General features: G+C 35.3%; 2 protein-coding genes across 7 annotated transcripts; one reads left to right on the forward strand and one right to left on the reverse strand.

Annotated features, from left to right (window-relative positions):
- Window positions 1-363: 363 nt before the first annotated feature.
- Window positions 364-117,325, reverse strand: ARAP2 (ArfGAP with RhoGAP domain, ankyrin repeat and PH domain 2). Of its 6 annotated transcripts, XM_088056694.1 has the most exons (35): window positions 117,192-117,325; window positions 113,160-113,266; window positions 112,441-112,528; window positions 110,491-111,524; window positions 104,214-104,284; window positions 103,237-103,316; window positions 98,268-98,350; window positions 97,134-97,490; window positions 94,828-94,897; window positions 88,951-89,071; window positions 86,103-86,284; window positions 60,630-60,745; window positions 59,274-59,473; window positions 58,433-58,518; window positions 57,584-57,766; window positions 55,698-55,872; window positions 54,044-54,178; window positions 50,604-50,748; window positions 48,263-48,365; window positions 47,420-47,618; window positions 45,338-45,401; window positions 37,579-37,742; window positions 35,379-35,591; window positions 33,690-33,795; window positions 31,689-31,836; window positions 30,949-31,017; window positions 28,623-28,697; window positions 27,451-27,568; window positions 22,902-23,030; window positions 17,083-17,222; window positions 12,427-12,509; window positions 11,084-11,119; window positions 10,549-10,612; window positions 6,979-7,110; window positions 364-3,654 (listed from the first exon to the last, which is right to left on the reverse strand). In XM_088056694.1, the coding sequence occupies exons 4-35, from the start codon at window positions 111,351-111,353 to the stop codon at window positions 3,304-3,306; spliced, it is 5,061 nt and encodes a 1,686-aa protein (XP_087912820.1). In that variant the 5' UTR covers window positions 111,354-111,524; window positions 112,441-112,528; window positions 113,160-113,266; window positions 117,192-117,325; the 3' UTR covers window positions 364-3,303. The 6 variants fall into 6 exon arrangements, 5 of the variants coding, with proteins under 5 accessions (XP_087912820.1, XP_087912821.1, XP_014118715.1 ...); XM_088056695.1 differs by lacking the exon at window positions 112,441-112,528; XM_014263240.2 differs by lacking the exons at window positions 112,441-112,528; window positions 113,160-113,266 and having other exon boundaries at window positions 117,192-117,322.
- A 9,611-nt stretch (window positions 117,326-126,936) lies between these two features.
- DTHD1 (death domain containing 1) lies at window positions 126,937-137,848 on the forward strand. Its single transcript, XM_088056467.1, is given in 9 exon segments — window positions 126,937-127,207; window positions 131,080-131,254; window positions 132,357-132,693; window positions 133,406-133,522; window positions 134,313-134,482; window positions 135,345-135,509; window positions 136,064-136,358; window positions 137,500-137,609; window positions 137,611-137,848. Coding segments are annotated over 9 exon segments (1,878 nt in total).
- Window positions 137,849-144,179: the final 6,331 nt, after the last annotated feature.

A 144,179-nucleotide genomic window follows, 5' to 3' on the forward strand; every position in this document is an offset into this window, starting at 1 on the left:
AAAATAAAAAAACAAACAAAAACCAAACAAAGAATCTAGTTCATATTTCTTCTTGGGTTTTCACTTGCCTCCATCACACATCCTAATAAATGTGAAAAATAAACACAAACAGAACACAGGCATTATGTTAAACAACAAAAACAATGGATACATGTCAACTTTACACCTACCTATCATGACTGCAGAAGTTTAACAAGATAATGATGAACCTGAGATTTATTAAAATTTATTAAGACATTAATCTTAGTCTTCTCACAGTTATAAGCCCATACATAAAATACTGGTTGCCCATTTAACTTCACTTTGCAGATGAGAAAGTAAGTTCTTACCAGGTTATTCAACAGCTTTCATATGGGCAGGGACAAACTATTTTAACATCCTTACTGATTTTTTTCTACAAAAAAATCCATCACCTAGTTCTGAGAAAGAGCATTTATTCAATTACAATTCCCTAAAAATTACACTTTACCAGTCCTCAACATGGCACAAGAACAACAAAAGATCAGTAGCCATTAAGATACTGCAACAAACCACATATTTTCTGCAGGTCTTAGATCAGTCAGAAACGTGTAGTGCAACAATAATGTTTCGAATGTTTAGTCCAAAATACTGATACCTATTTAAAATAATTAATTGCAAATTTAGTTTCTACTTTCCCAAATAAATTTTACTTGTGTTAATACTGTCGCCATTCAGTGTGCCTCTGTGAATATGCATATAAATTTGTGCACGTATATGTGTTTGTGTATGTATACATACAACGTCAAATTTATAGGCATTCTATTATACATCATCTTGATTTTTTTGGCCTGTTAGCAGCAGTTATAGAGATATTTTACCTGTGACATGGTTTTGAAATAGAACAAATGTTCCTGTAGTCTTTAGAACCAATAAAAATACACAAACCATTTTCTTCATGGATATATTCACTTCAATGCACAAAACCCTACCACTGCTCCATTTATTCCATTAGTGTAGTGGCTTAAATGATGCATGAGGCTTTCAGCAGTGAAGTGAATGTCATTCTTAAGGTCCCAATAAAAAGATAAACAATATAAGAACCACAACTCAATACTGAGAAATATCTGCAAATAAAAGTAAAACTATAAATAGTATTTTCAAGTCCAGCCTGACAGAAAATAAAGCAGTTTATCCTGCTGGTATTAGGCCCCAATTCAAATCAGCATTTAGGAATGTGCTTATTAAAATTAAACTCCAGCTTTAATCAATAAAATTTGAGTTCAGGCTTTCTTGATACACATTCTTGAGACAGGGCCTCAATGATTAGAAGAGGCTCAATTACAAAATGAAGGTAGCAAAATAGTCAATAGTGCACAGGGAAAATTAAAATCTACAAACTTGGTTCAGTTTTAACAACTGGTCAAATAAGGTAAGTGCAAAGTGTGAAAGAACAGACTTACTCTGTCAGTGCTACATTCCAGAATAATAAATACTACTGTAAAATATTTGAGTTTGATCTCTGTTTCTCTGTGCTTCCTAGCAGAGCTGCCAGATACATGATTTGAGTCACTTGTTTAATTTCTTCAATCAAACAAATTATTTTTCCAATTAAGCTGCTCAATGTAATCAAGAATAGAAGTAAATGATGTGAGAAATGTTACAGCACCTGTGACTACCAAAAATAGAAGAAGGACTAAATGAGCATACTGCTTCTGTGCTTCCTCTCTCCTGCTCTAAGAGATCTGGCCAATTCCAATCAAACACTAAAGGCATCAGTAAGTTTTCAAAAGGCTGGTGAGAATCTGTGGCAGTGTGACTAGTCAGACCACAAAAGGGATAGTAGCAAAAACAAGCAGATGCCTCCCTTGAAGCAAAAGTGCTGGGTGAGCTCATTAGTGCTCTGGTCTGTTGCTCCTGCTGCTTAACCACACAGCATCTACAACACCTGGAAACAGCCCTAGCACAGCAGCACCTTTTTCCCATCCAGGTGTTATGGAACAAAGTAAAATCAGCAATCCCAAGGGATAAGTGGAGATAATATCTACAAAACAACTGAAAATAATTTCATTCCTTGAATAGGTTTTGTTTTGAAAAGTGATGCTGAATTTTAAATTTAGGGAACACTGGGCCTAAAAATCAAAGTAGCTGTACTGTGCTACATCACTATCTTCAGGAACTGCTACCCACATACTCAGAAGGCAGCAAGCAAGGCTGTTCTCTCTGGGACCAGCCCTTACACTCAGAAGAGCAGTGGTAAAGTTGTAGGACAAGCATTTCTAGTCCCTGCAAACAGATTACTATTTACCTTTGTCTGCATGGTAAAGAGAAAGGTAAATCTCTTCCCCCATTTAGGATTTGGCACTTCTTAATTGAGTGTGTTGGTATCATTCTGATTTGTTTGCATGGGGACCATTTTTTCTTGAAGGAATTAATTTCTCATTTAAATATTAAATACTCATGGGTCAGCAACTTTGTTAGTACCAAGCAAGCTCTATCCAAAGAGCAAGAGAAAAGCTTCCCTTTGTCACCCTGAGCTGAGAAAGGCCTGTTTAGAAAAGTACTTTGGCCCACTAAGATAGTGCTATTCTTCCAATTCATGTGCCCATTAGAGGTTGCTTTGAAGACTTTTTTTGTGCTCCTCTATGATCTCATTACTTAGATGCCATAATCAGATGTACACCCTAGAGATACAGTTTCAAGATACAAGAATTAATACATTGTGTCATCTACTACATGTCTCTCCCTTTTAATTCTTTCACATGATGTCTTGTCAGAACACAATTCTATGGAAGCAAATACTAATTTTCTCCTTAAATAAAAACAAAACAAAACCACAACCAAATCCAAACAACAACAACAAAAAACAAGAACAAAAAATTTCAAATCATATGTTACTAATTTTTATAGTGTTAGACAATTAAAAATATTGCAGTCAATAGTATGAATTTCAGAGTGCATCTTCTCTTTTAAAAATATCTCTCCAGTATTTACAAGGTAGTACAGAATATAAACAGAGCAAAAGCCTTTGACAGTTCTTAGAATCCTTGTATCCAACAAAATCTGGAACAACAACAAAATAGACAAAGCTCTGGTGTCCTTGCACTGCACAGAAAACTTCCAAACTTCAGGAGTTTTACATTATCAGTTCTCCCAGTTCAGTCTTAAATAATTACATTGGGCATACACATATACAAAATCAATAGCTGCATATAAACAAACTATACTTCCTTATTTCCTCTGCACTGTACAAATTACACACTTCAAAACTTTACTTTTGAATAGAATATATATATATAAAACACAAGAATATATATATAAGCATTATGCTTCAGCCTCAAGAAATCAGCTGGAGGTTTCATGAAGTGCTCTGTTCTTCTGCAGCACTGTATTTAGTTCCTGAATCACATCTGATGGTAATTTACTATCTAGTTCCAAAGTAGTTTTGTTTGGTTTGTTTTTATTTTTCTTCAGTGTCTTATGTGATCTTTGGTGTAATTCAGGCATCCCTGAGCCTGCATCATCTTCAGAAATCAAATTTTGATGTGTTTTTGCATGATTTCGCACTTTCTCCTCCTTTCTTTCCAAACACTGTGCCACAATAGATGCTTTTTCTTTCAAGTTTTTTCTTTCTTCCAGAAGTTCGTTATCATGGTGTTCACCAAATCTTGATTTTCCAGTTTGTAGTTCTATATGCTTACCAAACAAGCAAAGAGAAATACACATCATTCACACCATATTAAAAAAATGTTTAGATTGCAATTTTTTGCTCATTAGTTTCACATAAATTTTAAAGAAAAAAAAAATTTACTCAAGAGCTAAGACATCAAGTCAGTTTTAAATTACCACAATTGTCCTATTATCATTTAGTAAGAATATTTAGTGACCAAATTCTCAATTAGCGGTACTTCTGAAATTTACATAAATGCACCATGGCAATGAAGACATTTATTTTCATATAATCATGACTGATTTTTCATTCTACCACAGCAGACTAAATTTAAGTGTTTCACAGCAGATCCATATACTCCTAAAGACTTAGAATTGTTTGATGGAATGAATACAACTGTGTATATTGCGGTCTTGATAATATAATGACTGAGCAACACGAATATACGAGAGGTGATTTTAAACAATCACATAAACATTTTCAGCACCTGTTAAATACTAACTGGTACGTTATAAACACTGACTTTTTCAATTTGCATATTGGTGGGCTGTTTTCAAGTTCTTAAGCTGTAGAAAATTAAAGGTAAACCAGATGCTGCATCTAAATTTGCACTATTGTATTCTGGCTACTCAGTTGGTGTGGCAGTAGGTAGAACATTCCTTTTGTGGAACAGCCTGGAAGTTCTAAAGGAAAATTAGGTCCTGGAATACTTCTTTCATGTGTGGCATCTTTCTTGACAACCAGAAGATGGAGAAAGCTGAGGGAGACTTTGGGTCTTTTTGTATTTCCTGTGTGGAACTTGTTCAGTTTGACTGCATTTTTTATGGAGTCAATTATCCACACCACATGAACAACTTGTTCCTTGGAATCTTAATACACCCTATATGTTAAAACAAACATCAAAAACTACTCAAACACTAGGTAGGAGCTAGTTTAGATACACAAAATTATAGAATGCTTTGGACCTTCTTGTAGGCCTTTCTTGTATGACCTATTGTAAGTCAGTATGCTATTTGATGGTGCTTGAAAGAAAAGATTTTTCCTCATTCCTCAGTCTTGTATTTTGAAATGAAATCAAATACTTATTGCAGATACGCAGCAATATCTTTCTATTGCAATTGAATAATTCTATATGAGAAATATGCATATTTTAAATGCACTATCCACACGTGCAACAAGTGGTGTAGAAATAACCAAAATGTTTTGGTTCTATTTTTTATTAGGATTCTTATTTATTGAGTCTTTCAAACCTTTGGCATTACACATTTATCTTGCTAACAGACAATAAAACTGCTTCCAACAATGGGGGAAAATCAGACATTCAATATAGACATTTTAAGCAAAAAATATTAATATTAAACTCAGCTTCTGGGTATCTTTGAGCTTATAGTGGTTTGGGGTTTTTTCTCCCCCAGTCATCTTTCTCTCACAAAGACATCACTTTTTTCAATGTTTGGAAAACTTTCAGTCTCTTTTCCTGTCTGTATAAATTGATGACATTTCTACTACAAGTTTACACACTGATCTGTAAGTAGACCTCCATCTTTAAGAAAATGCTTGTTCCTGGTATTACTTTCTAATACTTTAAAACTGAGATATTCTTGTGAACTGAGATACTGGAGAAGTACTCAACTTCATGGAAAGACTAAAGGCATCGTCTCATCTTTTTTTTAACTGACTCCACTGCTGTTCAATATTTCTTCTTAATAAACCATATCATACATATCCTTTCCAACACTGTTTTACTGTTCATTCCAGTGTTAGTTTTCCATGTAAAAACAGTGTTAGTTTTTATTTTTCCTTATGTATTTTTGTGTTAATGTTCCTAAAGTATGCAAAACCTTTTGCATAAAAATTCTAGATCTAGTCATGTCATAAATAATGAAGATTGTGGATTTCTGAGTTTAAGTTTAAATGCAGACCTCCTCAAAGTTGCAGTGTACAAAACATTAGAGTCATCCCTAATAAAGCAAATTATCCACAAAAAAAAACCCCTCCAAAATACATACAGTACTATAGGGCATTAAGGATTTTTAATCATGAAGCTCAAAATCCAGTAAAACTTTTATCCTAGAATGTCTGAATTTGTAGCCAACTCAAAGAATGTACTAGATGTTTCAAGTGTACTTGCATAAAGTACAGGTAAGAGACACACCTAAGGGTTATAAAGTCTTTTGACTGACAAGACCTACAATTTACTTTCATCAAAGAAGACTGAAAGTACAAGGATCAGAAAGAACTTATTAAAAATTGCAAAAATAATTTTTGAAAGAAAGAAGGTTAAAAAGGATAAATTAAACAAAATTCAAAAGTTTGTAAACAAATCACAAAATACTTATATTCACATGGTTTTATACTCTTGTAGTTAGGCAGAGCAGAAATTCTTTCTGGAAGAAAGTGTAACTCAGGATGGAATTGTCTTTTACGAAAAGCACTATGCCTGCCTTTTGCTTTTGGTTTACTGTGGAAAAAGTCAACTTTACCACTCTGTACCTGAACCACCATCTCTGTTAGTGGTGATAACACACCTCATATTAAATACCTCCATTCAAAATGTTCTAAAATGTGCAAGTAGTGATACTGCTGCAGTCAAAGGACCAAGCTGTTGTTTCAAGTTACTCACTGCTGCAGTCAGGCCTGTTATCACTACTATTCCCTAGTAGAAGAGTGCCTCCACTGCTTCATCTCAGCTGGAAGTAATGCAAGTTCTCCCCACAGGCACCAGTATCCATGTGTGGATAACAGGATCTCTAGCTAGTATGATAAGGTTCAGATATAACACTAGTGCATGTAACGTAGTAACAAAGCTCAGTCTATTCAAAGAGTTGAAACTAAAGCCTCTTATTCTTCTTTGGGAGTAATAATAGTACAAGTCAAATGTATCAAAGTTAGTTCCATCTGAGCCTTTCCATTATATTCACAAAATGGATAACTAAAACAGTGCAGTTATTTTAGACAGAAAAAAAGATATTGTAAGATATGCACGCAGGACAGTTTTCAAGGATCTTATTAAAAATAAAGCCCATACTGTAATAATGTGCATAATATTTCCAGCTAAAAGTCTTATTTATTCCTAATGAACCATCTCTACTCAAAAAAAGTCCAAGCACACATAGAAGTTCATTATGCTTTACTGAACAACCAGAGAGGTTATGCAAGATGAGACTACAATAGCTTTTTTACATTAAATTGTCCTAAATGTTCTTTTAATGACAAAATATTGGAAGAGACATTGACAATAAGAGCATCTGCATTTTATATTTATCCAGCTCTAGGGAGTTCATTATTACTGGACTACTTATTACACCATTGTGTTTAGAAGTTCCACATCAAGTTTAAACCCCACTTACTTCTGTATTCCCTCTGATTTTACAAGTGTTCTTCTCCTGATGAATGGGAATTAGTGGTAAGCCTCTGATCTTTGGACTTTTAGTTATGGACTGTTTTCTTGCTTTTCCAGCAGGTGGCCATATATCTGCATGCTGAAGAACAAAATGATTCCTTATTTTCCTTGTGGAATTTCATAAACACACAGAATTCTTTGGTATGTAAAACTCCCTTGGAAAAAGCTATATACTGCACATGCCCTCTTCTTGTGGGACAAAGGGAAAAACCCTGTGATGCTTTAAATTATGCTAATATTTTGTAAGTGATGCACAATGTTGAGTGAAAAGAACCAAAAAGTCTCTACATAATTGTCACATATCAAACAATTTAGAAAAAATAATTGCTTAAGAGAAGGGAAGTAAAAAACTATAAATTACTTACTGAACATTTCAAATTTGAGCACATGAGCTCACAGTCCTCAGGTAACGTTAATGAAAACCAGAAAGACAGATCTGAGGACAAGGTATTTCAAGACTATTTTACTGAAAAATCAACAACACGAGATTCTGTGAATCAAAGAGAATGCCTACAGCTAAATCAGCACAACTTCGAAGGAAACTGGCAAGACAGGACTGCAAATTCATGAAGCAAGTCTCTTCAAGACTGTATTTAAAAAAACAGTTGTGGAGCTATGATCATACTTGCAGATGGTCTGCAAGTAAAAACAGCATTACCATTAAAAAACCATCAGAATCAGTGATTATTGACTCATGATGGTTGACTAGAAATTGGAAGCCCTGGTTCTAAATTTAGAAGAAGAATTTTATAGACTCGTATCTTGATGGAGTAAAAATTCTCACGCATGGTCTGACCAGGGAGACGCTAAAGTCTGTGGTAAGAGTTCTCTCCAGTGACCATTAAGAACATTTTGTTCCAATGAAATGAGAAAGTATTATCTGAAAGAGCAGCTCTTGCCAACCAAAATCAGTTTATTGCGGATCAAGATACCACAAACAACCACAGTCCAGAAAGTGACGGAGAAACTTTAATCAGCTTCTGAAGAAAACTGTCTGCCTTAAATCCCAGCAAGCCTAAGGAAACCATCCCTGTCAGTTAAGCAGCCCGATTTCCCTTTCGTGCCTGTAACATTTCTTAAAATAGAACTCTGAGAAAATATATCAGAAATACTAGCAACATATTAGGCCACATAAAAAATGCATTTATTCATAGTTTTGAGCCCTCTGCTCAACTGCACCTCATGGTAGTATAATGTGTCCCCAGCTGACCAAAGGCAAGGAATCTGGAAGAATACTATTGTGTCCTTCTTCATAACTGTTAATTACTTCCAACTGTATGCTATGCATGGTCTTAAGAGATTTTGTACAGAATATTACAGAATTCAAGTATCATGCTTTTCAGGATGGTTGTGCATAGAACTTAAAGAAATATTGGTCCTACTTCAAACACTATGTACCAGCTTGAAATGGAAGATTAATAACCTCTGGGTTAACTTGACTGCCTGTATCAAAGTATTCTTGTCACTAGGTTACAGCAGTACCAACAATTTGCTATATATATATATATATATATATACTCTGCACTATTTATACTAGAGGAATAAATATTTTCAGACAACAGGAAAAAAACAACAATAGTACTACTATCTTAGTAATCTTAATTACTAATAAAGCTCTGCTCAAGCACTGAGGAGCACAGTAATATTGGTTTATGCCCCTCTTAATTGTACAATCATTCAATGGCAATGTCTTAATACTTCAAGACCAATTTTACAGTATTTTTCAATTTCTAATCTAAGTTATTCCACTGGCAAAGAAGATGTGCTGCCTGCACTCTCTCTTATATGTGTGTTCAAAAGCAGTGACTACATATACAATAAAAAAAATCAACCTGACTTCCCTGAAGATGGTCTCAACTTGAAAATTCTAACTAGAAATAACCTCAGTTGACATTTACCAGTTTTCTGGTCCAGAAATGGGATAATGTGGTAATAATTGTTTGCTGCTGTATGATACAAGACTTTTTAGAGATCTTATAGCAAGCTTTACCAATATGAGGGACTGCATTCTTAAGGAGATTTTCTCTGTCATGAAGTAGCAGATTGCAGTAAGAACAATACGCTAAATCTGCATCATTAGCACATCATTTCTCACGTCGCTTATAGACTGACAACTTTACTGACGTCCAGAATGCTGGTAAAAAATAATCAACGATTTCCACAAAAAATCAAGACAAACCAAAAAAAAACCCTTCAGTGTAATACTGCTAATTCATTGCACTGTTCATTCATTGGAATAAAGTGTTAAAAATAATAGTATTCATTCATAGCAATTTTTTTAATGTACATGATTTTTTTTTTTCTGTTAGAAAAAATTATCCTGGACATTGAGCAATGGCTTACAGTTCTTTATCTATATTGTCAAAGGAGCATTCTACCTCTGCCTGAGCAGAATCCTAACAGACTGTCCTTCACTGTGATTTTATGTCAAAAGGACTTCAACAGTTACCAAGCTGGCACGAGTTACTTCTAAGTTTCGTATATCAATAACCTCTGAGCCTGTTTGCTGTGACACTGCTCATTTTATGCCCGTGAGATGTATGCCAGCTGTTTCCATAGAAACAACAGTCACTTCAGTTGAGGGAGTTGAATAAGACAAGAATTTGGAAGTCTTACTTTCAAGGCAGGCATTATACTTCTAGCACTACTATCTATGAAAGTCAGATTCTGTTTTAGAAAGCTTCTAAGAAGTCTGTATTTCAACAGTCGTGTGCTCAGCTTACTTTATGCAACACAAAGCTCCCAGGTAATCATAAATCTAGCAATGTTTATTCATAGTGATATTCTGCAAAGCTCCTTGAACATCATGGGGAAAAAGAAAAATCTGACACATCTGATACAAAATCCTGCTGAAACCTTAAACTTTGTTCCAGGCTCCTGTCAGGCTGAGTTCTTCCCATCTCACTTACTTCCACTTCTCCAATGCAAATCTTAAACTCCATTTCCAGAAATGTGTTATATGTCACTCAAACGTACCCTCCTTACAATGTCACAGCAAGCAGAGGAGTACTTAGTTTAGAATAAAGCCTACCCAACACAATGAATTGTCAGTGTTAACTAAGCTAACCTGGATACCAGAGAAATAAAGCCATATTGGCACAGCTCTTCAACAGGGCTAGTTCACACCACTGTGCTTTTAAACATGACACTCTTCCTTCTTGACTACTTTAGGAGCACCCAAACTAGAGAACAGAGAAATAGCACTTGGGTATTGTGGCACACAGACACACTCTTTAGTTCAATGGCCAGAATTTCATTCACAAGAGCTTTCTGCAAAGGAAGTAACTGTCCTTCTTTAAAAAGCTTCTCTACAACAGAGCAGGGTTGGGTGGGGAGATGATGCCAGAATCTAATGTACTTACTCTCAAAGCACTCATAGTCTTCACGGACTAAGACACATCTTTTGGCATTTTTATTGCATTACATATTCCAGAAATTTTGGCATATATAACACAAACATATTTAATGGGATTTTCTTAAGAGATGAATAAGTTACATTTTTTGATCAGATTAGTACCTGTGCCATAAAAATGCTGATCATCCACTCCATCTGCACATCTTGTCCATCACAACATATATACCTAGAACAGAATACATAATTAACATGAAAAACAATGGAGACTCCTGTTAAACATATTAAAGAATAAGTTTCCAAACTATTTCAAATAGTGCTTACATTCATTTATGCTCTCTATATTAACACTCCCAGAAAAAATAGGCTTATATAAATACTTCAAATTATCACTTCACCTACTTTGAAGACAATGCCTGTGTTTCATTTTAAGCATACGCACAGGATTAAAATCTATCATCCTAACTTTATGACTATTGTTTGTTCTCTGGTCACAGAAGAAAGCCAGACACCTAAACCAAACAGATGAACCAAATATATCAATTAAGAAGGATTCTTTACTTAAAAAACAAAAATAAAATTAAACACAAAAGCAAAATAATGCCCATTAGTTTTCAAACACTCTTATTTTGCAATTGAGTATTTCAACAAATAAGTTAACAGTGAAGTTAAACTAAGTGCCGGTTTCATGTTTACCTACCACTGGTGTTTTTCAGAAAATACTGCAAGTCCCCAGCTGAAAGAAAGAAGATTTTCAAAAATTAGTTCCATATTCCTCAAACTGTAGAGATTAATTACCTTAGATAGTCCTTTTAATTTGAAAAAAAATAAAATTAAGTTGCGAACTCTAAACATGTACTGCAAATTCAGAATAAAGTGTTAGGTTTGAGGATGGATTTTGTTAATTTTCTCACAATTGATTCACAGTTAATGAACTTTCTGTTCTAGACAAAGGGTTATAGCAAAGGACTGCAGATGACAGCTGACTACATGCCTCATTTTTGCTGTGGCTATGCTTTCTAATAGGTGCTGGAAATAAACTGAAGATACCTGGCATCACATGACTTTATAGGAATTTAATAATTGCTAGGGAAAAGAAAAGGGAGTGGGTGCACAATGAAGTCTCTGAGGCGAAACAAGCAGACACTTCTGGAGATCCAGAAGAGTAAGCTCTGCTTTTGAAAGTAGACTAAAAATAAACCTCAAGGTAAAAAAAGACCTGCAAAGACTCATCTACATAATCTTTTTACTCATACTTTGGACTAATCTCCTACTCATTCTGCACTTGAATTAAAAAAAAAAAAAACTTTGCAAAAAAGCCACGAATGTTTTCTTTAACGTGGCTAAGCTTTGAAATTCACCAATCTTTTTCGGGTGTTTTGATTTGCCAACTGTAAAGGAAAAGTTCAAGCAGATCTGTTTAAAGGCTACAGCCAACCTAGACTCCCTCTGGGATATGATCCTATGTGCATTGTCTCAGTATCTCAAAGCTTTGACCGAACAAGAACTGGAAACATCTGAGAAAAACAGGTGTCATTTTTCACTGCTCTTTTCCTGAGAGATAGTTACTGATGTTTGTAAAGGGCACTGTAGTCTTCAGCTAACAGAAACATCAAAATAACAAAGATCCCGAAAAAGGAAAATCCTCTGCTGAGCAACAGGAACTGCCAGTAAGGGCCATGACTAGCTGGTTTTCTCTTCTCTCTTTTTACCTGGTGCCAGGCAAGTGTGTCCCACCAATGACATGCAGGACATATACCACAAAACAAAGTGAGCTAGGAGCGACCACATCCAGAAGAGATAATAAATGCACTTTAGATTAAGAAAAGCCAATCAATAAAGTAATTTCCTAGCACAGATTAGTTAACACGGAACATGAAAACAGATATAGGAACAGAACAAATAATATTACATGGGTTAATTTAATTCAGCATACTGCTGTAGACTTCTTGACTCTTCCTTGTTCCACAACGTTCTATGCTACGCTTTACCGATGATACTACAACACTTTTTAACAGTGTTTATTTTCTTTTCTATTCTTACTTTGTTGGTGGCTTCATTTTCCTTTTCACTCCAAGATAAAGCTTCAGAGAATTGACAGGCAACACTTTTTCAGGTTTGCTAGCCTGCAAATAAAGTAAAATTCTAATTATTGTATCAGGAATGTGCCAGAGAGAAAATGCCACATGACTGATTTCACAGTTCAGTTTCTTTCCTAGAGTGCACCCCTACTTTCTAGCAGATCATTAAAATATTTTGTCTCTTTCTTTTCCATGAAAAAAGTGTACCAATCACTGTTACAGGAAGCTGACTGATTAAGAACTTAAGGTTCACATGGAATCACAAAACTGTAACATAATTACAATAATTAACATGTAGTGCTATATATAAATACAAACTCTTGAAGAGAGACAAGACAAGAAGACGGGAAATGGCATCGCCCTCTGTTAAATAACCTCTTCTATGGAATGGTGAGGATTTTCTTGAGATCAGACTTTGGGTTGGAAGGGGAAAGATCATCTAGCTCCAACCCCTCTGCCATGAACAGGAACATCTTTCACTAGACCAGGCTGCTCAGAGCCCCATCCAGCCTGGCCTTGAACACTTCCAGTGACAGGGCAACCACAGTTTTTCTGGGCAACCTGTTCCAGTGCCTCACCACCCTCACAGTGAAGATTTTTTCCTAATATCCAATCGAAACCTATTCTCAGTTTGAAGGCATTCCCTGTTGTCCTGTTGCATTACACTCTTCTAAAACATCCCTTTCCATCTTTCTTCTAGGCTCCTTTCAGGTACTAGAAGGCCACAAACAGGTCTCTTTTCCAGGCTGAAAAACCTGGAGGCTGAACAAACCCAGTTCTCAGCCTGCCTTCATAGATAATAAGGTGCTCCACCCCTCCAATCGACCTGTCAGCCTCCCTTGGACTCACTCCAGCAGGTCCCTGCCCTTCCTGTGCTGGGACCCCAGAGCTGATGCAGCCCTGCAGGTGGGGTCTCAGCAGAGCAGAGCAGAGGGACAGAATCCCCTCCCTGGCCCTGCTGCCCACGGTGCTCTGGATGCAGCCCAGGACACGTTTGGCTCTCTGGGCTGGGAGTGCCCATGGCTGGGTCATGTCCAACTTCTCAGCAAGCAGCACTCTGAGTCCTTCTTGGCAGGGCTGCCCTTGACCTGCTTATCCCCCAGCCTGTGTTGATATCATGAGCTGACCCAAACAAGGTGCAACACCTTGTACTTAATCTTGTTAAACCTTCTCAGATTCCCTAGAGCTTACTTCTCACGCTTGTCCAGGCTCTTCTGGATGGCATCCTGTCCCCCATGTGTACCAACCACACTCTCCTCTTGGTGTTAATCTGCAAATCTGCTGAAGATGCACTCAACCCCTCTTTCTGTGTCATTAATGAATACATTAAGTAGCACCAGTCCCAGTAAGGAATTCTGAGGGACACCACACATCACTGATGTCCATTGGGACTCTGAGCCATGGATCACTTCCCTCTGGATGTGACCATCCAACCACTTTCTTATCCATCTAACCGTACACTCATCAATTCCATCCCTCTCCAATTTAGAGAAAAGAATATTGTGAGGGACTGTGTCAAAGGTCTTATGTAATTTCAGATAAATGGCACCTGCAACTCCTCCTCTGTCCACTGACACAGTCAACTCATCATAAAAAGCCACTATGTTGGTCAGGCAGGACTTGCCCGTGGTGAAGCTGTGCTGACTGACTCAAACCCACAATCCATGGTTTAGCTTCATCCATTAGGCCACTGGGGCCGCTAAATCAGAATGAAAAAAAAAAAGCAAATGATGTCTTCGAACAACCCACAGAAGTCGCTGGATAACATATCCTGACTCTTATGGGACAGGGGACAGGGAGGGCAGGGCTTTGTTCTTCCTGGTATCTTCAGAAAGGGCAGCTCAGTAAGACAGAAGAAATCCACCTAGTTTCTGGAGAACACCAGTATTAGGACTTTCAGAGGAACCTATACAGTATAAAGAAACGGGACAATAGGGATCTCATTAAATTTAACAGTGATAGATCCAAACTCCTGCACAGGTGAAGGAAAACCCCCTTCAATGACAGAGAGTGAGAGGAAGGTCTGCTGATAGGGACCTGAGCATGCTGGTAGGTGCCAAGTTGAGCATAAACCAGCAGAGTATCCTAAAAGCAAAGCTGGTCTCATTTTCCTGAGTTAGCAGAAGCACTGTGAGTGGGTGAAGAGTGATGCTCCTCCTTACTTCATTACATATCTGATTGTTATCTTTTGGGTCCTTGAGAGAAAAGAAGAGCCAGTCATCTGGAGAGGGTTCAGCAGGAGTCCACCAAGCCATCTGGGGGCTGGAGAACTTGCCCTGCAGGAGAGGCTGACCTAACAGCAGCCTCCCAGTGCCTACAGGGAAGTTAGGAAGCAGACCAAGTGAGGCTTTTTATGTTGTGAGAAGACTACATCTAAGGACAGACAAACTTTCCCCCATGAGGACAGTCAGGCACTGCAACAGGCTGCCCAGAAAGGTTGTGCAATCTGTCCTCAGGGTTTTCGAAGACTTTAACTGACTAAAGCCATGAACAACATGTCCTGACCTCAGCAGCTATCCCTGCTGTGCACAGGAAGTTGGACAAGGATCTCCTGAGGTTCCTTGCTTGCTCCTTGTTGAACAAACTACCTTTAGTCAATCTACAGCAGACATACACTCAAAGTAGGTATGAGAACTGAATGTGACTGGAAGATGAAGTGCTGAAAGGAAACAATAAATGCACACTATTACAGAGAAAAACCAATATTTAACACAACACAAAAGCATTCCTTTTGTACTTTTAGGTCAAGTGTTTTAGCTTTCAATTTAGAAAAAAATACACCAAAGAACAAATCTTATAGTCCCAGTACACATAGCTACTCCCTAATGTTTACTGTCCCTGGATTCTCAATTTCCCATTCTGCAGCTTTCAATTTCTAACACTCCAGTGTGGGGAAAAATAGACACTTAAGAGAACTTAAGAAAACAACAAAACACACAACAGTTTTATGGTTGGTATTCTTGTGTAACTTCCTGCTCAAAAGAAGGGTATTGTCAGGATGAAAAAATACCCCTGCAGAACATACTATTAAGTTAAACTACTGCATACTTCTCACAATAATGGACCTTAAGGGAGCCATTTCTCTGTCTGTGAACTTATCTCTTAGCAAAAGAACATTACAGAGGTAAATTATTTCACTCAATTAGCACAATATACTAATTTAGCATACAGTATTCATGGAAACTTTCAATGTTTTTGATAATTGCTCTTGAACAAGAGAAACACTGAACAGAATGTATCTCCACCTGCATATACAAAGTTAATTTGCTGTTAATGAGAATTTATAAATTAATTAGTACATGTGGTCTTATTAACTACAATTTTCCATCTGCAATGTCATGCTTTCCTACTATTCATTTCTAAATATGACTAAAATTAAACCAAGATTATTCATGATAGATTAGTATCTCTCAAAAGAAAGTAAAAAAACCCTCATATACTATTTGATCAAAATGGTATTGCCATTTGCATTATAAAAAAAAGTAAAGCCATTGAAAAATAAGTGTTCAAAGCACCTACTGAGTTGGGGAATTCAATGTTTTATAAATTAGAATGGATTAAAAAGGAGATTATAAAGTGGTATAACAATCCTGTCATAAATTCTTTCCAAGATAGTAATTAAGGTTTTATGGGCATATTAATTTATTCTCACATATGTGCCAATCTGAGTTTTAGCACTAAATTATAAGACACTATTTTTGACATTCTGAGGTCACTCTAATTAAGATTGTATCCACAGCTTCATAAGAAGACACAGTACATTCGCTTACGTGAGCAAGGGACACATCTTAAAAAACCTAGTTTAGGAAGGTCAGTAATATACATCTGTATTTTCTGGATGGGAAAAAAAACAGCAATCAGCAAAAATAAAAGCACTTGAAACTTCATTGTTTTGTTTTTTTTTTTTAACCTGAAATTATTGGTACTAAAATGACAACACAGTTCATGATTGATGTTTTTTGGCTTTATAGTTAAATACAAGCTGCATACACTCAAACCCACTGTTTTAAAAAAACTGCCATGAAATATTTAAAATTGAACCCTTCCTGCTATTAATCATGACTAAATTCACTTCTATGAAATTCTGAGGTATACCTAACGTAATTATCAGTACTAGTTTTTAGAGGGTTGAGAATACATCTGAAAATTGTTGTTGGGAAGCAGAGAAATATTGTCCTGGTGTACTGAGAGTTATTGTTCCCTATAATCTCTTCTATCATGAGTTGTGTGTCTGTAAGAACTCTGTTGCTTGAACTTTTAAGGGCTTTGTGTGAAATACCAAGAAAAGAATGGCATGCACTCATTTCAGTTCCATATTACTTCTGCTGCAGCTCTCTACAGCAGGTTTTCAAATAATTTAGTGTCAGCACAAAGCACCCAAATATTGTTCTATGTTTAATTTTTAAAGCTTACAGAAATGCGCAACTACAATAGCTAATTGACAAACACATACAAACTCCTTCTACTAATGCAACTGTGAAACAGCAAAAGTCTTGTATGTCAACCCCAGATTCTAGAAGTTGCCATTTAATATGAGAAATGTTATCTGTTGGCCTTCCTTTTTCATGCAAAAAAGAAAGCTTAATGCAAAGCTTGTTGGAGAGTTTGTCTGCTGTACCTTCATATCCTTATAAAGAAGCAAGTTTCCTTCCCGTAACACAAAGTAACGGTCTTGAAATTTGTTTCCAGACAGTAGTTTTGACGGCTCTTCCTTGTACTTCAGATTGCCTGCTTTCACACTACCTTTCTCATGTTTTTCTAGAAAAAAAGGCATTTTGTTAGAAGTTTTTACAACAATGGAAACTCCTAGCTTTTAAGTATTATTACATATCAAAACCTAAAATTATATTGGTAAAATTGATTCATTATTATGCTATATATATAAAAATAATTATATTAGTTATATACATATAAACACACACACATATGTATATGCTATATATTACATTTCAATGAATTTTGAGTATTAATATATTCTATATTGATAAGGAGGTTATTCTCACATATACATGTCATTATTGTTTTAATTATTGGTGGGAAAAAAAGTCTTCTCTGTTTCACTTCTATGATAACATGCAAAGAATCTATCAACAAACTTTAATTCAAAGAATGTTTTCATGTAATGAAAAGCGTGTAATGTGCAGTTATACCCAAGAGTATGACATAGATACTTTTAATCTGTGTGCTTAAGTGAAGCAAAACATTTCAATAAAGATCTGATTTTATCATGAGTCTGTCTGGATTTTTCTGTTTGTGTTAAAATACACATGAACTCACATATATTCCATTTTCATAAAACTCAAAAAAAATACCACCTCCCACACAAAACTCAAACAGTAACTTTGGAGTAAGCTTTATAAAGCATTTAACTTTGTACTGAGGAAGTTTTTATTTGAAATAGAAAAATACCAGAGCTATCAAAGGCTTTCAGTGTTAAAGATCAGATTTCTCAGTGCAGTCTCAGCAATTTAAAATCCTAAATAAAATCATGCAAAGAAGTATTACTGGTACATATAAACTACTGCACCACCACTTCAAGTTATTTTTAGGTTTCCTATTCTGCTCAATATATTTAAAATAAAAACTAATAAAAAAATAAAAATAAAAAATATATTTTTTCACTACTTTATCAGCTTTTCCTAGTAGGTACCCTTCCCCAGCAAAAACTTCTGAACACTAATTACAGTCATTGCCATGCTGCCACAACTCATGCATATAAACTGAAACTCAAATTAAAATGGCACTTTCATAGTTAAACCAAGGGAGAACAAAGGAAAAGACAATAATTCCTACTGTCTTTGTGACAGAACACAGAATTCAGCAGAATTCTGAAGTATTCTTTTCGCCCTGAGGTAAATAGTGCTGGAAGCAGACTGTGGCTATGAGAAGAGAGCAGGTAGGCAGATGTAGCCTTCTCCTCCATTCTACTGAATACCATTTTACCTTGAAGAAAAAGCCAGATTAATAGGGCTAATAATTCCTTTATCCCCAGACACTACTACTTATGCTGTATGTTTGCTTTCACCACCTATTATTTTTAGCTAAGTGTAGGTACTTCCTGTAAATCATTCATTTATTTAGGAAATACTGAACCAACTTGTTCAGGAGTCACAGAATGGCACCACTAGCTTTTATACCATGTTAGTTTCAGGATAAGAAATAAAACTGTGATGTAAAAGTGGTGTATTGAAATATGGTGTAACAAAAATCTCATCCTTACCCAAGTACTCAATTGGTTTTTATCATTAAAGCTCCACTTAGACTGAGCATCCAACATCAAAACTCTATTATTAGGAAGCAGCACATGATAAAATATCAAAAAATAAGAATCTAAATCCAGAAACAATACATTTCAACAATTAAAACCAGAAATTACTTAGAAGTCCTCAGTTATAAGTGCAAATATGCATGCACAGTCCAAAAAAATTGATGTATTCTCCTTTTGCTTATAATAATATTTATTTCATGTTCAGAACAGAATATGAATCCTTATCCACACAATTATAAGCACTTTTTTCTTTTTTTTTTATTTTTTAAAAAACTATACAAAATGAAGTAGTAGAGTACTTAATGAGAGTAGCAGGATACTTCCACATCTGTAGCAAGCTAGAAGATTTTAAATTTCTGCACACAGCTTGCAACACGACAAAAACTCATTCTAAACTTCACAGCACTCCTATGGCAGCGATTCTGTCAAACACTTGGTACTTACAAAGATACTAGAATAGCCTGAAGTAGGAAAAAAATAATTCTCTAAACTGATGATATTCCATATACTTTAGAAGCTAACATCTCATTAAGCAAACATAAAACAATAAGATGTGTCCTAATCAGAACATATTTTTCAGACACAGACTTTTCAAAACATGCTAAACTTGCTCAAACTTTGCAAATAGGAAGTAAGTACACTTAATCCATGCAGGATTGATCCACCTATGGTTTAGAAGCTTGCATTTCAAAGAATATCTCTGAATAACAGCTCCTGTTCTCAGAAATCAATACTTACCACTTAAATTATACAACACTGCACTAGAAAAATTTCAAGGACCTATATACACAGACCTTAAAGTAAACTTTAACAAATAAATAATATTTGGTTTTCTAAAAAATACAACTTTAATATGAGATTTTTTTTAGGTAACAAGAAGAAAAAGGGTCTTGAAATAGAATTAAGCTGCCCTGAGTATCCCTTATACCAAAATACAGTGCACACACTGCCCTACTGAACAGCACTTGAAAGAGTGCTCCTACAACAAGTATGAAAAGCTATGGAATAAATTGTCAGGAACAAGTAGCTGAAGAGCTGGAATAAAGTAGAAAATTTATCATAAATTTGCTGAAACGTAGCAATACAAATAAACTCTTTTTCCTTGAAAAGGAAAGTTGGTTTCTATACAAGAGAAAAAACACATCTAGACCTCAGTACAAGGTTTGGATTATAGAATCACAGAATGGTCTGAGTTGGAAGAGACCCACCAGAATTATGGAGTCCAACTCCTGGGTGAATGCCCCACACAGGGATTAAAAACCCACAACCTTGGTGTTATTAGCACCCTGCTCTAAACAACTGAGCTCAGATGCAGAACATGAGAAAATATTTTAAAATGGACAAGACGAGAGTAAGTCTAAAAATTAGGAATATATTACGTACAAAGAACATGGGAAAAGTTGCACTGACAGAGAAGACTGTGCTAAATTGCCAAAATGAAATGAGGCTAAAAGAGCTATTCCTTAGGCTCACTATTGAAACAACATTATTTCAAACAACATTATACACTCAGGAAGAAAAAGGAGAAAAGTTATGAGAATGAAAATCTCTCAGGTAATATTAACAGAAAAAAAAATTCAGGAATATAATAGTCTTTAGGATTATTACATAAATCAGGGAACCATGGAATACCCATGGCATTAAATTATAAACGTCATATGATCACAGTCCCATTAATTTTACTGGAAAGTAGGAGGACATGCATTCACCCAGTTGCCCATTTGTATGGGCTGAATCCACTCTTAAAAAACAAACTTCAAACCATAGCGGTTGGACATCTGGCCTCAGCCCTATTTTTCAGTGACAAGGAGTTACCCACATGTAGAGTGTAAAAGACAGAAAAGATTGAGGTCTCCTGTTCTTCCTTCAAGCTTGCAGTTATTTCTCATGTACTCAGATGCAGAGCCTCACCATAACCGTAAGTGCCTTGTACCCTAGACACCGGGAACATCCCTTCCCCAATGACTTCGCTCTGTGTATTTTCTCATTCTGACACTATGTAGTGATGGATTCACAAGATTACTCTGCCATGTGGAGTTTTCAGACATCAACACTGTAAGTCTGAAATATGGTAGAAATTTTCCTTTTCAAACCACTGAGAAAACCAATATAATTTATTTGATAAGGTTTTAATTATTTTAAACATAAAAAGCATCAATAAACAGTCAAAAGACAGTGTGTCTATACCAAGATCAAACTGAATGGAACTGATGCAAAAAATTACTGTGATAGGCTGGGAGAACAAATGGATGTAAAATCTAGGAGACAGGAAGGAGTACAAATAGCAGCAGATCTCTCCTTCATTACATTTTGTAAACTGACAGTAGTCTAATCCTTATGTGTTTCTTAGAGCAGTGATTCACACAATCCTTATGACCCATTCCCTTTTCTGATTATATCTCAACACACTCCTAGTGAGGTGATGGGAGTTCATATATCAAGCTTTTAATGAAGTAGGCCATTTCTCTCCATTCATGATCTGCTATCACACATTTATTGACAGTGAAACCTAACCATAAAAGTCATGAACAGCACACTTGTTCAGGTTCGTTCACATTTGTGAAATATGCTTTTACAGAAATAAAGCATGGTGGAAGAAGGCCATTACTTTCAGAAGAGTTAAGTACAATAGAGTAAATTTTACTTCTTGAAGTCAAGACGAGATACATAGAATGGAAAGATTAACATTTCGATGTATGAGAAAGAGACAAAAAGACATATTTGAATGTGTCATTAGATAAAATAAGATGAACATTAAACCAGGCATCATGTGTTACTATCACACATTATACACTGATAGCACACAGGATTTCAACTGCTTGAAAGCAGGATATAATTTCTGAACTCCTAAATTCCCACTTCGCACAAAGCAGATAAAACATATTATATAGGAGACTTAAAGCCAGGTATTATGTGGAGGAAAAAAAAATAAAAATACCAACTGGGGCAATGTGTAAACCATATATTTTTACTATACACTTGATCTATATTTTAAGTGTCACCTCCCTTTTAAAGACATACTCTCCAAATTATTCAGTTGCTTGAGTATGTAATTCAAATGAGTATGTCACCTGGGATACAGCAACCCTGGGCATACAGACAGTCTGGGGAATGAAATGCTGGAAAGCAGTGCCACGGTAAGGGACCTGGGGTTCTGGTCCATGACAAGCTGAACAGGAGTCAGCAGTGCCCTGGCAGCCAGGAGGGCCAAGCGTGTCCTGGGGGCACCAGGCCCAGCATGGCCAGCCAGGCAAGGGAGGGGATTGTCCTGCTCTGCCCTGAGCTGGGGCAGCCTCATCTTGAATATTGTGTGCAGCTTTGGGTGCCACAGTGTAAAAAGGATCTAAAGCTGTTAGAGAGTGTCCTAAGGAGGGCAACGAAGATGGTGAAGAGCCTTGAGGGGAAGCCCTCAAGTGTAAGGAGTGGCTGAGGTCACTTGGTTTGTTCAGCTTGGAGGAGACTGAAGGGAGACCTCATTGCAGTCAAAAACTTCCTTGTGAGAGGAGTCACAGAGGGGCAAACATTGATCTTTTCTTTGAGGTGACCAGTGTCAGGATAACAGTATGGTCTGAAGCTGTGTAATGGAGGTTTAGGTTGGATATCAGGAAAGCTTCCCCCAGAGGGTGGTTGGGCACTGGAACATCTCCCCAGGGCAGTGGTCACAGCACCAGCCTGAGAGTTCAAGAAGCAACTCTCTCAGGCACATGGCATTGTCCAGTGTAAGGCAAGGAGCTGGACTCTGATGATCCTTCTGGGTCCCTTCCAACTCCTCAGAATATTCTGTGATGGATTCTGTGAAATTGGCTTTGTAATTTGGAGGCATCAAATTAGATAACAGAAATTTCTATTAGTATACCATAGCTATATGAATATACTTAAACAATATGTCTTAGGTAAGAGCATTTTCAAGCTTCATAGAGTGTGAACTGACTGCAGAATTTCTGTACACTTTCATATTTCAATGGGAGAGCTTATAGTTTGTAGAAACAAACATTCATAATCTCTGTGTTTTTATAGGGAGTCACCACAACCCTCTGTAAATCTGTAATTTTTATGAAGTAGCAGTAATTTAGCTGTTCTGGGACACTTTGTTACACTGAAAATAATTGCTACCCTTGTTTTTCCATATAAAATAACTCAGTAAAAAAAAAAAAAAAAAAATTACATACCACTGTAGAGATTCACCATGTCTGCTGTTAGAAATCTCTTTATTATTAGATATGCAGTGCCAGGCTCTGGTAGTGAACTCCAGTGAAGAACTTGTTCTAGTACATTCTCTGTATAATGCAGAGGACGTTCTGAAAAATGCCAAAGAAACAACACACAAAAAACTAGAATTAAATCAAAAGAGAAAACCCAACAATTTTGGAGGCCCTCAAGTTACATTTGCCTGTACACAACAAGGTCTCATTGACTTTGAGCTATAGAAGAAAAATATTGCTTTCAAAATAAGACAATTAGGCACTTCATTGACAGTACCTTTGCTGGCAGTGCTTGCACAGGTAATAAATATAAAATTGAACAACCAGTAGCCAAATTTTCAGTGACTCTTCCACACTGCTTTCACACTAAATACAAAAGCTAGGACCTATTACAGGGCATGCTTAAATATGATCAAACAGAACTGAGGTCTTCAGCTATACTGTGCCTTATTGACCTATGCTCAATACAAAAATGGAACATCATAGCTACCAATTCTCTGCAATCAAAGAACCAAAGAATTTGGAGTGATCACAGTGAAAAAAAATGCCTCCAACTGGTATGGATTATACTGTGTGTTATTGATCAAAGCAGACTGAAACAGACTCCTGGTTTCATTAGATTCTTTTTACTAGAGAGAAAAAACATATGGTCTTACTAGGTCTTCTCCCTGTTGCTGTGGTTAGGGAATATCCAAACTTCCACCTGTGTATTTCAATCTTGTACAAAAAGTGCAGGAAGATTCAACTGCCACTGAAGGCATGACTAGACTGTATGTGTGCCCTCCGAATCTTCAGATGCTCAAACAAAGTTTTTGATAGGCATCATCCATCCTAGAAGAGGAACTCTGAGACCTAGCACAGAATTGAAAAACTGCAGTGATAAGAAAGCCCAGCCAGTATTCCATACAAACCGCATTTCACCTACCAAATGAAGGCAGAAAAGATCTTGCAAATAGTCCCTAAATCTGCATTACCAGATCCAGCAGTAATCTGGGTGTCACATGAACAGCACAGCCTGACACAACACTGATGTGATTGGGGGAAGATACATCCCTGAAGGCTTTCACCTGCTCAGCAGCAAGCACCTGCTGTAATTCATGAACCCACAAAAGCCTTAACAATGGCTTTGTGGATTCAAGTGTCATTTTATCTCCAAAGAGAGATTTTTTCCAAAATATCCTAGTTCCCATTTGCATACCAATTTATGGGGGTCAGGCCTTGAGAAGAGCTGGGTATGGCTCCTGAAAAGCTGCACCTCTGTGACACTGTCATGTTGGGTCACACAGTCTAGCCACACCCCTTGAGTACTGAAGGGCAAAGTATGCAGCCACAATCTCATTTTTCATTCCTGCTATGGTAGATGAATATGAAATGTCAACAGCTGCTTTGGGACAGTCCAGCACTATGGGCTAGCAGAACGTGTTTTCTAGAACACCTGAACACTATAGCCTCAGAAAGCAGCAGCCACAAATAATGCACTTAAGCAACAGAAAAAACCACCCTATTTCAGGATGCAAAACTACCTATGCTACCTGTAGAGCTGTGATACTACCTATCAAAAGGTTTCATTATTCAGACATAACACCAAAGCAGCCTAACAAGAATACCATTTTGTAGACAGCAGCTCAACCCCTACTTTATTAACACCACTTCTTCTGGCCCTTTTGTTTTAAATGGTCAAACACCTAAATATTTGGGGAACTGTGGACGCTAATGTGATAAAACTTAAACAACTGATGCCTTTGTACAAGAGAGAAAATCCACTTTAAGGAGAAGAACTTTACAAATCAAAGGCAGGAGACTGGTAAATCACCACATCTTCCTAGAACACCAGCACTCCCACGGTAAACACCTACTGTTTTATTTATAGTTACATTTAAGACCATCTGTCATCATGGATTACATGGTACATAAATCATCATGCTGAAAACCATTAGCTATTTTACTGGTAACACACCTCATTTACAAACTATCCATCAATCACATATTATTAAAAAAAAAATATATAAACCCTCTATTTTGTAAAAGCATATGGTATTAAATATTCTGCATTAGGTTTGATAAAATCATCAATTTTTGCAACTTTTATACATGCAAATAATTTAGATGATTTTTTAATATTGTAATTCTAGTATTTTGAACAGCAAGCAGTAAACACATGCATTCAATTACCCTTTCCTTCACTTAGGTCATCATATGCTAGTAAGTATCCTAAACCAGTCATTTTCACCTTAAACATTAACTATTAGCAGAATATTACTTTCTAGAAAATGTGATTCTAATTTTCTTGCTTTCTTAGGGGTTGTTTTTCTGACAGTGCATATCAAAAAGTAAAACAAAACCTTAAAAAGTAAAAAAATTCAGGGCTGAGTGTAACAAGCAGAATACCACCAGACACATGTAGCAGACTGCAGCAGGAAAAAAAGCAGAAAATTAATTTTTATCAGAAAGACACTGTGATTACTGATGTACATTTGAAACAAATGTGCAAATGTTTTTCTGCCATTATGTGTCAGCATCTCAATTAATTTGCAAATGCCTCAGATGGTGTTTGTCAAATGACACTAGTAAAATCAACCTGCAGCAGTGAAGACTCACGTAGTCTTTTAGCTCTTCAGTGTCACATTTGGATCAAAGACATTACAGAACTAATTTTCTCTGTGTTCCCACCCTCTACAAACCTGTTAGGTTCAGCCATAGGATCACAGGAGTCTACCTGAGTGTCTCCTTACTACATTATTTTTATTTTGAAACAGTAATTCATTTATTCTGATGCACTGATTCTTCCAGAAAGGGATCAATGAAGAAGACATTTCATCAACACAGTCTCTCTTGACAGAAGTCAGGTGATCAATTAGGACTTAATTTAGTTTGGTTTTTCATTGGTAGTTTTGGATTTAAAACACTGGTGTGCAATTTTGACTTTGTGTTGGAAACTCTTCTTTCAGTAGGATGCACTCTAATATCTTGCCCATATTTATGGTGTTATGTTACTGTGTTAGGGCCTCTGGTGTCTCACTCTTACCTTTATTTTGTCCTCTACAGTCATTAGCTCAGACATTTCAATGCCCCACTAAAATATTAGTTGTTGCACCTAAATACCTCAAGAAGTTGTTGTGGGGTCTATCTGTTTATTTACTTTTATGTTCTCTTGCCTGTATCTGGTTTACTTTTCATGCTCCTGTAAGCGTCATATATCAACTTTAAGAAAATAAAATTCAATTTTTTTTCCATTATTCAGTCTAAAGAAATATGATTTGTACTGCACTTGTAGGAATTATCAGGACTCTTCCAAAGATAACAGATGCTAGCACTCTTTGTCAGTTGTCACCCACATCTATGAATCTGCAAAGGAACTCTGTATTACAATTCTATACAGCATCACCACCTCTAAGATGTGAAGAAGACTCAGGATAATTTATTTTGAGTTGAAAGGGAGAATACACTTCCATTCTAGTTTTTTATATTGCCAGGCTCAAGACTGACTACATAAGTAGTATTAGTAAAATTGAAGGAATTATTGTAAGCACATCTTAAAATTAAGTACAACGAAACTAATAAAAATTATTAGACCAACATTTAGTAATCTTAGTTTGTCCACTTTCTTATTTTTTTCTTGACTTGAAAATAGGTATCTTCACTATAGAAATAAATAAGTCCACAGTCCTCCTCTGTAACATGAGAATAGTTAAGAGCAGCAGCTTACTAGGAAATGGAAATAGATGTTGCATATTTCTATCCCCATATATTTTTAAAAAAATCCTTAAGATTGCCTTAGGGAATATTCATCAAAATATGTTTTAATTAAAAAAAAACCCTGTTACTTTATTTTAGGTATCTCTAAAAATACAATTCTCCAGCATTTTAAACATGCCCCAGCATATATAAAGTATTCACAATGTTAAAACTTCTTTACCATTTATGAATATTGTCACCATGTGACATTTGCTTTTGTTGGCAGCAGAACCATATTTCAAACAAATTTTTCAAGATTCTGCTAGACACACCATAATGCCACTTGCCAAAAATACACATTAAAGTTTCTAAATAATTACATGTTTTATGCCTTTTTTCACCTATGTACATTAAATATTTGAATAAACCAAATACAAAAGATCCTAAGCCTAACGTATTTTCTCATTTAATTTTTTGAAAAGCATTATTGTTTATAAAATCAAGTGCTGACATTCTTACGAAAATAGGATTTTCTTCTAAGACTTATTGGTAAGACCTACTTTTCTATAGCTGATGATTAATGAACTGCAAAACAGTGTAATATAAAGAAGATCTCAGCTCCTAATTTATAAGCAGTTTACAACAATTAATCACATCATACCTGGCAAAGTGAAGAAAGAAATCATGCAGGTGCCATAACAACCAAATGTAAAACATTGACATGAAGGCTATTTCTTTCCTTGTTTCCATAAAGTCTTTAAAGCTTTTGATGCCATTAAAAGTATTGAAAAATTAAAATAATAAAAGCTGATTGACATGCATAAATTTAAGTGTCACTAACCTAATTCTCCATTTTCAAGTACTTCAAAAGCAGCCCAGATATCATCTTTGTTGGGAATAATGTTTTTGATTCCTAAAACATCATTAGTTAATTCTTCTGCTTCCATCAAAGGTGATACCTGTAATACAAATTGAGTCAATTTATAATGCATTTCAATTACTGATTTCTGATATATTTTTTCAGTCTTCCTCCCTGCAATTGCCCTAAGGAAAAATCAAAAAAAACCAAAAAAACCTGAAAAACCCCAGAAACAAAAACAAACAAAAGCAGCAAATATATGAGCTGAAAACCCATAACGTATCTATCAGATTCCAGCAGGCTTTCCTTATTTTGTTCCATGAGATTGAAGTTATATTTGTGAGATTGTGGTTAACTTACTAGCATGAAATTCTTTTTCTGTACCCCAGAAAAATCTGGAAAAAGGAAAAGCTTTGATATATTTTCTTGGGTGTGGGAAGATAAATATTAGAGAAGCACCATTTTTTTGTATCTTAGCGATGCATATTCCCATTTTATTCCTATTTTAAAAGGCATGTCTTATGTGCACATGTCTATCTATGTATACCACATACCCCATATGTGTACAAACAAAATTGTTTGAGAGTCATGTGCTGAAGAGAACAAAAAGGAAACAAAACCAGAGAGTTCTAATGAAAAATAACAGAACACTACTACTGGAGATGCAGGTGTTTAAATACACTATTAAACAGAAAGCTCAAAAATCTCCACAATAGTAACAAGCTTTGGTTTCTTAATACTCAAAGAAAGAAGAAAGCCACAGACAAAAAGAAAAGAGGAATGTTATTTTACTGGCTTGAGCTATCAAATAAAATCAACATTCATTGTGTCCTTGTTAATGCTTGTGTTGCATGTGTCGAGTTGGGAGAATTTATACTGCTGAATACTACAGTAAAACTAAAGCAGGACATCTCAGCTTTAAAACTGTATCATTTTTCTTAAAATTTTTCTTAAAAATGTGTAAATAATCACTCTTTACATAATTCAGGCAACACTGAAAATTCTAAAACAAAATATTTAAAAGAATAGTGAAACATAAATTCATAGTTTCATCGTGTTCTTATATAAAACAATGTATTAAAATAAATCTGAAAATAAATAAATTTCAAGAAAAAGATCTTCATAAAATCACTGTATCATTTTTATATACTAACCCTGATTATAATACTACAGTCTGGCTCCTTTCTTTCCACATAAACTTCAATAAGTAAATCTCCAGCCTGGGAAACCTAAAAAGAAAAAATTAAAGAAAAAAAAAAATTGTTAAAAATTAACTTTTAAAAAAGGAAAGTACAATTATTTAACTAGTGTAAGGAAAAAAATACCAATTCACAGATTCAGGAGAAAAATCCAAACCCTGAGTAAATGCAACAGAATAATATCAAACAAAATTAACATTCATTTAGAAATACACATTCAAAAGCAGAAAAACTAGGCAATGTGGCATAAGTGGAAATTTTGAATTTACATTTAAGATTAAGACTAAGACATGAGTGTATCTTAGTATCTTAAACTGCCAGAACCCTAACTCTGATTTGGAGGTTAGTCAGGCTCACTTCAGAATCAAAACAGATGAACAGAATTGAAAAGAATGAAAATTTACTGTAAACCAAAATGATTTAGTTAGAAGTGAGATGAAAAATTAGATATAAAAGACTATTTCAGCCACATAGCTATATGCACATATTAAGAAAATAAAAATTCATTACTACAAATACTGTATTTATGATTCTTAATCACAATGAAAACTTGTCATTACCTAATTATGGAATGAATTAAATTCTCTTGATATCAACCTCTGTTAAATACAGCTCTTCAAATTTGTTGGAGAGAAGGTTAGATTTCACACACAATGCTTATGTGGAATAATCAGATAAAGCAAATTTATGACATTATATAATAGTTTCATATACACAATACTAACAAATGTTATTTAAGAATGTCTAACAACATAAAACTCAGAAAGAAATTAGAAAGATGATAAATCAAACATTCGATGATCATGAGGAAAATTATGATTTATGAGAAGGGATGCAATATTTTCCATTGTAACTAGGTTTCCTCATCTATGGCAATAAAATTATCTTCATGGATGAGAAATCACTGTATTTTTCTAAAGTTAAAAATGTCTCACATTTTGCCTACTCTAATTCTCTTTTAGTATAGTCATAAGCATCTTCAAAAGATTGCAATTCATCTCAATCCACTACCATAAAATATTTCCTAAAAAATAAGTGAATATCAGAGCATAGGAAGAAAAATAAAGGCAGAAACAGGGACCCATCTATTACCATTCTATTAATTGGCAAATATAAAGAACTAATAATCAAATTAACACTAAGATAACAATTTGTGTCTTCATTTTCGAGAATGGTATTAATAGTGATGCCACTTATTTATGCATTACTACAAACAGAGAAAAATATTAAGAAAATATTAAGAAAAGTATATAGAAACATATATATATATATATATATATATACACACATATATGTATAAGCAGTTGAGCTTTGGGATACATTTTGACCAATTTACAGAAGCTAAGATTACATTTCTATAGAAAAATAACTGGCAGTGCTGAATTTTAAAGAACATTAACATTCTGAAAAACAGCAACTTTTAAGTTAGTTTAGCCTTTGAGAATAGAAAATTAATGGAAACATTTGTGAGGAAAAACATTACAAAGCTACTTTGAAGAAAGCTGCTTAATTATAGTGGCACAGACTCAAAAAAGCTCATTTAGTTATAAAATTTGCTTTTCAGATGATATTACAGAAAAAGGTTGGAAATAAGAATGAAGCTGACACATGATTTCCACTGGGCTCATATAAACAACCGTATGGAGAGAAAATGTGATGTAAATTACTGCAACAGCTGGCATAAGTATATGGTGGTCAGAAAATGAAAAGCGACTAATGAAGTGCCACCTGGACTTCAGTGACATTTCAGACATGTGAACTTTGAGTAATCCAGTTTCAGAGAAATTCAGTTCAGTTGTTCTCTGAACATTTTGCATCACCAGAGATAAAAGTACTGTGGTAGCCTATATATTCCAAAGTATTAAGTACCTACATCACTGATTTTCCCACATATATGCACACATTTTGGTGCAATGTCAGACTATCAGTTGTTAAATGTAAAGAATTCTTACAATTCTTAACTGTAGCTGCTTGAGGCCTAAGTTGCCAATTACCCATGATGCTTACATGATTACAGTGCTGCCGTAAGATCACTCAACTGCACCACTTCATTACTTTTAACTGTAAGCCTGTGGAAAACTGCTGTGGAGAACTGATGAGGGTGGCTGAGCAAGAACGTGAGCTGAGCCACTTTATTTCACACCTGGTTCAAGCATGACTTAGCAAGTGTGCAGTGCCTGGGTGATGCTGTCTCAGTGATGAACAGAAGAGCATCCATGCACCTAAGTACTGAGATGTTTAGGCCTCACTCCCTTTTATCCATGCCTAACTGAACACTTACCTGAGTGTCCTTCCACCTTGTAATAAAGCTGTTCTCTATATCCATTTGTTTGACTTGGTCTTCATTTATCTGTATAAATAAATAATTTTGGAGTGATTAATAATAATTATGCTAACAACTGCCAAAACTGCCAATCAATCATGTTCTCATAGAAGCAGGTATACAAAATATTCTGTCAGTCAGAAACAGCGCTTCATTGATGGGACTCATTATTATAAACTTCATGGAATACATAATGAAACAGAGAGGAATCAAAGAAAAACTGCATAACAATGTTATAGTGGCAGTCAACTCCAAATCAAAATGGCTAACATGAGTTGTTGCTAGTAATAGCTTTCCAATCCAATTGGATTTAACATTATTTCTGGGTTTAAGGAACAAAACAAATTGTAACCACAGCTCAGAGACTAACACAAAATCTTTCCACGCTCCAGTTCTGATGAGGCCCATAAAATTTGATTAGAAGCATTATTTTTAATAGTAGTAATCATAAAATTTTCTTAAATTTTGTAAGCTTTTAATGGCAAGGAGAATGAGCATCATTTTGGAAAACCATAGCTCTCAGCATCCCTTAAACAGTCCTTCCTACACAGGTTAAACTGATTGGGAAATAAAATTTAAAACAGGCCAAGAAAAGCATCCACTGAATTAGAGTTCAAAAACCCCCTGGAAATCTTCAGATTGTTGAACTGGTAGGAAGAACATTTTAAAGCAGTTAGGATACATATAAAGGTACCTACATGAAAAAGTTGCACATAATTTTTAATAAGATCTTCAATTACATTGACTTCTTCACTAGTTTGGCCTTTAGTTTGAAATAAGCATGAGGAAAACGCCATGGCTAAGTTGTGAGGGTTCATTTGGTTAATTTCAGAACACTTCTGCACTCTGTTGAAGGAAAAATAAACACATTTAGATGGTTTCATTGTTCCTTCGATTGTCTGAGGCTCCTTTTCAGAATATAGAGAGCACTTCAAAAAAAGGTAAAAACACTAAATGCAATGAAAACAGGTACTATTATTTATTTAATACCTCTTTATACTCTTTGCTTCTCATTACAGAAATGAAAACTTCCTAACTTCATTTAAAGTGATACCAAAACTCTTTAGAATAGAAAACCATAAAAACCAGAATAACATACTTGAGTTAGAAGGGACCTATAACGATCATCTATTCCAACTGCTGGATCACCTAAGGGCTGACCAAAAGCTAAAGCATATTGCTAAGGGCACTGTCCAACAGCACTTACAGGCTTGGGTCATCCACCATCCCTCTAAGAAGCCTGTTACAATGTTTGACCACCCTTCTAGTAAGGAAATGCTTCCTAATGATGATTTGGTACTGCCCTGCATGCAGTTTTGAACCATTTTCAGGCACACTAGCCCCGGATACCAGGGAGAAGAGACCAGTGCCTCCCTCTCCCCTTCCCCTCCTCAGGAAGCCATAAAGAGCAACGAGGTCACCACTCAGCCTCCTTTTCCCTGAAGTAGAAAAGCCCAGAGTCCTCAGCCACTCCCCAGAGGGAATTCCAGCCCTTTCACCAGCATTGCTGCCTTCCTCTGGATGCATTCAAACACCTTAATGTCCTTTAATTGCAGACCCCAGAATTGCAGACCCCAGAATTGCAGACAGTGCTCCAGGTGAGGCCAAACCACTGCTAAATACAGTTTCACTATATTAAGCAATGTAAGTATTGCCTACAAACCTGAGATCAAAGATCAAATAAAATGTGGAAATAAATTAGGCCCTCCTTAGTTCTAGCCCTATAGTAATACTTTCATATCAGTTCTGTTGTTCACATAACATGTCCTCTTTTAGAGGCGAACACTTAAAACTACCACAAAATTTTGGCTGTTAAATGCATGAATTCATATTACTTTCAGAACAGATGCAATACTTTATCAATATCTCTACCTAGATATGCTAAGACACTTCTCAAACAGTATGTAGCACAATCTTTATCCAAATAATGGCACCAATCATGTAAATATTTTTAAATGACATATGCTATGTACCTGGCTATGTAACATAATTTCTGAACACACCATCCTGTAAAGAGAAGTTTCTGTACATTCATAAGTCACCGCTATTCACCAAAACTATAATTTAACTTGTTCAATAAATGATATAATATAGACCAGTACTATTTAACCATGATACCTCAGAATCATCATCACATATTTTTTACACATCTTCTGCCCCTTATTTGATCTAGGAATAAGCTATGACCTTTGGTGCTTAAACAAGTTTGCATTTTGGATATTCTCTACCACTACATTAGCTGTAAAATGAAGCACTTATGAAAAACTGAAAGGGTAGGTAATTCTCAAAGTTATTATCTGCAAAACAGATTGTGGAGAAGGACATTTTTACTGAAAAAAATATTTTAATTTCAAGAATCATTTGCAACAATCCTCCGGAAGACTAGCAGACTGTAGTAAAATGAAATTGCATAAAGAAGCTACATCAGAAATTACCCTACTTGGACACATACACTGGCAGCCCTCTCTCCCTGTAAGACTGTTCTAATCCATTGATTTTTATAGATACCTACTGCTAAAAATACAAGCAAAGAAAAAACACACTATCAATTAAAGGAATTCAAATTTAATTAATTGCTGCAACTAGATAAGCTTTTGTGATTACTAGTTAATGAAACAAGCCACATTTCATATATTGTGGAGTTATACTGAGAACACATTATAAGAATTTCTCTGCCACAATGCATTATTTGCAATGACCTGTAAAGATGCTCAATTAAAGCAGCCAAAGTTGCTCTATTGACTGGTGGAAGACTCCGAATAAAAGCTGTGTACTTCCTCACACGTTCCTTTTCATTCTGCGTATCTGCCAGAAAATAATCATTGAGCATTAATAACAATGCACACTAAAACCAACAGCAGTTCTCATTAACTATATCTGCATCATCTAGTCTTTTAAAATTACTATTTATCAAACCAAGTAATTGCCTCTCCTTCATAAAGGCAATGGTGACAATATACTATTGAAAAGTCCATTATTGTACACCAGTTCAGGGACAGTTAAAGAGGGACAGTTCTATATCCAAGCACCATTTGCCACTGCTTAAGACTAAAGCCCAGAACAGCAATTGCATTTTCTCTCAAAGTATACTTAATCTGTAGTTTGTGCGTGTACACGTGTGAGTGCAACTGCATATGCACAAGTACAAATGTACTTCTATGAGTTCCCAGCAATGAGAAAGGAAAATACCTTTTCATATTTTAAATATTTACTGGAAAAGTGTCTGAAGGCACAAAGCAGTTAAAGGATGTGAGTATATATAAGACTGATTAGAGGAAAGAAAGGGAAAGGGCTGGTAGATAAGTCGTACCAAGTTACGTATAGCTGAACAATGGCAGTGCCAATGGCAAGAATTCCAGTTTTGGAAATGACAGTAGCTGAAACAACCTGTATCTTAAGTCTGTCTCCCTGTGCTGCTTATTCCCCTTTATGCTCAGGGCATAAAAAAAGTTAATGTAGGTTGTATTTAGACAGTTAGCTTTTCCCTCTCAGTTCCTGCTTCTCTCAAGTTTCTGAAAAGCAAGCACAGAACTCTTCTGGCTGATTGATGGTACTCTCCACTAACTACTGACTATGTTTTGGTTTCTTTGGTAATTGGAAGAAAAAATAAATAACAAAACAACAGTTTAAAGGTCTTCTACTCTATTTCCTTAAATGTTTTAGTCTTCCTAGAAGTACCTTCTGTATCACTTAACAGGACAGGATTCTCTGTTGTAAAGATGAAGTAGAATTTTAGCCACATGTACATATCAGGAAGGGGAATCACTGTAACACCGTTAAAAAGAGATGACTTAAATCTAAACTGGCTCAGAACTTTTTCTGGTTTCTGATGAGATTAATCATGTGTAAGTGAATAAACTCTTAATATTTTTTCCTCTCGTTTTTGAAATTGAGTTTGAAGGTCAAAAATGTGTACTATTGATAATATTTTAATTTCCTGAAAGTCTAGTGGCTCATATTAAAGCAACATCCATATATTTGAACTTAAATAAAATCAGAGAAGAATATGCTTTTAATATCTTTCTTTAAAGACAAAATGTGCCAAACAGTAAACATGTCTGTGTGACTCCTATGCATTAAGACAGAAATTAATGTTCTGTAAGCATTTCCCATGTATCTCTTACTGTTGTACCTCCAATTTTATAGCACAGCTTGGGAAACCACCTTCTTTCTTGCAGCTTGCAAACACTGCAATATAGAAACTAATATTTTAAAAGGACATTATGAAAATTGTCTCTGATTAACATGCATCTATTACAGCCATGTCCCTAATATTTTTTTCCTATGTTGTTTTGCTAGTTATGAAATAACATAGGTTGACCCCTCAAATTTGATACTGAAAATGTACATATAACTCTTGTTGTATTGAATGTTATTGAATACATTACCTAATGCAGAGATCCAGAATGGATAAAGTTCTTTAGTGAGAAGTGCATCATCTATTTGAGAAAGAAAACTTTTCAGTACATCAGTCACATCTTCAAGCTGATGTTTTCCTGCTCTTAGCTTAACACTTCTTGCATCTTTTTTGAAGCTTTCCAGCAGTTCAGCCACACTGGAAGAATCACCATTCTTAAGATAGATTAGCTTGCTACCTAACCCTATAGCACAAAAATACAGGAGAGAAAAATAAATGAATGTAAAATTAAGTATTCTTTTAAAAATTCCAGACATCATTATATGAAAATTATACGTGACTGCCAAACATGTTGTATTTCCTAAAATAATCTTTCTCATCTTTTACACATACTCACTTTGTTAGCAAAACACTGCCAAGTCTTCTTACACCCAACTAGATTTCTTTGCAAAAATAATCATCATAATAGTAAGCAAACCTGGGATCACTATTTCAAGAGTATTTTACAGGCATTTCAAATCCCCAAATCTCTTCAGGACTTCCTAAAACAGTACTTTCAAATGGCACAGTAAAGAGAAGAAGTTTTGATGATAGATATTATATTACACATAAAATATAGCTGCTTTCATGAGAAAACTCCTGTTATTTTATTGCTCTACAGATGAACTCAGTTTAAGACTTGAAGTATTACTGCATTCATCCAACCTGAAATATTTGATTCTTAAAAACCTCAAGATTAGTAGAAAATACCCTTTCTTCTCATTTTTCTCATGTTCTGGAAGACAATCAGTCAGGAACTATTCTTATATGTAAAAACAAAAACCACTGAAGTCAACTTAAAAAGAAAATGTATCATTTTAAAACAAAGTCATGACTACCTTCAATCACTGCATATGTTATTGTGGTTGGAACTGTTTTTTAAAACTTGAGTAAGTTTGGCACAGATACTCAGTCCTATTCATCCCTGTAGAGGTGATTTCCTAATTTGCATATCTAGAAAGGGGAGGCTACTTTATGCAAAACCCTGCTTTTCTTATATACTTGTCAAATTAAATACTCTCTTGAAATCTGTGAAATCATGTCTAATGTTTTTACAGTTCACCTTTCCTGTAATGCCCACAAGCACTTCCATTTGCAATGGCCTTTATGGTGCTACTGTCAGGAACAGCCCTGGACAGCAATAGCATCTGTCTTCTGCAGACTACAGCTGAAGACAGAATCCTTACAATGATGATAACAAAGATGCAAGTAATGCATACAAATAATTCCTTCAGCTTTCAACTGAGCATTTTAACAGCTACTAATGCCGATCCTGAAAAGCAAATTTATGATAAAGACTTAAGTGATTTAAAAGACATTAGGAAACTGAATTTTAATTCAGACTACACAAATTGTTCTAAGTGGAAGACAAAATTACCCTGCTTTAACCATTCAGTGAATGAAATGCTGTGAACTATACTTGGAATAACTGCTATTGCTAATGATTAAAAAGAACTTAGCAAAAGCTTTTTTCCTTACTTTTAGTCACTAGGTGAAACACCGATACAACTCTTTACAATAACGCAGTGTTGCCATATCCACAGGTTATTTAGTTAAACTTCAACAACTCAAATAGAAATTAGGTGCTGTCATACTGACAGAGGTTACAGACCGATTTATACCAAAGACAGATTTTTACAGGGTTGATATGCATGTAGCAATCTCACAAGGAAACTCATGAATTTGCAGCAGTAAAAGGACACAAACATCATCTGCATATAACCTAATGTCACAGAAAGTTATGCTGGCAAAATATACTTAAATAAATGGTAACCAACTATATCCTTAGGTTATTTCACTGAAAAAACAGCAGCCTAAGACTGAAGTCAACTCCACAGCCAATGCCAGCTTCCAAGATGTGTTCAGACCACAGCTTTTCCAGGTCTGTAGAATTTGTTTTCTGGGCTGAATTGTCTTCACTGAGGCAGTGGATACCAAGGCTGAGTTTCATAAGGCAAACAACACAATATTTAAAATAGAAAAGTGTCTATAAAGAGCATTTACAAAGTTGTATTTCCCCAAACTGGCCATTCTAACATGTGGTAGTGTACTTCACCATCTCATTAAAGAATGGCAAGGCTAATGATGGGCATGGTTTTATTTTAAGTAATATATAAACTCATTCAATAGGATCTGGGGGCACTTAGGTATTATACAAATGCTCTTAGCTTGAAAAAATCCACTCTACTTACCATACTGTGTAACAAACGCTATGCAGCTGTTCACTATAATAGGAACATCATTTTTGCTGAGCTGCTGATCTTGTAATGCATTACCATCTGTACCTGCTGCTTTTTCAATTGCAGTATACCAGACCATGAAATCCAGCTTTGTATGGCCATGGAGGTATAGCGTTCTGAAAAGTATAAAAATATTTTGAGTTTGGGAAATAAATAAAAAACTGATGTTATTGTACCATGGCAACAAAGAAGATGTTCAGAAAAAAAAAAAAATATACTTGGAGTAAGTCATCAAGGTACCTTTCACCACATAAAGCTGTGATGGTGGTCTATTGTTACATCTTTTTTTTTTTTTTTCCAAATTCATTTGTATTACCAGTGCCATAAAAAAATGAAAGAAGATCCACAAACACTGTCGCAAGCCTTTGAAAGAACCTGCCAACATTTTAATTACTCTTCTTCAGTCTTCAGCTCCTACATTATTCTTATGTCCAAGCCATGGCTAAGGAGGAAACAAATTTAGAGACAACTTTCAATGCTGCAAAAAGTTTTCCCTTCTTTTGTATTCAAACCCCTAAATACGCCCTACACCCAACAACCTCTTCTATAGAGTAGCTGAGACATACTGAACTTCACTCCTACATAGGTAGCAGAATGATCCCCCACTATCACAAAGCTAAGGAACACACATGAGAAAGCCACTAGTTGAGTCAGAATAAGTTAATGCAACACTCTGCCTGTATCTGAAAGCACAGTCTTGTTCTGACTCTTTTATTTAAGCATGCTACAGTAATCTCCTGTGTGCCACCCTGACAAGCTAGCTTCTAACAGAAAATACCAAAATTCAGAAGTTTAAAGGGGTATGTCCAAACATATGCATGTGTGTAACAAACAACTGTTTAAAGTGTTAAAATAGTAAGCAAACTTATACACGTGTTCACTTATCTCTCACTAAAGACCTGTAAGGGATCAATTTTCTTTAATAACCATTTATTTGCTAATTAGGAAAAGTCAGAATGCTCTACTGAACTTCTTCTATAAAAACAGTTTAATCAAAACAGAAAATACCTTTTTTTTATTCTGATTATTTCATTTTTGGAAGGGGAAAGCATTTTATATGAGGAGGGAATATTTCATTTATTTTTCTTTGTATCTTTCAATTTTGCTTTTATAAGTGTTTCCTTTCTAGCATTCCCATCTTAGTAGGAAGTGGGGATGCAGTAAATGTATTACATACACACAGCCAGGATCTGAACTCTTCTCGAGATCCACCATACGGACAGAGCCATTCAGCAGCAGAGTAAATGACACTAAAATTCACTATTTCATCCCACTGAACCACATTCTTAGGAAGTCTTTATGACTTCAAAAGTCATGGTAACTACCAAACATGCCTGTATAGTGGAAACACAGCCTCTCTCTTCCACTAAGAAAAAAAAAATAGTAATTTGCATAAAGCTCTCCTATTTTTGCAGCAAATTGAGTTTAATTCAATGCTGTCAAAAGTTTCCTTAAGTCTTGTCAAAATACGTAGCTCTCAATCAATGCATTCCCAAGAATACATCACCACATTTTCTGGTATTGCTACTGCCATACATATATAAGGAAAGTAAAATTTTGAAGTGAGTAGAAAAAAGTTTGACAGTGCATGATACTCTACTGTACATGTTTCCTACTATTATTCACAGATCAGAAGAGGTTAAGACAATGATTCATGAAAGATTTATGGTGTTTTCCAACACAAGAATTATACATATATATGCACATTACTGTGTGTTTATCTCCCCTGAAGAACAGCAGGATTCACATTATGGTATTATGCAAAAGGATAAATAGAAGACTCAACAGATTATTTTTTATCCAAAGAATTACAATAAATACAGGAAGCAGCATACTGTAAAGGGAAAATATTATTATTTCTAAACAAGAAAAGGGCAACTCTGCTGCATATCAATGAATTGATACCAGAGGAGGAGAGAAAAAAATACCGTACTGTACTTCAAAGGTCATATAAACTTATCAGCATTTTTCATAGAGATACGAAAGTCTAAATCATGTGCCTGTCAATCAATATTGTGATACATGAAATACCTAAACTATGTGGAAAAGATCACCTTGTATTTTATGGATCTTTCCATCCTCGCCTCAATGCATCACATTAGAAAAAAGATATCAAAAGTATAAAGTGATTACGTTCTCATTGTTTTCTATAATTTGAGAATCTGTTGAGCTTAATTCAGCTACAGAGGAAGAGGCTACTTAATAACTAGCAAAGAAAATGTGGAATTTGTTTTAGTTGTAGTCCCAAATGACCAACACAGTCGTGAAAGAAATGTTGCTAGTAAGAAATATAAATGTGAAAATCTTACTGCTATGATGGAACCTGGATTGTTCATAAATGGCAACAAATTATTTTTAAAATAATTATTCTTGCCCAGTCAAAAATCTCCAGAGTGGCGGCATCAAGAAGTAAGATAAATCAGAGACACATTTTCAGTACAATACCACAGAAGTGAAGGAGGGAGGGAGAAAAGGAAATTAAACCAGTGCCAGACTCAGTCAATTTCTCATGAAAGAGGCTTAAAAAGCTAATCTCAAACCTCAATAATTTTTGGCTGAGACACTACACACCTGGAATAAACTGTAATCAGAAAACCATAAAACAGTTTAAAAATAAGATGTTTAAAGCAGTCCTTCTCAGTTTAGTCCTTTTGGACAAACTTAAAAACTTCTTTTTCTTCCACCTAGTTGGAAATTATTTTTTATCTCCTTGAACCTGAAAATAATGAAAAGGAAAGGGGAAATAACTTCCAGCAGGAGAGCTGAGCTTTCTTCAAGCATAGTAGAAGTCTTCTACAGAACTTCAAGAAGCAATGCAGATAACCTTGCAGATTTACCCTCTGTGTTCACCTCTTTCACACAGTTTTCAGACAGAATTAATAACAAATACATGCATTTGTCACTGAACAGTCATTATCAAAATATAAAGTTAAATTAAATCTAAGGTTTAAGCATAAACACAGGCTGAAACATAGTGATGTCTCACATAGCACAAAACTGAGGAATTTAAAGAGCTTGTAGAAGTAATCATGTTTGAAAGAATTTTTACTATGTTTATGATCTTCCATGCAGATTACCAACTGTTTTCCACAGACTCCAGCAAAATGCATTTCTTCAATACTAATGCACTGCCTTCTATAGCATGTTTATGTATGTGCTATTTTTTTCAGTTCTAAAAATTGATAAAGATCTCACATTTCATAACAAATAGTTAGCAATAGTGACAACATAGTGAAAAATGGCAGAATTTTTGCTATGTTGTGTGAAGCACATACAGTCCATAGCCAAGAAATTAATAATTTAAGTACTCAAACAAACAAGGCAGCCTGCCAACATAGATTTCTGCCTTAGTGAATTGAGAGAACTGAATTGGCACAACTGACTGCAGCAGATCAATGTGTCTCAACATTAACGGAGCTACTGTTACCTATACAGCTTTATTGCTGACTACCAGCACATCCTTCTGCCCCAGCAGACAAACAAACATACATGACCAAACTTCATCCACAAGAATGCAAAGGCTTCTCTTTAACCCCTCCAGAAAAGTCCCCTGGCTTTAGCTATGTCTAAAAGCTTTGTTGCACAAAATGGGAAAAGCAGAGGTACAAGGTGATTTTGGGTAAGGTGGGCAGGGAGAGTGAGAAACAGACATCAGCACAACTCAGTGCCCTCTGGCAATTCCCACATGATTCTAATAATTTACCTGTCTGAAAACAGAGGTACTAAGAATGTAAATATAGATATGGAATTATTGTGGAAAATCAAACTGCAACTGAAGCATGGATGTTCCATTAAAAATTACTGTTAAATGTAACCGAGCAGTATTTCTTCAAGGGACCCTTCAAAAGGTCTTACACCCAGCATAACATATTGGAAGCACAAGTCTTTTCATCTGACTCTTAAGCTTATATTAATTCTGGATTTTAGAATTTTGTGCCCATAACTGCATTTTATGAGAAAACTTACTGCTATCATCAAAGGGTTAAGAAGAAAGCAGTGAATGAACCATCAGCCTAAAGAAATTTTGCCAGTATGTAGGGAAAGTTTATTATCCATAATAAGAAAGAGCTAACTATATCAGAAGCATAATGGGAAAAAAAGCACCATCTGGATTACATTATGGTCTGTAAACATTCACTGACACTTAAGAGAAAGGTTAAATTATTTCAGAAAAATAAAATAAATGTCTGAATTATCTGCACAACTGTTTCTTTAAAGCACAACATTAGAGATTTGGCATTAAATTGTATATATAAAATATATATTTAAATTACTGTATACAGATGTTTTCAGACAACTTTCTTCTTTTCATCGTGCAGATCCCTCTGTTAACCTCTGTTGAACTACACAGGAGTAGCTGTTTCACCGATATGCTATGCAACTTCTGTTTGGATAGCAACAGGAGGTCAAGTATCACCAGTCACTTCAAGCATTTTAAAAATAGAGATCAATGGAAAAAATCCAAACTGAATATAGATCACATCAGAGGACAGCTCTGTGTGATGAAGGGAAGCCTCAAACACAAAAAACCTTAAACTGGTTTGCCACTTCTAGCAAGAAGTCAAGAAGAATTTCAATTATGAAACTAGAATATTTCTGCTATGGAAGTGGAAATCAAGAATCAAATGACCATGATTAGGGTGTAAAGCTATACAGCACAGTGTTGTGAGAAGATTTCCAGTTGAGTTAGATACAGTTCTTGCAGTCTAGACAATATGCTCCAGTAGAGACCAGAATGCAACAAAAGCACAAGCAGGTGTTAAAAAACAAGTGTGTTCCGTAATTGACTCTAGCAAAGATACACAAACACAAGCATTAATGTGTCTGAGATCTGAAAAAAAAAATAAAATTTGAAAGTCATCTAGAATTGTTGTGAAAATTTACGATGAGTTTCAAAACATTAAGTACATTGAGCTTCAAAAAAGACAGCAATCTTTAAAAGAGAAGCAGTCTTGTGGTTTCAGAAATCTTTTAGTGTGGTTCAGCCTCTGATAATATGCTTGGTATGACTGCCACCTCTTATTTCTGAGCTGATAGACGTCATAAGCTGAACATATCATATAGAGAATAAATGAACAGCAGGGTGCCAAGTGGAGAGCAGGGTAAAGAAAGAGGGAGCAAAAACAGAAGAGGTAGGAGTGGATTGTATTATTATCTAAGATATTTCAGGAAAATCTTACATGTCTTTTTTTGTAGTACTGTCTCTGTATTCTTGTACTTTATGCAAGCTAGAAAGTATTATATACATTACATATCCAAAATCAATTGTAAATTCTTTTCCTGAATAGATATGTAACTGATTAATGTTAAATTTTTGTATCCCAAATTTATTATGTTTTTAAGAATCAAGAATTCATAGATTTATTACATTGTAATAATTTTAGCAGGAAGACCTGAAGTTTTTTATAGTTTCCAAAAATGTTTACTTGCATATGTCAATCATTCATAAGTGAGATGTCCATTTGTAACAACTGAAGTCACTCTTTTACCTACAGTAATTAAACAAAAAGTTGTGAAAGAGAAAGATATGTGCAACATGTAAATGTGAGACTTTCCCTAATTAATCAGCCCAAAGACTGAGACTTGAAAAACTAGCATAAGTATTTCTAAGAAATAGAAAATCAGTAGAAAAATACGTAAAGGAATTTTCATAATATTTTCCAATAAAATTTAAGCAGACACTTTAAGTCCTTGATTAAATTTATTTTTTTATGCAAAGGAGGGTGGCTGGTTTTGGTTTTGTTTATGGTCATTGCGGTGTTTTTTTCTTGTAAACTTTTCCTAATTCTGTAAAAATCTTACTTAGTTAATTTAATTCTTTCAATACTACTTTTTATTTATTTTAGAATTTATCCTGCATTTAAGTGCCTAACAAATTAACAAGAAAGTCATCATCTCTATAGAGTCTCCTCCAAGTGATCAATCTGTGACAAAGCTGACATGAGACAAGCACAGATAGAAAATAACAGACACAATAGGAAAACCTAGAAATTTTGACATTCCATGTAGTTGATGTTGATGACATCTCAAGGACATTAATTTATCTGGAGCTTGGAGGAGCACAAAGAGGATTAGTGGCTTTACTTCCAATTAAAACAATTAAGTCTAAAGACAAAGGTGATTTTATATTTAATCATTTTACACACACACATTAAATTGCTTATCCCTTTAAGATGTGATCTCATATAACTGCACTGCACACCTGGATAGTTTTGAAGTAATATCCTAAATAATAATCACCATGCCAAAGCCGATATACCCATACGGCTTTCAATGTTTAAGAAAATGTGAAGAATATGCATTTAAATTCTTTATAAAAAACTCCAGTGAGGAAAAATTATATATATTTATGTCCACTTTAAATCAGCCAGTGTCCCTGTTGAAATTCTTTTCAAATAGTTCAGAATTTCCCTTGAACAACTGAAGTGGTTCAGGGAAAAGCTACCCTCACTTCACGGAAATATTACAATGAAATAAATAATAAACCCTGACTTGGAGCTAGAAGTTTTGCTCAGCATTAATACCTATGAAATTATATGCATGATTTATATCCATCTTTTAGACTGCACCTTCAACAGGATACCTCAGGTTCCCTGTTTGGTGTATGTAGCTTACCTAACTCTGCATCTTTCGTGATGCTTTTTTGAAAAACACCCAAACACAAACCAAAACAAATCAAACCAACAAACAAACAAAAAAAACCAAAACAAAATTGAACACCCCCAAAAATACAAGAAAAAGTGTTTCCTTCTAACCTGCATAGCGTTACTCAGTTCTAAAGCTTATACAATATCCTAGAAAGAGTTAAAATTCAGAACACACAAGTTACAATGCATTTCTGACTAGCTACTCCAACTCTGAATATTGTCAAAGGTATCCATGGGGTTTTTTTTGTTTGCCAAAGAGAAGAACACTCTTCATTTATTAACCTATTATAGGCTTTTCAAAAGACTGTATAAATATTGCATCACTTAAGACAGACTCTTGGATGATAACCTATCATTGAAATAAAAAAAAAAATCCTCAAACACTTAAAAACTAAGAATACCTTCCACAATTTTTACTCTCTAAATTCATCTTTGAATTTGTACTCCTATTTGAGACAGAAATACCTACCTCATCTCTAGTTCCAACCTCCCCTATCACTATAAAAATGACACAGTTATCTCTGCTGAATATTACTTACTTGGAAGCAGATATGGATCATGTTTGTTTTATAAGTATGCTTTTTCCTAGAAAGTATATTGTTAACTGAGATCAGATATTACAAGAAGATTAACCAGAGGACAGGACTAACCAGAGGACTCATTCATGTACTCTCAAACCTGACCTAGGCAGACTGAGACACCAAATTCTGAGACATAAGAATTATTAAAAAACCAAGAAGTTTGTAGGAAATGCTCTGAAAAAGTACTCTTTTTTTACAGGGTAAATGGAGTTAGTCCTTTTGAAGAAATCATTATTGGCAGACTAATCTGGGAATAATTTTCGCAGCGGGAAAACTGTTTTTAATTAAGTAGTGCTTGTTAACATTTCGTGACACAGACATAAAATGTAATTAATGCACAAAGATATTCCCTCCTTTAAAAAGTCTGCAAATTTACTCTCTCACTAGCAACCCTAAGTGAAAAAACTCCAGAACTTATCAACTATTACTCTAGAATATCAATATAAAAACAGATCAAAGATTTTCTTCAGATAGGAACCTTACCTTCCTTTTTCAACGAGTAGCAGGACATCTATTCTCTCTCCATTTTGCATCACACTACTGGTTGCTGCAAATGGAACACATACACATTCATATGACCTTCACAGACATATATTTATAGACAAACACATACATGCATGCACATACAGGCATGTTTTTTCCAAAATGATCTCCAGTGGCAAAAGGAGCATGAAATTCTTAAATTTTGCAAGTAAAGAATGCTGCTTATAATAGAAACAAAACTCCACAAAATAGCACACCACACTGACATTTAAAAGAAACACTAATACAGAACATATCATGAAAGTTTAAACATGTATTTTTTAATGTGAGAAAATGCTACAGTGTCTTACTATACTAAACTTGTAAATACAACTTGCAGAGGACACAGTGATTCAGAAATAAGTTGGATTTTGGAATCCATTAACATTTGCACCTTAATGGCAGCACATATTTACAATTAGATAATGCAAGTTATCTGTTTAGCATGAAGATTGGTGCCACCCTTCTTTATGTTGCCGTATGTTATTCCTGCTAAAAAAAGCACCCCTGTAGAACACCTACATTATGTGTAACACAGCAAATATATCTGGATAGTTTTCAGTTGCACTGCTTAAAAAACTATACCATGCACTATACTGAAACCAGTAAATTAAATGTAACCTGCTTAGTAATTTGAAATTCTCTAAAATTAATTTCTCAAAGTGCCTGTCATATATAATCCCCATCTTATTTCAACTAATTCCCAGAAAGAGTAAAGTCCTAAATACCAATGAAACACAATAAACACATTGGATGCTATATGATGTTTTTGTATCACACATACTCCTAGCCTCACCTATATTTACTTAGTCAAATATCAAGAAGGTAAGTTATTATACTTCCACAAATGATTCATTATTTTTCAAGTTTCATTTACACTAATCAGTATTAATAGTGGAAAAGATATATTCTGGAGAAAGCAGAAATCAAAGAAAATAGTCTGGATATATAATATTTCCAAGTACAATTAATATTAAAAAGTCCAAGCAAAACTAATTCTCAACTGAAAGTCAAAAGTGTTTCAATTTTATACATGACATATAATATACACAGATTTTGCATGCTGTTATGATTCTGGCAGAGGCAATTACAGTTGCATCATCTAAACAAGTACCAGGAACAGTTCTCCTACTGCCTAATCTTTTAATTCTGAATTAGGATCAAAAGTATTCACAAGTTAAATGACACCTGGAGGCATAAAAACATTTCTGATTAAAAACCACCTTCAAGGTGTTATCCACACCAAATATAAGGTGTAAATAAACAGTAGAAAACCCAATGGCATTTAGGCAAGGTCCTGCAAAACAGTCCATAATCTGTCAGCATTTATGAATAGTGTCATCAATAAAGAGCTGAATTATCTTCTCTATGCTACTTTATTATAAACCTCAAATTATATGTATCTTTCCATGTAGCATATTGCCTTGCTTAATATAAAAACAAGTAGGGCAGATATGCTTAAAAGAGGATTCAGAGCATAATTACAAACAATAATATAAAATTGGTCATAGAAGACCATTTGTACAAATATTCTTATCTCCCCACATCATGGTATAAAGCAAGTAAGATTTTTAGCATCCAAAAAAAATCTATTGGTCTGTGAAATAGTTTTCCAAGAGAATTATAATTTTCCAGTATGTTTTGAGTATTTTAAAACTAGACCTGTCAATCATCTTAAGAATGTGTTCTGCAGTGAGTATTTCTGCCCTGTCAAAAATGTGAGACAATAATCCCAAAAGGTTATATATTATTATTCAATTCTCTACTCTTGTAATAAAGATACTGCTGCAACTGGAACAAACATTGTCATCATTCATTTTAAAGCTGTGAAAAATTTCTCTGGCATGTGCCAGAAAGTAGGGAAAAAAACCCAAGACAGAAATTAACCAACTCCATATTTAGATAAGAGTTGGAAAAACATCTGACACATGTGAAGGAATAGTTACTGAACTTCCCAATATTTATTATTTTGAAATGCAATAGAAATGTCCTTAACAGTGAATTAATCCCACAGAACATTTTCTGAACACTAGATGTTCTTACTAAGTTCTTGCAACCTCCTTAGATATATGGAATCTTCTTCAGCGTCCTCCATTTCAAGACAAAAATAAAGGCTCGACTTCTCTACAGCAAACCAGCCTTTTCTCCACTGATCCAGGTTATGGCAATCTTTGTAGTACAGCTGCCCAATAAGGTCACAGTCTCGCTCTAACAATGATTCAGCCACTGGGGGAACAAAATGCTACCAAAGAAAATGGGGTGAGTCAGATAAAGAAAAAAACCCTCTGCCCCTAAAAAAAATTCAAAATACTGCAAATCTACAGGATTATAGGATACAGGTCACAGTACAAAAAAAAGCTTTGAGATATAAACCCCACACTCATAAACCCAGAGATACACCAAATTTAAAATGTAAAATCAAGTTTAACATTTTTTCCATTCATGCTCTGCAATCCAAACATTTTTTCTTTTAAACTACCATTGATTTAATTAGTAATGTGATTATTAACATTTGGAACAGTATAAAATATGGTATCATTTTATGAAATTCCATTACAGCAAATAAATTCAATAGAATTTCACCCATAAAAAACTTAGCTGAAATATATTCATACAGTATATGTCTTTATACTAGAGCACACTTAATATATTCTTAAGGTTGGCATTAAAATGCTGCTTCAATTCCTTTCACATTTTATTTTATTATCTTGTTTCAAACATTAAATCACAAAAGTTATTTCTTCCTGCTGCACAAGAAACCTTTACATGCAGGAGAGATCGGTATGCATCAGTAATGACTTCTCAAAGGTTTTAAGCTAACAATGGCACTTTATTATTTGTGCAAGGGCTCCTGGCCTAACTGAAAAAGATAACTATCAGTATTACCTTAGCTATTGCTGAAGTCCATTTTCTTTGTGAATATGCAGTTTCAGCTCCAAATAGAAAAACACGTTCTGACATTAAGTGTATTTCAAATGTAAAGATGTCCCTAAAGCAAGCAAGAGAAGAAACACAGCTGTATTTAGTCTTCAAAAGAGTAGACACTCCAGGGTTTTATTTCACTATTTTTTCATTCTTTCATATATACGGAATGGAACCCATCTGCATTTCTCCTCCAATATTACAGGTACAGCCCAGCTGATAATAAAGCACTTTACAGTACAACAGGATCAAATTTGCAGGTTAGTAACACATGTTTAAAGGCTACGATGTAATAGTTCGTTCATAATTCCAAAATGCATAAAAATATTTACATACAGTCATTAAAAATGCATAGGGAGTTTTTTGCTTTTGCAAGCTCGTGTTATTTGATCAAGTATACTTTTGTGACACATTCAAAATATTTTTTTGTATGTTTAATATAAGCAGAACGACTAGCTGAACGGGAAGCTGCAAACAAGTTGAAATGTTGCTTCAAAGGGACTTTTAGATGTCATTTGGTCTAATCTCCTGCTCAAAGGGAGGTTAGCACAATGAGGGGCCTTGAAAACAGTCAAGGATGGACAGTACTATTCTTGTCACCAACCTGTTCCTGCCCTCCACCTGCCCTCTAACTGAAGAGGCTTTTCCTGTCAGACAGCCTGAATCTGCTTGGGTGAAAAGTGTGGTCAGTGTGTATCACCTGCCATCACCAAGATGAGTAGGAACACTTTGAAGTTTCTGTAGCTCAAGAAGCTTCTAAAAGTTTTCTTAACAGACATTCATGGGTTGTTTTTCTTCCTTTTAAAAATTATACCACAATTTAAGCAGATGAACCCTGTTTATTCAATTTTTAATGGAGACAAATAAGGACAGCAAAGGAAGAAAAAGCAAACCAGTTTAAATTGATGTGGAATTTGGAAAGTAAGCATCATGCTGAAGTTAGGGATCGGTCAGTCTTTAACTTAAAAATTATGGTTCACAAATTTATATGTTTTTGTCTGTGACCTCTTGTTAGATGCCAAATAGATGAGTATGCTTTTTCCATTCGATGCTGAAGACTGAGATTGGTCTAAATGTGAAGAACTGAGCACGAGTCATTTATATAATTTTCAATAACCACTTTGAAAATTATATAAACATTCAGTTCTGACTAACAGAATAGGCATTTTTAAGGACCAGTTGTTCCACTACATGAAGTATCAAATCTAAATGAAATTTCTCATAAAACTCCTCAATCACAGGTAAAGCACAACAGGAGGTTAGTTATTTCCAAAGAGTGAACATGTTCAGCCAACATGTTTTTAAATGTAGGTATTACCATAAAATGGAACCAGTCAGAAATGCAGAAAGCAATAGGTTAGATTTGAAGACAGAAGGAAAATGTGATTTTTTTCTGGGTATCACAGAGCTACTACAGAATAGTGAGGGGTCACTCCTCTGTATTTGATAGCATATTGAGACATCACCATGTTTCAGGATTTTTCTCCCCTGTAGTAGTCTAAGCCCTCTATTCCTTTTTTTGTTTTTCAGAAGCTTACTAAATAGACTACACTTTCTTTACAGACAATTTTGTTTTGTAACTAAAAACATTACAGTATTATACTATAGAAAATTATTTTTATTTTAGGTGCATACACACATGTAAAAAAAATAAAGTGTTATGGAGTCTGTTAGACAAATACAAAGTATATTTTAAATAAAAAATGTTGAACTAAAGAAATTGAGTATCGCTGTACTAATATTTAGGTCACTCTCCCTGTGATTTTTTTCGTGTACAAATGGGATGTGAGGGAGTTTTAAAAGAAAAAACAAGACTCCACAAAAAAAAAAAAAAAAGCTGGTTTCCTCCAACTAAAAATGTTCAACAGTTCCACTGTTGTCCTCAGCTACAGAACAAAGAATGGATTTCAAAGACCAATACCTCTGTGACCAAATCCCGAAGCACTGTGCAGAGCTCTAGGCTGCTGCATTGGAAGGAAGAAGCAAATCAAGAATTTTGGCTTGAGGCAGAGGTCAATCCCAGAAAAAAAGGTGAGTATTAACGATTCAATTTATCATCATATAACCTTTCAAGCACTGAGCATATGCATTACAGATTTAATAAGAAACAGATGTATCTAATTTAAACTGCCCTTTTAAATTACCCTAATATTTTCATTCTGTAACTATAAAAAAAATATCCCTAAATATCACATAGCACTTATTTCTTGAAGTCAAATAAAACCAGGTTTTTTTGTAAGTTGCCTACTCAAAATTCAAGGAAAAATGACAGTTTGTTTACTGAAATACGAATTCAGGAGCTTACCCTCTATTTAAAAAGAAGTCTGACTTGTGTACTACGAGGCAGATAACTTCACTGATGTCAATCATACCATTAGGAGTGGTAGTTTTATCATTTTCATAGTAGCTCAGAAAGCCACTTTCCAAAGTGCACCATCTTTTGTTGCAATCTGTGATCAAAGAAATTATAAAAGGTCAGATTTTCTTAATTTTTTTTTGTTTTTTTTTAAATAAGTAAATACAAGATGGAGAAAAAATTCTGCAGAGCAACTTCAAAGATTTTTTTGGTATATTTAATTACAAATAAATTTTTACTCCCTCTTAAGACCTAAAATATGAATACAACACAACATAGCATAGTAATGTCTATTTGCTACTGAAAATAGTAATGAATTCTTTCTAGCTCATGTCTAGTTCTTAGAACAAAATCTGAGGTGCATCTGTTTCCATTCTGCAGAGCAGTAGGTCCTAAAAGAAAATATTTATATATTTTTATTTCCTATGGTCATAAAATTCCTATACAGCTGGAAAAGTACTTCTGAGAATTTGGTAAAACAGTCTGGTAAAAAAAAATCCACAAAAAATCAAACAAATAAACAGTTGTAACTTGCAAATATTAACTATGTTATCTGTCATCCATTACTTTTCCTGTTGTTTTCTATATGGTTTATATAATTACAAATATATTATATAATTATAAATATTTATTAATAATTTATTTGTATCAAGCTATTTTCTATCTAGTACTACCTAGATTCTGTCCAAATACACATGTTAAGTACTAAAATAAACATAAGATAAATGTATAAGTTTACAGGAGTTCAGCACAAAATTTTAAGGTTTTGAATGCTCCGGGTTTTTTATCCCCCAGCTTTCCCTCTCCCATCTTCCAAAACCTATTCTACAAAACAGCTCACTACTTCAGTATTCATTTAACTATTAAACTCTCAAGGACTATTTTTGAATATCAAGGCTTTTTAAAGGGCTCCATAAAACCTTTTACACTAGAAAACAAACCAAAAATCTAACTTGCACCCCTAGAACTCTAAGCTTTACTTTTTGACCCACTACATCAGAATACCACCAACATTTGAGCTCTCTTCCTGCTGATATCAACAGCTGTTAATTAACAACAACTCTCCTCAAAACTTATGCATCTCTGCTGAATACACTGATTGCCACTATAATGAGAAATACACACCAAGTTGGCTCTCTCCTGTACTGAGACACACATAATGAAAAACGAGGCTGTATTTCCAAGTGTTCCACCTGGCTTGTATAAAACCTTGGTTAATTCACAGCACTGAATGATTTCTTCAGTGTCCTTTTACCATTAGAGCCAAGTCAGTACTGCTTCAACAGCTCTCTTCTCTAGAACTAGACAGTTAGGTCAGATTTTTCAGGTAATGTGACCTTATTTGAATATCTGCGGGTGAAGGAGGGAACTGAAATTTTCTCTCACATCTTAGTACTCTAACCCTCAAATTATTTCCTGAAGACAGTAAGAAGGAAAAATAGTATTTCCACTTATTCACAGTAATTTGCAATACGAGGACTACTTCATATTAGTGAGATTTAGTAACAGTTCTGGATGTAGTAAAAGGAGACAAAGATTACATATTTTATGTTTTGAATAGCACAAAGTACTTCTGTCATACTGCTTCTTAAACATGGCAGAGATAGATTAGAGGCTTAATGCGAGAGTAGTTTCTCATTCAAAGTTGCAGGCTTTTTGTTGTTTATGAAAGGATGTCATTAAACCTCCCTCCCTTGTTCCACTTGTCTTCTTGAACTGCAAATGGTCAGGAAAACCTGTCTTCCCATGTATCTGTAAAGAGCCCATCCCAGAAATATCAGTCCTGACAAACTCATGGGTAATTCAACATCACTACAACAGCAAAGCAAACAAACACCCACCCCACAAAAAGCAAACAGTAGAACATCTACCATCTTGAAGACACAATCACAATTTCAGAGAACAAAACCTGAGCTGAGAGAAATCTGGCTCATTTCCATTTACTGTTTGTTCCCTCAAGTAGTAAGTGCAGCAGACTAGGAACTTGCTAAGCAGCTTCATTTCTGTCCACCAAAGACTTGAAATGGAAGACAGTCAAACATTCTCGACTGGGGGCTTTCTTCATAAATTTAAAGATATCCAACTAACAATGCTCAGTCACAGTGCATCTCCCCCAAAAAGGACAACAGAATCCATTCTGTGAGCACTTTCAGCCGAATCTTCAGTCTATACAAGTATTTATAAAAATACTGCACTTCCAATATGCCATTATGTCAGAAGAGATTGCCTTGTTTCTGCTCTGCACTTGGCTAAGCACTGACTTCTGGAGATTTTTATAATTTTCTTTATGAATATATGCAGATACCCACAGCACGGAAGATCAGGCCTGAACTTGGAGCAAGCAGTAACGAGGTTTGCAGTTATTAAATTGTTTCCCAAAGAAGCTCAGTGCAATTTCAGAGCAATCCCAGACAAAGTCCCGTCCAGCAGCAGTCCTCTTGTCAAAACAGGCATCTTTGTAAAGAACTGCAAAGTTGCTGGGAAATGCCTAGCATTAATTTAATCAGGCACTAGCTCAGTTATCACCCAATGCTCTCAAGGATTTGGAGCCACACTAACATCCAGATTCCTCAAAAGTATATTTAAACAGGAGTTCTATGCTTCAGTATGCTTTTAATGTCCACTAAGGATCTTAAAGGCATATGCCATGAGAATATGGACATAATCATATAAAAATATGTATATACCAGTGCAGGATCCCATGTAAGGATTTTAGGAACAATAAATTCAATAATAAATCACTACAGATTTTAAAAATCCATGTTATCTGTTTAGATGGAAGAAAAATATAGTAATACAAATATAGGAAGACTAATGGGAAGAAAAAGGGAAAAATTATCTGATAACAGATCTCTCTCTCAGAAAACAAAAAAAAGAAAAACAGAAGACAGATATGCACAGGAGACCATGTATACATGTGATATACATGCATTATCACCCCACAAAGCTCAAGTTGTCAAAGAGTTGCTGTAGAAGATCATTTCTACTTGCAAGATTTTGTAAATTTGTGAGCTTGAGAAATATCCTACTAAAAAGTCAGTGCTACTTGTAAATTATTTCTGTAATAGAATCATTTTAGATGAAAAATAATTTTTGGCATTAATTTAAATACAATTAAAGAAATAAGTGTTTCTGTTTTTTATTTATCAATTACTGTGTTAACTGTACGATTTTTCAGAAGTTCAGTCTTCTTCCTCTGCCAACTACTGAATGAAGAAATCAAGACAAACAGTATTTTTTTATCTGAAAGAGGTCTACCGAATCAAAAGAGAACATGTCATATCAAAGACATTTTATCTCAAAAAAAGTAATGCAAGAAGTTAAAAAGAATAAAATTCATCCATACATATTCATGTGTTGTTCAAATACATAAATTAAAAGCTAAATACCTTCTTTTAATTTCTTCTCTGTAGGAAGCTTAGCTGCATTAGAAGAAACTTTGTACAAGAATTCACAAAGAAAGGTGGAATGCGAAGTATCTTCTGAGAAGTCACTTTCAAAACAAGGATCATAGTTTGGGAAATCTATTCAAAGACAAAGGAGTAAATAACATACAGAACTTCAGTTATATCAGTTGAAGCCATTTTTCCACGTCTTTCTAAATGCTTGTCTGTAAATATGGAGTTGCTTCGCAGTATCCTTACTACAACACTGAAAAACTTACTGGTTTTATTTTTATAATTAGAAAACAAAATGATTTAAATTTTTTTCGCACTTGTTACAATGTTGCCATTTTCTACCACTGGTTGCCAAGGTAATATAAAACCCTGTTTTCTGATGTACCAAACTTCATTTTCATCCTTTGTGTAACATACTTCAACAGAAGGAGATTGCTCCTTTTGAGGGCCTATGTAGAGTTTACCAGCAACTCTGGCAGCAGACAGACAGTGACTCTGGCAATCATCATCCAAATGCACTGATCTCCCTTTCCCTAAAGATAAGAGCATGATAGTGCTACCTTGGCTTGAGGGCCAAAAGTAGAAAAGACAGGGCCAATACAAGCAAACTTCTCTCTCTGTAACCTTAGGACCACTTGAGACCAGAGGTAGCAAAAAAAACCACCCTAGCTACATGTCTGCACCTGACTGAGCTCAACATCCTATGATCCAGTGCATGGCACTGGCCTGAGCAATACTCAGGCAGAAGTTAAAGCACTGTGTTTGCCCTTGGGAACCTTAATTCATTCCTGTGTTTCCCACTAAACCTTTTTTTGTTTAGCCTATACAGTGTTACTTTGCCGAGTGACACAAGCCAATGGAAAGGTGGTCCAGGACAACATCCACATAGTAGTTTTTTTTGGTTTTTTTTTCTGTGTAGGTCTATACGTGAACTCTCAGCCCCTGACAGTTTTAGATGCTGTCCGGCACCTTTAAAAGCACAGCTCAGTCACACCCATGCACCTCAATATATTCACAGTTAAGAGCAGCTTTCTGTTTTCAAGAGCCTCATGGCAGCCAAACACAGCAAACAGAACTGTTGACTTCCAAGCCAAAGTTTATCATTTGCTCCAAGCTGCAGCAGAAGCTGTGATGGAAAAGAGAGGTTTCTGGGATAGATCATATTGCAGGTTCAAGAGGTGAGTTTTATTCTGGGAGGAGCGTTTGTGAAAAAACCGCTAGGTCTGTGTGCAATAGAAGTGTATACCAATTTAAATAATCTTCAAAAAAAACAAACAACAAGATGAATTCTTTAGACAGATGTTAAATTTATGTACCCATTTTTTTTCTGGTAAAAGACTGACAGTATTAGAAGAGAAGATAATGTGGTTTTTTTCTGTGCTATAACTAAGGGTATGAGATCTATGACTTATCACTGTGTTGTCTGGGAGTTTTCTAAGTCCTAAACATGATGTCTAAGTAAAATAGCAAATCTGCAAATCTGCACACAATTGAAACTGTGCACTGATAAAATACAGTTAATGTTACCACAATTGCCCCTTTGCTATACCACTATTTTTCGAAGCAAAGACAATTTTGCTTCTGAATTATTTCCTTCTCTTTTTCACAATACAAAATTAGATCAACAGAAAGAAATGCATCATACCTGAGAACTTATTATGGTACAGGAATTCCATTTGCAGTCTTTGCCCAGCTTTCTTGGCTAATAAATAAGGGGTGCTGTAAAGAGGGTCTCCAGTGGCACACATCGCATCAGCCCCACTGAAGAGTAACATCAGAGTTTCTAACACGTCTTGTCGGACTACAGCAGCACACAGGGCCTTGTCATAGAGAGGGGAAACAAGAAGCCTGTTTAAATTAGAAAGTTACTGGCAACAAACACATGCAATGTATATGCAAATCCTTTCACCTCTAATATAGCTAGATCATAAACACTGATAAGTATCAGAAATCATGAAGTATGGTCTGAATCTATAAAAATTCAACAACGACAAAAATATCCCAAAATATCAATCCAAACCCAGCAAAATGTCGCTTTTACAAATTTCACTTGGGAAGGATAACATGAATAAATACAATTGGAGGGGAAACTTGCTGTTTATTTACATCAAACTAATAAAGAAAAACTCTTACTATTTCAGACCTCAGAAGTTCAACCAAAGAGATGAGACTGGATTCTTAAACTCTGTTCCTAGGGCACATATTGAAATTCCTAGGTAGTTTTTTTAAAAACCACAGTCAGTCAAAAAGGTAAACTATTCTTTTTATAATATGTATTATTAAGATATATTAGGATTATTAATACATATTAAGATGTTTTTACTCTTTTTATTAAGAGTAAATTAAGTATCTTGATACTTGTTCATTTTCCTTGAAATTTCAACATCTCACTGCATCCTAAAACATGACTCTCCTTTTATTTTTTGTATACACAAAGAAAAACATGATAAACTTCTTTTTTCTTTTACAAGATTGGTCCAAAACCTTAAAACCAAAAATAGCTACACAATTACACCAACCTATTCCATTAAAATTTCTATGATTTAATATTTATTTAAGTTATTTAGTTAATGATTGAGTTTTTCTTAAATTATTAAAGCAAAAGTCACTCAAAAAAGAAAGACTACTCCTATAAAACTTAGCTGTTCTAATAAACATGTAAGCATCCAGAAGGCACAAGATAACAAAGACAGTTCAGTAAAAGTTCTAGAATTACTTGGAAATGAATGCCTTATTACATGGTAATTTCATGTCTCTGCAGGGAATTTGATAACTTTTCCCAGTATTTAAATGATTATTTGACATATATATCCTTCCCCACAAAAAATAAACTTCACAATCTCTGCATCTCCTTTGAGACAATTTGACTCATGTAATTGAATGCATTAAAATTGCAAAATGCATTAAAACTCTTCTGTATTCATTATCCCTGAAAAATCATGACTCAAACCATCACATCTTAGCATTTAGTCAAATGGACATAAAAATTTACAGAGACATTGATAATTAATATTCTCTATTTTACAACTCTAAATAATTTATTTTTGTAAAAGAAGAGAACACACATTTCCATCATTAATTTTAGTTTTTTCATTTCCAATAAGCTACAAGCAACTATATAAGTGTGTATGAGCTATTTGCACAATGGATAACAATGAATCATCTACTGTATTTGAATGTTAGATGTCAGACATGTGGGATATAATAAAAAATAAAGAAGTAATCTAAAGAAGTAAAGTGGAAATTTGCATGCCTAGACTACAGCTGAATTAAAATAAAGATCCATATTTTGATGGCTAAGGAAGACATAGGAAGAACTACAATAACCTTCTTCAAACAAACTACCAGGAAAAACAATAAATAAAGTAGTTTACTGCAATGACTTCGGCAAAGGCCCCTAAATAACCCTTATTCAGCTGTGTGAGAATGTCAGTCAGGATGCTGAATTAATTTCTCACAAGTTTAAGAAGAAATTTCACATAGATACAATATAATCCAACACACAGTATAGGCTTAACCGTGCTATACTACCTTATTCAACTGCTCCTTGGTTTTGTAGTGAAAAGGTGTTTTCCTGAATTTTCCCTCTTTGTATTTTTGTGTAATGAATGCAATCCTTTTCTCTGCTGGGTCATCAATATGCAATTCTTCATCTGGAGGAAGATTTCCAGCCCAAAAACTGTTTGCCCTCTTATTTCCAATGACAATAAACAGCTAAATGAGATTCAGGGAATAAATTAGCAAAATAGTATGAAGGACATGAAACCAGCCTCTAAACAGTTTTCAGCTGCTAAATGTTGAAAAAGAAAGTTATTAAAGAAAAAATTTCCTGCAGAAAACAGAAGCCTCTCTCAAGTCACTGCCTATGGTCATCTATACATGAATAATAAAGCCTGCAGTTATCATTTACCATCAATAGCAGTTAAGCTTTACAGGGCTAATCAGTTGTAACACTTCATTACATATTAGAAAATATTAGTTAAAGTTCAGAGAAGAGTAGCACGTGTTTTAAAAAAACACTGACGGCTCCAACCCTCTCTGGCAGGACCACACTTTTTTAACATCCCAAGCAGCTAAGCTGGTAGTGACAAGTTTCCTCTCTTTTCCCCTTTCTTCATCATGCACACTCTCCAAAAGTACTGCATCTCTTTTTCTCCCAAAATATTAGATACTTGGAGAAATACTAAGAGAAATTAATTAGCAAAACAAATAAATATTTGGAATTACAAAGAATACCTGATGCACAGAAACATCAAGTTTACTGTAACAGCACCATATTGTTTAGCAGTTATATGTTCAGTTTTCTTGTGAGTAAAGCAGTAAAAACTCCTTTTCATACAGTAGGTTTCAAGATGGAAAAAAGAGAATATCACAACATACCTCAATAAGTTCATTGCTCCAAATGCTGGCATCCATTTTTAGACTCCTGACCTTTGAATCTCTGGGTCCTAAAGATCTGTGCTGTCCTGAAAATCCAAGAGCATAACTTAACTAAGGCACTTAAACTGGGTTTGTCTTCTTCTGAGATAACAAAAAAATGTGATGAAGTCAGATTTATTCTACTTGCAATTTTTAAAAAAGGTTGGGTTTGACATTTGAATATTAAATAAGCACCAAAAATGCACCTCTTTTTTTAAAAAAAAAAGTTTGTTTCATTTGATAGTAATTGATAAACAAAGTAGGCTGTCTCATGTAGACTATTTCTGGGAGAATCTGGTTTGAAAGAAAGCCTAGAATTACAAATTAGTTCTTTGAATCTACCACTTAAGCACATATTTCAATATAAAACATGACAGAACTATATTTTGAATATTATCTTAAAAATCTATCCCTACTGGCAGTAAAATATGTGCAGATGTAACAAAATTAACACCCAAAATTTATACACTAAAAATTGTTATTCTTTGGCATCTAGCCTTCCAAAACCCATTCCTTTCACATGAAGTGTTATTGTGTCTTAATTTGCACTAATTGTGAAGGATGGTTCACCTGAGAGAACTCAATCACACCAGACACGTCATTTAGGTGTGGAAGTGCTTCAGAATATGGATGTCCTTGTTATTAAAAAACAGATATGCACATATTTTGTTTCTCAAAACTTCCACAAGGATAATACTTAAAAAAAAAAAAAATTAAAAAAAAGTTCCAATTCAAGGACAGACATAGATATGCAAATATGACATTCTGTAGAACCCACATAGCTTGTCATTAATTACTCTACCTGCACACTTCTTACAAATGACAACACAGAGATTGATGGATGCCCAGTCAGGACTAGGAGCTTTACAGTCAGCGCAGCTCCTGTTGGACTCATTGAACCAAATCTTCTCCGCTACTTCATAATCAGATAGAGTTTCTGCTATTGATTGCTGGAGTGCTTCAATCCAGTCTTGTTTCTCTCTTTCTGACTCTGCTGTAAAGCTGAAACAATTGACTTTTCTGTGTTATTGATCTTTATTTTAAAGCCCAATTAAACATGGTCTGTAGTCTCCTTATTTATTACATTTACACCCAAAATCACAGTCAAAAATCTTCCTCCACACAGCTATATATCCTAAGATGGAATGTATTATTTTGTATTTTTAGTCAATGAAACTCCCTCTGTTTTACCATTGCTTTCAACAAAATCACTACTAGCATAAGCTACATAGCTTTTGTAACATTCATGTAACATCCCTGAGTTAATCTCAATCCTTTTATGTTAGTAATTACCAAACTTAAAGACTGAACTTTAACAAAAAACATAGAATTACATAAGGAAACATGGAAAATTAAATGAGAATTAAAGACTGAGAATTAAAAAAATTCCTGAGCACTAAAAACAAATACTTGCTTTTCATTTAAATTTATGTTTTTAAAAGAAACATCAACATGGTCACATCTTAAAAAAAATCAAAGAACTAGCAATCTACCAACTAGCAACAGATTCAAATTGCTGACCAAGACTAATTTACCTGCTAGGTGACTGAGAATTAAAGTATTTGCTAACATTTAACAAGCCCAGGAGAACAAAGAAATTTCTTTTTCTCCTCCATTGCAACATTTCATTTAAGAAACACTACAACACTTAACAAAAGGCTTTTATTAGCATGTACTTTCATTTTCTTAAAAAATCATTACAAATCTCAGCAATTAGCCTAAGTGAAACTTTGAACTGCTTTCAACCAAGAATTTCTACAAGGGATAGCACATGAAAGCTTCTTTGAAATAAAATGCGTAATACTAAATGGATGCAGCATTATTTTACTATTGAAGTTTATTATTCTTTAGGATGAAGTCAATTTGTGAAAGTGGAGGAATTAATTTCTCTTTTTCCCTTTTGCCCTTGCACAGAACAAACAAAGAAGGCTACATAAAAGTACAGACCTGTGGGCATAATATGCCTAGTCAGGAGCTAATGAAGCACACAACTAAACAAATCAAAGAAAATCCTCCCATTTTTCTAAAAGCTGTTGAACATCCCTAAGAAAAACATTATCTTTTCATCCAAAGCAGGTACACCACTGCAGTATGAAACCAGTGCCTTTAGTGCCTTAGTTAATTGCTTATTTTGTAAAGTAAATAATAAAGTTCTTACCTGAAGCTTTTATAAGGAGTAATTATTTCAAAAGATTGCTTTGCAGCCCGATCCAATTGTTTTACATTTGCCACATTCATAGGAATTAAAGTGATACCAAATCCTGTCTTAAAGTCCTAGGAAAAAGATAAGACAAGTTTAGGAGGTTATCATTCCAGAATAAAACATGTAAAGAAGAATTATTTCATCATGGTCCAAGAAAAACAAGATCAGTAATAGACATCTTTGCCACTTCTAATTTATTAATGGACAAACAAACCTCCACTAAATTTTGTCCAACCACTAAGTTTCCAGCTGCCAGAACAACCTTACTTGATTGTTGATAGGCAAAAAAATGCATGCTCAAATTCTTAATAAAGGAAAGAACAAAAAAAAAAAAAACTTTAAACAATAGCATTAAAATGTGAATGCAAAATTAAGGAAGGATCTAGCATAAATCATGCTTTAGTGCCTAAATAAACTTTATACATCTAAATCCATCTCACTGACAGTAGTTTTTCTTGCTTTAAAACTGAGTGTTTTAACAAACTAAATATGTACTAAATTCTTTCTTAAACTTTCTGATTTATACATGAATTAAGTGTCAAGGACATGAACTATGTTCTTGAAAAAGATCCTACAAAACAGCTAAAATACACTGAAGGTCAATTATGACTCAGTTATAAGAAAGTATTTCTGCCTTAAAACAAGCAAAATTGTTTGGTGGGGTTTTTTTTCTACTGCAAGGAAAAATGAACTAAAAATAAAAATAACTTTTGTATTGACAGAATTGGGAAATAAAATGTGAGCTCACACTGAGCTCCTGTGGGGGCCTCTCAAATGTATGGATTTTGGAAAAACAGATGAATTCATATGCTTTTTCTTATCTGTTTGGAATACCATCAGCATTTGCTTCTTTAAATTTATTTATATGTTCATCTCAAGGCAGTCACTTCCACAGGTTTAATTCCTGGAAATATCAGCATTCTTCTTAAAAACAGTAAATAAAGCCGAGCAAAAAGCTGAATTCACATAACTTACCATTTGCGTGTTCACTGTTACCTCTCATTTAACAAGCAGTTGGTACAGACTGATAAAAATAAAAGCACTGAAGGGTAAAAGCTTCAGAGTTGTCTGCCTCTGAAGAGAGAATTGTTTTCCTACTTAATACATATTTCAACCTGCATCCCTGACAAGTTTCTCTTTGTAAGACTCACAAATTTCTGAGCACTAAAGCCTACATGGAGAAAATACTCCACAACAATCTTTTCATTTTATTTCCCTGTTGCAGGTATGAGCAAATAAAAATACATTTCAGCCAGGATTGCTAAGGCTAAATCTGACACACATATATGTGCGTGTCTATGCAGAAGTATCTATTGTATCACACAAGGCACTGAGGAGAATAATGCCCCAAAAAGCATAAAAATGTTCATTGCAAGGTGAGATTTTTAGAATGACAGAATGCCCACTAACTAAATATACTGTGAGATAAGTTAGCTAATGTTTCCTTGCCAGACTTCTTATTAAGAATTTTTGGGGTTTTTTTATATTCCATTACCTTTGACAGTAACAGCAGGAAACTAAGTGTGGATTTCAACACAAACCTTTATAAAAAGTAGATGCTTTTCAATAACTAACTTGGCTTAGCCACTCCTCATATCATTTATTTTAAAAAATATTAAAAAATAATAGAAAAATTTAAAATATTTCTAATTTTCTTCTACCCTCTTATCCTGTAACCTAGACATTTTTATTTCTCTCCTCATCTTCAGCCCCCATTCCATTTTCCTATAAATCAAGGGGTTTCATACTGACACACCTGCCTCAGAAGAGAGAAGAGAGTTCTATTAAGCCTACACAGTCCCTAATTCACCCTCTATGGGAAAAGAGTGGGCAGAATAATCTCTTTTTGAGTGTGAACTTGACAGCATCCTCTGTAGCAGAGAAGTATTCTTAACTTCACATCACCAGTGAGAAAAAGAAGAGTATGAAATGGTAAAAAAAAAAAAAAATACTGAGGCTAGAAAACCACAAAACTTTAATTTCTATCAGTGGAAAAAAAAAATATAACCAAAACAAGCCCATCCTTGAACCTGAACAGTGCAATGCATTCTTTGTTTATTAAATAACAACTGAAAAACCACCAGAAGCCATGGTTAAAAGGTGTTCAATATACTTTTAGGTCCAGATTAAAGTTCACTGAAGGTAAATTATTAACAAAGATGACAAAAATAATAACTGCGTTATTGAGCCAGATCAAAAGTTCCCCTGTAGAGTAGCTTCCCTTTAGGCACTTAATACTGGTGACAGTCATAAAAATAATGCAAATAAGAAAAGCTACATGCTCATCTTCCCAAATAAGCTTCCAGCAATCTAAGCACTTAAAAATCCCTAAACAAACAGATGCAGCAAAAAAAATTATAGTCACTAACCACTGACAGATACATCCTCAAAGAATTAAAAAGCCCAACAACAACTACACGCTTTGAGGTCTCTGCAGGATCTTACTTCATAAATTTCCCAAATACTGGTTGTGAAAAAAGGAGGTCCTTTTGTATATGTATAGTGCCACCTGCAAACTGAGAATTTTTCATTTTTTGCCTGACAACTGAAAATTTCATTACATAACATAAAAGAAACGCTAACTAAAATTCATTCACCTACTTATTCCATAATGTTCCTTCTTAAAAATATTTATTCTATATTCCTTTCAGTTTCTTTCTTATGCCTTCAAACAGCTGGTTGCATCTTCTTTCCTTGGAGAAAAATGGAGCAAGCTGCATGGAAGCAACATGCCACACAAAGATCACACACACGTTAGTCTGTGAAAACAGACACCACACTTCGTTGTACTACGTTCAACAACACAGAACCAAGAAAGCACTCTAGAAACAAAGTGCATTAATTTGAAAGTCTTTACCTTCAGGTGCAGCACCAAACATTCAAAATTTGCACACGTGCCCAGTGTATGAACAATCCCACTAAAGAAAGAATAACTCATTCTGTTTTACATTCAGCAAGGGCATGAGAACTTACAATACTGAATTTCAGTATGAGGAATGTCAGAAATGTTAAGAAATTAGAATTTACTTTTCAGAACAGAATATGGTGGCAAATTAAGCAATTTCATTGGTATATTAGAGTGAAGTTATTTCCATAATGGTCCAAATAAACTCCTTAAGGTAACTGCACAACACTTGGATAAACCTGGCTTTGTGAGTGACAGGTACACTGGAATCTAATTTTCAGTGCTCAGAATTATATGCTTTCAGGAGTGCAGTCTTCTCTACTTCAGAAACAGAAGTGGGAATTGGTACAGGGAAGAAAGAAATACTCCACTTTGAAAGATGAATTCACTCGCTTTGAGTGCACAGAAGGACAATAGGGCTATTCAAGAACTATACAAAAAATATCGACAGCAAAAGCAAGCAGTATCTTTTCAGAATAAGAATTGTCTTGCTTCTACCCACTGAAAGCTCATTGTTTCAGGTACATTGAACTGTGCTAGGCTTTCTGACAAAGGAAGAAAACTTTAAGATTCAAAAATGCACTAAGAAATATGAGGATTGGGGTTTTTGGTTTTTTGTTTTTTTTTTTAATATAGATAAGACTTAAATGTGTGTAGTTACACTAATACTATCTTCATGAATTCTAAGAAAGGTTGAAAAATGAGTTGACAATAGAGCTTTAAAAAAAAAACCCAGAAAAATTCTTTACGGATATAATAATAGATTAAAAGTATTCACTAAACAGCACAGTTAACTGAAAGCTAAAAATAATAAGATGAGTACCGGCTTTCTGATTAGCTGTTTCTCCTTCCTGAAGGGTGAATGATTATAATGTGTGAGGGTTGCTGTCATTATCACCCCTGTCTGAAAAAGACATAACCTATGAAAACCTGTCATCTGTATATAAACCATGAAATTATTTAACTTTTATATTTAAATGTACCTTTAACATGTATCTATAAAGTGTCTCTCAGTGTACAAAACTGCCTTCTCTACTATGCATTATCTTTTCATAGGCAAAGGTCCCTTGTGACAGGCTTTACTAACATTTCTTCAATGCTATTTTGGATGAAGTTCAAGGAGATTCAAAATTAGATTAGTCTCATACCTTTTCTAAATATACCACCACTGTTTTACAAACACAGAAATAAACACCAAGGTTAAGGAACACTAACGTATGGATGTATAAAATCATGCAACTATATCTGAACAAGTGAAATTTTCAGAGCTGCTGGACACCTAACTTTCACTGTGTTGTCTTAAAAAGACAGACTTGGGCACCCTTCTGCATACAAGTCATAAATAAACCAGAGACTGAACCTTGTGACTCTCAGTTAGTTCTCCACAAAATAAAAAACTACCTAAAAATTATATTTTTCTTTCTATTTTTTCCCTTCCACTTGGTTTTGTTCCAGTAACACTAGGGCTGGCATTCTTACTGGTTTAGTCAAACCAAAATTCATCTGAACACAGGAGTTCTAGAGACGCTGCTTGTGTTCCTCAACATTCACTGTTTCAGCATTTATTATCATGTCTTTGGATGCACTGTCTTTCATGGATCTAACATTAGCTCTCCAATGTATTAAGCTTATTTAAAAAAATCCTTGCATCAGGAAAACATCTCAGAGAAATGAAATCAAAAAATGCAGCCACAATTATAACTTCACCCATACTCTTTGCATAAAAATAATTGAAAATAAAAGGTTAACTAACTACTACTTTCATATTAGAAATATCGATCCATATTTTTATCTCTTTCTTTTTTGGTGGAGGACTAAGTGGACAACAGCAACAGCAGCGAAAAAGGAAAATTGCTGACATGAGTTCAAGAGACTATGTTTCTACATACTCACATAGGCATATACACACAGAAGTATATATAATACGAATATATAAATGAATGTTTGTGGCATATTTAGAAGCAAAAAAAATACAGAACTCTGAATTACAGAAATAGCACCGATATATGCTGCAAACACAGCACTTTTGGAAATTCTACATCAACTGAGTATTCTCACTGCACATCAGTTTCCTTCCTGTGAATTACGAGATCATGGCACATTTGCTTTTTTTGACTTTGGCTCTCTGATCTTGAGGATATGCAACATTTAAGTGTTTTCATGCAGAAAGATAGACAGACAGACAGACAGATAGACAGATAGACAGACAGAAAGATAAAAAATAAAGCTCTAACGATGGTAAGAGGTAAGAGATCAAAAAAAAACATTATACTACATACAAAGATATATTTGCACACACAAATGTATATGCACGTAATTACAAATGCACACTTTTTTGTTTCCTTTTTAACATCTTTCATACCACCCTAACACTAATTTATAAAAAGACTATTCGTATTTCTAAAACTACTCTTGTCCTCCAACCCATCCACAGAAAGTTCTTGACCTTTAATTATCGTATCTCAGATCACAGCTCCAAGTAGGACATTACATGGCTCCTTGAATTCTCCATTTAATTCACAACAGCTCTTTAGATTTACCTTGGGGAAGTTACCACAAAGTTTCTGACAATTACACTATTCCTGCAAGATCTGAAAACTCCCTTAACAATTTAGCATGATTTAGCCTTTTCCATCATTCTTACCCCATGGCGTTTGATTCCCTCCAAACAACCAAATTATTCCAGAAAGACTAAAAGCCAGTAACTAGAATGATTCAGATGAAGCATTCATAGTTTCTTTCCTCTCCTCATTATTTGGATGCATTATACTTCAGCCTTTCCAGCTGTTAAGGAGGGCTAATTTCTGTAACAGAAATATGGGAAAAAACTGGTTTCCATATTAATGAAAAATTAAGACCTTTTTACATATTTAAGAGTTTGGGAATTGCTTATATGATATTAAGTTTGCATTGACTTCCTCTCTTTCTACAGGTACTGAACTTAGCACCCTCAGTTATTTTTAATCAGGCTTCTCTACATCCCTCATCACAGCCCAAAACCTTTTAATATAGATTTCCAGTGATAGTTAACATATTGTGGATTGTAATACAAACCACCACATATGTACTGTGTCTTACAGTCTTCTAATGAGGTCCCAAAATAAAACCACAGTGAAGCATACAGTATATAATTACACACTCAAAAAATAATGTTAAAAGAACATGAAGGTTGCTAACTCAAGCCCTGATGAGTGAGATGATAGAATTCCAGTTGTCTGTGCATGTTAACTCAGTAGCAAGGTACTCAGCTGTTTTGATACATGAGGTAGTCACATCATCAGTTTTAAGTTCCTCACCTAACTAAGCAGAATTCTTTCCCCCATTAGAGAACCACTTGGAAATGATTCACGCTGTTTTTGAAGAAAAATTATAATGACAACCTGGCGGCCAAAATTTTGGAGGTTTCAAAGAAGGCAGACAACAAAAGGCAAGAAGAACCATTTAGACTAGCTCTGGTCAGTGCCATGTAGTAAGCTTGGGTTAAAGTGCCATGTAAAAGCTGCAGTTGAGTATTTTTCATATACTGCTGGAGTACATCCCTCTGTATTATTCCACATCATTATTTTATTAAGAAATGTAATAACCTGTACTTTGAGATGGCTCTATGATGAAAGCCAATACATAAGAAGTGGTTATAACTAAGAGATTACTTTAAAAAATGCATTCCTGACAAACACTCTAAGGTAGTTACAATCTTAGATGTTACTTCTCATTTAAGTTACAGAGCTTTCTATTCACTTACTACAGGAGCAATTCAGAATCCTCACTTCAGCAGATATGTGTATATATTCTGCAATATCAATACAATTTTATATCACTTGATTATGCACCATCAGACCCATGCTTGTTGTATGGGATGGATCTAGGACACATGAAGATGAAAGCTCCCTTCCTTTACTGACTGCAAAATACAAAAAAATATGAGGATGATCACATAATTAAAGTGACTGGATACTGTACTGGAGAGTTAGCTCTTATGTTTGCCTTTTCCAGTTTCTACTCAGTGTAAATCAAAGCCTTAGCATAGTCATTTCACTGCACATTTTTCATTTCCTACTATCTGACTTTATGCTCTAGGGTTTGATTTCCAGAACTGCTGAGCAATTGGAACTTCAGCCAAGACCTAAGAAAGCAGAATTTTGAGCAGGTATAGTTTGACAGAGAACTATCCCCTCCCATACAACCATAAAAGACTGGAAAAATAGAGAATGCAAAATATATGGATATTTGAATCCTTCATTCTGTTTCTCTAGAACTGTGTGGTCACATGGAGGACAATCATGTTCCTTTACCTTACAGGAACTGATGAAAAATAAATTCCTCATTATTCCTCAAAGAGTATTCCTTTTTCAGTAAAGTAATCATTTGAATGTAAGGCACTTTTCAACAGTGTGCTATAAAAAAGGCAGGGGCTATGTCATGAAAAGAAATTAAAATTACCAAATAATTACTAAATAGGCAATGCAGTGAAAGAGGTAAGTGTTCCTGTGAAAGGAAATAGCATATAGTAACTACTGCACAATGTTATAATCGGGTGAAATTAAGGTCTCAGAAAAAAGACCAGATTTCCCATGATAGAGGGGTGCACAAATCTGTAATTGAGGTAATGTTATCAAGGGTTTTTAGCTGAGTTCTTCAAAAAAAATAGATTTACATAACACAGGAGCAGACAGATCCCTGACTTCAATCAATTTCAACATAACAGCAGCCAATGAATCTTCAGGTCTTAGCAAGATTTAAGGAAAGTAGATCAGAACAGAGAACTCAAGAGTCTGCATTTCTGCACTTCTGTACTGCCCAGTCCCGTTAGATAAGGTTTTACTGTATGGTCAGAGTGAATTGAGACAAGATGATGCAGTCTGGAAGGGGATATTCAAAGCAAACAGCCACAAACACATAAACATATAAATTAAAAGCTTCTATTTCTTCATCATAAAAAACAAAGAGAGAAGAAGACAACAAAGAGTAGAGAAAAGATCATTTCTTTTCTTCAAACCAAATATTTACAAGTTTCTCGCTTGTGCTGAAACATGCTAAAAGGGAAAGGGAAAAAACAATCCATGCTGCAACCATGCCTTGCCACTACAAATAATTTGTATGTATGGAAATTATGTACTTCAGAAACATGTACAAGTTGTTGCATCAATGTAAGAACCTGAATTCTACATAAAGATGTACATTTTAGCACAAAGCAGTTTGAAGTTATTAGTGGAAAGTAGATTTCTTGACTTAAGGGTACCATAGTCATTTGCATTCCTGCTTTAGAAATACACTGAAGGACCTGAATTCTTCAACTATTCTACACTTCAGAGCTCATCTTTCTGAATGACAGAAGGTGTAATTCAGACCATATTCCATTCTTCAGTCACATGCTTTCTTTTTCTTGTCACTTAACATACTAGGAAAGAAAAAGTCTTACATCTGAGGCACACAAGACAAGCATCTAAAGGAAGCTGGTGATACTGCATACAAAACCTTCTTTGCTACCTTCCCAAATACCCTTACAGATACCAAGCAAGAGAGGCAAACCTGCTTTCTGTTTTGTGTTCCCTACTCCCCCACCACACACACGAAAGATAAGTGTAGGTAAAGGTCCAATTTGAACAATTACAGTAACTCCCTTCCAGCAGGGCTTCTCTGCACCATGAAGCTTGTTCAGAAATCAGCATCTTATTAGTACAGGGGCTGAAGCCACTGCAGCTGCCTGGGCTATGATTTTTACTTTTGCTGCTTCATGAAAAATCATGAGAGGACATAAAGATGGTACAGCTAAATAAACGTGCAAATAAAAGTCAAAGCCTGTCAGGAGCAAGTACAGCCTATATTCAAGGCTTTCACCTTACTTTTATTCCAACAGCTATTCATAACATTGTCTCATATTTGAAAAGGCAATCATGTTCCTTAAGATGCACAGCCTCTGACACACAGAAACTCACTCCGTTTCAGAGCCCATTTCTTGATACTCAATTCACATCTTTTTTGTCCCAAAGGGATACCAGTTTAATATATGCAAATTCCAAAATTACATAGAAACGCCTCCATTTTCCTCACTTTTAGTGTATGAGCCTGTCCTGGTTTAGGGAGTCACTGCAGGACAGAGCCCTTCCAACTTTATTTTTTCTCATTTAGCAGAAATAGCTGTCCCTATAGTCACCATCTCAAATTCACACAGCATTTTAAACACTTTCCTGCAATAAGCATCCAGAGCAACTCCTGTTCATGCAAGACCATTTTTATTACAATTTTCAGTAGCCACCTGGATTCTTCTTTGGAAGTGCTTCACAAACTGAAACCTTCTTAGATTAAGCAAGACTGTTCTCTGGAGACCAGAAGGACCAGTGGATTTTAGGATACCACATATAGATATAATTTTATGAATTCAGATCTTTATAATCCTCTTGCCAAAGCTTTACATACACACCAAAAGTTGTTATGTATTCATAACCCAGAAAAACTGGTAAAAAAGTGTATGAACTCCTACAGGATGGACAGATTGTGAACATTTTTGTAATACCTTAAAATCTACAACAGTTGTCAGGCAAAAATGCCAAATCTTTTCACAGGCCTTTTAGTACAGTTGTCACTAGACAAGAGAGAAAACTGTTATGACATCTCCACAGGCAAAATCCCCCTAATGAACCAAGAAATCCTCCAAATAACAGTGTCTGCTTTCCTCCACGATTTGCCCATGGAGATAAACAAATACAATATTGACAATAAAGTATTATTGACCAAGCACAGTGCTTTTACTTACTGACTACAAATAGTAAGGTGCTAAGACAAATGGCCCTCACAGTAAATGTGAAGACTTCTCATTTTATTTACTACCTCCTTCTTTAATAAACTGAAATTTAATTCTATGATGTGATATTTTACAAGTAACATAATTCATAATACTTCAATAACCACAAGTAAAAATACCATTTCCTGATGGAGAAAGTTTTCCAAAGCCTTTTTTTTTTTACTCACAAACCTAATTTCCAAGTAATCCGCACAACACAAAATATTTACAAAGGGAAATTAATTTTAGAAAAAGTTTCAACTGCTTTTGAAGTACATACAAATAGGACTAATTATTAGAGACATTTTCTCATCTTAAAAGAAATGTACTTATGGCTATCTGAATATATTCAAAACATACCCCACTTTATCATAACTGGATCCCTATGGGATTTTCCAGCTGATATGGATAAAATGAACAGTTTAGATTTCTGATCCTATCAAACTGAATTACTCTTCTGAGATGGTGTATATTGCAACAAAACACACACACACATACCTTGTAAGAATAAATAAATGAATTACATGAAATATGGAGAGCTGTGGACTGTGCTAACTACTTTTTCCAGCTTGGCACTCTTTAGACACCTTCTTCTTAGAGAGCCATGAAGAAAAATGTTTCACTTTAACAGTTGACATTATGATCTTAAATTTTAAAGGAAAAAATAAGCTAAGGAGATTACAGACCCTCAAAAAAAGCAAAAAACTTTCTGTCTGACACTATAAACTCTCATCTATCTAATAAATGTTCACCTTTGCAGGAAAGAAACATCAAATGCTGTAAAATTTCAGATTTGCTTAAAATTTTAAATTCATGAATTTTTGGACTACCTGAACCAAGAAGATGATGTTTTTTTTCTTGTGAAATACATAAATAAATATTTAGTAGAAGATCTAAATTTTTAGTGTGCACACATATTCATTAACTTTGAAGAAAGTGTCAGACTTCATGGAGGTTCAGAGCTTTTCTAGAAGCCAGTGTAAAGCACAGACCTCCCACCAATGTCTAGAAACAGAAACCTGAGAAGAGCAATTTATGATTTGTGAATCATTCCCACTTCTGTAATACTTATTCTAAAACAGTGAAGGGACAGCAGCACCAACAGTTTTGCCATACATTTTTTTGTGCCTGGACCAAGAGAGGGCTGATGCCTTGACAACAGCAACTCTGCACCGCAGCTTTTCATCAGCCGAATCTTCCCTAACTCACTCAGTCATTTCTGCATTATCTCTCCTGGGAAGACATCCTCCTTACATTTAGTTCAGCCACAAATAGAGTGGGTTGGGTTTGGGGTTTTGTTTGTTTGATTTGAAGGACAAGTTTCTTTATTTTTGTTAATAAAGAAAGCATTTTCTTCTGCTGGCTTTAGATTCACTCATACTAATTTCTCTCTATGTGACAAACAAAGATGAAAATAGCAGATAAATGCAGAGAAACTGTTTTGAATTTTTGTAAAGCAGAATCACTTATGGACACACATACAGCTACTGCTAAGCAGCTATTCATTTCCATACTTGCCTAGGCTTCATGCCATGAAAGTAGTGATTTCACATAAAAAAAAACCAGTTAGTATAAAAGTAAATATATAAAAGAGAGTTTAAAGAATCAATACAGTTTACAAACAAGAAATCTACTTCTCCATACTTAAACAGTGAAGTGGTTACAATATTAAATAGAGAGATTAATGAATTCCTAGTAAACCCACTGTAAATAAGTTTTATTTTGAGTCCCTGTAAAAGCTGTTGTCATCTGATTTTAGTGATTAATTCTTTTAAATTTTGATTTTACAATAATCAAAGCTAAGATGGGCAACTAAAGAAGGACCTTTAGTTTACAGCTAAAGAAGGACCCAGCTCTAAAATATCTGCACAATACTCATGTTTCAGGACTGTGTGTAGAATTAATATACCCTGCCAAACAAACAAAATGCCTTCATCATAATGAATGCAATCTAATTTTTTAATGAATATCGCTTCCCATCACAAATTATGAGCTAGAAGCACCTTACGTAAAAATAAATTCAAGATTTCAATGAAATTATTTTTCTGTTAATGAGGAGCAATGACTAATGCCTAACAGAGAAGGACAAATTATCTTTAAAAATATGGAGCAACCATACTCTAAAAAAGTGTACTTCAACAGATTAGAAGTTAGAAACAAACCAAAATCCTTAAAAAAAAGCCCTCCACATACATCTTTCAAATAACCTTTATACTCTGTGTTACTATCTAGACAGCAAGTTAATAGAAAGAACACTAAAAATTAGATCTTTAACAAATTATCTCCATTTACACATTATCTTCTGCTTGTTTCATTAAGCTTCCTGTTGTCACCCACTGAACAATACAGGAAGGTCTACTAGGACCCACAATAAGCTACAGATACATGGCTCCTTTGCAGCATACTGATTCCACATGTCTAGTACATTCTTTTCACTTCTCGAGTATCTCACTCATGCCCAAACCCTGACAAGCAAGAAATAAATCTCACTCATCTGAATTTAATGAGAAACTGAAAAAACAAAACCTGTCAACAGCAATGTTAAGTTATGCCACAGAGCATATTCTTGGGTAGGGGCAACAGGTCTAGATTGCAACTTCTTTCTTTCCTGAATGTTGTGCTAGAACAGCCTTCAAAATCATGTATAATAAAGAAAGTAATAATTTCTGAAACACATATTGCTATGTTCAGATTAGTCAAGATACCTTACAAATCAGTGATTAGTGAAGAGCAGCACCTGTAGTGGCAATTTATTCATGGAAAGTGACCAAAGGAAACAGGGAAGCACTGATTTAAAGGCATCCTGGCATCCTGACCTAGACAGGATGAGCAAACTGAACTCACTTCATGTCAGGGGGAAGCACAGTGATTAAAAAATTCTACTGGCTCATAACTCAAACTATGCAGATGCATCTCATCACACACAAGTTGCATCAAAATTGCAATGACTCGATCAAGATAACATAAAGGAGAGTCTCACAAACAGTAAAAATAGAACTAGAATTACAAAATCACTTCAATTTAGGATATTCAGAAACCCAGCAGCAGCATTTTGTACCATTTGTGGGTGGGGAGGGTTGGAACATGCTACAATGGTTTTTAAGAACAGGAAATCTACCAAAAAACCCTTCTATATTAGTATGAAGGGGCAGCTGCAATCTGGAAACACACTGAAGTTACAAGAAGGTTATTTTCTCAGCATGAACGTGTCATTTAAGAAACCAGGATGAAGAAGAATTCAGGAATGAAACAAAATACTGCGCTAAAATGAAAAACTGGCAATCGACATGAATGGCAAAGCTCCAAGTGACATTCAAAGAGATGGAAATTCACCCCAGGTATCTATGTACAAATCCTATAAGAAACAGCTTTCCTTATACGGCCCCATAAATACTGAAAACACAATGCATCTTTAACTTTTCTATTTAGAAAGACAAGCAGCTACAACAAAATCTGCACATGTCCCTTCAAGTTCATTTTAAAATAGATCTACGTGCAGTACAGAAGAATGAAATTTAGGTGTGAGGATAGAAGACCTGCACAATTAGAAGACCTGAACAGCACCAGAGTATCACACAGAACTGTGATAACATCCTCTGGTTTTTGTATCTACAGTGCTCTCTATTAACCTTTACTTTTTCCTCTCCCTGTAAAATTCCTCTACATCTCCACTTGCATACATTAAGAAATATGTTTCTGATACCCCATAACACACCAGTGAGAGATGGATGGAGAAACAGACTCAAACACAGGTTATGTAGACATAACCCTTTCATTCCTACATGCAACAGTGTCATTTCTACATTAGCATTTATTGCTGAAAACACCAATAAAGACACACAAGTTTCACATGGTTAATTGCATGTATTTACCATAAGTACCTAAGGATCATCTAACTGCACATTGTTGTTAAATAAAACCAAACAAGTTGTAGATCATTCCTTTTTTCAGTTGCAGTACACACAAAAAACCAACTGATGCACTTATTCAGGCTGAAATAAACCCTTTCTAGGTAAGTCCCATGAAGAGGTTCCTGCCCTCTGCTGTGTGGCTGGTTTGTTTGCTACAAAATAAGAGGAAAGATTATAGAATTGCCCTTGCCTCTCTTTGTGAAAAAAAAAAAAAAAGAAGTGCAAGGTCAAACCAACCTGGAAGTCAGAATCCATCTCCCACATGGGCATCGGTGATGACCAGTCACAGCACTGTCTCCTTCTCTTCACTTACAGCTACTCAGGACTAATGAATTTTGCCTTGATCAGTTCCTCAACTTTTGTTATGACCCCCATCTCCTGTCTCATCAGTTTTCTTGCAGCCCAGTAAACTGGCAGCTGCTCAGTTCCTTCAGGGGAAAGAAGGGAGAGCCAATTGTAATAATGGGATGCAATTACTCCTGTGTTGCAGGAACTGAGCTGCTGTTGCTGACTGCTGTCATTTTATCTGCCTTTGAACTTCTTTATAACCCCATGGCAAGGAATAACAGCCCTTGGCTGGAAAAAGCATCATACATACAACATCCTGCAGAGTCTCTCAAATAAGTGCCAGACAGGCTGATTGTGAACCAGGAAGCAGGACACAAAACCATATTTATTATACCAGTGCAGCCACTCTGCTTCAAACCATTTTAAAACCTCAACCATGTATTTCTAACACAGGTCTGCATATTGGTCTTAAACCACAGACAAGGGTAAATGTGGGCAAATGAAGTATAGTGGATATAGACTCCTCTCTGCCTGCCTGCATAGAAACCTATTTTGCAAAAACTGAAACAGAATCATATCCACAGACAGCAGCAGGAGTTTTTTGTACTATTTTTTTAATAGTCTGACCTTAAACAAGAAATGGAGATATAATCTATTTAATGTAATAATGAAGTATTGCATACCAGAATCCCCAAAAGGACAGGCGAAGTCAACAATGAAAATGTTTATCTCCGTGAGTAAAACACTCTTCACCCATTGCATTATTTGGCAAAGCTTCTTTTTTTCAAAGTAATTTTATTGAAAATGCTACAGAAGTACAATAAAAAGGTCTACCAAGAGGAAAAAAAGAACCAAGAAAAACAAGGCAAAACAAATAAAGTGACTTGAAATGCTCAAAACATACTAATGTACAACACTAGGCATGAATCACAATACAAGCAAGATTATTTCTACATTTATTTCCTGAGTCGTAACTTTCCATATATTTTCCTAAATATACTTTTCTTTCAACCATGGTCCAAGTCTGTTCAAATGGTTCTCTGGATGCCCACAGCCAAGTGTTTTGACAACCTAAGTGAAGGTAATAAAACTTGATTTTTTCTGCTCCTCAGTGCATGTAAGATTTTTCATCTGTTTCTTTAAAAGCATTAGATATCAATCAATTAATCAATCAATCATTCATTCTTATGGATCTCTGGGGGGTCCTGACCCACATGCTGTGATGGAAGTAACTTTTGAGTGAAGTTTTCTGGAAGTATCAATAAGATACTAATTTTTAATGAATGAGATTTAAACATGGCACCCCTAAAAATGTTACTTTGTATGCAAAATATTAAGAGGGAGAATTTAATTTAATAACCATGATGTTGAAATGTTTCATGTAGTAAGAATTTAGTTTGAGTTGATTAAGTTCAAATTTGTTGGCCTAGCAATTTATTAACTAGAGACAGAAATTATTGCTGAGAAAGCACACTGGTGTATTCCCCACACTCATACCAAGCTGTAAATCATAAATTCTCTTCCTTTTGCTATAAGGATGGTTCATTTATTTAGAATAAAATTTGTAGATATAAGATAGTGAAGTAGAGAAAAAATGTTTATTATCTGAACAAAAGCATACTGCTCCAAATGATGTAAAGAAACCAGCACAGACGAAGAAAAAAAATATTTATGGCCCAAAAATATTAAAATGTCACTTGAGCTACAATGATATTAAAGATCTTATTATTTTAAGGATCATCTCTATAATTCTTATTTTAAACCATTCATCTTTGCATAACTAATGAAAACTCCAATGGATTAATTATTTTGGTAGTCCTATAGTAACTCCAACCTGCTCTCTCTGTGCTGCCATCAAAGCCACTCTTCCCATTTACTGCCCACACTGTGCAGAAAAGAAAAGTTTTGGACCAAATGTCTATTGTTGAATAAAGCATTTGTAAAAGAAGGCGTGGAAGCTGAAAAAGAATGAAGAAGAAAAAAGGGAGGAGGTACTACCAATTCTGGTATTTTCAAAAAATTGCAAAGGTCCTTACTCTGATGAACTCCAACAGAGACTGAAGTAAGACCACCCATTCTTGAAAATCACCACTAAGTAACTGCAGAAATCCATGAATGCCAAAACTGTTTTATGAACATTGTGCATTAGGAAATGCATGATCAGGACTGCCACTGCAAGCTAAATGCATTATGATCAATCACTTTCTTTTAAGTGCTTGGAGTCCTAAACATTACAGCTACAAGGCACATTAATGAATTGCAGACATATTCTTTGGTCTCCTGCTGGTGAACACTGATTTTATTTAGTTTTGCAAACAAGGAGAAAAATTTAATCATCATAAAGTGACTGCCAGTGCTCATCTGATGATACTTGTCATAGATTAGGCAAATCCTAGTCTTCACAATATTGCTTTTCCCCTTCAGATTGGACAAAAGAATAACCCTGTTACATTGCACAGAAGGATATCCATACAAGTTAGATTTTTATCACATAGGCAATGTACTAAAAGAGAAAAATATCCTTTTTTGACATTATTTGTCTGAGCTCTGCCACAGGTAGTATAGACTGAATTCAGAAACCACACCTACTTAATTGAGTTGTAATGGATTTCAAACCTGGCAAATTAGTAACAATAGCTATATACTAAATAAAAATTTGCAATAGTATATAACAGTATTTTTAACTAACTATGACAAGGAATACACATATACTATCATGGAAGTCTGGTGAAAACAGATGAGAAGATTCAGATTTGAGAAAGACCCACTTGCCTTCATCAAGGGAAAGTCTTGCCTAAGTAACCTAGTGGCCTGGTATCATAGAATGACTACATCAGTGGACAAGGGAAGAGTCACAGGTGTCATTTTTCCGAACGTCTGTAAAGCCTTTGACAAAGACCCCCACAACATCTCTTCTCTAAATTTCAGAGACCCAAATTTGATGAGTGGACTGTTCAGTGGATAAGGAATTGGTTGGAAAGTCACATCGAGAGGGTAGTGGTCAATGGACCAGACACCCACTGGACATTAGTGACAAGTGGTGCCCCTCAGGGGTCTGTATTGGGAGCAGTGTTACTTAAGATCTTCATTAATGACACAGATGAAGGGATCACATACACCCTCAGCAAGTTTGAGGATGACATCGAGTGGTGCAGTTGAAATTCTCAAGAGACAGGATGGCATCCAGAGGGGCTTGGACCAACTTGGTAAGCTGACACCTTATGAGGTTTAATGAGATCAAGTGCAGTGTGCTACATCTGGGTCAGGACAAGCCCCAGCATCAACACAGGCTGGGGGATGAACAGATCCAGAGCAGGCCTGCTGAGGGGGACTTGGTGACGCTGCTGGTTGAGAGGTTGGACATGACCCAGCCATGGGTACTCACAGCCCAGAGAGCCAAACGTGTCCTGGGCTGCATCCAGAGCACCGTGGGCAGCAGGGCCAGGGAGGGGATTCTGTCCCTCTGCTCTGCTCTGCTGAGACCCCACCTGCAGGGCTGCATCAGCTCTGGGGTCCCAGCACAGGAAGGGCAGAGACCTGTTAGAGGAGAGCCCCCGCGTTGGTCAGAGGGATGGAGCACCTCTCCTATGAGGAAAGGCTGAAAGAACTGAGTTTGTTCACCCTGAAGAAGAGAAGACTCTAGGGTGACCCTAAGTACAGACTTTCAGTACCTAAAGGGAGCACATAAGAAGGATGGAGAGGGACTTCTTACAATAGCACCTACTTACAGAACAAGGGGGAATGGATCCAAATTGAGAGTAAGTTTATATCAGATATTAGAAATAAACTTTTTATTTTTAAAATGGTGAGGCCCTAGGTTGCCCAGAGAAGCTGTGCATACTCCATCCCTGGAAGCCTTCAAGGCTGGGTTGGTTGGTCGCGTCTTTGAGCAACCTGGTCTAGAGGGTGGCATCCCTGTCCATGGCAGGGAAGTTGGAGCCAGATGACCTTTGAGGTCTCTTCCAACCCAAGCCATCCTATGATGATACTATGATGATCTTAACATACATTTGTACCTATGTTTGTGGAACAAGTATTTCTGTGAAGATATGTTATCTACACTGCTTCAGAAATGCTCTGGTCTTCGCTGTTTTAACGGCCATGTAACTTTACGTAAGTATTAGTATTTTAGCTATGCTAATTAGTTTAAAATCTGAAATAAAGTATAAGAAAAAAAGGCTGAGGAAAAAAAGTAATCAGTAAACTAAACTGAATGTAGCAAATGTATAGAAATAACAGAGGAATGGGGAAAATGTGTTTTACATTGCCTTCAATTTAAAGGGAAAAAGCAAACCAAAGCTACCGACCACTTTTTCAGCATGTTTCCTATGAAAGCTGACTAGTAAGTTTACAATTAAACAGAAGTCAAATAGTGTTCTAGCTGCATTTAATTCTACAATATGTTGAGCTATTGAAAGAAGAGAGATCTAAGTGCTCTTGAAAAATACTTTCCTTTTCATTGTAACCTCAAATCTTCCCATTGCACACGCAAAAAAAAGAATACTTTGTTATTTAAGTGTGTATACATACACATACATATATGCTGATCGTACAACCTTTCAGATTAATTGAATGCAGAAATAACTTTTTCATGTGATTTAAAATAAAAAGATAAATGAAACCCCAGTCTTCAGTTATAAAAGGAAGTTCCCATAACAATGTTCTGGTCCCTATATTTAGGGCTTTTGATCCAACACATTATTTTACCACGGGATTTGAAGCCAAACTAGTAGTTCTTAAAAACAAGCAACATATATGATGATGGACAATGGTCTTGGGAAATTCCAGTACTTTTAGAAGTAAATGGATTTCCCCAACATTGCATTAAGAGTGTTACAGCCTTATGGCAAGTAGACCTGAAACCTTCTTCAAGTTCTTATGCATGTGCTCTGCCACTATGCAAATGCTCATGATATTCAAACAAATACCACTTTTCTTCACTGTTAATTTTTAAGCGATTAAGGTAGCTGGCTATATATATGTTAGTCATCCACAAAGCTTGACAGAGCATTACTGAAAAACTGACAACTTTACAACAAATCAGATTAATCAGGAAGCTTTTTATCATTGTGGAAGCATTATGCTCTTTACCATGTTTCATGACTGCTTTAGGTGCACTTTCATCTCAACAAGATCTTAGCATAAAAACAAATGAACAGGAAAAAGCCCTCAAAGTTTAGCTGCACACAGAAGTTAACACTTTTTTTTTTTTTTTTTTTAATAGAAGTCCTGTTTATGCCCTTCTCTGTGTTCTGTAACATTTTCCACAACCTAGAACAACATCACACAAAATTATTTTTGAATATAAAATGCAGCTCTTCCCTGTAAAAGTGGTCATTGACATATTTTTCTTCTCTGATTGAGCCACTTTAGCAGCATATTATTTTAAATCCATTTTTTAATCTTTTTTGAATTAGGGGTGCAGTTAGTTTAAAACTGAAGAAGCAATTGTCATAAAAACAACAAACCTTTTCCCTACTCAACATGGTTTCTTGTGATCATTGATTATGCATTACAACAAGCAAAACCACAAGATTTAAAGGTTTCTTAAACAATTCAAGTTATTTCCTGTTCAGTTGTTTCTTATGCCATGCACAGCAATTGATCATTGCAATGCTTTTGAGTGTGGAAAATTGGAACGAGTTTCTTACAAGGAACCGCTAGAAAATTAGGGATATGACCTTAATCTATCATCCCAGCTACAGCTTGATGCAAACAACTATTTTTAAAAGAGGCTGGATCATTTGATTCCACTACAAGGGATCATATATTTTGCCTTAAAACACTTCCTCATATTAGTCTTTCCCCCTCCAACGTATTTGGTATATTTTTGTGTTATTCCGTTTTTGCTTGTTTAAAATTTGCTACAGATTTGTATTCTTATGAAGGAAGAGCAAAACTGGAATGAATCAAAAAATAAAGAGCAAATGTTCTTTTGATTTTCTCTTACCTTCGCCTATTTAAGGCACTCCAGGACAAGCTCAATTGTATGTTTGTAACCATGTTAGATCATGGTCTGCACTAGCAATCAAGTACATCGCAGTTTCTTTAGAGTTTCCCACTTATTACAAGCAACAGTTTTTCATCATAAAATCTCGAAAAGCACACATGTCCTTGGGGCAAGAGAGCTGAGGGTGTGGGATGAGAATGGGGAACAAGAGAAACACAATTACAAGAATTGTGATTCTTGTTTTCTCATTCTCAATAATTCCTCCTTCCACTGCCACACACCATACATACCAGGCACCTCTCTCTCCTCTCACCCTCTATCAGCCATCTGAATGGTCTTCTTCTTCCTCCTCCTACTTCCTTTTGTTGCCTTTACTCCTCTATCATTTTCCCTAGCTTCCTTTTCAGAACTCAGTTGCTTTTCTCAGGGTTCCTCACTAGATCTCAAAACTTGTAAGTATTTTCCTTTCTGCTCTACTTGCATTCAACTCCTCACCCCAATTTTCTCTCATATTGCTGTTTCCATCACCTTGTACTCATCATATTCACAAATATAATCATGATGACACACCAAAGAATCTATATACATTAAAAAGAACTTCTCATGATGCTTTAGCATGACAACCAACCATTACTACTCATCTTCAGGACTTCATTTAACTGTTCTTCTTTGGTAACCTTCCATTGTTAAACACTTTTGACTGTTCTTAATAGATACTTTTTTTTATAAAAATATTTCCCTCTCATTCATCATGTTCTTGATTATTAATCAGGATTCCATTTTCTCCAGGTTAAACCAGAACATTTCCTAATGAACAATCCCCTTTGCAGAGTATCATTGTAAATTCCCATATATACCAAAGACTGCCCTAAAAGACTTCCAAGTCTGCCCCTTAATCCCAACCACAATGTCTCTGGCACTGTGTTTCACAGTATCACAGAATGGTTAGGGTTAGAGGGGACCTCTAATAATCTTCTAATCCAATCCCCCTGAAACATGTATCCAACAGGGGTATCTTTCACTAGATCATGTTGCTCAAAAACACTCCCCTTTAAGCCTGCGTTTCTTAACAAAGAACATACCTCTGCTCTTATACAGACAGAGATTAATGCACACATCCCTTCTGCTTCCTTCCACTGACATTCACATGACTTCCTTTCAAGATGCCAATATCAAGCATCAGCTTTGGCTTGTCCTTTCAGCTATCCTTGTATCAGTTCTCTACATTATCCCACCCTTTGCCATTTTCTCCATATTTAATACCCTTTCTCATAATACATCCTTTGGTGTTGTCCAGTTTTGCTTTAAATGCACCATTAGCATTACAGAGGAAATTAAAATTACTAGGCACCCTTACTGGTTCATTCAACATGAATAAACATTTCCATATGCCACAGGGCAGATCATTTCAGTCTTTGACAAAACAAAACACCCTCTGAAATCAATAGGAACATTGTGCCAAAATGAAAGAAGAGGTTTTTAGTAAGTAATGCATACTATTGCTTATACATAATGGAAAGAATACTCGTCACCATTAACTTGGAGTCAGACATGGAGGAATAATGTCACAATTATGGCACACAACCAAACCAGTGCCTCACCTTTATATGTGGCAAAGTTTCCTCAAAATATCCCAGGTAAATACATCTAACGACCCAAAGCAGTAACAAGAAGATCCTGATTTCTCTTTTCAAAGCCAAATCCTAGCACAAACACTATGACGCCTAGGCCCTCCCTGGCATTAGATACCAGTAAATCTTGAATTTAGCCTAACAAAGGGGATATACTAAGGCAGACAAGATAAGCATTTGTCAGAGCCCTTCTGAGGGTAACTGAGGGAAGGTTGTCACTCCCACTGCCACTGCAGACTGATATTTCAAGCCAATGTTTGAACTGCCATGAATTACCAGATTACATGTTTTTATTTAAGCACGAAAAACTTTGAAAAAGAAATGGGAATTTCAGCAAGCTGCAGGTTGAACAAATTGATTCTGTACGATTTACTTTTCACTTTTGCTCAAAAGAGGAACTTTAAGAAATCTACACTACATGAGTCAAAGAAATTGATGGTTTTGTACTAGCACTATATCACTGCCACAAGTTCAAGCTAAACCAATCACTTTTTAACTAGAAAGAGGCCTGAGACATAATGTTCTGATCTCAATCTGAACTTCACAAAGTTCATGGTGGTTATGTTACGATTTGGCATTTGGCTTAGGATCTTCTCCACTTTTAACACTGAAGATTTTTTTTTTTTTAAAGTAACAGCAGACTCTCCTCTATCAAGTTTATTAGAAATCAATGAGTAAGCTCGATCCAATCTCATTTCAACATTGTAAGAAGTCTAAATAGGTGTCTTTTAGCACTGCAGTTATAATAAACCCCTCTAAGGCTCTCCGGGAGTCTAGTATGGATGTGAATTCCAATATGAACAGGATTTGAGGACATCCCTGGACAGATTTGCCTGATAATTACTGGCTCAACTGCAAACTGAAGACAGGGAAGGATTTTTAGTTCAACATCGCCCTCTAAAGGCTTTGTGCTGTATTGCGATGGTTTTCTTCAGTGCTGCAGTAAAAATCATTCTCTTTTCCACTTGAAATTAAAACACAAGAGGTAGCCAAAAAATTGCAGACTTTGAAAGCCTAAATACAGAAGGTATTTCTTCTGATTCACAAACATCCAGAAACTGCATGAATAAAGGATATTGTTCAAATACAGAATCTGGAAAGAAATATCTTAGGACCATTTGAATTTTCTGGGGGTTAGGTAAGTAAGTTTTGGGAAGAAGATGATTTTGCACCATTGTTTGCAATATTCATACACACAGGAGGCGTTAACAGGCTGGCAGCACATCGAACCATTCTGTTTCAGGGCTTGATTTTGGTTTGCCTTCTGCTGCACTGCAGTCAGTGATCTTTGCAGAGCATCAATGTAGTAGAAGGGAATAAATATCTTGTAAAATGGCTGTATAAGGATGTGCTCTCATGATCAGCTAAAGCAATTCTGAAATGCATGATGCTGAAAGGGCAGAGCAAATACAACCTACCACACAACAGCACAAGTAACAGAACCAACACACAAAAAAATCATTTAAAAAAAATCTGTAAAAACAGAAAGTGATGGGGAGGGGAGCAGTCTTAGAGTATCTGAATCATACAATCTGCACTCTAAAATGCAGAAAAGAGCAATCAAGAACCCTTCAAGAGTAAATGGGTCTGTTTTGTTTCAACATACACTCAGAAAAACTGACTCAGCTAGTGGGCAGAGCTGGGAGTGCCCTGTATCAACAGAGGAAGTTCAAAGCACTACTTAAGGCAAGAAAGATGCTCCCAACAGTTATATCCAAGTAGAGCAAGAATGAAAGAAAAAAGCAAAAATTTGATGCCTGTTACTGCAACTCTCAAGACGGACATACCTAATTTCAAATGACCTCTCACTCGGGAGGAGAAATTCCTCCACAAGTCTGGATATCTTAGCTACTCAATGAAAAAGCTCAGAAAATCAGCAAGGACCACTCAAAAATATTCAGGGGCATAAGATTCAAAAAGCATAGTTCTGAAAGTAGAAGCAGCTCGTTAACACTGAACATCCACAAAATGAAGATTTTCATGGATGAAAATTATTTCCATGGACCCTCACAGATAAAAAACCTGGAAATTCCATGACAGAAGAGTAACATTGAGTACACTCAGTGTGAGTCTCAGAAGCAACAACTATGAAGTCGGTCAACTTCATTTTTACTAAATGCAAGAGCACCTCAGTGAAATACAGGGTCTCAGAAAGGAGGTGTGGTGTTTGCAGCTTGGTTTTGGTCCTCCTTATAATGAGCTGTGAACTTAATTTAAATAAACATACTAACTGACAGGTCACCTATTCATTACAATAATCAGGCCTGAAGATTTCAGTATATATGAAGAGTACTGTGCTCAGCTATGAAGACCAATTTCTCTCCTTGATGCTCATTCAGCAAAAGATATGCTGTGGGCCTAAATTCAAATGACACACAGCAAATACACATATCTAAATAATTTATGGAGTTTTATTATAGTTACAGAACAGCATAAATCCATAAACTCTATCATGTTCGTGGTGAGTTGATGCTGGATGGATGTTAGATGCCCACCAAAGCTGCTCAATCACTCTCCCCCTCCCACAACTGGACAGGCGAGAGAAAATATGACAGAAGTATTGAGGGATGAGGTAAGGACAGGGTGAGGTTACTCACCAGTTACTGTCACAGGAAAAGCAGACTCAGGCAAACCAGTTTAATCTTTATTTTATATTACTGATCCAACCAGAGTACGATAATGAGAAATAAACTGAAATATTAAAATACCTTTCCCCCACCTGTCCCTTCTTCCTGGCCTTAACTTTACTCCTGATTTTCTCTACCTCCTCCCCACTCAGCACCTTAAGGGGGATGGGGAATGGGGGGTTGTAGTCAGTTCATGACACTTCTTCTCTGCTGGTCCTCCCTCCTCAGGTTTGCCATGCAAACCCAATTACAACATTTTTGATTTGCTGGTTGTTGATTGACATCAAAGAATGTACCTAGCAAGTAAAACTTCCTTGAAGAACAGTAAGTAGAAAGAAAAACAGGTCCTTCTCAGTCTCTAATTTCCTGCCATACCCTGGGAAAGAATGGTAAGATTTAATTTCAAGCATTACATGGACCGTCAAGCACACCTAAATAATTGCACACAGAGAAGGATAACAGTAGAGGAAGTGAGACCCACTCCAAGAGAGACCATTCACCTTAGAGATGGGCATTTGCCTGTACACAGTTTTGAAAGAAACAGGACAAGGCAAGCATGTCAAAACTCCTCTCCCAATGCCATCCCAGGTTCCAGCTACTTGAGGATAATCAATTGCCTCACAAAGAAATAGCACCTGCCACTTAATGTCTTGCAATAGATTTTTCTTCCGCTAGTTCACAATTATTCACTGAACCCAACTATCCCCATTTATTCCCTGCCTATGGCACTCTAGAGAGCTCCACTTTGTATCGTTATACAGTCATGGCCAAAACAAAACTAAAAGCCCTAGATTTTGGAAGTTGAAAAGATATGCCTACTTCATTTTTTAATACTGGATTTTTTAAAATATTACAGCGCACAACAGAATCTGGCCAGTCTCTATTCTTGGAAACAAAAAGAGCATCATTTCTGAACATTTCCCTGAAGTACCAGTTAAATACCTCAATGTGTTTCTGTATAGCACACTTTCCAGGGCAGTGTATTATAAAACACTGAAACCAGTGCACAAAATAAGCCTTCTGATTAAGTTGAGTGCTTATGGCCCACATTTTAAGAGTGAATTAATCCCAGCCCTGACACTAACATGTTTTGACACTCAGAGCTTTTCACTTCACCTCTCTATATATTCACTTTTTTCTATTGTACGACAGACATAATGATTCTTTGCCAGCTTTGTGAAGCCTTCTGAGAATTGCAGCAATAAAGTACTACATATAAAGAGATATGCATTTATATTGAAATGCACCTATTCACAAAGAGCCATCAATTTCCAGCTCACTAGTTAAACCATTTTTATAAGCTTTCATTCACAAAAAAGCACATGAAAAATTTACCTGCTCATTTTTGCAGATCCATACAGTACTCCCCTGAAGTAGAATAAAGATCTTGGTTTTGTATCCTTTCAGCTCGAGATACCCACTTTTCTCAGGGGTGACAGAAGTTCGAGACTGAGAGTTATTATCAGACTGCAATTTCAAGGCATTGAGTATTGTATTAACCCAGTCATTTCTTTCTTCTAAACAAGAAAAAAAAAAATTTTGGTCAAAGACAGTTAGTTAAGCAGCAGCCTCATTCTTCTTCACACACTGGTTTTCCCAATGTTGGTTAATAGTACAGCTATTCCAAATAAGAGAGAACATCCACGCTGAGGAGGAGGTGTAAATAAAAATAATGAGAATTTGTATCAGTGGAAGTGTTAGAAGGACAGCCATCAAATTAACACCCAACAATCAACACAAACCAATCCAAACAAGCTGACGATCTAGATTCTTGAAATAATGACTGCTAGTTCTGAGATACTTTATTCCAGATAGCTTGAAGACTGAGGAAACAGACAAGTGAACAGGTTAACCTTCTGTAAGCCAGATCAATGGGGAAGAAGTACAGCAGTTTTGTAAGCAGAAACCAGGGAGCCTAAATATCATCTGTCACTAAAGAGGCAAACAGTGCTATTCCATGCTTGGCCCTGCTTTTAAGAAAAAACACTCGGTAGTTTACAATCTATTCCATTAAGGTGTGGTGGCTAAGCTTGATATTGTCAAGGGTACTGAGTAATTAAGAAAATGCATATTTGAGCATCTCTGCATGCATTATTAATGTAACATCTTACAAATACATGAATACAAGGAGGTGAAGTAATAAAGTTTCGCTCAGTCTCATTCACCATGTTCAGACATTTCACTGGACTAGGATCAATATACTTTAATGTTGAGTAGTCCAAATGAATTAGGTTTGCCTTATGTGATTGGAATATCATGAATATTTCAACTGTTTGCTCTGAAAGAGCCAGATCACAAAATATATTGGGGGTGGGGGGGCCAGTAGAGGGGGGAAAGAGAAGGATTGGAAGTTCTACACACACAGTATTTATAAAGCTGGCAAAATGAGCGTGGAAGACTGTAGGGATCATCACTGAAATAATAATGTGCTTACTTCATAAATGGCATGTGTGCAGCATGAAGGAACAAATACACAAATTTAGGTATCATAAAATATTTTGTAGAAAAGGAAGACAGAAGCCTGACAGATTAGCAGAGGGTATGTGATCCAAGTGCTCCTGTAAAAAATTTTGCTTTAAAATACATATATGCTTGAAATACTCCAGTAATCTTTTCAAAGTACTTTAGTATAGCTGAGGGCATCAAATTACTCTGGAAGTGGTTTTTTTTCAACGGTATTTCACTCTGGTGAAACAAAATCTCACTGCACCTGAGCAAGTTATGCTCTAATTCACTGCTATCCCTTGTTTGTTTTTTTATTTTGCCCCCAAAAGCCCCTGAAACTTTCCAAACCATTATATATAGTACTTTTCCCTCCAGATATTTAAATATATCCAAAAGTGACTAATTTCTGATATCTCAAAATACATAAAAAAGTCTCTATTTCAAAATCTCTGAAAGAAGTTAAGTACCCTCTGAATAGTCCCAGAACAATTCCCAACCACAAATCTACAGAATAGTATCAAGTAACAGTTTTATTTTTTGCACATAACAGAAATCAAGCAGGGTTATTTACATACTTTACTGGGAATACAACAGCCAGTTCTGGATACAGTAATGGCCAAATTCCATATACAATTAGCATTTCTAATCTTAAGTGAACAGCTTTACAGAGAGGTTACTATGTCCAAAGATGGTTATATACTACATGAAAATGGAATTTCATGTGTAAGAAGTGGTTGCTCTGAATATATTCTATAAGTCAGTACATGTTTTTAACATTTTTATAATATCCAAAGCAAAGGTCCACAAAACAAATTGCTGCCCTTCAAAATGTATTGCACCAAGATGGTTATATTCTAATTTATGAAAAAAAATATTAAAAATAAATTTGGAAGAGAAATGAGAAAATAATGAAGAAATACATACTTTTAAACTAACCTATGAGCATAAAAATGACTGAAATTATTTGAGCCAAACCTGATAAGAGGGATTTGTTCACTGATGCTGCACTCCTGTTACAGCCTGCAGCAAATGTTTACAACCAACTATAACCCATAAAAATAGGATTTGATAATGGAAATGCTGAGAGACCCTTAGCTATAATGGCTCTAGCATGTACTGCTGTAAATTCATATTGCACAACTCTTTTTTTCTAGGCATTCATTTTTGTTTGTTTCCATAAATAAATCATATATGCACTGATACTGATTCCACATATTACAGCTGTACGTTGATAAAGCATTCAATTAGAAGGCATACTAACTTCCTTGCTACAATTTACATTTGTAATCTCTATCAATACCTGGCTGAAAATACTGCATAGGACAGCAAACCACGTATTTCCTTTGATCGCAGCATCATTTCCCAGGCATCGTTCATTGTCTCTTTGTCAATTTTTTATCAAGTGGTGACTCAGAGTTGTCTGAGAGCATACAGGCTGTAAGAGCTGCTAGTGAGACTTGAGAAATGTTCAGACAAATTAATCTTCAGGAAGGATGGGGGAGGAGGCAGAAGAGTTGGGAAAATAAGTCTTCTCATTTTGATATTTGAAAAAGCCACTGCCCAACAATTTCTGTTGTTCTTACAAAGTTTAGAGTTCTATCCAGTTTCACTTTATGAGCTTAAACCATGTGGATTCCAGAAATATCTCTCATAATAAGTTATATTTCACAAACAGAATTTATCAACAGTGATTACACGGCTCTTTGGCAATTTTTAGAAACACACATCTTCTACTTACCCTCTTTATCCACACGGAAAACGAAAGTCCTGTGGGATGTGACAACTTCAAACTTATTCTCCCCATGAACTCTTACTGTTGCTATTGCAGAGAGCAGTATTATTCCTTTTGAGAACACTTCCTGTAATAAAAAGGCAGTCAAAATATTTAATTCTCATGAACTTTAAATTTCTCTGATGAAATACTATTTGTCGTGATGTTCAGGAAGTTCACCGCACTTAATATAACTTGAATAAGTGAACCCCTTCACTACTAATCTATCATCAACTTCACTGTTCTGGATCTATGCACATCTACTACTTTCTAAAATAGAGTAAAATCCCATGATGAGATAGACTGTGCATATTTGAGATTCAACTTCATAAATTCTCACGGCATTAATATTGCAAAACATCACACCTTAATTTACAATTTTATGCCAAAGTAAATTACATTTACTATCTCACAGAAAAAAAAATTAAAATATATAATTATTATACTTTTATTATATAATCAGACATGGGAGAAATATTATACTTTCTCCAGGCAGAGCATTCCAAACAGTTTTTCTGTTCCCCCCATACCTTGCCACTTCAGTGGGTAGTCAGTAAGAAAAGTAAATTCATTGATTTTATCCCTAAGTTTGAACACAAAGACGCCCATCACTGGAAAAATACAGTGTCCTGTCAGTGCTAACAAGAATGCTCTAGCTTGGATCAGGTACATGTTTTTCTGCTATATGTGTGTGCTGTTTTTGGCTGGGATACAGTTAATTCCCCTCACAGTGGCCGGTCTGGGGCTATGTTTGATGATAGAACACAGGGATGTTTCAGCTACTGCTGAGCAGTGCTAACACAGAGCCAAAGCCTTTTCTGCTCCTCACCCCATCACACCCCTGAGGAGGCTGGGGGTGCACAAGAAGATGGGAGGTGATACAGCCTGGACAGCTGACCCCCGCAGACCTGAGGGATATCCATACCATGTGGCATCAGGAATGTAAAGCTGGGGGATATTCACAGTGATGGAGTTTGTCTTCTCAAGTAACCATTATGCATCCCCTGCTCTCCTGGGGATGGCCAAACACCTGCCAGCCCATGAGAAGTGCTGGATAAATTCCTAGGTCTGCTTGTGCACAGCTTTTGCTTTACTTCCTAAAGTGTCTCTATCTCAACCCACAAGTTCTCCTGTTTATTCTTCTGATTCTTCTCTCCATCCTGACTGGGGGATGAGTGACTGGGTGTGGGGCATGGTTGCTGGCTGAGGTTAAACCACAATAATTTGGGGTCAGCAGATTTTCCCAATATGTTTAAATTTCTAACTAGGTATTAGGACAACTAAATAGAACACAAATGCAAGATAGGAAAAAATAACTGCCACAAGTACTTCTTTCAAGGAGCTCACCTTTTAACATAATTAACCCAAGGGCTTGGGGTGGGGGTTGGCAGGAAGAAAAGCTGAAGCAGACGTGCACTTCAGAAATCCATCTGCATTATTTCTGGATTCCTGAGTTAATGCTGTTCTTGTCTCCACTATGCTTTTATCAATTCATTTTCTGACCAAGACAACTCAGACATACTGATAAAATTTATGATTCAGACACAGTAATAGTCCAAGAGTTAGCTCCCCATAAAGAAATTGTGCCATAATAACTTCCCTCACAAAGTATAAATTATCATAACAGACTTCATACAAGCACTCGAGGAAGATTGTGAATGTGAAGCAGGAAGGATATACTGGATCATTTTTTTATTTACTGAGTTTAATATACTAATGTTGTTTCACTTGGAGGTACTAATACATGTCAGTGAAGGCAGTTTAGCAGATAAATAAATAGAAATATTGTAATACAGCAGAAGCAAGCATGTTACTATAGTTACACACAAGGAATAAACAGAATGACCACTGAATTTATAGAATTGCATCGCTATTTTCATTATGGCTGTATTTGTTAAAATATGTTAAAAACATATTTTCAAATGAGGTTGAATATAAAGTTAACTACTGATCCTTCAATGGTAAAACAAAATTTTTACATATACAGTTCTGTAGGTGTTCATTTATAAGTATGCTACGGTGTTTGCAGGCATCTACTGGCTGTATTTGGTACTACTGCAAGAGAATAACAGACTGCTACAAGTTACAACTATTTTATTTCATTTGCTCAAAAAAAAAAAGCCGATTTCCTTTTAAGCTGAGCATAGTTTTGCTTTGTTATTTAAACAATCATCCATCATCCTTTTTAAAGGTTTGTTCTCCAAGGCATACATATTTTCAAATACAGTTTAAACAATAATAATTTATCAATCTATCTTTCCTGTGTAGCAGTTTTCCTTTCATGTGCAAAAATAATGCCTGTTAAAAAGCTCTTGTAGATCAAGACACAATATCTCTCTCTTTGAAATACTCCAGACTATAAATTAGGTGAATTATTTAAGAATATAGAAAACAAAGCCAAACAAACATAGCCAATTTATTCTGTTACTGAGTGGTGTAAACTAGTTTTAGAGCTGCTAAGAATTCTCTGACAAAACATTTTCTAGCAGGGAAAGCAAACTGTTTGGGTGGGGTTTTTTTTTATATCAGCTGGTTCAACAGAAATTTTATCTTCAAATAAAGCCCTATGTCACTCCTTGACGGTTGTGATTCAGAGATGAGCTAATGGATCCTGGAAAATACCGTTTTGGACTACTTTGACAACAGGTTAAGTATGACCTATTTCAAGAATGACAGCGATTCACTTGTTTTGCAGCAAATTCTTTTCTTTGTAACTTGTATCGTGACACAACAAAATAATGAAGTTTTCCACTTGAAGAGTGAAATATTTTTCCTAAGTCACTAATAGATTTATCAGGGATGCTAAGCTGTTTTAAATAAAAACTTTCAACATAACCAGCAATCTTTGTCTTACTATAAAGTGCATGGTAAAACACCACAGCTCTGCCAAAAGTAGAAAGAAATTTGAAACAAAACTTGTGCATATAGGGTAGCTGAAAAAAAATCTCAAATTCTACCTTCACCTCTTCAGTTAACCACACTCTGTTGAGACAAAGCCACATGGGATGTTGATCTGATTACATCAGCTTTCTCAGGATTAGAAACACAGAAGAAATGAGAGCAACACAGATTCAACCCAAAACCTTCCCTAGGTCAGATGCTGTTCATTAAAAACTGAAACTTTTTTTCATGTATGCAGATACAAAGAAGAGATCTCTATCATGTAGAAGTGATGTACACAACTAAAACAGGGTTAGAGAAAGATTTATAAAATTGGTGTTTAAATCATTCAAAGCATTCATAAGGGCACTTCCAGGAATGTTTCACATATTCTCTGTGTCTTCCCTCTATAGTCCCCAGTTATTTCACTCATCATTAGCCATGTAGTACACTTCCCCTTCTTGAGAACCTCACTTCTCTCTAGTTCCTAATTTGAATGACAAATAGAACTATTTAATATTGGTAGTGTTTCTGGGTAAAATAAACAGTTCCATTCCACTGAGCCTAACCTTCTCTGCTTGTAGTACGAAGAAAAATATCAAGCATGAATTGATTTCCTTCTGAGAACTACTTTTAATTGATACATGAAATCAAAAGTATAGTTTCTTTATAACATGCCTGTCTGTGTAGGAACATCCTAAGCCAAACACAGATTAGAACAGACAGAACTTGCCATGAAGTTCTAAAATTAAAACAACAACTTTCCCACTTAAATATATAAGTGGCCAGCCATGTAGGTAGGAAGGGGGACATGCAAGGTGCTCAGGCTGCATGCAGGTCTTGATAGGTCTGCAAATAATGTCAAGGTAACAACACACAAGCTACAGCAGGAAAATGCTGGTATCTATCTCACATGAAATACAAACACCTGTAGGTGTGGAGACAGTGATCCAACAGAGACCACAGCACAAAAACTCATTTTCCTGAGTGACACCGCTGCTCATTCAGCACAATCCCACTGGGCACTAAGAAATACTGGTACCCAACTGTATTTTCCTCCTACCTGCAAGCTAATTTAAGTTTCACCAAATCCTCATTTCCCAGAATCTGCTTCAGGCCTTGCAGTTCACAGATATAACATTTCATCACATATGTGACTCAACAAGTTAACAAGTCAGACGCCCAGATTTGGTCAAACAGTATACACAGAGAACAAGCAGCATCTTCAATACCCAGAGTGACGCTTGGACTCAGATTCCAGGAAAAGCAAGGCAAAGAGGCTTAAATACAGGTGTCTGCCAAGCTGCTGATAGTCTAACCTACCACACAGACCTTTTAAATAGAGGATGCAGAGCTGGTAGCTTACTATGCATCCCGTGACACACTAAACATTCATTTCAGCAGAAGGGAAGACTTTTGGAATCTCTTATGACAAACAGATGCATAAAAAGTGCTATTCTAGCATAACTGACCTCCAAGTAACATTTTTAGTGATTTTTAAAAAGAAGAAAAAAATAAAAATAAATTCCCAGTGCAGATACAAGACTTTAAATTCTATATTAGCATTTCTTTCCCTAATTATGCTACAGATAGTGTTAGGAACATCCCACTGCTGTATTTTTTCAAGTCTTTCTTAATTATCAACCCTGCTTTTCTGCTCCTCTGAAGCCATGGGATCAATTCTGCAAAGGGGTACCATTTTTTGTCACCACAATCCAAACGTTATTCTCCTTATTCTATTGTTCACTTCACTTACAAAATCATGTCTTCTACTGAAAGTGAAGCAAAGAAAGTTAAAACAATTGTTTCAAGTTTGTAATCATTAGGCACAGTATAAATGTAAATAATTTTTGATCTTGTTCTTTGTTCCCCAGCCCCTCAGAAAATTAAGTCTCATCCTACTTCAGATCTTACATCCCCACCCCATCATAAGGCATCTATAGGTCTCTTACCACCAATCAACATACTATTTCAGAACTTTTACCTAAAACTGTATTTTCTTCCTAATGTAATATGCATCTTCAACAGGAAATTATTTACAGCATTTAAAATAACACATATGCATATGGAAGGGAACTTCAACTTCCCTTAACATGTAGATCTTACAGTCATCTATCACTTTTAAGTCTAAGAAGGTCTTCACTACCTCCAAGAGGAAAAATTAATTAGTAAACCACAGAGCAAAAAAAGTAAATAAATTTTGTAGTGCTCTGAAAGGTAATTACATGGAATTACAAGAGAATTACAAGGAATATAAGCTTTGTTGAAAACCATGATTTAAAAATGCATTTTTGTATCACATATAAGAAGTGAATTACTTTAATCAAAGCAGCTCATGACTCTGCAAATGTTTCAGCAAGATTCAATCCTCAGGTACCGAAACAAAAACAGCCATGTACACTGTAGTACTGCGCTGTTTTTGAACACTCCCATTCAAACCTAACCTGGTTCCATGACATGAGATTATTCAGAGAAGATAAACAGGAAAAAGACATTTTTAATCAAAGAGTCAACAAGCATATAGGTTTGGGTTGGGGGTTTTTTTAATGGTCTTCCATGCTACTTTTTAATTTCTCTCTGACAATCTCCAGCATGCTAGGTTCCCATGACAAGACACTTTGCAAAAACCATCAAAAGAACATCTCTCAAAAGTGTTTAGTATGATCCTGTTCTGTTCTGAAGACAGCAGTGTCAGTGTCTCACTAAATTAAAAAAAAAAATATCTGAGGATATCCCCCTGGAAAGGTAATACAAGCCCTTCTAGGAAACGAAAGGACGAACAATACATGAAGACAAGGACACCCTAAAATATTTAATTACATCTCACTCTAGTATTTTATAATTGAAAATTAACTTAAGATGCATATTCATTTGTAATTATTCAATAAATTCTTTATAGTACCTTCTGTATTACACAGATGCATTTTGTTCCAAGTCCAAATATGGCCAAAACATATCCCTTACCTTTTCATTGTTGTAATAAGAAATGCTCTCTCCATCAAATTTGACCCAGCGCTTCTGAAACACACGTTTGCTGTGAACCAAAAATTAACAAAATTAATGTACAGCTAACACTGGTTTTAAGAATGTCTCAATCACAACTTATGGAAAGGTCAAGTCTTGTTTACCTTTTTGTTCAAATGAATATTATGAACATAGAACATTACTTTAAGTGCTACAAGCTCTATTAAGATACTTTCCAAAAATGAAAGCTGAGAATATCAAATGACCATCTCACTGTCATGCTTACGACAGGGACATCTCTGTTCACAGGCTTTGGTACCTCCAGTCATTCAATGTCAACATATCTCCCCAAGACTCTGTTTTCTGGCCAATGAATCAATAGCAGCACACCTCATCTCCCAACAAGTACAACATGAAATTTTATTTTCAATGTGTGTTATCTACTGGACACCATTAATGAGAAACTTCTAGTGCACCATTAACTCAAGCCCCATAAAGACCTTCTAAAAATATATTTTTACATCAACCTGAAGTAGTCCATTACACTCATTAAAAATGTTGACAACTTGTTAGTTATCATCTATAAATGTCTCAGTTCTAAAATCTATTAAACATGTTAATTAAGCAAGAACAAGACCCCAGTAATATCTTTTCCCAACATTATTTCCTTTCCTTTTAACTGAGTGCTCTGCTTTAGGATTAGTAGACTGCGATAGCTTATAAAAACTTTAATCAAATAGCAGCTCAGGCTTAATTAACTTGAATTATATGACTACAATAAATCATCATTTTTCATAACCTGGAAAGGTCAATGTACCATTTATTTTGCATTAAAATGTCAATAAACTTCAAGATTACACAGGGGTGAGTGAACCTAAGCTCCACACACAATGTGAGCAAACTGAATGGCCATACAATTTCTAGAGAATTAACTAAAAAAAGAGACGCCATACTTTCATGGCATGATTTGTAGCAATTTAAGGAAACAGTATATATTTTTTTCCCAAGGAGTCACAAATCGCTGGGTGTAAACTGGAGCTTTATTAAAAGAATGGGAGGTGTAGAACAGAATGAAATACTCTGTTGGTGGGAAGTGAAAAAATATGACAAGAGTTTCAATAGTTTGAAAAAACAAATCCTTTTCTAAATTTGGTTGGGTTTTTTTAATTCTTCAGATGTTTGAGAAATGGTATTGTAAGAAAAAGAAATAAAAATGTATCAAACACTGAATCACCCCTGAGAAAAAGTCCTTGAAATACAGCTCTGGAGTGTCACTGGATCAAGGCTCATGACAGTGCAACTGTTCTACTCCGTACTAAGCACTACTAATTTTGTGGTTAACTCATTATCTTTTCCAAATAATTCTCACACTGCACACTTTCTTGAAGTTTTCATAGCTTGTTCTCAACTCTATTCCTTCAAATAGAGCAAGACAAGCCAGCTGGAATCAAGAACTATACTTTTCATCACTCTGCTAGCTAACTGGCAAAAGTGTTGTTTAAAAAAAAAATCCTGTAAGTAAAATAAAACAAAAGTTACAAGCAACTGCAGCTCTCCAAGAAGTCAGTACCCTAATAATTCTGTGAAAAAAAAAAAAGAATGAAAGAAAGAAAAACAGTTTAACGATAACTGGAGTTTAAGATCAGTTAAAATAAAACAAAAAACCTATAACAGAAATTAAGATTTGTTGTTGTCATCTGTTGCTGTCATCTAACTTCCAAATGTGACAGAGAGAATTCATTTTCTATTGTGGTCCCTTCTCTTCATTATTTGGAATATTAAGACTTGAGTTGAGATTTCTCACATCAAATTTTAGATACAAAAATAAATTTAACTAGAAGGAATTCACCCCAGGTGAATTCTAAGCTCACAGCTCAAGTAACACAGACAGAAAGCAACAGGGCCTCCAGTCACACCAATCATTAAGTATAATCCATGATCAAATTAGTAAAGTAGTATTTCAGAATCAGAGTTTGTTCTCACTTACTTTGTGGCCCACAAAAAATGAGCAAAAATGTAGCAACTGGAAATACTGGTACAAATTCATCCTGTATTTTCCCACTATAGCTCATGAGTGGTGATCAACAATTTTAAGAAAAATATTTTTCCTGAGAGCATCTCCTAAAGAAACTTTAGGATAGGTAACATCACTAAAAACATTTAAATTCACGGAAGCTTGATGCTCTTTCAATGAAAACAATTCCCCTTCCACTACGAATATTAAGCAGTCACTAAATACAAACTTACTATCTTTCATGCAAACATACATTGTCATGATTACACAATACCCACTGCAAATACCATACCCTTGAGGGGATAATTTATCCAGCCATCCTGCTTTAACCTTCTTTACTGATGGTCCGTAAAAGCAAGCATATGGTGTTATCGATTCATTTCCAATCAAAGTTCTATCTTCACCAAATTGCCAAAAATTCATTTGTTCACTGGCCAAGCGATCAGAGTTTCCACTTTGTATCTTACTGCATGATGCTGAGTGTGTTTTGGTTTTATTTTTCTTTTTCTTTAATGATAAAGAATGTTGTTCCACAATAGAATATACAGATTCACTTTCAGATTCTTCTGGTGTTAATGGTGGGTCTTTCTGAGACAAGAATTCATTTTTTGCAAATTCTTTTGTCTTCTCCTTCTGATTATTACAGTAACTGTAAAGACAAAGAGAATTTTCTCTTAAAATTTATTACTACAATGCACAAATACATGAAATTAGCAATTAGAACAAATACTTGTACAATATGTTCATAACTTGTATAATCACATGTGATTACCACAGACATGCTAAACACAATCTACCTTACAACTATGACCATCCTGAATCCTACTTTCTCCATTCTACAGGAACAGTACCAAAATAACACTCCTTTGGAAGCCTGAACAGAAATTTAAAATTAAAATCTCCTTCCTCAGAAAACTAGCTTTGCTGTTTTGAACACTTGTTGACTTGCAATGTCACCTCTTTTCCCTCTCCCACCCCAACAGGAGCCTGGTGCAGACTGAATAACTAAGAAGCATATTAGCTCCTACTTCTTCAAACTGGCCACTGTCTCATGACAGGAGTGGTGAATGTGTTTTAGTTTTGTCTTTGTTTGGTTGCTTTTTTTCTAATGACAACCTAAATTATGAGAGCATTCAGATACAGTTAGCTATGAGACATACAAAAATAGAACTTGGTCTCCCTTATTCTGACTAGGGAAAATATGGATACTCTCCAAATCCACAAGATATTCTGAAAGCTGGTTTAAACAGTCTCAGAAGAGCCACAGTGCCCAGATTTGCCTCATATAGGATGGAGTAAAACCTCTAATAGAAGAAAAGATATATAGTCATGGCTGTGCCCTCAGAGCTAGAGATCCATCTGTGACATCAGTAAATAACATTTTCTTCTTTACAATTTGACTTTCTCAGTACTTCTTATTTAATACCATAGATTCTTGGAAGAATATTCTTCATTCTTTCCTAAATGCAATTTATTTTCACAAGCCAGGAATTCATCTCCATGAAGTTCCTAGAAAAGAAATATATTGTAACTAACATTTGTACTGAAGGAGTAAGTGATATTTAAATTACTGTAGATATAAATCACACACAAAGAGCCTAACTAGAAAAGCTGTTCTTTCCCACATTTTCAAACATGAAGTTGAAAGATGATTTTTGTATTTTAAGCAATGTTATTTTCAACACTTAAGCATGGCCCAAAACAAATGATACAAATAAATCAGATAAAGAAATTCAGTGTATAGAAATACTACTCCTCTGACTTTTCTCAAGGCATCACTGACACCCTGGTTTTGGCAGGGATAGAGTTAATTTTCTTCCCAGCAGCTGGTACTGTTTTGCATTTGAGAATGAGAATAATGTTGATAACACACTGATGTTGCTGGGTACAACTTACTCTAAGTCAAGGACTTTTTAGTTTCCCATGCTCTGCCAGCGAGCACATGCACAGGAGGGTGCATGGCCAGGACAGCTGACCCAAACTGGCCAAAGGGATGTTCAATACCACAGAGCATCATGCTCTCTCCTTTCCACTAGAGTTACTATCAGTATTAGTATTATTATTGTATTTTGCTTTGTTGCAATTATTAAACTGGTCTTATTCCACCATCTAAGAGGTTACTTGTTTTCCAGTTCTCCTCACTGCAGTGGGAGTGAGCAAGCAGCTGTGTTCTAGTTACCAGCTGGGGTTAAACCACAATAACTGAAGAGTTTTTAAGCTCAAAAGCCACACGTTACATGCAGTTAAAGTACCATTTATGATTTGCGACTGCTAGCCTCTCTTTCATAACAGTATTTCTTCTTGGAATAAATGTACATCCTTCATAGAACACTAAACATAAAATAATGGCAAATTCAAAATCCTGAAGCAACACTGTACTCAGCCATACTGAATGTATCTTGTTGTTTTGGGGTTTTTTTTTGCCAAGATCTTCTTCCTAAAAGGCTCATCTATTAACTTTTGCTTAGAAATCTTTATCATAAACTGCTCACAGTGCACAAAATGTCAAGGTTAACACTGCTCATGAACATTACATTTCACACTTCCTAAACACAATCTAACAATCATATCACACTATTAAGCTTTTCAACATGTCTTTCTTCCTTCAAAAAAAAACAAGAAAAAAACTAAAACTAACATCTTCATGCTTTCTGATAGAAGTGTTTTAATTAACTCATTTAAGCTTTTATGTGTATGTAATGAAGCTGAACAATGGCAGAAACAAAGTGGATAGGCTTTTATAACATTGCCATTTGTTTCCTGAGTAGCAGCATCTTGTACTTGAGGACCATACCTTGGCAACACAAAAAGGCAAGACTAAAAAAAGGACAGTTCAAAGCAGAGGAAGTGTGCAGCAAAAATGTAGAAATCACACAGTCTGATGCTAGGATAAACCTAGGTGAACTGTTTGTCTTCCTCTGCCAACCAGACCTATTATAAAAATAAAAATCCACCAAAATATAACCTCCCCCCACATCACAGTACTATGCTGTAGCATAGTAACACCAACACAAACTCCCCCACACATCAATAATACCAATCAACCAAACCCTACAAAAGCAAAAAGCATCAGTATACCTTGTAAACAAATTAAATAGAAAATTGCAAAATAATCTATCCATTGCTTATCAAATACTTCCTTTCCCTCGAATCTCCCCAATGAAGGGGAAATAGCCACACTTCTGCACAATAGTCTAAGATGGTGCATGGAACATCTTTAGAGTAAAAATAATCAGTATCCTTTATCTTCATTTGTTTATGAGCAAACAATTGCAAACCATATCCCCTGAAGCTACATGGTAGGACCTCTTCCTGACTGTCATGACCCACTACAATAACAGCATGATGTCCTGCTTGTGCTCACTTCATAATCTTCAGTACCTGAGCAAGTGAATTCAGCGAGCCAGGTAACTTCCAAGCAACAACTAAAAAAAGCATTTCTCTTGTCAGTAGAATTTAAAATGTAAAAGTTGACAAATGAAGACAGGTTGTGGGTAAAGGAAGTTCTATTTGCTCACAGAAGTCTATTTCAAATAAATTAAAACCCAAGCATTTGCACTGTCCTCTTTACATGAATACCTTACAAGATGCTCAGGCTCAATGTAAGACAAAAGCCCCACCTCCTGCAAGTCTCTGAGTTATTATACAAAGACAGCAGCATTTTCTCATGTAGACACATTTATAGAGGGAAATGTTTCTTCTACATAGATACTGCTCTTATGCATAGGAAGCACCTATTTTTAAGGAAGAAATATGGCTTCTGGATCCCAGATAGAAGGAATTCCAGATGGAATTGCCTACTCTCAGGCCTGTATAAAAACCCTCTACTTTTAATCAGAAAGTAATTCAGATACATTTCTGGTTTTAGCTTTTTCTAACAGGTAGTCTTTCTGATTTCAACAGCAAGACAGGAAGCCTGAACACTAAAAGACTGCACGAAGGGTATCAGGACTGAGCTTACATTAAATGAAGATTCAAAGCCATTGAGGAGAGGCATCTTCCTTGGGAGATACCAGCTAAGTCTATTAAAGGTAATGTCACACAGTTGTCAGGTTGATTCTTGAATCATGGTCTGGCAACACAACTTTGAAATAGGTCCATGAAGATAAATTCCTCCTTTTAAAATACTAAGGCTTCTCATGTTCAAGTGGTAAAGCTTGCCATGTGGCCAGCCTTCCACATCATGCTCAGGAGCTCACACCATTTACCAAGCTCAGATTGCATGTTTAATTTAGTCTGTCTACAGCAAGAAATAAAGCCAGTACTTCACTCGTGAGGCCTAAACTCATTAGAATTCAGCCTTCCTCTGAAAGATTTCTAATATACTTGACTTTTTTAGTTAGATACAACAATAAAACATTTGGAAGACACTTGGATTTTTGCATTATTTTTAAATCAGTATTAAAAAAAACAAGTTCCTTCTTCAGGTTGCCCTTCAGGTTTCTGTTCCAATTTATCTTTCTTCCTGACCCAAATCAAAGGCATATTTTTTTTATAACCTTCATTCCCCTTCCAGTCTGTAGTGACTCATTACCTATTTCTACAGGCACTCCCTTCATAAAAGCCTAGAGAAGCCTTTTCTTTACACCAATGAAACAAAAAGAAGGGTGATGGCTAACATACAAGCCCTTAGAAAAAATCTCAGTCAGTAAGTGTAACAACTTGACACCTCTTATTCTATAAGGACAAACTATACTCTCATGACTTAACATGAAGCAGCAGTAACAACCTCTAAAATCTCAAATACTTCACCGTGTTATCTAAATAGTCTTATTTCTTCCTAGGATATTTGTGCTGAAAAAAATATGAAGGTGAAATGTATCTCAAGATGTTTGTTTTATAGTTCTTGTTTATGACCTTTGTCCAAAATTAAGTGCTAATGGAACTAAAGTCAGCTACGAAGTTTCCAACAGGCATGTAATAAACATAATATAAGAAACTGTTCACATACATGAAAGTGATATTAAAATCCAAATCTTCAGATCTGGTAAAGGATGTTAAAATACACTGCATTAACCATGATTCTACAACCAGCAAAATAGCAATTTAGTTTCAAGAAGCTGATTCAGTTTAACAGCATGGTATTTTTGTACTTTGTGCCTTTGTAAGATAAGAAAGAGTGCTGACAACCTTACTGGGTATGCTTTTTCATAAACAACCATTTCAATGAAATGCACAGAATAATGCTAAGAAGTGACAAGAGGGCTAGGAAATGTTTTTTAGAAAATCAGCTTAAACCACTGAAGTAATTATAAAGAAGTTAAATTTTGAATTTTTAAAGACATTGGCACAGACAACAATAACTAGCACAGACAAGACACTGCATTCAAGGAAAGAAAGCTAACACTCAAAAGTCAGCTTTGCATGCACATAGTAAGAACAAGAAGGAAAGACAAGGTAGGATTTTATGTGTACTGTGTGAAAAAGTCAACGACAAAAAAAAAAAAGGCATAGTATACTTCCAAAAGGAAGTATTTATCAAAAAGATATTACTTTTATTCCTATAAAACTACTCTCATTAGAAGATGGAATTTGAACCATTTACTCTTATCGATCAATTCTTAAGAAATTAGAATGGGAGAAAGAAAAACCCTAGACATACATTTGAGTAGTTTTTAATTTAGTCAATAGTTTACAATAGTTTAAAAAAGAAACTTTATATTGAAGACCAGGAGAAGAGTTTTCTGTTATCTTTAATTCTGTGGCTTGAGACTGGCTGGAAAAAGTGTAATCACAGAACCAACAATTTCTGGTCTACTTCCCGCTGAGAGAGACGAAGGAGCTGTAAATTCATGGCATTTGGCAGATGCCTCACTAAGCTAATTTACCTCCCATATCTCCTTCCACGTGATTCAGATGTCTGTCCACATGTCATCTGTGGCATTTACATCATCAGCTACTGACCCCAACAAAAACGTTCACTTCATAGAATCCTAAAAGAAAAGTGACTTTCTGGGTACACAGCAAGTTTAGGAGATGCATGAAAAATATCATGCAAGAACTAAGAAGTCCTGAGAGCTTTCATGTACAGGAACTGAAAAAGGGCAAGGCCAAATATAACGATCATATCACCTAACAAAATGTGCAAGCTGCTTTCACAGGATATGCAAAAGTCTGTGCAGAGATGCCCAGAATTGATCTGCAATTCTCAGATGAGAAAAAAAACACTCTTACCCTTCTTAGTAAATTCTAAGTTTCAAATTTCAACAACTTAACCTCAATTATGCACAAAAGTCATTAGTCCTCACAAACCCTTTGCATATACCTAAAAAGACAGAAAAAGTATTGGCATCTAAAAAAGCACAAAATAAAGAAAGTATTAAAGCCAGTATGAAATACCTAGCATGAAGATTAAAGTGAAGACAGACTATATATATTCAGGCTTCTCAACTTACTTTAGTATCTTTAGCGTTGTCACAAATAAAGGTTTCCCCATATGGAGAGATAATGGGTGGCTTTTCTTCCATGAAAGTATCTTAAAGTAAATAAATAAATAAATAAAAACAGTCAGTGCTCTACTGTGAGTCACAAATGGTCTACTAAAGTCATAATAAAATCAACAAGGGACACAGATTTTTCAGCTTGCAATTTCTCTGTCCTTCCCAGAAAAAACTTTGAGGAACAAGAAAGTATGTCCTAATTCTAAATGAACTCCAGGTACCTTCTTTTCACCACAGACATTATCACTATTATTATGTAATCTGAATATAACTTGCATACAGGCATTTTCTTCTTCCCTACCCTACATCAAGTTAAAATAAAAAACCTTGAGCTGTCTAACCTAAGAAGCAATAGTGCCAAAACAATAAAGTGTTCTTTATTCTAACTTTAAAAAAACACCAAACATAAATAACCACACAACTCTTTTGTGCAGTCTTCATTTTGTCACCAAGTACTTGCTTGAAATAAATAAATAGAAGTTCAAACAAAACATATTTTTCGAATATGAAACACGTTTCCAGCTGACTGCACAAGACTTCTAAACGCTTCAGTACACTATTTAATACAATAAATTTCCTGTTGTTTCCTAGAGCTATGAGCACTTAGAAATAAATTAAGCAGCATTAGTCAGCAATACACTCCTTATATCTTTCAAGAAGGTAACTGCTTAAAAAAATCTGGAAAAAGTGTATTAAAATAGATGGAGCTTAAAGACTAGATTTTCTAATTTTTACTTTATTTGGTCATAATCAAAAATAAGTAAAAATGCAGAAGTGATTAAATACTCGGCTATCACACAAATCAATTCTTCTAGACCTTTGAGATGCCCAGTATTTCTTAACACATATAAGTAATACTTATTTCAGACAACTGGTACAATGTTTCTTTTTCCTTAATATTCAAGTGGTAAATATGAGCATGCTTAACTCACTGTTTTGTGAAATTTGCCTCCCAGTGCAAGAAACATTTACAAGGTCCATATTTCTTCTTCTCTGAAGGGAACTTGAACGAAACAAAGCACAGAATGAAAACATTAACTGAAATTTCCCAGAAAATAAGCAAAACCATCTCATGTTAAACAATTAAAATTATATACAAATATAGAAACCATAGATTTTAGAGTGGTAATTTTCTGATTTATTTTAAAAGTCACACAACAATCTGTTTACCTCCCCTTAAGACACTGAATACTTCTCTGATCCTAGCAGACATCCCAAATTCAGGGTCTTTTTATTCTGAAGTGACCTTAAAAACCTTTAGACTGCTTGAAGAATGGAGATCCCAGAGTTTTCCCTTCTCCTTCACAATGACTACCAATTATTGCATTTTAGAAAGAATGCACTATACAAATCTATTTTAACATTCAACTCATAAGGGGCCTGAGAATCCAGCCAAAACATGCTCCCAACCACTGAGAAAAAAAAATTGCCGTAAAGCTTTGATTTCCTAAGGTGAATTATTTCTCCCCACAAAGTTTTAAAACGAAGGCGTAAATGGCATTGCAACTGCCTGTGAGAACCCCTACACATTTTATACATGGGTAAGAATGGATCTCCATGAACAGCAGAGAAGTTATTAGTGGTGGGCTGGCCCTGTGTATTTCCTTAATTTCAAGTATACTGCAATATTATTGCTAGTATTAATATTTCAGGCCAAGATAGCTTTATAATCAGAACATAGCTTTATAATCAGAATTAGAAAATCTCTAACCCACCTTCACTAGTCCATCAGTTTGTATTAGAGGTCTTTTCAGTCAAGCTCTGAAGTCGCCCATTAACAAAATTAGCATTTTTCCTCTTAACTATATTTTCTCTGATTAAAATAAGAGTACTAAAGGTTCTTATGCATCCTTATAGGATATTCTGAGGCTGATAAATGCCATGTAAGATCCTTATTGGTTTTCCTAACAGTCTGTGGGTCCTCCACCTTTTAAAGCCAATTATCTTTGACTAAAAATATTAAACTCCTAACTTTTGTTTCCCCATTTAACATATTGAGAAACTTTATTAAGATAAGCTACAATTAGAACTTTAAACCTACTGTCCCATGAAGTCCAACTTGAATTATTCGTAACTACAAAATGATGTTTCTTCATGACAGAAGGCAGACATTCATGAAGTACTATTTGATATAATTTTTAAGCACTTCATGCTTAAATCTCTTTCAAAAATTTTATTAGATTATATTCAAGATAGAAGCCACACCTTAAAAAGTTACTTGACATTTTAAATGTTATCCAGGTAACACAAACTAAGTTCCCAATGATTACTTTATAAAATCCTGGATTTAGAAAACACAGGGTGAATTTGGCCAGTGAAAGTGAATCACGGCCTAGTTCCCATATATAATCACCTACTCTCCTGAGTCATAATTACAATAAATACACAGCAAATACTTTAAAAGCCTGTATTTCACCAAACATTTTATTGAAATTCATGTAGCTACACCTTTTGAAGCTCCATTAGCAAACTAATTTCACGTGTTTTTATGAACCTAATTTTAAAGAACTTAATATGCTTAAAAAAATCCCGAAAACCTAACCTAGTGTATTTCAACACAGATCAGATTTTTTGTTGTTAGGTTGGTATCTTTTGAAGGGTATTAGCAGCATTAAACTAAATTAAGACTTACATATGAACAGCTTCGACTCAAAGAGCTTTTAAAATAATGGAGGCTTTCCTTATGTAAAACAGTGAGTAATCTGCTTAGTTTCACAGTAGATGGATAATTTCACCAGGTAATGAAAAATAACCAGTCAGATTGAAAAAACAACAGCAACAAAAAAATATCCCACGCTTTTTTTTTTAATCCTTATACTTTTCAGAATTTGTATATTCTTTTTGATCATGCACCTACATTTTTGTATACGTGGCACAAAATCCTGCTAAAAAGAAAACTATAGTCTTTTTTTCCAGCATTCAAAAATATAACCTATTTACAACTTATGAAAAGCAAATTTATAAATAATATAAATTAAAAATTGCCTCAAGATAAAAAATAAATTAAATGAGCTCATTTTGAATATCTGCTTGCAAGATTATATGTCATAAAAAACCTACAGTGCAAGCTATAAAATAATAATTTGTCAGTGCTTATTAGAATAGTAAGCTAGTTGTCGTACAAATTAAATATCTGGATTAAAGGGAGGAAAATACTGAGGACATCTTTTGGAGGAAAAAAACTGAAAAAAAAATTTTGTAATTATATCAATCTATGACTTTCTCAGCCATTTCAGGAAGCAAATACATATTCTCTTGATTTTTTTTCAATTCAAAAACTGAGTACCTCAAACAAAGACTGATATTCTTTATATTGCTCTTTAATGAAAGGTTACTGCAAGCAGTCTGCCAATGACAAAGTGTGCCAATTTTTCAAAGATATAATAATAATTTCAATTATTATTCAATGTTGACTTTGTTACAACTGTGGTGATTAAGACTCCCTGTTTTCATATATTAAGAGGTACCGGATGCAGCTCTGGCTACATACACTTCTCTAGCCCGTATCATGCATAAACAGGATGAAAGTGATGAGGCAGTGACTGGTCTTGCTAAATACTGAAAGGCTAGAAACCTAAACCTTGGCACAGAACTTTGCACCAAGCTGGTTTATTCAATATACTCCTGTCACCTTACAAATAAAGTGAGGGAGGGAGGTCAGTGCAAGCAGTCAGTGCTTCCAAGTCTTTACTGGCATTCATCTGCTGAGTGTTTTAAATGAAAGCAGCTTTTGTTTTCAAACATTCAAGACATGTTTTCTTTTCTATCTATCTCAACACCTAACCCTCCCATAATGCAAACACATCAAAACTGCTCTAGCATGCTGTGTTAAAACTTTGAGGTTCATAGACTGCTAGAAGAGGTAAAGTAATAGTGATACTTTACCACAGGAAAAGAGAGGGAGAAGCTTCTCTCTTCTAAAAAATTTATTTTGTGTGGCAGAATACAGCAGAGATACACAGCAACACCAGCTTGGTGCCTCATTAGAAATCTTGACTAGCTGTATGTTAAGAAATGGAGTCTAAAGGATATCAGCACCAAGCAAGAAATTCCAACTACAGGATCTGCCAGCTGCAGAAAACAAATGATGTCTGCTCAAGCCAAGCACCATTACCTATTTTACTTATTTGTATCTTCTCCCATATTCAAGATGTTTCCCAGAATTTTGGTCTAGTTTTTCTCACTTCTCTTAATAAAGAATCAGAACAACCCCACTACAGCACAACACAAGTAACATAGATGGGTGACGTGAAAAAAACCTAAAAAAAATTATAGAATTCCTCAGTCTGAAATTTTATCTGTGTATCGTTCTGTATAAAAATTAGATCTACCACATTATAAATCTGCTTCAGCTTTTTGTTTGAACAGATTCTTTTGCGGAATGATGCAATGGTAACTATTTCACAGAAGAGAGACCGCTAATTGACATTATCCAAAGCTTCTAAAGCTATTTCAAAACTAATTATCTTTAATCTTGTCCTATGGATACATTAGTGGTTAGATCCATCCATTGCAATACTTTCACTATTTTGTCTTACAAAAACCTTCAGTTGTTCACTTTTTGGTTTTAAACACCTTTTGACCGATCTTTACTAGTTCTCCAACAACAGGGAGTTCATAATGATACACAGAAAAGTCAGGCTGAAAATAATCTAGTGTAACTACACATCAATATTGAACAACAAAAACCAGTACCAAAATCTGTACAGTAACTCCACTATTAAGAAAAATTGTGTAATGACACATTTTTTTCTTTTTTTTTTTAAATTCTGCACCACCCAATAATACAGTGATGGCACACTGTAGTGCCATAATTCAAGAAAGAAATAAACCCAAAGTATTTTCAACTTCTAAAATGCTGTAGTATCTTTTCAGCTGCCAGCATGTTTTGTTACAGGCAAGAACCAGGAGCAGAAGTGAGGCATGGGGAAACAGATAAAATTGCAAGGCAGGTAAGTGCATTATTAGTAATAAAAAATTACATGGTCATAGCCCTACCTTGGGGCACAAGGAGACCCATTGTATGAACTTTCTGTGCTAAAGGCACATAAGAGGTGACGAGAAAAGTATTCTTTGCATAAAAATTTAATGACTAATATCCATGAATGACTAGAAGGAAACACTGAGTTTCCCAGATTTCGGCAGGATTTCTCTGCCTCTGTGCAACAGCCTTTATAGAATGTGGTAAGAATGAAACCAGCATCTGTCAGTAAGGCCAGCTGAGGCTCTGTTTATGTGATTCTGTGAGAAAGACACAATCTTTCCTGAGGCTAAAGATGTTTCCACAATGCCATTTTCAAGTTCTGTATTAGTTCTCTGCCCCTATGAAAAGGTTGTCAGCAAGGTTATCAAGAATGTTTCTGCGAAGTTTTAAGTTCTGCTGTGAAGTTCTTGTTTAGCCTCGATCTTCAGCAGACAGACTGATCCCTCAGGATTACCCTATTACTATAACTGAAGTATAATGACCAAGAAAAGAAGCTGGAGCTTACAAATCAAAATGGTGGGCAATGAAGTTAGTGACCCAGTCACATACCAATCACTAACAGACTGGGATTTGGAGGATTGACTCCGATGGTGAGAAGACTACAAATACAGCATATTCTCTCAACTGGATGATCATTTCTCAAAAGAGACAGTAAGAGTACTCCTTCAGTGTGTAGTTATTATTATCTTTTAGGTTAAGAATCCCAGTTTGTCTCAGCATGAGAGAGACAACCTTATTAAATGAAGTAGGGATAATCACTCTACAAAAGTTAACATAAATTTGCTCCTCACTGAAAGATACATATACTTAAGTTTCAATGATCATAATTTTTTTGTCATTTAGAAGACACCAATAAAGCAGTTTTTGAGGCGCACAAAAAAGTCTCTAATTGTTGCAAGGAATATTTGCCTCTCCACCCATTCAAACAATTGTATTACAAGATTAATTTTGACTTCTTTTGGTAATCTAAAAAAACTTATAAATGCTGGGAAACCCCTGCATTTAGAGCATGTATAAACTTGACATGTTTCTAACTGCTGAGATATGCAGATGAAAAACCCAAGATAAATACAAAACATTCATAGACATGTCCGTTCTGGGCACAGCTTGTGGTTCAAAATTTTTTAAAAACTAAAATAAATGCAATCTAATGATTTGGATATGGCTACACCAACAAAACTTTGCATACACATTTGCATTAATTTTTCTTCTGTTCAAGATACTTAGCCAGCATGAAAACTAAAACTTATTTAATAGATCCAAAAATATTACAAATTAACATTTATGGAGACATTTTTTGCTTACAGACTGTACTACTGTATTGTGATTGACTACATATTCAGTGCCTATTCTTATTAACATTCAAACAATTATACTTTTATTAAGATAGGTCTTGAATTAAGTCCCAACAGCAGATATTTTTCTCAACATCCATCATATTTTTCCAAGACAAGCTACAACAACTAATGCTTCTCAAGAAAATAAGTGCCACTCAGTAATTTGTGGATTCACATTATGAACTCAACCATTTTGAAGGAAGAAAAATACATAGGCACGTCACTTGAATACTTAGAAACAAATTCAATGATTCCATAAACTCTGAAAACCTTTCACATCTATTGTCTTATTTTTCCTCCTTTTTCTACTGCTGTTTTCCCCTGCTGGAATATCTCAAAAATATTTTCATACTAGAAATATCATTAAAAGTTAAGTTTTTATTGTTATGAGACCACCAGCAAAAGCCAACACATAATATAAATAAGTGGTTGCCTTCATTCTCCAAAGATAAGAATTAAATGACTACCAGTTCAGAAATTAACCCAAAAGCCATCTTGAAGCAAGTTCTTGCTTATGCTTTATATGGTTGTTTTTAAGAGTTATATCAAAAGCAATAAAGATTCCTTTATTTCTTAATATGTAGATGCAGAGAAAACATGGGAGGTTATAAGGACACAGTGTTCTAAAATTTCTCTTTACACTCATTTTTGCCTTTAAGTTACACTGAAGCTTAATCTTTCTTCAACTAACTCAGCAACATTCACATCAAATCAAGTCTATTTTACAGTGCATATTAAAAAAATCCACACCAAAAAAAAAAAAAAAAGAAAGAAAGAAAGAAAAAAAAAAGAAAGAAAGAAAGAAAGAAAGAAAAAAAAAATCAAGAACCACTAAACTGTAAGTTCTACCATGACAGGAATTTCTCATTAGTAATGAACAGCAATTACCTTGATGAAGATTGAACTTTACTTGATTCGGGAATTTCTGGTACAGGACGATGCCTTAAGATAAAAGATCGGCTTGCTCTTGGAAATACTTTCATGCAGTTTAGTGTACAGGAATCATATAAGTCATTGTCTATCATTTCTCCTTTAAACTTATAGAATGAAGAATCTGGTCTACTATCAGATAAATCACCCTCATCTGCAAACCTCTGATGTTTGTTTTCCTTGCATTTTGTCTCGCATGAACGAACAAATGAAGGAGGATCACGAAACACCAAAGGGCCAGTCAAGTGCTCATCAGCTTGGTATGCAGCAGTTTCTGTCAGTGATGCATCTGGCTGAGTATTCATCTTGATATTTCTGCTTTGACTGACAGCTTTTACTATGCTGTCTGAATTCTGGTATAACCTGGAAAAATCCAAATTTGTAAAGCTATCATCATTTGCCTCCATTGAGTTTTCCTCTGCAAGTTCAAACTTTTCTTTATTAACGTAAGATTTTTTAAGAAGTTTTTCTGATGATGCTGCAAATATCACGTCAGTCCCATCTAAACTTGAATTGCTTACAGGAGACTCCTGATCTGAGGATGAATATTGCTTTTCTTCCAAACCTTTCAAGTCTTTGAATTTTAGATTTTCACAGAAAAAGTAACTTCCTTGAATTTTCAAAAGACTGTCTAACTGCTTAAGAATCCTTCTGCGATGCCCTGTAGGTAACACTCCCATTTGCTGAAGCACACTGTTATTTATTCCCACACAATCTGTGACACTGTTATAGCCATATTTTTTAAAGTTAGGAAGATACTGTGCAAGGTTAATGTTGACCAAAAATTCTTCAATATTAGTGCCATTGCCTGTGGATGACATGACTTCATTTCATATTGTCCCACACAGTCAAGTAGAAATAGTCAGGTTGTATGCATGTTCACTAGCAAGAAAACGTTCTTGAATTTGGTGTTCACCAGCCAGGAGAAAATACCCGTTTCCTCACAACACCTCTTCAAGTTTCTTCAGTTCAAATTGATTTTTTTTGAAAGACTGCAAACATACAGAAAAGAAAAAGGACATAAAAAAAAATTCTCACCTGAACCTCACAATTACCTTGATTAAAATTGTGAAAGACTCCCTGTCGCTTGAATTGTTCTAACCGTTGGTATAAAATAATTTCAACAATTGTAACCCATCCTTTTATCTTAGCCTATACGAAGAAAATAGCAAAATCAAAGTCTCAGCACAAGTGATACAGACTTAAAACACATACTCCTAGTAATTAAACATTAAAATGAACAGTTAAGAGATGAACCATTTACCTACACACACTCTCTTATTACGCAGTACTTAGATATCAGGGAGAAAAGGAGTTATTCAAGACCACAACTGGAACTTAAAGCTTTCCTATTTCCACATTAGCACCAACTAATTATGGAACAGGGCTTCTACTCCCTTGTTGTCCAATCTCAAAATCTTTTTAGCATAGAAACACACTTGAAATGGAACAAAGGAAAAATGACTACCTAAAGCATTTTATGTAAACTGAGCATTCAAGCCCTCTTCAACTGAGAATTCAACTGAACAAGTACTATCTTCAATAACATGGTTTGCAACAGTACATCAAGCCCTTCAAACAAAGTGTCCTGCAGGAACACAGGAAACAGGTAACCACCAGCATCTCAACTCTGACAAGGAAGCAGTTTTCCCTTGGACACAAAGAGAAAAAAAGGCATGACCCCATGGGCAAGTTCTAGCTGTCCATGAGTTTTTCCCTTAGTATTTTCCAACACAGCTCTTACACTCCAGATTTCATCCACTTGAGTTATTCTTTCTTTCAGGGCCATATCTAAATTCATAATTTACAAAACCCAGATGGTACTTTTTTGAAGGTGTTTGTAACAGTCTGAAATCGTATTTCTTCAAAGAAGGTTTAAGATCACCAACACTCAACAGGTTTTTTCACCTCTCTCTTTATTTCTGTATATTTGGCCTCAGGGAAACCTGCTGACTGTAGCAGCTGTCCTGGCATGCAGGCACTAGCCTTAAGCAGCCTGGAAAAGAAAAATCAGCTTCAGTGGAAGAGCAAATTTAAGTAGCATTTAGAAAGAGTAGAAATCTTATGCCCAGAATTTTTTCTGCAGGTAGGCATTGATACCTAATTCTTCTGTATGTTTCATGACAAAAAATGCTGTACTTATGATCTAGAATGGAAGGTTAAAACATTGCCTACATTTTTACTGCATCAATTCTTGAATAAAGGATGAACCGTCTTCCTGTAAGATTCCTCTGTCTTATGAATATCTAAGTCATTATTAAGCAAGGTAGTAATAAATAAATAAATAAACATGTATGTATGCCCCTCCTCATTACCCAAAGCCACATACAGATAAATCTAAATTTAAAATAATGTACTGCATGAAGCACAGCTGCTATCACTGCTATTGGCAATTGTACTTTCTTATGATTATGAAATAAATTATGAAGTAACTATCTCAATCACCGGATGCCTTTTCTCGCAAAATTTTGTAAATGTCTTCATTACTCCCACACTTTCATAAAACGGTAATCAAAATCAAGGAAAAAACTAGACTCTTCATATTTACACCATGTAAACACGTATGTGACATAATAAGAACAAAAAAAAAAGGAGATGAGCAAACTTACATTTTACAGTATACTTACTATAAATGTTCCTTCATTTAAAATAAATCATCGGATTCTCTCTAGTCTCTAGCTTCATTTTTCTGGATATATTTTTATCAGACCCGCAAGTCTGAGAAGTGACTTATCTTGAATAACAAATGGATACAATTAAAACCTTTTAGAGAGACAACTCTATAGGTCAATCAGATATCAACCTCTCAGGAGAAATTAACTTTATTACGGAGTTAACCCTCAATTAAAGATTCCCAAGTCATTTAAATTCAAAAAGTGTTTGATTGATCTAAACTTATTAACAATCCACTCTGATAATTACCTTTGTCCCAGCCTAACCTGCATGCTTATATAAACTTTCATCATTCCTTTAAAAATTTGAAAACTCAGCATTTCCTCAAAATTTTCATGGCAGCCTCTAGTCATAAAGAATAAAATTCAATAGTGTGGTCTCCACCCATCTCTAAACCCTGGAAAATGTAAATGTATAGTCTCTTAACAAGCTGAATATATATTCTCAGATTCTGAGCACAGAATGAAGAAAAATTAGTACAGAAATTTCTTATTGGGGAAAAAATTATCAGACAAGTACTGTTTGGGCCAGAAAATAGTCTTTCAGATACCCAGTAATTAAACAGAAAACACAATCAAACAGACTACAAACAAAAGAAAAAATAAGAAATAAAAATAAGCAAACAAGAAAAACACCAAAAAACAACAGCCAAACCATACACATATTCAAGTATATAAAACCCCTACAGTGTTAGCATATACTAAGGCTTTCAAAGTTGCAGTTGGTTATCTCGGCCATTTCCACCTTCCTTGACAGTTCTGGGTTTCATGGTAGCATTTGGCTATTTTTTCCCTAAGGTGTTAGTGTTCATTTTCAGACAGTAGCATCTTATCAATCCCTCCACCTTACATAATAACCAAAAATTCACCTGGGAAAGTAGCTTTAGCTCTGTATTTATAAATAAATACATATGAGTTATATATAAACGTATGTATTCATACCCACACATTCTCTCTTCTCTATCTTAATCCTGTTTTTTCTACATGCAATAGCTTTGCCTACATCTCATTCTGGAACACCTCCAGTGTTGTTACTTCAGGAACTCAAACAGCCATGTGTTATCGGCTATTTGGATTCTAACCCATCTTTGTAGAAACCACATACCAATGCGAAGGGTTACCTAGCACAGAACAAACTTTGCTTCCAAATCTGTAAGAATGATTATGTTTTGCTGTGTATTTTATGAACAAAGCGCATAGCAGAGGAAGGAAGGAACTTCTTGCTGAGACGAAGACAATTTGCCCACAAAATGCCAACAGTGCTGGAAGATAAAGCCCAAAGCTACTTTCTGTTTCTGTAGTTGTCTATGGCAGAAGCTATCAGTGTATCCTTCAAGATTTCTGAAAACTTACTATAGATCTGGCCTAACTATCCAACTGGTTAAATACCACTAAGATCACATATTTTGTGGGTCTGAGCAAGGGTTTATGCTGACAACTGATTTGGTTTCACTACTTACACAAAGGTTAATGTAACAAACAGCTAAACAAATCTACACACACTGGTGAGTGTTTTGCAGGCTAGAACATAAATAGGTAGTAACTTCTTAAAATGTTTTATAAGGTGTGAACTCAAGTATAAAGAAATGCAGAACACAAGGACCACCTTATTCATTACTCTTTGATATGATTTTTATCAATTTTAAAAATAACTTAATCTCCTCCTTAGCCTTGACTGCAAAGTAAGTTATAATAAACCCTAAAGAAAGTGCAGTATTAGAAATTGAGTGACATATACACATTTGTACAAATACATTCATTCTCTTTCACATCCATATTTCTACCACTACAAATTTGGCATTTGTTCAACATTAGTGCACATGGTTGCATATACTCTGTAAAACAAACTTCTTCTCAGAAGCAAAGCAAAATAGATTTTTCCCACTTGGAAATAAAGAGCAAAAAAAAAATCCCCCCCAAAAAAAAACAACAAAGAAAAAAAAATACCAGGGGAATTTGAACGTTCTTAAATAAAATTGATTCTTGTTGTAATATTATATTCTCCTAAGTAGCATAACCAAGACAAAAATCACTGTTCTCAACATGGTTGCTAAAATAGGAAAATGCTATAATGGTTATTAAAAAAAAAAAAACAAAAACAAACTCAAACTTCTTGGAAGACACCTGACCATTCTATTTTATCAAAATAGGGACAAAACACCTATATTGCTATGTGAAAAAAGCAATACAAGGAAAACTATCTGGGCTTTTCGTCTAAGAAAAAAAATTCAGCAGGGGATGAATTGCAATGTGTGTTGCACACCCCAAGCCTTCTATAGGATCATCCACCTTTCTTTCAAAGAAGATGTTTCTCACACTTGTTTACAAACTAATTGTCAATTTCTTCTTTTTCACATTTTATGGAAGGGACTTAGACAAGGAGTGGCAAAAAAACTCAGAGTGGCCTAAGAGTTCTTTTCTTTTACTAAAACTGACAGCTAAATACCATCAAAGAAAAATGGCAATTTTAACTCTCGGAACCCTTCCTCACATGGAGGGTAAGCACCTGCATCTAGCATTCTGGAAAGCTATTTCTACTGATTTTAAAATTCTTTCATTCTACAATTTTTCAAATAGAAAAGTCTTGAAGACAAAATTGACTGGGAGACAGACAAATCTTTGTTGAAGCAAGGAAGCAATCCAAATTTTAATAATAAAATGTGTGAACAGTAGATTATAGGTGAAGACAGAAACACTCAAGCGGGCTTTTTTTCCCCCTTCTTTAATATCAATATAGATACAAGCCTGAAGAAACTGTCAAACCTTTAAAAGTACATGGCGAGATAATCATGCTGTGAGCAATCAGTTCAACAAACACAAGCAAGTTCAGGCTTGCTCCCAACTTCTGCTAAACCACATACTAGATTAAGAGCCTAATAAATATGTTTAAAAAACCCCAGCAAAATAAAACAGTAAAACAGGTCTTACCAAGGAGCAGAATGAAATCTGCAAGTAGTGAATTTCATTTTCGTATTGTAATTGACTCCATACAAAGTGACAAGATTAACATATAAAACACTGTAAATATCTTTTCCAAAACCTACATTATACAATCAGCAAATCAGCATACTGACTGCTTTTAAATATATATATATATATACATATAGATTGATTGCAAGAACTCCTACAGAACTGTTGCCTTTACCAATACAAGGAAGTTACTAAGCACAGGTCAACCTAGTGGATGATTACAAAATTACTTTAATTACATCTTCTGTCAAACTGTTTCTTTGTTGTTTTTTTGGTGTTTTGTTTCTTGGGGTTTTTTTCTGTTGTTTGTTTGGGGTTTTTTATTTTTTATTTTTTTTTATTTATTTCAGTGTGCTTGCCTTCTAGAAGAAGGTTCTGCAACCTTCGTTACCTCGGAGTCAAGCCTCATACTGCAAGAAATTCCAGTGGAACAACTTGCAAAGTCGTTGGAGTAAGAAACTGCACGGCATGAATAAGCGAACTGAAGGTGGAATTGGAACTTTGGGAAGTTGCTGTGGCAACTCGGCAAAGCACTCGGGTGCTTTACCATTCACTTGGTATTCTCCAGAATCCCGGACGTACTACAGCTTCTTCGACTTTCTTAAATTTTCTGATAAAACTTCCAGGTATATAACGGCAGCTAACATGAGGTCTGTTCACGTCTGATTTCACAAAAACAACTCACAGAGTAAATAAATACACAATAGCAAAGCACTGTTCTTTAGCGTGACGTTTACGTACAAATCGTTGAAACTATGGAAGCTATGAAGAAAACAGAGAGCAATGCACGCCTTATTTTCTATCTGCCTACCTGCTGTTCGTGGTCCGATCCCGGCCTGGCCATGTGTCGCTCCTGCGGGACCAGCCCCGCGCACTCGGCAGCTTTCGGGCCAGCGCTGCAGCAGCAGCAGCGCGGCGTTCGCGGCCGGCGGGGCCGGGAGCTGCAGCATCTCCCCCGGCAGCGACCAGAGCCTGCCCAAAACCCCGCACACCCCGCGCCCGCCCAGGCCGCCTTACCTTTGGCAAAGTGGCTGACAGGGACAGGGAGGAAGAGGAAGGAAGCGCAGGGCTTTAGATTGCTTCAACTTTCAGTTCTCCCTGCGGCTCCTCGCTCGCTCACTTTCTTGCTTTCTCTCCCTCCTTCCTTCCTTCCTTCCTGCCTGGCTGGCCCCACACCCCACCCCACCCCCGCGCTGCTCCCCGGCAGGCCGCGCCCGCGGAGCGCCCTCCCTGCCGCAGGAGGCGGCCGCACCTGGGCGCGCCGGCAGCGCCCGCCGCCCTCCGCGCTCGCGCCGCGGCTCAGGGCGTTCTGGCCGGGCCACATCGTTCCTAAGGAGTCACTGGGAAGCCCGCAGGCAGGGCTTCGGCTGCGGAGCGCTGTGTGGGCCAGCGCATCGCTTCACAGGCGTCCCGTGTTGCCCAGCCCGGGCTGGGCAGGCGGCGAGTGTCCCTTCCTGCCAGGCCGGTGAGCAAAGGGCGCCCCGGCGCCGCCTCTGTCACCACACGAGCCGCGCTGAGGGCAAGCGCTCCAGCTGCGAGGAGGCAGGACAGCCTGCCAGAAGTGACACAGCTCCCATCACCTGATTAAAAAAAAAACAAAAACCTAAAGGTACTAAGCTTTCAGTGATTTCCAGGAATTCCCCAATTCTTGGAACTCCTCTATGTCTCTGAAAAATTGTCACTCAGATGAAACCAGCATTTTGTTAGACAAAATTATACGGAAAGTACTATAAGGTAGTCCATTGGTGGACATACACATCTGCCTCTTGAAGAGTCAACTCTCAACTTTTGTAGTTAAATCCAAGGAGGTTTCAGGGGGTTTACAGTGTTGCAGCTGAGGTCTGAGGTCTGCCACTCACCCTACCTTACCGAAGAAGAACAGAAGCAAAGATATACTGAGAAAAAAAAGGTAATTATTGAAGTGCTAGCTAAGGAGCAAGTAAACCTGGGTGCCATGGTACTAAAGTGTGGTTTCAGCATCACAATTTCGAATGAAAACAGCTTTTTCACTCCACACCTTTCAGACAAAACTTCCAGGTTAGAAGTTTGCAGTTCAGTATTACAGCGCCAGTTTCACCAGTGCCCAAGCCTTGTGAAAACACAGCTGCAAGTTCTAATTATTTGATACTTAATTATCTGTGTACCCCAAAAATGCTGTTAATTTTACCTCCTGAGCTTTTATTAGGCAAGCACATTTTTGCATTTGCCTTTTTTTGACATTCTAAGGAAATTTATTGTGTTCTCACTTGTCTTTTTAGTAATGCTTTTGTAGCATCTATCTCAGACAAGGAATTGTCCTTTCCAATTATTTGCTAAGGGGCTGATATGTTTCCAAACCAAGTGAGTGCACAGATATGATTCAGGTAAGTATACTAACACCCTTTTTTGTCATAGCCTTTCTGGATTGTAACCTAATGACTCACAGAGTCATCTGATCACAGATTTGCCTAACATTTCCAGCTAAGCCTAGCTTGCTTTCAGAACAGTAGGAATGCCAATGAATACTGACTTTGAAAAGGAATTTTAACCACAGTAACTTAAACTATTTGAAAGATTCAGGCCCTGTAAACAACAAAAGATCGACCTCCTCTGCAAGGCTTACCTCACCGTACAAAAATTCAGTTAATTACCAGTTTGTGGTGGGCTAGAAATTCTTTCTTCTCAAGTCTAAGGGTATGGTCATTGGTCAATACCCTGAGCTCTGTTCTCTGTCAAAAAGTTCCCAAGTCCTTCTGTAAAGCCCACTTTTCTTTCTCTTCCAGGGACCCATGTGATTTGCCCGTACCACTGGGCCAGTGGCAGAAGACTATAGATAAAGGTCTGCTCAGCATTTGTCTTTAAAAAACGGGTGTCAGACCCTCACATGGAACTCACTGAAAGAATTGCCCTCAGCACATTTATACCTGTACAGTTGTGTATCTTCCCACACACAGTGTCTCAGCCAGAGTTTTACTTACTTAGTTTCCTTGACCACAATACTGGATCACAAGAACCGATACAATTTTTCAGTGCATTTCTTTTGTGAGAGGGCAAGGAATTGGAGAAATTAACATTAAACACATACCCAGTTGTTCTTCCTTCTGTTTGCATTAGGTCCAGAAAAATTGCAATACACACAAGATCATTTTAAGTCATGTTGTGCTATTAGAGGTTTAGGGGCTTTTCTTGACATTTTTTGTTTTGTGTCTAAGTTATATCATCAGTACCACACAAACCCATATCATGTTTTATTCTTTGTTAGAAATAAAGCAGTATAATTTGATATATGGTATTTTACTTTTTTTTAGAGATCAAGTAGCATAATATATCATATTTTAAGAAAGCTCTCAAGTCTCTATCTACAGCATTTAGTTCTCTGATAAGCATGGAATGACAACTTTACAGTACAGTAAAAATGTCTTACAAAAATTCTAGCAGGAAATTGCATCTTACTAATTTTGGTGTAATTCAGATATGACATAAGGCAGAGTACTATTCTAAGACTTGTTGGTAAGACTGAGTTTCAAAAAATCTACTGATAGGCCTGAAAACTACAGGGGTTTTATCTGATAATTTCCTCTTCCTTTGTGTTTCATGTTGCTGTCATGAATAAGTGTTAGGCAGGTTTTTTTTTTAGTAGATCAAGACAAAATTTCAGTCCAGAAATTAATTATAAATAGGAGTTGCATGACTTCTGTTATATTGTCTGAAAGACATTAGGGCTTTTGTATCCTAAAATATGTTTAACCATATAAGAAGATCATTCATAGTAAATATGCTAAGAATACCTTCCAGCTCATATTTATCATTTAAAAACCCTTTTAAAAGCCTGGCTTCCAGCGATTAATATTGACCTGTTTTTTTGTTTTTTTTTACATCAGTCCTTAAGAATAACCCTGTAAGTCTGTGTTTAAGTAAAGATGGAATAATATCATCAAACTGTACAGGAACTAATCCTTAGGATATAAATATATCCCAAATTTCCACACTGTGTGGTTTGTCATATGTCAAAATAGATGTTTGTCACATTTCTTCTTGTTCTTTAAGCTTATACTGAAATTGATTCAAGCTAGTCATTGTCCAAATTCAAATATTGTAATTTTTAGATGTGTATATTTTCAAAACCATAGATCAGTTCTACTTGCTGCATATTTATTCTATTTAAGAACTCCAAATCCAGCTGCACAAACAACTGATTGATAAGACAAAATAGGGGAAACAACTGCTACTCCTTCCTTTATGGATGGCTTACAAGTAGCTCTGATATTTACATTAAGCTTGTCAACAACCTAAAAATGCACAGGAGACCTGAGTTCATTTGTGACTTTTAATGAGATTATTTCTCTTTCTCCTGGGAAAAAAACAAATAATCCACATATTCTTATTGAATAGTCTTATTGATCAGTCCAAGCAAGGTCTAAGTTCTGAACTTGGTCTTCTGCAATTGGTTCAGTCTCATTTGCTCCTCTTCAAAGCAGAGGTAATAAAATTCATAGAGCCTCACTACTATTGTTATAATATAACATTGATATTATTATTATTATTAATAAAAATATCAGGAAAACTAACCTTGGAATTTAAATAATGCATTACAACTTTCATAAGCAGAGTTCTATCATGAGCTAACATGTTTCACTCAGGGTAAGACAAAATGATACAAAGCTTCAGAAAAATTATAGGACTGCAGATAAGAATAAGCACTAGAGTTAAATTAAAAGTAAAAATAAGTTTTTGCATTTTCTAGCAACTGTATATGTGTCTTTGGGATTCCTCTCAGCCACTTACTCAATGTATTATGTCAGTTGCTTTTGTATGTCATATTGGATACCAGCCTCCATTTTTACCTGTAAGTTTGACCCATACCCAATATTTTAATTTAATTAATAGTCAGCTTGATTTCCAGAAAGCTTTGTGAGATAGTTCCCTGTACCATATGATGGATTCTTGGACTATCATTTTATAAACTATTAATGTAATTTTATACAGATATGATAACACAATGATATTCAGTTTCACCACTGTCTTTTAATGGCTATAAGTTTTACCTTAATGCAGTCTATGTTTTGTTAAAACTATTGACAGACTCATGAAGTAGTCCCTTTAGCTATTTTGATATTGGTATGTGACTTTTGAAATGAATGTATCCCACAGAGTACTTTCTTTAGTTACTTTTACAGTGTATTGATGTTTTCCTTTTTCCATTACCAATTCTAGTGACATTTAAGTCTGAATTAATTTTTTGGCTTACATATTGTATATAGCACTCAACTGCACATGCAAAATTCTCTCAAGAAGATATTAGATTAATTGGTGCTCCTAATTATCATGAAACTACTTGCAAACCAACAGTAAAATTTGTTCTAATTAGCACCTCTCATATAGTAGTGATGGGTGAATTAGGAACTTTGAACCTGATTTCACTTTCAACACAAGTCTGCAAAGATAGCAATTCAAAATACATTCCCTGGGACAACATGAGGTTCCAGGAAGTTAAGAAGGCTCTATCTGTTGTCTTTTGTCTGTTTGTGTGCCAAAGCACGCAATACTGAACAGACACTTTCCTGGAATAGCCCACTCCAAGTCCTGCCCTAGGCCTGCACCAAACCTCTGGATACAGCCCTATGGGCTGGTGATCCCCCACTTCCCTATGTATTGGTACGTGTTTTAGCCTACAGACAACTGAGAATCGTTTCTGCAGTACTGCTTTATTGAATTCACAAGCCTAGAAATGAAAGCAGATAATTTATTCTAGCAATGTAAGGGAGTTAAGCTCCTGCTGTAAATGAAAGGTTTCTAGTTGCTGACTAAAGTTTCTCCAAGAAATCTGTCACTAGAAAATCTAAATCTAGTGTCTTTAATACTTTCTATAAGAGTACTTGTGTTCCAAATGGGATCTTATTCTACCACTTCTGTCTCTCATTTATATTTTAAGGTTTCCAAGTTGTTTTTCAATACAAATGTATCTTCAAAGCATGTGGTGTGTTCAGAGTTTTTTTATTTATTTTCTATTGCTCTCACTTAGAGGATTTGGTTACCTTGGCATAGCTTTCTGTCTTCTTTGAGAAGTTTAATGGAGCATTCTTTAACTTATTTGAAAATAAATCCCTCTAAGGAAATTTCCTGCACATCAAAGTGCTGATTTTTTCCCCATATTTATCTTTTGCACAGTTCATTGAATTGTAATGAATCATACATCATTAAGATTTTATCTCAGCATTGGCTTATTCAAACTCAACAGAAACCACATTTGACACTTTTAACGATGCTATTAGATTTAAAGGTCACTATTTCATGCACTTCTCTCTTTCATTTTACTTGTTGCTTAAGCAAATTTGTTATGGAAAGTAAAGAAATATAAAAGACATCACAGAACTATTTCTAGAGGAAAAAAATTCCGTAGTACAATCACAATTGAAATTGTTCGTAGTTAAATACAATTTCACACTATTTATGTCTGATGAAACACATTATCATAGAATCATTGAATTGTAGAATGGCCTTAATTGTAAGGGACTTCAAAGATCATCTAGTCCCAAGCCCTTGCCATGGGAAGGAACACCTTTCACTAGACAGGTTGCTCAGAGCTCAATCCAAACTGGCCTTGAACACTTCCAGGGATAGTATTCTCTGGAATAACTTCTCTGGACAACCTGTTCTCTCTCTTCTGTTTTCTCTTTTTGTCACTGCTTTCTGCGCAACCAAAGAAAGCAACCCATGATAGCTGACTCACTTCCCAGAAATCAAAGGTGTTAAACTGGAAGCTTACTGTATATACAAATAACACTTTAACAGAAAACTCAAAGTGAAGATACCCCATCTGTCGATGAATAATTTCTTGTAAAGTTACTAGGTTAAGTTAGAAGCTGAGTGGTGTCAAGTCTTTAAAGTTTTACTCTATACATCCCATTTCACAAACAGTTTCCTTAGTTTTGTCTCTTCACTTCTGTCAAGTGAAAACAGCACTTTCATGTCATATTTCTACAACCTTCCCTTTCTAAAATTTAATTAAGATTGCCATTAAACAAGTGTTATTTCAATATTGGATATAAAAGTCTATCATTTTTCTGTGTTTGATAACTACAAAATACTATTGCTGATCACATAAAAAAGGCATTTTTCTTTCAAGAATTAGTTTTTCCTAAAGCTTATAATTAGGTTATTACTTACGCATTTTACAGTTCAAGAGGGATTTCCAAGATTCTTTCCTGTAAATAGGATAATACAGTATATAGATTTGAGAATACGTATTGATATTTTTATCTTCTCCTTCATTCGCACTATATTTTGTAGGTAGCTCAGACTTCCTCCTCAGCTCTGGAGTTTTGCTTTTCCTAGTGTGAGGCTCTTAAACACTTGATTTGTAGTTAAGATTGCTTAATCAAGTGCTATGACTGCACTCAGAAAGAGATACCTCTTTTAACCATGTTTAACCATCATAATCATATATTTCAAAGGGATTATGTCAGTGACCAGCAGTGGTAACTGTAATAGAATGCTAAATTAAGCATTTACGTGAATATATGATATAAATTCTATGGCACAGTGCATCTGTAGCACTTCCTTAATTTTTCTTATACTATTATTGCTTTTTAACTTGGGCCTTAGAATACCAGAGATGGGAAGAATAACCATTACACATATTTTGAAAAATGAACAGATCAATAAACACACCAAAATGCATTCATTGTCACATACTGAACTTTGCATTACATGCAGAGTATATAGGCAGAACTTATTGGATCTGCACCATACACCCTAATCTCTTTTCCTGGCAGAACAATGCCCACTTCCTTTGTTATCAGCTATGCAACACTTCTAAGGTATCCTGAAAAGAACATGAATATCTGCTAAAAGGTAATTTAATTTAAATGTATTATTTGGTCCCTATTTTTCTAAATTGGATATTTTGTTCTTCCTACATCCAAGGCTATTATTTAATATGGATGAAAAAGCTCTTTTTTAAAAGGACTTTTCAGATGCTTAGAGAATATAGTTAACTGTGAATGTAACCCAGGAATAGGAGCTATTTTGAAACAAAATCAGGCACAGAACAAATTTTTCCAATTCATTTTTTTTCTGCTGATGTAGCTTTGCTGATGATCACTCTTTAAAAAATCAGATTTCAGTGGATAACTTAACTTTGAGAATGAGTGCACAGGTCTTTTGTTGTTAGTTCTTTCACATGAAATAAATAAATAAATAACATCACAAGACCTGAAAGAAACAAAATCTAGAAACAATTCTATATTTATCACAATTGGTTTGGGACTTTTATTTCTTACATATGTGATACTCAAATTATCATTTTCTTCCTGTTGCATTACATTACCTACCTGGACATAGGGCCCTGCTTTAACAATTGGGTTGCTGGATAGCCATGTCTCTTCTTGTGAGTCTGTTCTAAGAGTAATTAACTCAGGTCTGTGGGCAGTGGATAATATGACAGCTTGTGTCTTCATCCTGCCCCTATGGACCTGATTCTTTCTCGAGTTAAAGAGTGTATTTCAGGCAGGTATTTCCAGCAAGGCTAAGGATCCACTGTGGCCAAATCTTAGACAGTTGCTCCTGATCAGATATCCCTGGACTGGTTTTGTGTGTCTCTGTGTACCTGTGTCTTTTTTCCTCTGCTCTGATTTTCTGTAGTAAAGGCTGAAAGACCAAACTGTAGTTTCACTGTTAAACCTGACTGCTAGAGAATTGAGTAATACTGTACTTATCAAGTCTGCTTATTCCTAAAGTCTCAATGTTCTCATTGTAACTGATAAGCTGCACAGTACACCATCTCAGTAACTAATCCAGGCTGAATTAACTTCACAAAAGTACAAGATTAAAGTGACTCCAGCATTTACTGTATGATATAAATTTTATTATATCTAAATAACCTTTATACTAAATTCTTTATCATATTGCATTGAATTCACTGAATTCATTGACTTGTAATTGTTATTACAATATTTTTTTCTTGAGTGTACTCTATACTAGGCATAGTCATATATTTTCAGAGGATATACACTGTAGTATGTCTGAATAAATTGTATTGCCTACTTTATTTGCCCTTCCTGTCTTCCAATTATAATATACTAATTGCAGCCACATATTCTTTTACAATTCATAGTGTTCAGAAAGCTTCAAAGCATGGCATAGCTAATGACCTGCACACACCAGGTGAGGCTGATCTGGACCATGAAACCCCATGGGGCCATGCAGAGCCCTGAAAGCTGCTACTGCACCAACTGGATCTCCTTGGTCAAGAGCTTGTGTCAAGTAAAAACCACGATTGTTCCCAAAGACTTTATTGTTACATTATGTAATACCTGTCAATATGGTACATAAACATGAGCCTTAAATTATAAGACTATTCAGTGAACAGCATCATAGATTAAGAAATTCCATTTACATAATTCATCACCATTCTTCAACTAAGGAGAAACAGCAAATTGAGAGCAAAATATAATAAATAGGTTTTCATAGTCCAGCACTGCAGTGAAATTGAGATAGGATGTGGGACTTTTTTTTTTTATTTTACTAAAACAATGGATTTCCTATATGAATCATTGAATTTAGAGACCTTCAAATTCTGATCATCAGATCATCAGACAGCCTAAATATACATTCTCTTTAAGACTGCTGAAGAATAAAAAGCCTGGAAGAGTCAACTGTAATTTAAGTGGCCATTACTGTCTCATTTGTTGTCATGAGATCTGGTATAGAATCCTGTGTTTAAAAATTAAATATCTGGGGGAACTGATTGACAGCCAGCTGAACATGAACCACCAGTGTGCTCTGGTGGCCAAGAAGGCCAACAGCATCCTGGCCTGGATCAGGAGAAGTGTGGCCAGCAGGAGCAGGCAGGTCATTCTCCCCCTGTACTGGGCACTGGTGAGGCCACACCTGAGTTCGGTGTCCAGTTCTGGCCCCTCAGTTTGGGAAGGACATTGAGACACTTGAGCACGTCCAGAGGAGGCAGCAAGGCTGGTGAGGGGCTGTGAGGAACACAAACCCTTGAGGAACAGCTGAGGGAACTGGGGTTGTTTAGCCTGGAGAAAAGGAGACTCAGAGGTGACCTGTACAACTCCCTGAAGAGTGGCTGTAGTCAAGTTGAGGTCAGGCTCTTGCTCCAGGCAGCAACTGACAGAACGAGAGGACACAGTCTTAAGCTGCATCAAGGGAAATTTAGGCTGGATAATGGGAAAAGGGTTTTTACAGAAAGAGTGATAAAGTACTGGAACGCTCTGGCCAAGTGTTTAAAAAAAGACTGGACGTGGCACTCAGTGTCATGGTTTAGTTGAGGCATTAGGGCATGGGTTGGACTTGATGTCCTTGAAGGTATCTTCCAACCTAGTGATTCTGTGTGTCTGTGTGTCATTGTTGGTGAGTATATAATTGTAAATAACCAATTAAACTTGATTTCGTAAGTACTGATCATTTGTAGCCACTGAAATAAGAAATTACTCAGATATCCTGAAATTTTAAGTCACTCCTACATAATGGAGTTACGTAACCTCCCTTAAAGGTGCATGGTGTACCCTGGTGTCTCCTGACAATCCTCGCCTGTAGCTACAAAACAGCCACTCCTTCTTGTCACCTAGTAACTTTTTAATAGTCAACATCAACTCAGAGTTTCTGAGCTAGAGTTTGGTTTGTGAAATACAGTACTTTTAAAATTTCTGTTTAGGCTAGAAATGCTAAGCAGTGTGGTAGCCTGAACGAAGGACAACAACTTGTAGAAGTGTTTGAGCAGAAAAAAAAAATTGTTGTACCATATTCTGAACATAAAATGTATATGGCTGAAAGTAAGATTACACCTGCAGAGAAATCAGGGAAAGACCTAGGAAAAATCGGTTACCTGAACTTTCAGGGGAGAGACACGCTTCTGACAAGTGACCTGGATAAAGGAGGTTTGGAGGAGTATGTGCTTGGGCTGACCTCTTTAGCAAAAGAGCTGAGCAGATCTCTCAGCCAGCAGCTGGAAAATGTTACAGAAATTATTCAAGACACCTGCCACTTGCTGAGTGCTCTCCATGATAAACACAAAGAATTGACTGGAAGTCCAGGCAAGTATGGAAGGACTTGTCTGTGAGCAGACACACTGGGTACATTAGATGCTGAGGTCTGCTGTCTGATATGCTTAATGATGCTTATGATATGCTTAATGTTCATTTTTTAGCATTTCATAGACCAAATCAATTAATATTCCCACAGTTGTATCACACTGTGGTAGGTTTTGAGTCCATTCTATGAGATTCAATATGAAATTCATAATTCTCATTATGTGATCAAAAATTATAGAAGTAAAATTAACTAAACAGAATTGTTCAAAGTTTTATGTACACTTTACTTTAGTGGGGTTATCTTGGCCAGGCACCAGATGCCAACCCAGTAACCACCCCCTCTTCAATAGGAAAAGGAAAGAAAATAAGATGGAAAAAAATCCTGAGTTGATACAGAAAAAATCACTTAAAATTACCATCATGGGAAAAATAGACTTAATTTAGGGAAAAATTAATTTAATTTATTGTCAATTTAAATAGATTTGGATAGTGAGAGGCAAAGGCAAAACATTGAAAAAAGACCTTTCCTCCACTTTTCCTTCTTTTTTTCCACACTCAACTTCACTCTTTCATTCCCAGTTCCTTTACCTCCTCTCCCTCCCGAGGAGTGCAGGGCAATGGCAAATGAGGGCAAAAGTCTGTCCATAACAGTTCCCTCTACACTCCTTCCTGCTTATACTTTTCCATACTCCACTGTGGGTCCTTCCCATGGTCTGCAGTTCCTGTCAGGAAAAACTGGATTGTAAACAGATATTTCTTGAGGGTATATCTAATTTCCTTGGCATCAGGTCCTCCTCAGGCTGTGTGCTCCAGTCTGGTCTCGCATGAGCTGCAAAAGAATCTCTGCCCCATTTCTGCACTAACTTCTTTCTTCTCTGACCTTGTTTTCAGGGCTGGTTCTCACACTTTCTTTTTTCCTCAGTCCTCAATTTTCTCTGGTGTTCTCGTCCTTTCTTAAATATCTTTTCACAGGGGCTTTGCTCCATGCTCAGCTCAGTCCTGCAGTAGGTGGACATCAACATAATAACAAATATTTATCAAAGGAGAAGAGAAAACTAACATTTCTATCTAAGGTGTATCAACATTAAACCTTAAAAGAAGAGTATCCAACAGTCAAGGGAGGTGTTTCTCCCTCTCTACTCCACTCTTGTGAAACCTCACCTGAAGCACTGCATAAAGGTCTGGAGTCTCCAGCACAAGAATATGGACCTGTTGGAGCAGGTCCAGAGGAAGGCCATGAAGATGACCAGACAGATCAGAGCATCAGTCCTTTTAAGAAAGGTTGAGAGAGTTGGGGCTGTTCCGGCTGAAGAAGAGAAGGCTCAGGGGATACCTTGTTGCATCCTTCTAATTCTTAAAAGTGGCTTTTAAAAAAGAGGAAGAGTGATTTTTTTAATATGGACACTATCACACATAGTGCTAGAACAGGAGTAAACAGTTTTAAACTAAAAGAGGAGAGATTTAGATTAGATGTTAGGAAGAAATTCTTTTCTTAGAGAGCAATGAGACACAGAAGGAGGAGAAGGCGGCAGAGAACTTGTGGATGCCTCATTCCTGAAAGTGTTCAAGGACAGGCTGGATAAGACTTTGAGCAACGTGGTCTACAAGAAAGTGTCTCTGCCCAAGACAGGAAGGAATGTTGTAAAGAACCTTAAAGATCATCTCATTCCAATTCAAACTGTTCTTCTATTCTATGATGACTTTATGATGCAAAGAGAAAGTGATTACAGACAGAAGTATTTAGCTATGCTTGTGTTTCTGAGTCTTGATCTACATATTTATAAAGTCTGTAATAATAACAAAACACTTGGGTTTAAAAAGCCTCCTTCTAGGCTCCAAGCAAGCTAACTGTCCTGCTGGCCTCATGGTTTATGTGATTTTTTTTAATTCTTTTTTTGTCAGGTTTCTAAGAACCATTCTCCTTCCAAAAAACAGCTATTTCTCACCTGAAAAATTCCCTTAAACCACTCACTCAGCAAAGAGGTTTGGAGACAGTTACATATAAACTACCTCTGTATTCTAAAGCTGTGTTATTAAACATCAGAAAAAGCACAGAAAGCAAAGTGTAATTGAATGCAAAATGTGTCTTTCCATGTGACACAATTGGATCGTATATGGTTACAAGGCCATACCTTTTCTTGCCCATATTAGCCACATCTACAGCATAGGAAAATGCCATTGCTTTGAATTACCCTGTTATCTTCAAATTTAATTTCAGGGAAGTTTAAAGGGTTGTACAATTTGTTTGAGGATTTTTTTTGTTTGTTTTCTTTACAAAATGCAAAATTAAGGGGGGGAAATGTAAATTCTGTCAGTTTTGCCTAAGCTTGAACTTTGCCTTACAGTGAAACTAGGAAGTGGTCTTTTACTACCTCTTCTCCAAACAAAGCTCTGTTATTTCCAATCTTTTTCTTTTATTTCTCAGTCCTGTTAAACTGTCTAGAATTTTTTCACTGCTATAGAAGTGTCTGTGGAAAAACAGTAAAATAATATATATTTTTTTAAACTACCAGTGTAAACTATATTTAAAAATGTATTTTCTTCCCTTTTTCGTTATTTTTTTCCAAATGTAGTCAAAGTCTAACAAGTCACTTGGAAACTGACAAAGTATTAGAAAGGAATAATTATTAGACCAAGTTAAATAATAAAAAAACTATTCTGAACTGTATTTTTTGTTGGTTTAAATTAATCAGATGTAAATAGAGATGAGAGGTCTATCTAGATCACATAATATTACTCATTGTTATGTGATGGCATTCTTAATAAAATTATTTTCCAAGCTGAAAACCTTGAGGTATTTATATACCTCATATGACATTGTTTGAAAAAGTGAATGTTAAGTCAAAGGCTTCCTGTAAGACTCGTAGCAGCCCTTTCTGTTTTCCTTGTGTGTATCTGTACATTGTAAGTGGAGAGCATACCATACTGTGTGGTACTATTGTCTTATTTGTACTGACTTGCATGAGATTTAACCTGCAAAACAAAATTATCCAGGATCTCATGCAGCAAACAGAAAGAAGCAAAAAATTTTCCAAGGTTTGCAATATATCTAACTAATGAAGATACCTCTCCAGTTATAGGGGCTGACAGCATAAGATGCAGGAAGAGCTCTAAGTAATACATTTTAAATCCTTGGAGACAGTATCAGGAATAATTTTTAAAAAGAGGTTTAAGATTAGAAAAAGAAGGGATCATAAAATATGCAAGTTAGAATCTTACATGAATGTCACATAGTGATTGTGTGCTTCTTGTGGATTCTTCTTCACAAAGTGGTTTTAATTACATGCAAGGGCAACCTTCAGCATTCCTATAACTGGATATTACAAACTGCTGAGCTTCAGTATTATATGCAGGTCAGTGGTTTTGTGTTTTCATCTATTCTTCATAGCAAAAAATTCAGAGCTGCTAAGGTCTGAGTTTAAAATTAGGTCCATATATAACAGCCTTGCTAGAGACATATGTATTAGAATCTTGCAGGATTCAATTTCAGGAAATATAATGTTTATTTTTAAAGATCTCTCCAAATTGATTTGACAATCAATACCATGCTTTGGATTGATTGTCATTAAGAATTTAGCTAATGTCTGATCTTTAGAAAAGTGTTCATTAGAGTTGCCAGAATAAAACTTTGACAAATACACACACAGTTGTTCTTAGACAAGTACAAAAATGTACTTGTCTATACTTAGTTCTTTAGAAATTGACTCCACCTGAATAGCAATATATGAAAAAACATTAAATGGAGGCCAGGAAACAGAGTGTGCTTCACATATTGAATGGTACTATGGGATTCAATAAGTATGCATATAATAGTTTTCACATTTTTGTCTAGCTTTCATAGTAAAATTTAATTGGTTATTTATTTGTTGCCTCAGGATACAATAGAATTATAGACTATCTGCAGAAAGTGAAGGAGTATTTGATAAATACAATCTCACACCTTCAAGAGGCAGAAAATAAATTTATGCTGCAAGCTGCAGACAAGATTCTCAGAACCAGACTGCTGAAAATGCTTCTAGAGAAACAGATGTACGTTGTTCAGAAGGAGAAGTAACAAACTCTGTGCAAGCATCTTCCAGTCCGAGTCAGCAATTCCAAAGAACTCCTTCCCTGAACAAGACAGAAATCAAAATGTTAATCAAAACCACACAGGTGAAATTAAAACTGTAGGAAAAATTGCATCCTTAGAGGAAAGCCAATTTCCTTAAGAACAGGACACTGGCAGAGAATCCCCAATGAAAAAGGAAGATGATGAACACCACCTATCAGTGGTCTCTTTTACAGAGAAAAAAGAGTGCAATGGGAAGGAGAAATTTCATGGAGGTAGCTTTGTTACTGAAAAGCTTCCAGAACTGTCTTTTCAGGATGCTCTTACAAACAGTGAGGAAGACATTTTGTCTGGGACATTGTCAGGCATTTGTGACTGAAGCATCACAAACAGTTTTGAACAGGAGAAAAAGGAAGTAGTCCGGGACAACTTAAAAGGGCTAGAAAGTGAAGAGCACAGACTGACAGAGAAAATGGAAGACAGTAAAATGGAAAAAAATAATGAAATTTTTAGAAAATACCTAAGTACCTTCACATCTTCAGCACAAACCTATGATCTTACTAGTGTGAATCTTTCTGTGAGTGATTCAGAAGAAGTACAAAAATCTAGATACTGGATGAACAAAGAATAAGCATATATTCTTCCTTTTTTTAGGAATAGATGTACATAATTATTGCTTATTAACTTATTAACATGTGTGGGTGCAGAAACTCAATATACATCCAGTGAACATCTGCTGGTCATGCGCATAACAGCAGTTTACAATTTGAACATGCACAATGAAGATACTTCCTTTTGGTCTAAAGTAAACTCTTAAGTTTCTATTTGCATATTTTTTTTTTTATGCCAGAGAGGAACTGGGTCTCAGCCAATAAAGTCAATGATCCTCAAATTGTTTGAAATCAGTAGGAAAGGACTACAATAAGTTATACAGTAATTTTTAATGTTCTGAAACATAAAAATTTTCATTATTTTCTCATTTATATATAAAAATATTTTTCTGAATTATCTTCTTATGCTTCATTATAGCACATCATTGAAGTATTTAATTAAAAATACAATACACTACCCCACTCAAAATGCAATTTTATTTTTTTTAAATAGATCTCTAGTCAAATGGAGTGGTAAAAATAAACAGGAAGTAGAGGAAATAGCTTGTTTTATTAAAGCCCCTGCAACTGTTCTGGAGAATCTGAAATGTAACATACTCAATGACACTAGTTCCTTGGTGGTGGATGATTCTGAGGAGCTGGTCAGCAATGTCATCAGTATTGAATGTTATGATTATGAAAAACTACTTTTCCCTATCAACATTGCAATCCCATTTACTTCATGCTTCAGAGGAAATTATCGGGAGATTATAGTGAAGGTGACTGATTTGAACTTTCAGTCAAACTACTTAACTCCTGTTTCTTTGCAAGAATACCAAGGAAACCATAAGGTTTCTCTCATCAAAGCCTTGTAAAAGCATTTGAGGTTCTCAGTTAAGTCTCTTGGAATTTTTCAAGTTGTCATTATTAAATCATATTGCCCACTATGTGTGGTTAAACAGAATTTTTCTTTCATTTTTTAAAGCACTAATTCTATTTGAAAAATAGTATTTAATAATATTCTTTTTTTCACTTCCAATGTTAAGCAAATGCTTGATCCCACAATACTAAATGGTTGAGTCATATTTCATGATTATTATAAATACATGTAATGCATTGCATTATTTGATAAAAGTAAAAGTTAGGGAGAATCACTGTGCTTTTAGATCACAACAAAGTAACACAGTTCCATTAATACAAGTACAGACTCTATCTAAAATGAACACAGGATGGTTCTCTTTTTAAATGCAGAAGTGTTGTGGTGGACCAAATTCATCACCTAGTTTATAAGTTTATTTCATTTCACCCCAGTCATACACTGGAATATGAATGACATCACATGATGACTAGAGATCCCCACGTAGCTGGGCATGCAGGTGGCAATAATACTCAATTTATTTCCATTTCATACTTTGCTCTATAGAGAACGTTACCTTCTCAAACTGTGAAACACAGCTTCCTTTCCCTCCAATATTCTAACCCCACATTCTTTTTATTCAGAAAAGCTTTGCAGAAGTGAAAATTTATCATCTAGGTGTTTTTTCTGTATTGTCATACTTAAAGAAGGAAACATTTACTGTTCCAAAGACAGGACTCTTACAAAAGCTAAACATGGATTCTAGAATCTCTTTCTGTTACCATCCAGAAACATTCAGTTCTCCAGCACCTATGCAGTTAAAGGTAAGCTTGAAATATGTGATACTTGTTCCATAAGCCTGTTATCTGATCAGTTCTGAAGTCAGTATGCCAATGATGTTGAAGTGCAATCTCTTCCAATATCAGAAGTCTACAAAAAGTGGTTGCAGCTTCACATCCTGTACACGCAGATTTCCTGTCAGCTTTGTTAAAACCACATGTCAGGCATAGATTTAGCTAAAAAGGTCTATCTACCTTTGTTTGATATAGTTCAGAAAATACAGTCATTTTCAATAAAGATGTGTCAACTCATAACTTTAGTTGCTTGGCCCAGTGGTGAGAACATTTTTCTCACTGACTTCATCCTTGGTGCCAGCAAGCGCAACAAAAGGTTTTTATCATGTATTAGTCTTTGGCTGAGTTTAGTCTCAAACTGTGCTTCAGTTATGTTTCTCCCTTTCCCTATTAAGATGTTAATTTGGAAGTATGGAGAAACTAAAATTATAAAAAATACAGATTAGAAAAAGTCTCAGAAATTTTTCAAAATCTGAGGAAGCTCATGTGTTTCAAAACTTGAACTCAGATCAGGAACAAAACAATATAAATATTTTAGGCAATAAAAGTTCCAGTTTTTTATGACTTTCAAGCATTTTTCTGTGCTTTGTATGAAGTGCTGTTACTTTGGTTAGGTTGTTCTTGGGTTAAAGAGAGGAGTCTGACTTCTGTTATAGCCTAGCCAACTCCAAAAGATAAATCAATTTGCAAGAAAATCCAGGCATGTAATGGAAGATTTATTTTTTTGCAACTTGATTGTACAATTTCTTTCTATATTTAGATTCAGCCAATTGAGCCATCATTGGTTTCAGCATTGAAAGCAAGACATGTTATGTTTCACTCAGTGATATCTACTAGCACACTGGTTCATGTCCAGCATCCTTCAGCTCAACCTTTTAATAGCTCGGTCACTATTACTCTACCATGTCCTCCAAACCCAGACAAGAAGAGGCAAGGAGATGAGACAGGATACAAGAGCCATTAGTGCTACAGTAAAGAGGGTTTCTGCAGCATACCATCCTCAGTAAGAACCTCACTTCAAATTCACCACTTTTTACAACATCAAAATCAATTAATTTTAACAGCTGTTGGTTTATAATCTCTTGAATTAAAAATATGTTTGCTCTTTAATATAGATTGCAAAACTATGAGCTTTATTAGAAACACTAGAGCAAACCCTCAAAATTTCCATGCTATAGCTTCACCAGAAAAAATAATACAGTATTTGATGTATCTTATTTAAATATGCTGACCACTACATTTCTAGCAGGAGTCAAAATGAAGACTGTGAGCTTTTTTCAGCAAGATATATTGAGACATTTTCAATAAAGTTAAACATTGAACACAAAAAATGGGCATGACTTAAAGATTCTGTGTTCATAACACACCAAGCTGATTTGAGTCTGACCTTTGAATTTTCTCATCTCTACTTGTACACATTCCAGTGGATGCCTGAGTCAAAATGCATGGCACAGTGGTTCATAATAAATCAGTTTTATGTACTAGATAAAGGTCTAGATTTTTCCAAAGCATGAAGTACAATATTTCTAAAACTTAGACTTTTCGGTATGTCTTAAAAAAAAAACATTAAAACATGAGGACTCCTAAAAAAACACTCTAAGTTTCACCAGTTTCTGGAGAATTGAAAAAAAATCTTTTCATAATTATATCATTCACATACTCTGGAGTATATTTCCAGATACAGAAAAAGTCATCGAGGAAAGCAGAGGAGAAAACAGCTACAAACACAAGCTTAGTTCTTTCTGCAGAACTATTTTTATCTTATTATTTCTGTAATTACTTGACTTTCCAGGGCTGTGAGCGCTTCTGTGAGAAAAAGTGGGGACAGTCTCAGTGATACTTTGAAATAATTAGGTTATGGAAACAAAGAAGAGGGGTGGAAGGTGTTTGATGATGTTATTATCCAGAATGCACAGAATGGGCTTGTATCTTTTGAATTCAATGAGCATTTAGAAAGGTAATGTATGAATAATTTAACAAAATTTTATTTACCGAAATATTTAGTTCTGTGTTTACAAATAAGTGGAACTTAATAGTGCTAAGAAATCATCCATTTTTAACCATTACCTTGCTCTTAGATTTGTTGCTCACAATTACAAAAAAAAACCCCAACTTTTTCATTTATAGAATGTACACAATGTGGTACATAAAAACTTAAAACAGGAAATACAGATATCAGTCTTAACTGGCAAATGTGATTTAGTCTCTAACTAAAAAAACATAATGTTTTTTAAATTCTTATTACAAAATATTATCTTACTTTCATGTAAAATTCATATGTATTTGAAATCACAGCTACATAGTCAATATATTCTACACTACAAACACAAGCAGATTTCCACCTTTTCATGTGTTGAAAGCAAGGATGAATAGGTAGCAGAAGTTCTCTTGGAGGCTGAGCCCCATATTATTTTTAAGAATAAATTATTAGCAGTTGATAAAGTTATTTAAAATAAAGCCTTTTAATTTAATTTTCTTTCCTTTTTTTGTATTTATTTATTTTTAATACAGCTTTGTGGTCATTTGCCTGTCATTCCCTTTGGAAAATATGTATCTTCTCCTCTTTGCTCAGGCTCTGGAAGAAGCTCTCCAAAGCACCATGTCTAATGTGATACTGTATCAGAAAAGAGAAAATCCATATAAAATAGTAGTTTTGCTATCTGCATCCAAAGAATTGACCAATGAACTTCAAAATCTCCATGAGGAGGGTTATTTTGGTCCCCCAGAACCTACACAGCAGTTCCCATTAAGACAAGGAGAGCAAATTCATTTTAGATTTAGAGGAAACATTTCTGCTTCAGGAAAGGCAATTAATTCATGCATCTGTATGAACATTATCAATTACCTCAGCTATTAAAAAATCCTGTATGGGAACACTGGTAGTTAGTCACAGTACATTTAGTTATTTCAGTGTTTTGTTTCTGGTCAAAGAAAGGAATGTGGAGCTTAATGAGAAACTGCTCCAGCTCTAAAGAAAATGATCTACCTGAACGAGCTCCCGAGCAACGTGCTCTAAATGACCCTGCTTTGAGCAAGAGAGTTGAACAAGATAATCTTTAGATATCTCTTAAGCGCCTGTGAATTCTGTGAAACCTGGTCCCTCAGAAATATACAGTATTTTAAGAATTCTTTTAAAAGGATGGGTTTCTGTCTGCTGTTTTGTCTGTGTAAATTCACTTAGAGTGAGCAAGAAACTAAGGCAAAATATTGCCTGTTGTGAGTTCCACTGTGATTTGTGGTGATGAGTTATGCCATTTGTTAGCGGCCTAGAAAATTCCACATAGTGGCTGCCACCATTCAGAGTCTTGCTTAAAGGGAAAAGTGATAAGAAGCCTCTGAAAGCTTTTCACCCAAAATTGCAAATAGTGTCTTCTGTCTGATTTAGAGGGAACATAGAAATATGTATTTGGCCCTCTGAACATTTTATGCATAAACTCTCCCATTGAAAACTGCATGTAATCTAAAGAAAGGAATATTCTCAAAAAGAGAAGTCTCCAGCCCCTGAGACATCCGCTTATATACACAAAGGACAGTGTATACAGATGTATCAAATAAATAGATTTAGAAAACCTAAAACTGCATCTACCCCTCTGCTGCCATTCATTTTGTTGCTACAGATAGACATCCATCCTGAATAACCAGAAAGCAAATACTTCTAATTCCATTCACAACACCCTTTTATTTTTATTCGTTATGTACATACCTCCTTTTCTGTTCCTTAATTTTCAACTTGTAGCACTGACTTCACCATTTATCCTTTAAGCTAGTTATTAAAGGGCTAAAAAAGCTAGCTACAAAGATATGCCTACTACTGAAGCAAGCTGACCTCAGATGTTAAAAAAAGCAATTATGATAAAGAGCAACCAAGAAACAACCAAATGTTGTGTGATTACCTTTACTTGACTCATGCTAATGAATTTGTTTAGATGCCATGTATCTGAATGCAGGGTAAAAACATTTTTTTAAAAAAACATTTTATTATATGGACTGCAGAGAATAGAGAAGACTTCAGCAAATTCTACAGACTGATTTTTCATTCACAAAGACAACCAAGGCTTCCAAATTAAAGAAGTGGATGAATTTGGTAACCACAGTTCACCTCATTACACAGGAACAGCAGTGTTTTATAAAATTACCAGGGAGATGATACCAAAGAAATGGGAACAAACCTTACCATATGATGAATATCAACACCAGTCTCCACTGTGCAAATTAGCATTAACATTGCCCAGGGGGCGTTTCTCACTTGGTAACATTAGAGACCTTTCCCTTTGTGCCTTACCATATATTTATTAGAAAAAGGATCTTGGTATGACTTTTGATTTACAAATACACACAAGACTTCTGGTGCATCATCGATGTACAAACATTCTCAGAATTTCTCTTAGCTGTAGGGAGGGATCCATATCCAAGTAAGTACGGAAGAATTTCTGGCAGAAAATTTTCACCTATCTACTCTCCCCAGCTGTTACAGCATTGTGAAATTATTAGTGAAGTTTCAGTTATATCATTCTTGTTTCACTGTCTTGGGAGCACAGAATTGCAAATTGTAGGATCGTTAAATGGTTTGTGTCACCTGTCTTCCAATTATCACCTGATTATACTATTATTCCTGATTAGCCTCTTCAGTACAGTCATATGGGCAATTATCTCCATCTCTGGTGAAAGCTAATGCTATATAAATTAATCTTTAATATTTCTGCAATTAAATCTCATTGAAAACTTTTCAAAGAGCCTATATACCAGCATACTATACTGCACAAAATGCTGCCACTAAGCTATTACTATCAAAGTTGCATATATTTTAATATCAAAATATCTACAGAAACAGTCTAAATCTCTGGTGACAAACAGTAGCATGTCTCTGTTTTTGAACTAATTTTTAATTGTCTTTACACTTTTCTCAACAAAATTATTTTTTTTCCAGATGATAGTTAAAAGAATCTGGAATGTCTGATTTTGGTCATGACAAAGATAGATGGAATATTTTTAAGGCACCCATTCTGAATACTACACTTTCACTCATTTCTGTAAAATTCCCACCTAAATTTCTTTTGCAGAGAAGGCAGTAACTATACAATCATAAGTCATTTTTTATATGTATATGCCCTCATTATCCACTCACAAATATATTGCTGGCAGTGATCAAAAGAGTCTTTGTTTACTTTGTATGAAACAATTCACATCAGTTTTTACTTTAAACATGTATTTTTACAGAAGTAATCTGATCTTCACTAATGATTCCTATTTTTTGTGCTTTCATTTCCTCAGCAATGGAAAACACTTGTTCCTCTAACCTATTGCATTGAACACAAGTCAGATACAGTGCATTAGGTCTGATGTCAAGGATGTGTGTGCAAATCTACTGATTTTAAAGATTTTATATTTATGTGACACAATGGGCTAAGGAGGTAAAAGAGGAATTTCTCCTTTTCTGTCTGCCCTGTTTGATGTGCTGCTGGAGTCTGGTCATGTCTGAGAGGTCCATTTGACAGAGCACCTCAATGTTACTGGCAGGGAATGCTTTGCAAAAATAGATTGCTCTAATACGTACAGACATTATAAAATTACCATTCTGCTGGAGTTTTATGTCTAATGACTGTCTAACAGCAGAATAGCACACTCTTCCCTGCTTCAGAAAGGCATTTGCTTGGCTAATTGAAGGGCCTTCCAGACTAGAAAACTGCTTTGGCTGCTAAGAGTATTTTACTTAACCTGCCAACCAGAACAGCAGGACCACATGCCGGTGCAGCTGAACCGTGGGTGAATTCAGCACTTCACCACAGACACTTAATCTTTAAAGGCAATTTACTGTTTTAGATCTAATGCATTGTATGCTATTACACTATTTCTAGACAATACTAATTTTCAATTCTTATAATTTTTACTACTTTTTTAACACTAAGTAGCATAAAGTGGTTCAGATTAAAGTCAGCTCACGGGTAATTGAGTTCATCTACAATAACTTTGAAAATCTAATACAGACCTTTGAGGTGGTAAATTCTCATCAATGAATGAAAATAAATTTAAATACAAATGCGTAATTAAACAAAACCAGGGAAAACTGTCTTGGAAAAAAAGCAATGCCCCCTTCTGGAAGAGCTTTAAATACCCTTTATTCTGAGAGGTTTTTAGTCATGTCATTCTGTCTTCACATTGGGGCACATCCAATGACAGAATTGCTGTAGAAGCATGCAAAACGAGACAGATTCAGATCATAGAATCCTAGAATAATTGGGGTTGGAAGGGTCCTTTAAAGGTCACCTAGTCCAACCCCCAAGAGCAGTACAGCACAGGATGGTTTTGCACCACTATGCAGTGTGTAATTTGTGCATCCTGTGGATACCAAAATCACCTCCCAGGATGACTGCATACAGACCTCATGAAAAGTTGTTTAATTCACAATAGGTAATGGTTATGAATATATTGACCTTATGGCTGTGCACCCAGTACATTTGAGACACTCCAAATTTTGAACAATATTTAAAGTCTGTATTATAGAAGTGATTAAGATAAGCTCCATAATGCTCAGTATATCAGAAAGAAAATAATAACTTTTCCAGTGAGAGTTTAATGCTCTTAATTCCCCAAGGAAAAACAGACGATCAGTGAATAATCCTCAGGCAAATCTCCTTGGGAGAGCCGTGAATAAACAGCCAGGTAATACAACTGAATGTGTGTGACAAACGTAACATGGGCTCTGACAGAAGATAATTTTACTTTCAAAATAAAAAAATAAAAAAAAAAATCTCAATTTCACTCCATACAAACTAATCTCTTTTTGTGCTCAATACTTACATAAGTAATTTCTTGTTCTATATGCAGTAGGAAACAACACTAAAGCCCAGAAGACTTCAGTCTTTCTCAGCCTTAGATAAAACAGGACAAAGTATTTTTTCTTCCTCTCCAATGTTTAGAGGAAGAAACAGGGAAAACTTTTTACCTTCTAAAGGAATCTTTTGAATTTTAATGATTTTTCATGGTGTTTTATTAAAAGCTGAACTATGTAAAGTGAATAACTGTAGCTGCAAATACAGTGTAGTTACCTGACCTAACAATAGCTACTACATACCTAAAAATTGTTCTTTCCCTTGAAAAGAAGGCAAAGTTAATGCAGTATTCAAAATTAGAATTTGTAGCATTTACAGAAGTACTATACAGATTTTCTATACATCACTTATGGCATAATGCTATCAATCAAACATTTGTAAAATAGCATGAAGGATGAACTTTTTATGAGATAATAAACAAATAATTTAAATAAATAAATAAATAAATAAATTTGATAGATTAAAAGTTTATTAATTTCTTTATTTTAATAGCTATATACTGTTTTATACTTGCTGATGGTGTTAATTGGTTTTTAATAATGACAAAAATAGTCTTTGTAAGTAGAACAAATTTTTAATGCTGAGTTAAATCCCCAAGATTTTACTGCAATCCACTCCCAAGTCATACACCTCACCTCTTATTCATAATCATTTCTCTTTCCTCAACACATTTTCTTTAATAGCATGAAAAACTGATCCACTGTCCACAAAGTACAAAAAGATTTTTTTCTGATTCATCAGGAAAGAAAACAACCATTAAATTAATATCAATATAAAAAAGAGCTATACTTGCTATTTTTTTTAATTCCAAGATTTGTTTCAGCTCTTACTGACACTTGAAAACGCCATATCAGGAAGGAAATAGTTAACACATTAAGATATAGTCAAAGGAAAAAAGATCTGTTTACCAGGAAATGCAAAAGCTCTTGTAAGATATTGTTGTAGTGGAATACTTGAACATCATATAATTTTATGTATAAGAAAATTCAGTTTTACTGGAAAGCTCCAGCATAATTGATGGATCAGTTGCAATAAATACTGAAACCCTTTTTATTAATTGCTAACTTTCCCCATTCAGTTCCCAAAATTATAGATCATTGCTGAATCTGTTCTTGACCAAATTCACTTTGTACCGCAGAGCAGTTACCAAAATGTCATTGGAAAGGAGATGGGATGATGTTTTCACCAAAGTATAAAACACACCCTATTTAGTAGGGGGGTTTACCTACTGAGCCTCCAGCTGTAAAAAGCTTTTCAAAAAAAGGAAGATTTATTCACTAATTTTTGCTCTTCAGAGGCCCTATGGGACAACTTGCTGCTTTGGCTTGCAGAAGAGCTTGCAGAAGATAATACATCATTGTTTGCTTTATGTTTACCTGTTTGACAGAGCGTAGTTCAGCTTCTTAGGCTGAAGTGCCCTGATAATTTCACACACCAGATCTATGAGGTGCTTTGCTGCTGGAAAAAGACCCTTCCAAAGTCGGCTGATAAGCAGCAGCTCCTGTCTCGCTATTTGCAGAAGAGTGGCAGAAGCAATCTTTCAGAAAAACTTCATTTAAAGTGGCAAAATAAGGTGTTCACTTGACAGAACCACTGGCAACTCACAGCCTAATTTCTCTTTTTTCTTGTTGAAATGTATGAATATTTCCATGATACTTCTGGAAAGAACAAGTGACAGAGATATCAGTCAACATAAGACTATTTGTTTATTTTCAACCTCTTTACTAAAGCCAGGTACAATAGCCATGTCCTTGCTTGATAAAGGTGAACATCTCTTATACAGAAAAGTAAGATAGATTTCTGAGGACTTAAACTGTTTGCACATGCCATACTCAGTCAACACAATATTTCTACATATCTTAAACATTAGAAATTATTCATTAAATCAAAATCATATGAATCATTGTATAATATATGGATTACTTTATGTCCAGTATTAATAATTATGAAATTCTTCACACTAAAGCCTAATGTACAGGCAGAGGTAACTTCTTATTTTCAGATTTGTTAGCTATTAATTCTGCGTTTATATTCTCCAATAATACTTTTCATTCTTGTGAATATCATACAAGATACATACAAGTGTTAGCTCCTGTGAACATGTAATCTCTTTCTGGAATTTATGAGATTTGTTGCCTCAACAAAATCTGTCAATCTATTATTGTAATGGAGTCTTTTAGGTTACCATCAAATGTGGAAAAAGAACTTTTTTCATTAAAATTTTAAAATGTATGGCTTTGACATTTTGTTTGTTTTACTAAGGTTTTGTATTGAAGGTACAGATAGTAAACGAGAAGTATTTGTGCCATTCCTTATTCATGTTTTCAATCTCTAAAAACTCATTTCTTTCCAAAATGCTGAATAACACTAACCTAATTTTGAAGTCAGAATGACTTAAAAGTCTTAAAAATTAAGTCAGAGCAAGAGCAAGGTTGGTGTTCTATAATGGTGTTTCTACTGAAATAATATTTAATTTACCATCTTCTGTTATTTACTTCTACATTGCAATCCACCTCATAAAACACACCAAAAAATTATCTAAACACTAAACTGATTTCTGTTAAAGGCAAAAGTCAGTTAAAAACAATTCTGAGAGCAAGCTGACTCCTTAGAACTTACACATATTGTGATTACACAGGCTGTCACATCTGTGACTTCCCTACTGCTTCAGCAACGTGCAACAGATGCCTCTTTCAAGCCCACCTGTGCACAATTAATTACTGTTATTCTTCTGATACCGATTTCATGCACCAATTATTTTCCTTTTTCACCTCTCCTTTAATCAAATAATATAAAATCTAAATATTAATCTTAATCAAAACGTTATTGACCTAAACTTTATTCATTTTTAGGCTGTTTAGAAACCTTGTATGTCTTGCTGACAAATCTTAATTGTGATACATATAGTCTGTGTATTTTATTTATCGAGGTCCTATATTTGCAACATTTACAAATTGCTACTGTAAATGAGAAAATTGCAAGGTTAAAGATAAATAGGAATAGCTTTAATTAGTTTTATCATCTAGTCACTAATGTCTCATCCTAGGTTATCAGTTTTTAGATGTAAGACAAATACATGAGTAATTTAACCCCTTCTCTGAAAATGAAAGATAATAACATTTTTTTTTATTTATTTTTTTAATAAAGAAGGCCTTGAAACTGTAAGCTGACTTCTTATTAGAGGAAAGAATTATCACACTTTTCCCAATGCTGAACACTTTTTGCTATCAGGCATTTGTCATAAGTGCCTTCTCTTAAGGACTAAATATTCACTTGCTAGCTCATCAGGTATCTTCAGTATGTATGCATATGAGGATCATGGTTCAGCGTATGATGATACGACAAACAATACTGGAAATACTGCTAAAAATTCGACTTCGTTTCTCCACCGGAAGTAAAACTGCTTGATACCACTTCCAACGTTCTGCCACAAGATGGCAGCTTTGTCTAACAAAAAATGCAGTGCATGTATTTCAAAGGCTGAAAAATACTTGCAGAAGAGACTGTTAAAAAGTAAAAGCCCTCTATAAAGGCATGGATACTCCACACAGTATCAGACATTGAAACAGGTTGCCTAGAGGAGTTGTGGATGCACCATTCCTGGGGGTGTTTAGGGCCAGGATGGGGCCATCAGCAACCTGGTCTAGTGAAAGGTGTTCTTTTCTATGGAAGGGGAGTGGAAAAAAACATGACTTTTAAGGTCACTTTGAACACAAACCGTTCTACTGCTATATGTTCAACACCGTTTGGGCAAGGCAGTAAGAACTGTGAGCACTTCAGTAACATCTATAGAAAAA

Source organism: Pseudopodoces humilis, chromosome 6 (genome assembly GCF_049639895.1).
Source record: "Pseudopodoces humilis isolate 2021_Gansu_Grassland_sample_001 chromosome 6, ASM4963989v1, whole genome shotgun sequence".
In the NCBI taxonomy this organism is placed as follows: domain Eukaryota; kingdom Metazoa; phylum Chordata; class Aves; order Passeriformes; family Paridae; genus Pseudopodoces; species Pseudopodoces humilis.

Coding starts and splice junctions, on each gene's coding strand:
- ARAP2 (XM_088056695.1), bottom strand. CDS start 111,353: ATGTCATCCACAGGCAATGGCACTAATATTGAAGAATTTTTGGTCAAC. Junction 98,351..103,236: donor ACAACGCTAAAGATACTAAA/GTAAGTTGAGAA, acceptor TTTCTTTTCTAG/GAACTTCATGGAGATGAATT. Junction 23,031..27,450: donor ACTTGAAAATGGAGAATTAG/GTTAGTGACACT, acceptor GGCATTTTTCAG/AACGTCCTCTGCATTATACA.